Below are 121,896 nucleotides of genomic sequence, written 5' to 3'. Positions count from 1 at the left end.
ACCCAACAGTCCCATTGTGTCTGTAGGTCCTGTAGGAGCGTTTCAATCAATTTGTTAAATTACCTAATCAAAGGCAATAAATAGTGTAGCTTAGCTCGAGTCTCCTTTCTTCTCATTTTGTCATTCATTGGTTTGTTTTTTGCGCGTGTGTATGTGTGTGTCTTTGCTTTTGGCATCAACAGTTTTTTCCCCCAAAACAAATCGGTACGACTTTCCTTACCTAACTCACCCTCCTTACCAGCTTCGCAATTTCACTCTCACCTCGATGCCATTTGATCAATTTGTGTGTGCGCCATAGTTTTCGTTTGTTTGCTTTTTTCGTGTTCGTGTTCGGTCTTGTAGCTCCTTACGAAAAAATTAAAATGAGATCACAGTGTTCTAGAGATATAAGGGAGAGGGAGGGAGAGGGAGGGGGGCTTAAGAGACCGGAGCAAGGGCTTTAAGCGGGTGTGTCCCGCATCCCGATTAATGGTTCGATGGATAATGCCATTGCGTCGTCGCGCGCTTTAGCGGACGAACCGTTAGGGCGTCTACTGTAAACACCAATGTAAAAATCGTCCCACGAAAATACAGCCAAGGACAGGGTTTGAGTGCCGACGCAGTGAGGTGGTAACATCGAGTACGCATGCACGGAGTGCTAGTGTGTGTGTTCCGGAAGGTGTGAAATTCAAGTTCAATTCGAGTGTTGTGCGCTGGTTGGAGAAAAGATGTAACCTTTGTGCCTGAGTGTGTGTAAGATGTAAATCGTTCGGTGCAGAATTGCGTAAAAATTGCGTTGCAGAACTCGAATCCTAACCAGCCATAGACGAGAGCCTCTGACTTGGGTGTCTATAGCCGACTCTGAACCGCCGATCCTGCTGATGTGCGGTTATATTGTAACGATAAACTTGATATCTCATAGTTATACTGTACGTGTTTGTCTCTGGGGCTTTAACGTTGTGTGAAGCGCGCATTCTGGGTAAAGGTGTGGGATTTTCTTCTCACTGGAGGTACCAGGTTTGAGCTGTTGTCGCGTTGTCCTCTCAGGATCTGTAGCTATCTGTCTACTTCATCAGCAGAACGATCACCAGAGGAGGTCGCTCGGTGGTGGTGCTGGTAACGGTGGCGTTCGATACTTGCGTTCCCTCGGTTGGTAGCCGCACCAAGCTAGAGGTCAGGTTGACGCTCGTGCTGCTGCTGACCACTGACCGCTGCACGTTGGAAGTTGAACCCGAGCGGCTGTTTTCACCCACGTCCAGGACCTCATCCTCTTCCTCGTCGTCGTCGTTGTCGTCGTCGTCGTCGGTGTCAGCCCCTGCGGCAACCTCGGCGGGGGCGTCGTCTTGGGCGGTGCTCTCTTCATTGATGTAGCCCATGAAGGGATCGTCGTGGACCAGCTCGATCTGCGGATCGTTCAGTCGCATAACGTCGATCGACGAAAGCTCGGTCTACAAGCTGCTAGCCGCCGGGTTCGAGGAGGACGACACGATCGGGATGCCGGTGAGGTCGTCGTGTCCCAGCAGGTGGTGGCCGTGCAGTCCCGGGTGGCCCGCATGGTGACCGTGCTGCTGCTGCTGCTGCTGGTGGTGTTGCTGATGATGATGCTGCTGCTGCTGCTGCTGCTGTTGCTGCTGCTGCTGATGATGTGCGTGGTGTGCGGAGGACGAGGTGCTGGTACTGTTGTTGCCACTTCCGCTGGCGTTCTTCTCCTTCTTGATACGCTGCTTGAGGTGCACCTTGGCGTGGCGCTTCTTCTCGTCCGAGCGGGCGAACTTCCGGCCGCAGATGTCGCACGAGAACGGCTTCTCGCCGGTGTGCGTGCGGATGTGCGTGGTGAGGTGGTCGGACCGGCTGAACGAGCGCATGCAGATCCGACACTGGAACGGCTTCTGGCCGGTGTGGATCCGGATGTGGCGCGTCAGCTCGTCCGAGCGCGAGAACCGCCGGTCGCAGTTCTCCACCGGGCACGCGTACGGCCGCTCGTGGACGGGCGTCTTGCTCGGCCGGTTCGGGTACTTGCGCGGCTTCACCGGGACCAGCTTCAGCGGCATCGTGCTCTGCTGGTAGACCTGCGACAGGATCTCGTGCCCCTTGCTCGTCGCCTGGTTGTACTCGGCCAGCTGGACGGCGTACTGCGCCTGCGTGAGTCCACCGAGCTGGCTCGAGTCGGAGGTGCACGGGTTCGGGGTGGAGTACGGTTCCTGCTTGGGGATGATCGGCCCAACCGAGACGGGCGTCGACGAGGGGCCGGGCAGCACGACGGAGCCATGCTGGGGGCTGCCGACGTACGGGTCGACCGGCGAGTCCAGCCACTGGTACTTCTGGCTCTGACCCATCGCACTCAGGGCACCCCCCGCACCCCGCCCATACCCGTGCATCTCCTGGCCACCCGAAGGGCCCTGCATGTCGAGCGAGCCGACGCAGCTGTTGTAGCTCGGTGGCTGCTGCTTCAGGATGATGCTCGCGCAGTCCATGTTCAGCCCGAGCAGTTCGCTCCCGTGGCCCCGCTCGTCCCCACCGTAGTGGCCGTGCCCTCCCGTGTGCTGGTGTTGGTGCTGCTGCTGCTGCTGCTGGCCCGGCGACGTGGCCGAGACACCGCCCTGCGCCGCGCTGGTCGCTTGCGGACCGAGCAGACCGAACATGGGCGCCTGGAAGAGGCTTTTGTCGGGACTCGGGAGACCCCAGCTAGCCGGACCGAGCCCGGCCGTGGGCGACATCTGACCCGAGGGCATCACACCGCTCGCCTGCAGCCCCATCCCGGGACTGCCGCTCGTCGTGAAGATGCCTCGGTAGGAGATCTTGTTCTCGATTGCGTCCGCCTGCGACTGGACACCGTCACCGTGCTGGAGATCGCCGCCACCCGTAACGTTGGCCAGCCCGGCCACCCGGATCTGTCCGTGGAGCGACTGCTGCTGTTGCTGTTGCTGATGTTGCTGTTGCTGCTGCTGCTGTTGATGTTGCTGCTGTTGCTGCTGCTGCTGTCGCTGCTGTTGCTGTGAGCCGGAGGATGGGTACATCGTGTTGGTGCTGCTGGTATTACTAGCCTCTTCCTCGTTGACGATCGATTGCGGTGTGCTGCGTTCCTGCTTGGTTGGGCTGCACAGGCTAACGCAAGGGCTGGACACGGTTTGCGGTTCCAGCGAGAGATCGTCCGATTCGATCGATCCTGTGATCGTGAGATGGAAAGAAGAAACAAGTAGGTTTTATTTTAGACTATTTCAAAAAGAAAACAATCAGATCGTCGAAGCTGATATCACTAGGCTTAAAAAAGAAGCTTCATTCTAGGCAAACAAATCGCTCACATCAGAACGGAAGTGGCGAGCATTCCTGACCAAATCCAACAAGCCACGACCTTTTGCCAATATCAAATCCCGTTAATTAAGACAAACTACCACCGATGAATCGAGTAACCCTTACCCTCCGAAATGTTGCAATCGATCGCATAACAGCAATAGTTAAAAAATCCTCACGTTCGAAACGACTTCAACTCCCATCCGCATTAAACTGTCGCTTCGAACCGAACGGTGACGTATGGAATTGGATCGCTTATGCTTGGGGGGGATCAACAACAACGATCAAGGTTCACAATCACAATCTTTCCCCCAACCCCCCAGTCACCACACGGACGATCGCATTTTTTCTCGTGTTTATCGGCGTGTTTATTTTTCTCTCGCCCGCGGACCACGCGCACGCTTCATCGTTTTCTCCTGCGGTTCTTATGCTGTTTCGATACCCTTTTTTTGTGGTATAATGGCTTGCATAAATTAACCATAAATTTTAATCGCACCCGCGATCGTTATTGGTATGATTTTCTCTCTCCTTCCCTCGAGTGAGTGAGGGAATTTTCCACTTCTCGCTCTAACCTTCCCGTGTGCTTTTATGCTTTGCGGGATGCCTTTGTTTTCGGGGGTTTTTCAGTTTTCCTATCGTTCCGATGCCAGCGGACAAGTTTATTGAAAGTTGTTCTCCTATATTTTTTTCGATCAGTCTGTTTGAAACATGTTTCTTATGGTCCATTTTTCGGAAATACTTTGCATGCTCTTTTCTGTCAAACTCTGGGCTTGCACCAGGTGTAAGATCAAGCAAGAAAGGATTGATACAAAATATTTTTCATTTGACTTTGCCGAAGCAAAACTAATTACAGCCCTGCGTTTGATGAAACGAAGGAAACAAAAAACCCTACGCGGTTGATCATCACGTGCCACAAATGATTACCGTGTCCCCCCATCATGATGTTTCTCTTCTCGTTCGGACCTGCTCCAGAGGAAGACGGTTGTTAACGAAGGTTTCATCAGACGAGATGGGATAATTTTATGGTCATATATACGTTTTCGGTAGCAAATTTCGCACATCACCAGCCGTGGCGCGGTTTTGGGAACCGGGCGGGTTTTTTGGGGGCAGGTAGGAAAAAAAACAAAACCCATTTGTGGCTTCGGAGCCGCCTTGTTGCCCGCTACTGTATTAACATAAATCAGATGGAATTGCTAATTAAAGCCGGAGGGTTCTAATTAGTTTCGATGCGGTTTCCCCCCATCAGCGCTCCATTCTTGATTTCAAGTTGGATCGTTTTAGTTTGATTTTATTTTTTCAAAACTTGCACCTTTTCTTCGCGCTCTTCTGAGATGCAGCATCATCAGCAGTGTTGATGTAGAACGAAAGAAATGTTGCTGAAGATTGCGATAAATCTGTTCTTCTTGGGAGCATACAAATTAAACCGTGTGTTTAATGTGCCTTAACAGTGCATAGAGGGCCTGGCAAACGGCAAGCTGATCCAGTTGTGAGATCCATCCATAACCATCCGGTTGATCCGCAGCGAGCCTCAATCCTCGCCTCACCTCGATCGACCGCAATCTGGCCCGGCCGTAATCACCGTCCATTGCACCACGGAGCCTCCGTTTTAATTTATGCTGATAGCGTAATTTATGTTTTCAATACTTGCACTCGGTCGATCGATCGATTGAAGAGGGCCTCGTTTTATGCGCCTGTTATGTGCCATGGGCCAGACCTCGGCAGCCGCGGGTGGTAGATATCCCGTCGATCGAGAGTCGTCGAAATGAGGCCGGGGCGAATGCAGTCGAAGGCTTTAAGCCAAGTGGGCCTCCAATAAGTCAACATTGTGATGATGATGATGTCGATTTAGTACACGCATGCACGCACACGCACCTCGACGCTCTCGGGGCCCGGCACACCCGAAACCCGACCGGAAACGGTGATTATCGTTTCGTGGGATACCCCGAAAAAAAAAGAACCTCGTTGGTGATCACCTTTGAACCCTTCGTGAGCCATCGGTTCGTATCTTGCATCTTGCCCTGTGCGCGTGCTGTTTCTCTTCACAAGTCCCCGGTGATCTGGGCCCTCTCGTTAGGAGCCGGGGAAGGTGTGATCGCTGCGCGCCACAAGCGGGAGAGACACACATTCCCGCGGACGACTGTTGGATAGCATTAGTGTCAAATCTGTGGCGTGCTTAGCTCCGCTGACATGCTCATCGCCCATCGGCCCTGTCAGAGGCGTTTGGTTTTGATGGGTTTGATCTGTGGGACCTTTTGGAGCAGAAATGGGCGATTAGAGGCTTAGCTCGTGTCGAGCGTACTTCAGCGCGCGGCCAGGGATGGTTAGAACGAGGGATACCTTCGGTGTCGTAAAATCTTATGGACGCCATTCTTTGATATATTTTTTTGTTCGATGATTTCCTCGTTAATTCTCAAAGCATGAAGAATGATAATTTTGTCCTATTTATATTTTTCTAATCATTTATTTTAAAGGGACAGTTGAACACGCGTTCTTTTTACATTTCTTTCAATTTTTACAAGCAAAAGAATTTTCCAATTTTCATATTGATCATTTCAAGCATTCACTAGAGAATGAATTATGGCAACATAGGCATCATCTGTGATCTTATTAATTCACGTTGACCGTTATTATGCGCCAGCGTTCCACAACCGATAGCAGGGCGATCCGACATAAATGCTGATTTATGCTGCCATCCTCAAATGTCGCATCAGTTCGCAGCAAAAAAAAAAGAAGAACGAAACGAACTCCATCCCCCAAGACAATCGGGAAAACTCCTTCACCAAGTCGTCCATGCCGGTGGCTGATGATTTGTTTCGTTTCCGGAGGATTATTATTTATCGAGCCCCTTGGAGATAGTTCACTGAGGTGGAACTCGCACCACAACGCCCAGACGCTCGTGATCGTCGGATTACGGGGACCTTGGCCAAGCCCTCGTAGTGACTCGGAAGCTCGAACGCAAGATCGGACTAAAACCGGTGAGCAGCGAGTAATTCAACGCTAGTCTCTAGAGACCGCGTCTGCCCTGAATACGGCAGGGCACGAACAGAATAAAGCAAGGAAAAAAACCATATTCTCTGAAAATCTCCTACAAACGACCGAATCCGATTGTGAACCCGTGAGCGCGCGCGGAATCGGCCACTACCGTTTTTTCGGTAGTTCCACCATTTATATGAACCGTCCGCTGATTAATCTTGGGCTGTTAATGAGCGGCTGGGCCGGGTTGATCGGCGGGACCACACAGAATGCGAGACGCGGCCTGGTGGCGATGGCGGTTGTGGTTAGATGGATGGATGGTGTTGCCAAAGCAAAGGAAAAAAGAGAACGGCTACAAAACCGGCCTTAGGTTCTTGGTATTCTAGAACCGTGCAGTTTAGGCCGGATAACGCTCTGGAGGTATTGACATTCGAGTTAGTATGAAATATGATTTATGGAACGGGCCCTAAGTTGTTTGGAAACCATATGGAAGAAGAATGGTACTCTTGTAAAATTTATAGTATATCTGAAATCTACAAAAATGGTGCAACTCTTGATCTTATTGCACTAAGTAGTCTTTTTATCGGTTTAATAAAGGATACGTTTGGTATTGGATAGGACAATTATTTTTAGGATCCAACATTAAATCATTTGTCAAAGTATGCAGACATTCGGCTAAATCTCCTAAGAGATATAACCCGCCTCATATCAGCCTTGGTATAAGAAATAGAACCACTCAGTGGAGTTGTCTTTGCGGGTACTTACCGGTAATCGGTGGTGGTTCGACGACCGTCGACGGTCCGAAGAACGACGGTATGTCCCCGGAGGTGGTGACGGGTGTGTTGAGATCGCCGGCTTGCGCGTCCGTCTGCGATTGCGAGTGGTCGTCGCCGGTGCCGGAGTCGCTGGAGTGATGGCCACCGGACACGGCGCTACTGTTGCTGCCGCCGGTGCTGAGCAGACTCAGATGGGGATGGTGCGGATGATGCTGATGGTGCGCGGAGTGGTGCGACGCCGTGACGCTGGTCGTGGCCGTCGTGTGCGTGGTGATGGCGGTGGAGTTGGCCACACTGGCCGCCCCGGAGGACGCCGCCGACGCCGACGCCGAAGACGACACGATCGCACTGTTCGGGGAGTTGTGTTGCTGCTGCTGCTGAGTGCTCGAATGATGCTGCTGATGCTGGGGATGGTGATGGTGGTGGTGTAGGTGGTGGGGCTGATGGTGGGACAGCGCGGACGCGGTGCTGACGGCCGTCTGGTGGTGGTACGGGTGGTACAGGTGGTGGTGGTGGTTGTTGTTCGGTGTCGCCGTGCTGTTGTTGTTCAGCCCGAGCGAGGTGGTGGTGGTGCCCGTCTTGAACAGGCCGCACGTATCGAAGCTCAGCACGTTGAAGTGTGCCGCGGCCGCCGACTCGGTCAGCAGGAATGTGTGATGCGATGGCGCAACCAACGTTTCTAGCCCTTCCATGATCATGGCAGCTGCTGGTGGTCCAGGGGCAACGCCACCTGTGGGAAAGGAGAAAGATGCCGGTCAGTAAAACTGGAAGAAACCCATGATCTCTACAATGCTGCATCAGCTGCTGCTGCTTCCCGCGGACTGCAGAAAACATATGATCTATTGCCTATGCTTCCCATTCCGACCCGCGTCCATAATCGCTAGGGGCCAATTGTTTCCGCAACTCGCAACCAAAATAGAACTCAAACATTTGCTCACTATTTCTCTCCACTTCACCACCGAGCGGAAGGTTTGCTCTCCTTTTGGGGCCGGGGAAAATTAATTAATTAAATGTCATTAAACAATTGACACCGTGACACTACGCGTAACTAATTCAGTCGTGGCCGCGCTGTCTGTCTCGTGGCCACAGCCGACGTTGCGTTTAGCCCCGCCGATGGTCGCCGTGGTCGTTCCGAATGATGAAGCACAGTCAACATTATGGCGTCCCGAAATGAATTCAAACCCATAAATGGGCGACCCCGTATTAGAGCAAATCGGTCCAGGGACGGGTGTGACTTAGAGGTGGTGGGGGGAGGTGGGGGGACCTCGATCCGATAAGGCAGAACATTTGTTTTCTTCATCTTAGGTACAACACTCCCCGCACAAACCCGACTTCAGACGCTTTTGGACAAACTCTCGACTCTGGCTACAAGAAGAGACCCCAATTGTTGTCTGTTGACGTAAAGTGCCCGTTCTGAGGCTGGCCCTCAGGGCCCAACAATTTGTTGTTTTCTCTTTTGCCCCACAGTCTCTTTTGGCGGAAGTCACATGAGGGAAGCAAATGATTCCAGTCCCGAAACCTCTGTCGACACTTGCAGTTTGCTGGATGGCTATAACTTCCAAATTACTTTTACAACTGTCGACAGTCTGGGATGAAGGTTCATACGCTCGCAAGCTATTCCACAGTAGAAAGGGGGAAGTGATCGTGAGATAACGTTCCGATCGTTCAGTGATCGATAATCCAGATGTTTGCACTCGGGAGCTGCGGTTGATCCAGTGACTTTGGGTTAGGCACTCAAGATATAGGAGAGATCGTTAGAGATCGCTAGAGATCGCTACCGCGCCGTGGATAAAAGTGCAACAGTCCCCCGTGTCTTCTGAGTCTCATCCAATGTGTCTAGTCTGTTTGCACATTGTGGTAAAACGCTTGAACTTCCTTGCGACCCTCGGGTGGGCTTCTTGGGAGCGTTTAAAATGTTCGCCCCGTTGCGCAGCCTGACAAAGACAAGAACACAGCGTTTGACCACCGCCGAGAACGGCCGGGTTTTGTGGTGTAACGAGAAGGGTAAAACAACCAAGAGCTAGTGGTGGTGGTGGTTGTGGTGGTGGTGGTGGTGGTGGTGTTGGTGATCAACAATAAAATTTATAGAAGATAAAGAAAATGTTTATATAATAAAAATAAAATATCGAAAGCAGCAGGCAGGATGGGCAGGGCCCCGAAGTGGTTGTAGCGAAAGGTGAGAACCGTGCAAGCCGGTTTATGAGTGGAGAAGGTCTTTGGTGTATTTTTTTTTAGGGACGGCCGAGCGCGCGAAGAAGCCCAAGAATACAACCGCCGGCTCATCAAGCCATCTTGAGGTGGCGGGATGAAGCGGAGCACGGATAAATGAAACGCCGAAGCGGGATGCGAAGAAGGAAACAACTCTGCTCGGAAAGGAGGAAAAAGGAAAGGCCACGGACTATGACTATGAAACAAGAACAACGCGCGCGCTCGCGCCATAGAAGTGTCAAAATAAACGTATTAAATTTATAGATTTTATTCAGCCCATGGGCCGGGGACGGGTCCGCTTCGGGGACACCGTCGACGAAGGCGGGAGGGATGGATGCCGGAGGTTCCAGATTCCCGGGCGGCCCGGAGTGCGATGTGGTTCCTCGAGCTTTTTTTTTATTATTATTATTATCGGTCACTCACTTTCCCGGTGTTCGGAGGCTGTGAGGGCTTCGGTGTGCCTCTTGTCGTAGTTTGTCCCCGGGTCTTTTCCCCTTCCGACATTCCTGTTATTGCCGTTCTCCTAGCCGCTCCTCGTTCTGCCAGTTCTTCCAGGTGAAGATTAAAGAAAACTAGGAAAACAAAGCGGGACCGGAGAAGTGAGGGCCGACGGGTGATACGGCTCGGCATCGTGCAAATGAAATCATCAACATGTCGCCGGGGTGCGTATGGGTATGAGAGATTTCCTGTGGCCGCGCGCGCAGGGTTGCGTGCAGCCTCTTTTTCTGTTATTGTTTAATAATAGGTGACAGACCGATCTCGGACGGGCTTGGAGTAGTGCGAGATCCTCCCCATCGCCAGGTCGAGAAGGGCCTTTCCTTTGGGACAGGGAAGTATGCCGCTGGCTTGGCTGTTGTCTGGGACGAAGTTCTTAACCCGGAATCGGAATCACCACGCGGACCGCGGGGTTATGGATGAGATTTTCGACCCGAGATTAAGATAAGATTTAAGTGAAACAGATTGACTCTCGCTCATTTTTCTCTCGTCGTTCGCTTCTCCGCTTGAGACGGACACAAACTTGCTGCTTAGCCGCAGGTTACAATCGATATTCACACATCGTGGGCCAACCTCCAGCCCGTGGTTGCGATCGATCGTTAGGGTTGGGCAAGGGTTGGGTGGGAAAAAAGATTAGCTTATCTGATCATCCGAACGCGATGGGGATCTTCCCTCTTATCCCCATGTTTTTTTGTTTTCGTTCACACTCCGGAGCCCATTGTACAAGTCGTCAGAAGGATGACTTTCTCAACCGTGTCCGCATTGCAGCATGAGAAGGGGGAGGAAAAACCGTCACTGTCAGGCTTGTGACTGCACATTGTCTGGTTTCGTGATGTTGGACGAATGTTGTTTTGGATTCTGCTGAATCAATTAGGTCTCAACTGCGAGGCGATGTTTTTGTTATTGGACACAAATGCGATAAAAAGGGAACCAGGAGCGCGACATGCTTTGAAATCATCTGCTGCCACTCCATTGTATCTCGCATCAAAATGAGGCTGTAGTAGAACTCCTCTCAGGGCAGTATTGCGTGCTTTCCCGAAATTGCTTTCAAAATGAATGCCTTCAGCGGTTCCAAAAGTTGTCCTTTATCCATTACGGAGGCTTGGTGCTTAATGGTCCGGTCGTGTGGAAAGTTATGGTCATTTAAAAATATGTCAACTTTCAGCATCCACCCGACCGGTGGCAGACAACGATGGTTCTAGAGTGTAAAAGTTAATTCCCTCGACAGTAGACTAGACTTTTCCATCACAAGGCTAGAATGGAAAGTAGGATGAAAAATAGAGCAAAAAGGAAGCAAGCTGATGGAAAAACACCGCAATGAATGGGTAGTCCAGCAGGGTGCCGGAATTGTCCGTAATGTCACCGGGCAGCGGTGATCATGCGCATTGGCACGAGTGGAAATGCCCTACGTTCGTGGGGCAAGGATATAAAATCAAGGAGTGCTTGGGACACTGGGAAAGGTGGAAGCGAGAACCGATTCGTGGAAAAGCCCCGAGTCACACTTGAAAGGAATGGTAATGATCGCTTACAATGTTGCGCTTACGGTGTCGAACGGAAGAAAATCGGTAGCCAACCGACTAGGGACGCCGCCCCCAAGTCCCCGCGTCAGGGGGGTGTTGGAAAATCGTCGGAAAACCTGTTGATTCCTAGGGAAGGCAGGGGGCAAAACCCTCGGATTAGATGATGCAAAAGAGCAGGATGGGAAAAGTAAACCACCTTTGACCGGAAGCCGAGCTCGGATATGACGGTGACGTTGGACGGTGGGAGGTAAGAAAACGGCCAGATGAAACGAAGAAGAAAATCACACACAAACACAAACAGGTCATACCGCCGCCCAATACCGGTAGCGACTATCAATTCTTTCCATTCTCCTTAGCCGGTGATTATTTTAACGGAGGAAAATTGTAAGCTCAAACACACTGCCCGGGCGGAACGACGAGCTGCCCACCCGCCCCCCCCTCCCCCCCTCGCTTTCCCATTCATCCCCGCTCCGGACGCTGCCAGCGACCTCCATAAATGTCGGCAAACGTTTCTATCAAGTGCGTTTGTTGTTATCCGCTCTCGAAGCACTTTCCCAGCAGAAGTAAGAGAAAAAAAAACTCTACGAAAACACACACACACACAATCCTTCGAAGATGATGGCTTTCCGGCGTATCGTTAGTGTTTGTTAATTATCATTAACACATTCGGTCGAGCGGTTGCCTCGCTGCGCATGAATGATTATCGGGTTGAGAGAGGCAAACAGAGGGAACGGTGATGTGACAGAAGCTCTTCGAGTTTCCACTCCACTCGGCAGCTGGTGCAGCCTCCCGGAAAAAAGTTCAACCGAATCGGACAGAAGGGATGGACGAAGGCCTGGCTGGCGAAATGCGGTGGGCGTGAGAAAAGACGTCGGTTTAAGCATCTCGACAGCGGAGGCAGCCCGAAGTGGAGTGAAGGAAAGGACAGTGCCACCCATAAAGTGATTATATTGTGGCAGATTTGCAAATATAAAGCAACCTGTTGGTTGGTGTTGGTACATTACAAGAAGTATTTATCATCATGCAATATTTATGAATGAAATACCAAGTTTGATTAACTAGCTTCCTTCTCGTGTAAGCGATTTGCATTTCATCAACTCTGTAGACACGAAAATTAACATACCCAAAGTGTTTATAAAAATCAATTTCGGTAAATTTATTTTATCTACTCTTCATCAACGGTCAACTAACGTGAAGATCGGATCGTGGAAAAGCTAGCGAGCACGAACGATCATCTGCACATTACAAAGAAGGGAAGAAAGCGGAATGATCGGTCACTCGTTAACACGCAGATAAATGTGGTTAATCAGTTAACAGCTCGCTTGGGACACATTAAACCACAGTCGATCGCCAAAATCTAAATCTAAACCACACAAAACCCCCAGCCGGCGATATCTAAACTCCCTGTGAGGGTGTTTTTGCTTTGTAATCTCTTCTTCCCTCCCATCCCTCGTGATCATCTAATATCCACAAAAACGAACGAAAAAATAATAAAACCATTCACGATCCAAACAGTTAACGGACGATAGGTGGCCTACACGCGATTATCACAAATCTCGCGTGTCTCGTGCGTTTTTTCGATCGTCGACCGTCGATGATTCATCGACAGAAGACGCCCAGAGCTCGTGGTGTGTTGAAAATGTTTGGCTACAACGGCGCGTGTTTCGGCATAAACACACACACACACACACGCACATGAAGGGCAAGGAAAAAAGGTGCCGCGATGGAAAGGGTTTTTGTTGGTGAGTTATTTGGCGTGGATTGGGTTTTTGCTTTCCGCCTTTTTTATTGCGGCTCCCTGCGGGATGTTTTTTGATGTGCCACCCTGGGCGATGTCGAGTTTTCCACACGAAAATTAAGAGAGAAAGAGCAATAAAAAGAGTGTGTGAGAGAGAGAGAGGGAATCGTCCCGTTGGAAAAGCGCGGTGGTTGGACAACGGGTCGCCAGTGGATCGTTCTATTCTCGGTTCGGAACGATCACGGTCATCGTTGGCGCAAGAAGACACACATCTCCACAAATGAAACCTTCGATGTCACCTCCAATTTCTCCATCCTCCTGTCCGCTTCACACTCATTGCTCTGGAGCTATATTTCTTTTGATTTATTTTCCATCCCGCAGTAGACGTGGAATGTGCTTCATTTATTTTGCTTTTTCCCCACCACAACAGCATCACTCCAAATGACTCTCTCTCTCTGCAACGATAGACGACGTATAAAACATTGTCGTGCGTAAAACATGCGCTTAATGAGCTGCCAAATGGCGACTAACCGGGCTGCACCGCGCATTCCACCAGAGGCGTGTATAGGCCGGTGCGTTGTTCTGCGCCGCCGGGAAAACGGGAGCAGGTTGCATTTTCCACGGGTGCACATATTTTTAGCTCGGTACGTTGCATTCCGCCCGTTTGGGAGGAAATGTTGTGTTGTGTTTATCTTTCTTCCATCATCTTCCACCGACCGCTTGTGTTGTGAGGGTGAGGGTTTGGGAAGAGATTATTTATTCAAGAAAGTTCATTTCGTTCACGTTCAATAAATGAAGTTCAAGAGCAGCAGCAACATTGAACGCTTTGCCAAACAACAAACAAATAAACATAATAGAAAAAAAGACCCGACAACTTGCAACTCCCATAAACAATGCTTACGCAGGCAACGTCCCATTCCGGCGGGCCGCAATCAAACACCATTATCGCAACCTGCACGACACTTTTCCGGAGTGGGCTCATGACGTCAAACGGCACGACGCTCCCGCCGGCCGCATGTGGAAAATGGGATCGGTGAAAATCGCGGGGCAATCGAATTTTATGAATGAACACTACTTGCGTCCACCCAGGCGCGCTGGCGCGGTTCCAAACGAAGGCGGGAAAAGCGTGCGGAAAGGTAAAGAGTTTCGGGTTCAACCCGGGGGAAAACGTACAAGGGGGGGATCTATGCGAGCGTCTACATAGAGCAATGGCTGAAACAGTGCTTGCAAAGCTTGGTGGCTTGTTTGTTGGTGGCCTTCTACGAATTTGTCCCTAATGCCATTACTTCATCTGGAGTAAGTTCCTCTTGAGACAATATTTGCTTCTGGGTATAAATTTTCGGCAAATTTTACCATGAATTAATTTCTCTTGGTTGTTTTTGGAAAAAAACGGCGAACGAGCGCCGTCATTGAAGACCGTAGCAACGTCCCTTTTCCCTGGATGCTGGAATAGAAAATTACAGCCGTTTTTCCAACCGGGCGCTCCCCAGCTCCGGCTCCAGCCACATCCGCGCGGTATTCGACAAACGGCCTGTATCGGAGTGTGCGTGCGAAAAATCGCGTGAATGCGCAGAACGACCGACCTTGAAGTTATGTCACGCTCGGCACTTCTCGCCCCGAACAATCCTTCGTACCCCCGAATCAACCTGCTCGCTCGCTAGCTTCCCTGGCGTCGCGCAATTTTCCGTGCTGGAAAAATGACTCCCACTCGGCACCCGTTCCAACCCCCCCCCGCCACCCCCACGGGGTATTGTTCGCGGTTCGCCGATTCGGCCTCCGGCGAGAATTTTCATTCATACGCCCAGCTCCATTCATCCTTCTCGAACATGCCGAGGGGTTCTTCTGTTGTTTCGTTCCGTGCGGGGTTGGCATGGCGTATAAGCTGCGGTTTGCGGTTGCTATGGGCAACTTAAACGGTAGTTGGTTGGTTGCTTGTTTAACTTTCTACACCATCCTGCCGAGAGCAGCCTTTTAACTGCAGCAACACCCCACACCAGTGCCAACGGCTCGGAAAATCATTCTAGCGAAATGGGTGTGGTGGAATGTTTGCCAGTGTAAGCAAATAATCGATCGTTTGTTTGGGAAAAGCGGACCTGTTTCGGCGGAAGGATGGTGCCCCGTCTTTACGCGAAACAAGGTGCCTGCAAACCACTTCAATTCACATTAATTCGTTTAATTATGTGTCTTTAAGGAGGAGTGCCCTACGTCTTAATTTGAGAGAATTTTAAGTATATTTTCAAGCAAATATTTGAATAACAATTCATCGGAACACTACCAGGGAAAGAAACATTTTTCCAAAAGTAACCTTTCTATGAATATAAGTTTCCATTGGAATCCCTACCTGGAGACGGATCCGAAACGAGAAGAAAATTTGAAACGGTTATACGTTTCAGTCTTGCAGCAAAAGCTGCTGCTCGAAGGAATCGGTTTTGATTCCTCTTTTTTTCACTCCCTTCGATTCGCAACCACTAATCACGGTGGTTGTATTCTATCTTCGAGCCGAAAGTTCAACGTTCACTGTTTAGGACAATTTAGAGCACTTGTTGCGTAATTTTTCGTAGGCCTTCACAGGACACATGACACTTCAGTTTAAACGGTACGATTTTTAACGTGCTTCCCGTTTCGTTCATCGATTTCACCGGTTAATTTCTACACACTGGGAATTATTCTGCTTAAATCTGCTAAGGACGTAACCAAAGCTGCTTGCTTGCTTTGCTATATGTTTCAACTGTGCGGTTCCTTTTTGCTCTACTTTTAATTTCTCTTATCTCGACAGGTACTTCTTATGTTCTCACTCGTTCTGTTCGACTAACTATAAGCACTGGTTGAATTTCACTCAAATATCTTTCCCGGCGTTTGATGGGCTTTACTTTCAACGATTTATTTGTACTTCACTTTTCCTTCTCACAGTAGGCGGTTGTTTGTTTTGTATGTTTTCGAAAAATATGTTTATGTGACGATCAACTTCACTTTCGGTGCCTGTTTGCAATTTGTTCTCTTTCGTTTATTTGTTTTTTGGTGCATCAATATTTTAAACTCCAACAATCGATTCACTCCAATGCAATGCACACCGCTACACACGTTGGTTGACCGACGGAACTTTTCACACTGAATCTTGCTGGCTGGTTTGGCTTGGCACAGGTTTTTGATTTGCACGTACACTTGATTTCTCGATTTCACCAACCACTAGCACTGGAGCACTGGATCGTGGGGGAACTTTTTTCCGAGAGGTGCCTTTCCGTGACCACAACTGGCCATCGTTTGGCGCAGACTAATGGATTGCGACTGCCCTGCGAAAGGGGGCCGGTCGTCGGTTCGATTTTCCGCGTCGCGTTTTCCGCGGTGGCTGTTGTCACAATGGCGCTCGTGTTGGTGGTGGATGCCGTAGAACCTGGTGGGCGATTGCACACAAAAAACACGGAGGGCGAAGTCGTACGCTTCTCGAGCGGGGGGCTGTACCGAGCAAGCAAACCGCGGGGCCACCGAAAAGTGTCACTCGTGCTCTCGGTGTGTGCTAGCGCGCGGAACGTTCGAATACTACTGAAGCGCGCTCCACCGTCGCGGCTCAGTTTTATGAATGAACTGCATCACGCACCGTGCGTCGAGGGCGCGAACGTGTGTGCGTGCGACGTCAGCCAGCCAATCGAGGGCGAGCTTTCGAGACTGGCGCTACTGCGCCGGTCCGCATTGGTCGGTTCAGTATGAATGAACTTGCTGTGTGTGTGCGTTTTGGGGGGGCTTCGGTCCGCGGGGGGGAGCACGGTCGTGTGCCGATGTGTGCGTGAGCGGGGGGTGGGGTCTGGAAGGGTGGCTCGCGATACGTCGCGAACGAACCGTGTTCCGATACACACACAACAGGGAGGGTGGACCCTTTTCGGTGGAGCAAAGGGAGGTACCGTCGGGAGGCGTTGTAGAGTTTGGAGACTTTTTCTCTTACGGGGGGTGTGTGTGTGTGTGTGTGTGTGCTGTTTGGTACCGATTTTCCAAACACAAACTCCCACACATCGCGCGGGAGTTGTGTGTTGCGTTTTCAACTCCCCCGTCCCTCCCCCCCGTTCCCCGTGGCAGTCCCTTCGACCACCCCTTTACAGCTCCTCGCAGCCTCCACAAGTTGTGCGCTTCCTTTTTTCCTGCCTCCATCGCGCTCACTCGCACACATCCCATATACCCCACACGCTTCAGGTCATCATCGTCAACGCGATGCAATGACACCGGGCACGCGTCCTTTTTGTTTGCTGTGTTGTGTTTTGTTTATTGTTTTCCTCTTTCCTCTGCCTCTTTCCGTTCCCGCTTCCTTTCACTCATCTCTTCCTTGTTTGATTCATTTTGCATCATTTTTCGCGACGCAAGCTGGGGGGAGGGGAGGTTTTCGCCTGATGCCGCCTGTTGCTTTGGGCGATGTTTCGCGATTGTTGCCGCTGAAGCTTAATGCCAAATTTTCATTGTACTTTTGGGCGAGGGTCTTGTAAGGAAAATGTGTTCCGGCTCTGTACAACCAGATTTATGTTTCCGCTTACCTTTGGGTAGAGGTGGCATAACATTCTTTACCGGTTGGATGCAGATATTTTCGTCTATTTAATTCAACTCACTTTGTTTATCATCCTCTTTGCATATAGCTTGCCTTTCAGAAATAATGAATTTGCCAAACATGTTCATTCGTAACACTTAGAAGATATTCGTTTAAATTTTCCTAAAATGCAATTATTCTCAAATTGCTTTCACCAATGAACGTACAAGTACAATGTATTCCAAGAAATTTCCTCTCAACAAAGAAACTCTTGAATGGTTGCTTGTTGGTAAACGTTTTGAAACATGAAGAAAACGGCATGGAAAATAAAAGAAAAACTTGTTGAAAATGAAAACCATATCAACATGGACCGGGGCTTGTTCCTTCGGTAGAACACGGGCCGAGGACGACGAAGCCGACGACGTGCGGCCTGGCGGACACGAAGGAACACGCGTCGAAGAAAGCGATCAAAAGAAATCTTCCGCCGGCCATGTAGCGGCGGTTTGGCGATCAAAAGCCATCATTCCACCCCGTGCCTTGTGTTCCTTGTGACATAATCGAAGCAAAAGGGCTCGGGTGCTCATCGCCGGCGGAGGCGACCGGGTTTCGGAGACGGAATGTGCGACTATCGGAGATCTACTGATGAAGAAAGATAATTCAAAAATGGGCCCGGTTTCCATGGCACCCGATGTGCCATAACTCATGAAGGTAGGAAATTACAATTGAAATCGTTTTTGGTCATTAAGGTTTAGGTCGTACTTAGATGAAGGCAAAGGTAGCAATTTAAAAGTTTCGTATTATAGAAATAGGAAAACAAATGCAAATGAAACTAGTCTTTCGGTACGAGATAGTATTTTTTCCCCCCCGTTGCATCGATTGAGAGTGAAAGTAGGTTCGGCACGAGCCAAATCGTCCAGTTACAGTTCTCCAAGCAAGCTTCGGCCAGCAGATCGGCATCGCCATAAACTGAGCTTGTCGATCTTCTCCAATATTTATGTTTATATCTTTTGCTCTCGCGAAGACGCTTCCTCCGGTGCGGTCTTCGGTGAAGAAGTTTCCCGCCGGGCCGACCGAAGTCCGTTCGATCGAAGAAAAGTGTCACATGTGTCACGGGGGAGCGAGCGAGACTAAGCGGCACGCTTAACCGACTGCGGGTGTGCGAATGCGACGGAACGCGGTTCGTACGATCTGCGTGGCTTAATCAGCGTCCGCGTCTCGCGCTAACGGAACGCTCCCCCGGAACGGGCCGGCACCCAGGGCGGCCCAGATGGTACCAAAAAGTGGCAAATTGCGTCCTTCCCGCGGGCTACCGTTCGCGCCGACCCGGTCAGGTGAAGCGTCCGGCACGAAACAATCGATCCGGCGCCGGTCGGTGGCGATCGAACCACCCGGTCGGGGTTAAAAGGGCATCGGAAAAAAATGGCATCGAGCCTTCCGCGTTGCACCGGATGCTGGTGTTCGGTGCTGGTGCCGAGCGACGCGTGCGAGCGAGCGAGATGCAACGACGAGAAAACGGGCGAGTACGATCGACGGAGGGGGTGCGATGGCGGGGCGACGATCGAGTGAGGATTTATGCCACGGTGTGGAGAAAAATGGTCCGCCGTTATGTAGATTGGCTTTCGGGCCAAGCGTCGTTTCCAACGAGCCCTGGCCGGCACACTCGTCGCCCTTTCCCGTCGCTTCCGGCTTGCCGCTCGAAATGCAACTCGGTTGCTTACTTTTTTATCATCGGCAACGCAACGGTACGGAAAATGCTCACGCAATGGAAGAACCCCTTGGCGGAGAGGATAAGCTTAGGGGCCGTGCGTGCCACATACGAGCGTGCCCGGTGGAAACATATGGTCGGTTCTTTGGCCGAGGAGGCTTTTTAGAATGGCAAATTTGAAGGGATTAGATGCAAACGATTGAGGCCACAGTGGTCCGTACTGACACATCGCCGCAAGGTGATTGGCATTAGGGTAGCATTTAAAGTCCAGGAAAAGGCAAGATGTTGGTTAGGTGATAACTGTTCTTAAACCACGTCGAGACAATATGGAACATGCATTACGATAAGATTTGAACTTAACGCTAGCTCAAACGTAAACCAAACACGGTTTAAGACCCGAGAAAAAGAATTTAATTCGGCTACATTAACGAAAAAATATAACGAAATGTAACATTAGGAAAACCTAAAATTCTTTAAAAAACAATCAATTAAATATGAATAATAAATACAATAGAACGTCGATTAATCGGGGTGTTCAGGACTGGGTGATCCCCGGATAATCGATTTCCAGAACGAGTTTATAGGACAAGAGTTAAGTTGAGAAGAAGTAAGAACTAACAAAACCATGTTTTTTACCTACATTAGTAAATGGTTAATTGCATTTTTTTTAAAAAGAGATTTGGACTAAAACTTTGGAAATAACAATTTTTACCAATCTGGTAAATGTAATAATATTTAACACGGCTTTGCTGTTGTCCACTGTAGGTATAGCTTAAAAAAAGCATCAAAATATAAATCAAATATCGCATTAGATTGAAACAGTTGCATTTGCTCCAAAAACTGATAACCCAAGGAGTCAAAAGATCCTCTGCCTTGGTATTTCGTTTCCACAAGTTCATGCATGATTTAAAAATGAAATTATTCTTTTCAAATATTTTCCTTTTACATTTTATTGTAGCCCGAACTATCCAAACAATAAAAATAGCATTCAGAAGATCACTTTTATGATACAGTAAGGTAAGAAAAGTAAATTATCATCTAATTGAACGTTTAGGCCCCATATGCTGGCGTTGCACCGGCTGGGAGGAAACTATTCCCCTAGAACCTAACGATATTTATCGATGATTTTTATCCACCCGTACATATCTCGCAAACGCCCTCCGCCCAGCATTGTTGTTCCGACGGCGTCCTTACCCGAACCGTCCAGGGCCTGGAGCATAGGCCGCTCCTTGCGTGCCGTTTCAGCATGATGTATAAATTGCACCGCAGATAGTGAAAGATTGTACGAACGGCAGACGACGACGCGGTGCAGCCACGTGCAGCGGCCTTGTGCGCCCGGGCGAACCGATCGAACCGATCGTCCGGGTCCGGGCGATCGAGAAAACGGAACGAGCGAACCGTATGGGCTCGTGGGTAAGATATGGCACTGCGAGCCGATATTTATTGGGGATAGTAATATCATTACCGTAATTGTTGGTGCTTTAAAATATTTGAGCGATAATAGATTTAACGATTTTCGGTCCGGTTCGATCACGGCGGCATTCGGAGAGGGGTAGGGTGGGGACACGTTCGGGTGGAGCCGAACCGGGTCCTGTTCGATCGTTGAGCGTCGTTTTTCCGCTTCCTTTATTCCTCTTCCCTCGGTGCTCGTCCACCGGGCGTGTCCACAGGGCGCATCGGACGGACAGGATTATGAGGTGATAAAATTGGTTGTTTGTTTTCTTATTTTCTCCAATACGGTCGCCCCCGCTCCGTTCCGCCCGTGGATATTAATCGCGTTCCCACCCTTCGCCCCATCGGGGGACAGTCCCCCAGCATGGCGATCCTCGATTGATAAATCTTTTAACACATTTGCGTACGGTGGTGGTGGTGGAGTCCTGGTCCGGTTTCAGCATTGCATCGGGCCACAGATGCTGTTTTGGGGCGGCCGAGTTTTGGAACAAGTTATTCGCCCGGCCCGGGCGTGAGGAAAAGCGACAAGAAGCATGTTCACGGCATTTCTCCACCCCGTCCGTTCCACGCCCGCTGGCTTGGACAGGGGGAGGAGGAGGAGGGGGGGGGGGATGATAGCCAAAATGGCCAAAAATTGTCAAAGGCCGCATGCGGCGCCGTCAGGCACCGGCGTGTGGATGAATAATTTGGTGTTTTGAGATATCGTGCGTCCGGCGAGATTGGCAACGCATTTGTCTCTCCAACAAAAACCAACCCCATCAAGCCTCTCGTATCGGTCACTGTATGGGAGGGAGGGAGAGATGGAGTGACTTTCCACAGCCTGTTGTAAATAAATATGTTTATTTTTGACACTCCACATTCATTATGCTGCGAGCGGGACGACGAGGTTCTCGACCGATCGATACATTTCCGAATCGGCCATTTGGCATGAGGTTAAAAAATCGATGTTTCGACAGACACGCGCGCACCCGTGTGGCGCCGACGGGGGCCCCGTTGATGTTATCATAGTTTTAAGCGATTTCTCAAGATTATCAGCTTCTTTCTCGCTCGCCGTGCGGTGATCGGAGCGATGGATATTATTTAGCTGTCAAGTGGCCGCTTCGATCGATGAGTGTCGTGTAGCGGTTTCAGGGAGATAAGTAAAAGATTTCTTAGGCCCAAGTGGATGAAGAAAGGTGCTCCAGAATGAAGAACAAATAAGGAGTGTAAAGTAGCAGGTGGGTTTGGTTTTATGTTGAGCGATCATTACGCATGGTATTAGATAAAGTATTCACTCATGGTGTTTCACTCTTAGTATTTTTTAATGGTTTCAAACACAGTTTAAGATTTTTAACAAGCACATGTTAACGTTTGAAATGTGTTTTCGAAAAGTTGTATTTTTTTTTTTGGAAGATGTTTAAGTGTCTTTTTTATCTATTGGAAAAATCGAATACATACGCATGAACCGAAAGAGTAGCCAATTCAATTGGTCTAAAATCTCTATCACCTCCTTAAAATCGCGTCACATACCAATTAACTGAAGACGAAAACGAATGATCAAAACAGTACAACGAACGAAAGAAATAGAACTAGATTAATTATGGCGGATCGCATTTCGTCCAACGAAGCTAGTGTCGCCGCAAAGTACACATTACGCACCGACGTCTTTCTAACGATGCTATGAGCGTGGCAGTACATTACTCCACCGAACAAACACCACCTTGCCCTATTGTCACTCCTGGCATGCTGCGGCAAGTGTAAGATTATGGAAGCACCGCATGGAATCGGTACTGGTGTGCCGGAATGGTTTAAAAATAGCTCGCCCGGCGTAGGCCGTACACACTCGTGTTTCGCTAAAAATATCCTGCCTGGGTACGGTGGTGTTTGTTGTCGTTGTTTTTCGGTCCAATTTAATCACCATCACCGACAGCACACCCCCGCCACTACCAGGCTTTCTGCCCCGTGCTCCCAAAAACTCCAGCAGCTCGGGTTTGGGATTGTGCACAGTTGGTCATTGTGCGCCTGCTAGGCGAAAATGTGTGCTGGCAACGACGCACTCTAGGCGGAACCGGCGGAGTCGTCGGGAGTTCCAAAATTAACAGAGCACTGACCCACCAGAGCACCAGTTTCCGCCAGGCAGGCAGGCAGGCAGGCAGTCAGGGCGGCGTTTGCAGCTATGTCGCTGGAAGGAGGGAAAGCAAAACAGTGCGAGCAATTTTCCACAATTAGCCACTTCCTACTTAGCGGCGTCACACACTATGACGCGTGTGCGAAAAGAAAGCGTGCTGCCTCCGATGTCGGGCGTGTGCCGAAACTGAGCCTGGTCGAAGAAACAAATGAACTCTAAGTAAACAAGTGGGTACAAGAAGAAAAAACGGGAACGTTACGCTTCAACAGATCATCTCTCAACGAGCTCACTCTCACTCGAACCGGGCCTAACCCCGGGTTCCACGATCCTTTGACGTGTACGCATCCGTGTTTTGTGGTCGTTACTGATAGTCTCTGTTTTTTCACTGAAATATATATTTTTACCAGCGCATCACAGGGGTTTTGTTTACGTACGGGGTTGAGGGTCGAACGGGAAGCTGGGGGTCGGCAAAGGTGGGGCCAAAAGAACAATGACGCCCGGTGGCCGTTTACGGTATCGGTAAAAATAACCCTTCGCGTTACTTACGGTACCCCTTTCGCACCTCCTTCGGTGTCCTTTAATGTGCATTAGTCACGCCATCGAATCAACCCGGCATGGAATCAACAATTGGAGAGAAAACAAGGCGTACACAACAAGCGTGTGACGTGTGTGTACTGGTACATGCAAAAAATAAAGGCAAAACTCTCCGGGATCCTGATGTGACGTACGAAGATCATGGTATTTGGCGGAAGCTAAGTTAGTGCGGGAGGAAAATATAAATACGGTGATTCGGTTTCGGTTTCGCCTTTTTTACATATGTTTTTATTTCCGTGCCGCAGATGACGCCTATTTCTAACGAGCCGTACCAATTTTGGGCAAAAGTTCGACAAAAGCGATTATGTTATTGTTTGCTTAGCAGGAATCGGAAGGACTTCGCAGCATAATTGAAAAGGTCTCTTCCGGGTGCGGGCGTTCGCCCTGTTGGTGGTGCTATTTTTAACCGAAATTTATCAATTGAATTTCCTTTGGTTGGGAAAAACGTGAAAAGCACGTTTTGCAGCCCGTTATAAAAATAGTTATGGTCTCATGTTTATGTAAGGGGAGACAGAATATTGCTTCATAATGGCTATGCATTTATTGTTATGTTTTCATCATGCACTTTTGATGAAAAGTTTATCTTTCTCTTTCAAGTAGTTTTCCAGATGATAAATATTAACACAAAAATATTCTCAAGCTCTTTTAAAATTGACTTCGATTTAACATTGCTTGAATAAATGACATTGAAAACGGAATACTTTTTCTGGAATTGTCCATGGAAAGCATGTTTCATTTTGAGCCTTAAAAGCCTGTCCAAGGCAAGAATGCGAGACACCGGCTAAAAATCCTCCGAAAGCGTTGTCAAGTGCTCAAATCAAGCAGCGAAGAAGACACAGTGTCTTCCACAGCTAGCCCAAGGCGGCTGCTTCCAGAAGGAATCCACTCTAATCTACTTCGGTCGCCTTTCGTTTTGCCCCCTTTTATCTCCCACCACGGCAGCCCCGGTGCCGTTCGGGGAATTAATCTAAATTGATCAGCTGTTGTTTCAATCTTGGGGCCGAAAGGAAAACACACAACAAACTGTTGCATCGCCCCACCGCGTCGGGGGTGCAGTGAAGTGACCGTGCGTGAAATATCGTGCGTGTCGGTATGTTGTCACTGCGTGGTGCACTTTCATCCTCCCGCATCCCGCTGCATTCCTGCCGGAGGTGCGAGCGGGGAATGTTACTTTTCCTCTGCTTCTTCTAACGTCTAACGCGGCCATTTTTTTTCCGGGTCTGTGGCACTCCCGCACCGTAACGTGTTGCATCGGTTCGCTAGATGATTTGTTTACTCTATTGTTACGTGCTGGGCTCCGCCCCAGGGCCGGGGTGGTGTCTCCGCGGGATGCACGACGCCAAAGCTGTCACACGGGGTTGAGTTGTGTTCCTTAGCAGACGAGGACACTTTTCCTCCATCCACCGATTTGTTGTCGCGTGTTTTGTTTATTTTCTCTTGCACACACCAAGGTATGGGCTCCGTTTCGATAATCCATTTACGCGCGCATTTTTCTAACGTTGTTTTCATTTGAGCAACACGATAATGCGTCTGCTAGAAGCGCTCGTGCGAAAACAACAGCCCCCCCGCCCGGGGGGAAGGAAAAGGACGATTGGGAAACGGGCACAACACTTCTTTGCGAGCTGTTTTGTTAAGGGTTTGATCTTCTCTTGTTTTTTTTGTTCCGAGTGTCGACATCTTTCCCCGCGCCTTTCCGCATCGGACGAAGTGACAAATCGCGACGCGGTCTCAAGATGCAAGCGGATAGTTTTGCGTAGCGTTTGATGAAAAATGGCACCGAAAAGACGATCCCTTCGTGCCCGAGAAGGAGTTCTAATTGATGATGTGTCGGGAGTGAGATGAGTTGTGAAGTCGCTACCAACCAGCTTGTAGCTGTAGTAGTTTGTGTCAAATGAGCCTGCATGATTACCAAACCAGCAGCAGGAGCGCTTAAGCATGGCTTCGATGTGAAAAAAAACTATTTTTGTGAAAAATGAGATTTAGCTTCACTAACAAATGCAAATTTTTCGATAAAATTTATAAAAATTATGCATATTCAACTCTGTAAAGCTTTTACTTTTGAGACCTTTTTGTTTCAATGTACTATCACACTGAAATTCGTACATCTGGGGGGTCTGTTATGCAGAGCATATTTTGATACGTATAATTTATTTTATTCCATTTACAATACATCATTTATTGCAGCTGGCAAGATTTTCGGGATCAATTAAAACAAACTTAATGTCTCCAATCTCGGCTTTTACTTGGCTAGTGTCTCTTCATCACTCATTCCTTTTTCCTTTTCCATGGGAAACGCAGCAGAACGTTTGATTCGTTCCTTCTAGTACGCGTCGCCATCCAACTCGGTGATCAACCACTTCAAGCGACACCAAGATGAGGACAGTCCGCGCCCCTGTTAGATCGCCTCAAAAGCGGAGCGGAAAAATGAAATCACGCCGACTTGGACTTTGGTGCGCCGTTTTCGCTCCGTACGTTAAAAATTATTAATGTGGTGAATAAAGATTTTAATGTATCACGTAATTGCCACTCGGTTGCGGGTTCGCGGTTGGGAAGCCGCGGATCAACGGACCTCGTCCGGGGGGCGACGGCGATCGAAGAGGCGCGGAAAAACAACCGACCGGACAGCATGCTAACGGCCGCGTGAAGGTGTCTCTTATTTTCACGACCTGTGACAGACGGCGGGTACATTTTTCCCAGCTCTTGTTCGGTCCTCGCTCGCGCGGGTCCCTCAGCTCTTGCGCTGACCCCGGCGGTAAAGTATATAACATTAACGCGCCCGGGTAACGGTGTTTCACTTAAAGCTTTCCCCGTACGTGGTGTGACATCCCTGGCGCAAGAGTGTGAATTAAATTGGAGCCACTTTATGGGAGTCCTGTCATAGTTCCGGCCACCGCCGTTAAGCGGACTACCGTTGGGTTGACTGTTGTTTGGTCTGGCGTGGTCAATAAAAATACATTTTGTACAATGCGCTCCGTTCTCGGCGTTTGATCTATCAGCCAGGGGACACTTTGCACATCCGGCCATTCGCCTTGGAATTACATGGCCATCTCGTTTGCGGGATGAAATCTTACCGAAGTTTTTCGAACCGTTTATTAACGTGTGGTTTCTTCTGTTTTCTGTAAATCATTTTGGGTTTATACAAAGTTAAACCATTTAACCTTCTAAAAATTACTACCTCTTGGAAATGGTGTTCAAAACATCCACTTGGCGTCCTGATATGCGTTACTGGTGGCCTTAATTTTCCCTCGTTCATCACGCTACAATGTTATCGTTTGTTTTTTCAAAGCAAACCTATATCTCTTCGTGTCATGCTGGTTGCTCGTCGCTAATTTTAGTCGTACGATGAAATTCGTCTTCCAGCCTTTAATCATGGCATGTACGGTGACGTTTGCCAAATTGCGAACGCAGCAGCTATTTTCGATCGGGATGATTTTGGATAAGGAGCTTTTCTCTGAGGACGTCATAAGAGGTTTCGTTGATAAGCTTGCGAGCCCATGCGACGGGTTTGCGTGTTTCAAGTTACCACAAGATACCAGCAAGCAAAAAAAACCAACAAAAAGAGATTACTTTTTACACACCGGGTTGTTAAAACGGCTCGTTTCCGGGGTAACAATACACCGTGGCGCAATCGAAAAACGATTAGTTTCGGAATCTTGTTCCAGATCGTTGACGTAAGCGGAACATGTCGGTTGATAAGATCGGATGTCTGATAAATTACCCTCAACGTTGCTGGTGCAACCTTATGGAAGGGGAGCGGGGTGGAAAATCAACCCCAATCGATAGGTCAATTTGGAACATATACGTACGCAAACGGAGCCAGTCTGGTGCCTGGATCGTGTGAAAATCGATACCTTTCCATTGACCAGAAACGCAATAAAAAACGGGGCGCACAATGTACGGGGAAACGTCACCCATCGGGTACGCCGGATAACGGATATCGGAGTGTTGGCAAGTGCTCGATGTGGCCATCGAGCGTTTGTGAATGAGAATTTTCCAACCGGCCGGAGGAAAACGCCGGCCCAACGTGGCGTGCGTACGTTGAGGCAGGCGACGTGCAATGGGTGTTATCGATTTTTCACCCGGAAAGTACACACTCACGCACACATTCACACACACCAACTTGGCCGGGGATCGGAGCTGGATCGAGTGTTTTCGTCGGAATTGCGCTGGCGCTTCGGCCGTTTGACGTCATGTTCATTCATAAAATTTTTACGCCCGAAGCGGTCGGGTGACATCGTTTTTTTTTTCTTTCATCCTGCTGTCCCCCAGACGAGTACGGCGCGGTTCGCTGGAGGCCCGCACGATGCGAAGGGTGTTGGTGTGCCTGCCTGCTCGGACGGAGACACCGAAGCCACGGGGTTGGAAGGGCACGGAGGCTCCAGCTCGGCATGCCACTGCGCATGATTACGTTATCAAAGTTCACTGTCCACACCGTGGGGCAGCCGGGGGGCAGGTGCTTAGAGGTGGCACAGGTCTGGGGGAGGACGTAGGGCAAGAGCTACAGCGTGCCAGTGTTGCCAGCCGGGGCGTGGCAGACGGCGTTTCCTTTAGATAATGGCCGATATCAAGGAAATGGTCGAATTGTTGGACCTCGAAAGTAGTTTTCAGCAATTCAACTCAATTGGAATGAAACCAAACGTTAGATTAGCGATCACCACGGCTGTTAGTAAAAAGTTTTGACGATTTTTTATCAATGACCTTGACATACGCTAAGAGAGTATGACGCCTTCTGGCAACCCTGCTGAAAGGTAGTGGCTCGAGAGTTTGAGCAAAAAATCATTTCATTCATAACTAGACGACCGATACCTTCCTCCACCACCAGGGACCGGTTCCTCATCTAGCTATAAGCGTGCACGTGTAGTGGTTTTTGGGGTGGTTCGATTAGAAGCCCCGGCTGGAGCACAACACAACCGCACAATTTTCACCAAACCGTTGTAGAGATATTTTTTGGAGGAGAAATGAGCCTAATCCGGACGTGTATGAACACTTCACATTGCAGCGAGCTGGTATTAGTGTCAATTTTCATGTAGTGGAACACATATACCCAGGCACACCATTTTTCCGAGCCATGGACACGCTCGTGTACATAGGGCGACCTTCCGTGCGTAGGTGGAATCAAGGACTACATTTTTGAATGAATGAAATCGTGTCCTCCCGCTCCAAGAACCACGCTCCCCCCCGCGCGCTACCGAGGCCGGAAATTATGATGTTTCCCTTCAACAAAATTTCATCAACCCCAGAAGGAGGCGCCGGGCGTGTTTCTCCGAATTCAAGCAATTGTTTCAAAATTCTTCAAGGACGACGCCTCACCGTGCGCCGTGAGAAAAGCCATCCTGCCACCACCAACGTTTCATAGTCTCCGAGTGGTGTGAATTATACCGCGTGATCCACAACCCATCGAGGCGTAGGCGCTTTGAAGCGGGCGAAAAGGGCTGTCACTCAACGTACTCAAGCGCCCAGCGAAGGTATGGCAATGGGGGATGGAAAACTTTTTGGACAAAATGGCTGTTTGAGTGAAAATCCATCCCAATACTAGCGCGTCAGGGGACCTGTGTAGGAGGGAAAGTTTGCAAAAGTTTACCCATTTTTCGTACTACATACGTGCTTGGAAGGTCGTTAACCCCCTGAGAAAACATTCCTGCGCGCAGTTTTTATTGGACTGAATTGTGTTTGAATGGAATACTTTTCCACTCGAAGCGAAACGAAACCAACGCTTACACTAAAACCGTAGCGTTTATTAACCTCGCCGTGCTGCAAGATTCGATACGTGCACATTATAGTGAAGGGAAAATGAAAATTTCATCTCGGGAAACGCTCAACCTCTGTTAAGCAGTGGGTGTCCGAAGTGAATCTTCTCTGTTCTAGAGAATCATTTTTTTGTTGCTGAATTGCAATCGAACATAGGCGTGTTTCCTTCCGCTCTCCGAATAGACTTCGTTTCCTTTACTAAAGATCTGTTGTGTGGGAAAATTTCTTTGCTGGGTGGCATTTAACCATGCATACTACTGGGACTTCCCTTACATTGATTTGCCCAAACATTATCGCCGGTCGAGTATGAAAACAGTCCAGCGGAAAAACGCCTCCTACAATCGGTGCACCGAATGCGGCGGAAATGCATGCAGACGGTGGGAAAACAGCGTTTCGCTTCGATGCCAATCGAGCGAGGCGTGGTTCTACGTATTTGTGGCCAGACGCACTTGCAGCTCGTGAAGCATGCCGCCGAGTAGTTCACACAGACCGTTGTTGTTGATGCCTTGCCTCCACGCGGAGGTAAATTATTTGCCCGGAGATTGCGTGGGATGATCGTGAGACGAGTGTAGTTCTTCCGATTCTTCACCATTCCAGTGCGGTAGGTCGCGTCTGGGGTGTATACTGGTGCATCACGATGCACCTGCACACTTCCGCCACCTATTGAGCGGATGCAGTTCGGGAGCGAAGGCGATTGTTTATTGTTGAGTACTTCTAGGTAACATTTGGAGCGGAAAATGTTTCACTCGGCACCTAAGTGGCGGATAAAATGGTACTACACATATTTCCCCCACACGTCTTGCATCCTTTGGGTGGTCGTTGGTAGCCGTATGAAGTGTTTTTCATCGTCTACTTTACATCCTCCGCCCAACAATGCTTCAAAGAGCTCTACCGGAACAGAATTTTCGCCTACAGCGTGTAGGAATCGCTTTGTTTTGGGATCTAATTCCTTTGATATTTTATTAGCGAGCAGGAAACGATGTCTAGAAAACCCGTCTCCAGGAAACCGTTGGTTAGGTGAGGTGATCTTATTGAATCAAACAAACCATCACCTTCTAGGAACAGTTATTTTTCCGATTGAAAGCATGGACTAGCAAACGTTCATCATGAGATATTTTGATGTGTTTTCTACATACATATTTTTAGCATATCTGTACGCAACATGCCTCATATTATTTTTACTCCCTATATTTAGTCGTCATGTGTGCAACATCAGTACTTTACACCTGTCAGCACCCAGGTTAGGCAAGAGGATCCAACTAAGACTATATTCATGGACTTAATTGACTAATTTATTTGTTAAGACATAGTATTTAAATTTCATTTTTAAAATACAACGATGAAAAAGTGGACCATTAATATAGAACCTTAGAAGGAGCACAAACATTTGATAAATTCTCGTTCTTCTATTGAAAATCTATTGAAATTTTAAGATTCTAACGTTATTTTCGCGTGCGAATTCCATACAATTTCAATTAATGCTGACACGCATTTAAAATCAATTAAATCGCGTTGTCCGTTTTCACCAGAATAAAACGGTCGGTTTGCTAATTTCACCTCCTAAACGTAACCTCCTGACACGGTCCTGCCGAGGCCAGCCAGTAATCCTGCGTATAATTAATTGGTCCTTTTTATTTGGCCTGTTATGACACCGGCTACGAGCACCGGGGCCATAACTGGAGACAGGCGTATCCTCGCGAGCGTGCACACACACACACAATGGAAACCGACCGTCCGAGGATTTCTGGCAACCGGGACGACGGGACCCAACATGGGGAGGGTAGGAAGGAGCAGACAAATCCTATTATATTTCACCGGTTCAGCCGCGCGGCCAGCTCGATTACGAGGAAGCGCTATCATAAATTAGTGTTGTTTTCATTTCGCGCATAGCTGACTGATGTCGGGACCGAGGGTTGCTTGGAGCGGGCGGGGGGCTGGTGAGCGGAGAGTATTGTCGGAAAATGTCTCCCAACGGTTGGGAAGATGAAGTACCCGCAGGTTCAGCGGGTGTAGCGTAAGTCGGGAGATAAAAGGCAAAGAAACGCACCCGAGACAACGATCCGTTCGTCCATGACAGTTGCCTGGATCGCACATAAATTTACACGACGTTTTTTTTTCGTCTTCGCTACGTCTTCTGTTCCACCCGCTTACGAACCCTCCCGCATGATCGTTTAACCAGTAGCCGTGTGGGGCATTGTTGTGGAGAGGTCTGGTCTTGACGACATGCCCGCCAGAAGGTGACACGCGTGTCAGGAGTTTATTACGGCGCGATCGCGATCGCGGAAAAAAACCGGTGACGATCGTGCCGGGAAAGCCGTCGAGGCCGCGGCTAGGTTATCTAGCCATCTACACGAGCGGCCATTAGAACGGTGTCGGCGAGTCATAATTCAACGGATTTTGTTTATTGTTTGAAAGCTCTAAATTCTGGAGGCCCCCACGGGAGCCCGACCGCACCCGGCGGCTGCGGGAACAATCCGTCCGGAATGCTCGGGGCGTAGACGGAGCCGTCGATCAACGGGCCGCGACAGCCGGAGGACGTTGTCTATACTTTTCCCAAATTTATTTGCGACATAACCACAACCTAAACCGCCAAACAAGCACGCGAGAGTCGAATGCGATCGACAAACAGGGAAGCGTTGCAAGATCGTAGGAGGGAAGGGTCACAATCACACTTGCACACACCCTCGGAGCTGGGTCGTCGGTGTTGTGCAGTGATTGTTTGAGGACGCGTGGCTGACTTTTGCCACCGGAGAGGTTGACTTAGTTCGGCTTCCGTCCCATTTTCTCTGTTTCCTTTCCCTTGCCTTGCCTTTTTCCGAGCACCGGCGGACGGATAAGTTATGGGCCGATTATTGGTTTTAATCGTTCCATTTTGCCTGTGACTAATTATACCGACTCACGGCTCATTTCCTCAAACTTTGCTCGGTGAGTTATGAGTCAGACGAGAAGATGGGAGAATTCCTAATTGTGTTTCGGTTGCTACGAAAACCGTTTGCTTAAATTTGTTTTGTTTCAATTTGGTTATTCAAAAATAATTTAACTGACTGGCTTTCATCAACCAAATTTTAGTTTAAATCACAAATTTAAACCATAAACGTGTTCGCATTTTTTAAGTTTGAGGTGCCTGAACTCGTCATATATTATGTAACAATTTTGTCGACTTGTCTCAACTCCAATCGACCGGGTGCCCTACGGAGGAGACAGATTCATCGGTTCGTGCCGATGTTGGGGGAGAGCATAAATTGTTGCTACCTTCTAAATCATCGGCACTCGCCCCGTTTCCAACGCTTCCGCCACGTAATGACCGGCCGCGAGCGGCTCGAGCCGTGGAGCAGGGAACCGATTTTCTTTTGTTTATTACTGTTTCCACCGACCGAAAACGGTTGGCTGGTGAAACGTTAATAATCTAACACCGTGTAGTCGTAAATCATGTTTATACCGTGTATCAATTAGATCAATTTAGTAAGGTGTGGAAATAGTGTGGTAACCGTTGAGGTTTATGCTTGGAAGTTAGTCAGAAGTAAGAAATGGTTTATGGTTTGCTGGTTTGAGGTGAAACCTCAACGGGTTCCGCAGGGAAGTGATGAAGGATTTGCGAAGTAACATTTGGGAAAATAATTAAAAATGATTTCCAGTCATGGTATTCAGTGAAATTATCTTTCACATGGAAAGATAGGAATGTGGATTGATATTAAACGATGTAAAAATGTAAAATGTTATTCATACCCCTGTATTCCAGTAGAGCTAACAGCTGTACCCTTACCTGTAACGAAAAGAAGAAAACACACTGTTAACAACATTGTCTAATTTTACGAAGAAATATTTTTCAAATTATTTTGTAAGCAGCGAAAGCCGACGCCATAATGTTGTGCAACTAGTTCGTGCACCCGCACCGATGATAGGACGTTCCATTTCCAACTCCCGGTCGTGTACGTCATCCGTTACAGAAAATTAACTATTTCACACATTAAAATCTCTTAATTAAATAACGTCCCCCTCCCCAAACGTGTAACGGGGGAAAAGCAAACCTATTTTTATGCTCCCTACTTCTGCATTCGCACGTTCGCTGCAATGTTGCGCCTTAGAATGCCAGCCACGAAAGTGTGAAGAAAAAACAAGAACATCTCTAGAAATGACACCGCGCAAGACGCCTCGGCAAGGTGCAAGGAAGCAAGTCAACAAAATAATAAATAAATAGAAACGCATTCCACCGATTCTCCTTTTCAAAACCCGGCAACGGATACACGGCGTGAACTCCAACCGTCGGTGGGGTGCGGAAAATGAGACCACTCGGAGAGATTTTTTCGCTGATAGACGTGTCAATTACGTAGCGATGAATTTTCCTACCTCTCGCCATCACTACAAATCGTGAGGCGCTCGGCAACGAAGAACGACACCCCGGCACGATGGAGCGAAGCCGGGATAAAAATCAAAAATTCATTTTTGGATTTCAGAAAAATGACATATGTTTTCTTAAACTACAAGATGAAACTAAGAAATGACCCAAAAACTAGAGCCCCTGTTCTTCCAGGTTCTGAGAAACAGCCCGTCAAAGTCAAGATTTGTGAAAATATTGCGTGAAAAATTGAAAAAAATCCATCAACTTTGAAGGTTTGTAACTCCTATAATAATGGTCGGAATCGAATTTCAAGTACAGTTTTGGAAAGCTATATTATCAAGCTTTAAAATTGTTGACAGTTTAAGTAAATTGAAATTGAAAGTCACAAAATATTAAGCATTGTTTCGCAAAACTCCTGGAATTTTTTTCAATTTTCTGTCTTTAACCTTACGCCATCGCTAAGGATTGTGAAAGATTGTAATATGATGCATACCCACTTATAGTCTAGAATGTTTTGTAACAATAAATGATAGTTTTTTTTGCGCATACGCGCGCATCTTTACGTTATTCTGTACTTTATATGTGAAGCTTATAGTTTATCACCTACTAGGCGTCTCCATCATGCCATATGCAACATCATGTGTGGTAAGAAATATATGAAATTCTCATTCAATCAAATATAGGTCGATGATCGTATCGTAAACATGTGAAGCAGGGTAGTGGTTGAACATCACGTGAAAGGGAAAAGACAAGCCAAGTCAATGGAAAAGAATGAAATTTGGTTTGGTTTGCATTGAATGTATTAGGTCGCTTTTTCTTGTCCTACAGCTCACAAACCCATCTTTTTATACCCAAAATTCCTATTAATAATGTACCCTACACTAACATTTTGTTCTGTTTGTACCCTTACCTGTAAAAGTTGAAGTTAATCTTCAAGAGTTGGTGAATCACACTGCGTGTAGAATAATTGAAATGCAAAAAGTAGAAATCTTGCGGCACTTTTCATCTTCTTTGTGTGATTCACTAAGCGTCGTATTATTGCGCTCGTGGGGCATTGATGGATCTAGTGGACACAGCATTTACAATCAACTGTTTCATGGTTCCGGAGAAAATACTGCATCAGACAGTGATTTACTAGTATATCTAGTACTAGTAACTCCTATCCGTCTTTCATTTATTAGTGACAATTCAGATATCATCTGGATAAACTTGATGCCCCAAAGTGTTAGGTTTTGCAGGCTAATTGTGATCAAGTTTGCGAAAGATTCAAAAGAAAAAGTTATACAAACAGTAGATGAAATCAAACGCCAAGTAACCAGGTTAGTTCCTTTTACAATTCAGCTAAATGAAACAAGTTATGTGACGGTAAATTATTCATTTTACATGAGTTGAATTGAAGGAAAAATTTTGGCATATTTAACCGACACTATGTATATGCAAACATGTTGTATATATGGTGCAAAACCAACAGAAATGAACAGTGTAAAGCACTTATAAAATGGATTTAATCAAAATCCTGAGAATTTATCTTATGACTTATATTCTACTACACTGCACTGTTGGATGAGATTTTTCGAATGCTTGCCTCATACTTCGTACAGAATTGAATTTAAAAAACGGAAGGTAACTTAAAAATTATAAAAACATGCACAATCATCGAAAAAAATTGTATTGGAAAAGATGTACAAGGAATTTGGTGTTAAAGTAGATGAACCAAATATTTGTCGTCGGGCTTTTTCAAACATAGAAAAATTGAGCGATATTTTGCAAATAGAAACAGAACTTATAGAAAGGTTTCTAAATATTTTAATAGCCATCAACTGTTCACAGCCTTCAAATCCAAAAACTATTAGTATATATTGCAAAGACACATACATGTTTTACATAACTACATCATTACAGTTGGTACAAAATGCCTTCTACTGTCCACAAAGTTCTTGCGCATGTAAATGTCCCAGCAAAATTGGGACCCTTAGGAGAGGAAGCAGCAGAAGGTAGAAATAAATAATGAAGAAGGTATAGAAGAGAACACATCCGTCAAATGTAACGAGAATTCAATATTAAAGACATTTTTATGAGAGCATTACAATCATCCGATCCATACATTTCAACAATATCTCTGGCTAAATCGTTAAAAAATTAAAAATAAATCCCATACCCAGACGCAGTAAAACCCTTTTTCGTAGATTACAGCTCCTCAAATAGTAATAGTCCCTTGCCAATTCAAAACCAAGAAGATAATGGTACAAGTTCAGAATATTCAAATAGTAGCTCTTCGTTAGGAGACGTTATGTCCACGTTAGATGCTTTGAATATCAATTATATTCCAAATGACAATATTTTGAATAAAAGTTTTTAGTAAATTTAGTTTGTTTTGCATCAAACTTAAAAAAATCTTTAAGTTAATATAAAAAAGAAAATTGAAAAAAAATGCACCCAAAGAAAATTCCAAAAATTTGTGGTTTTTGCAGCGCCACCTGGCGGGATTGTCCTGAAACATCATAATTTCATGTAATATAATAGTATTACACGATATTACAATGAAAAAATTGCAAAACATTTGATTCCGAATTTTATCCCGGCAATTTGCTCTTTTTGCTCCATAGTGCCCGGGGGGCAGGGGACAGCGGAAAGGCACCCGAAGGGTCGTACTGGCGCAGGGAGGAAAAAAAAGGCAAGTGAAATGAAAAACACTTTCATCAACCGCTGCCACAGCTGTGCGCGTCGAACCGCGTCCCCATCCAGCCGATGGTGTGGAAAATTTAATTTTTACTTTTTCCATCCCTTTGCTATCAATTTGAATTTGAGATTTCACATTTTGCCCCTCCCGCTCGGGGCCACCCAAGACCCTTTGCGCGGCCAGGGAAGTAGCGCCCGGGAGCGCCCGGCGTAGTCCGTGGCGCGTGCCTGCACTTTTCGGTACGCGATCGGTGCCGCGAAACCCAAACCTGACGCACTGACAGCGCGCTGTCAGTTGGTTGACATACGAGCGGGAAAGAAATCATCACTGACACTCGTGGTTTCAGTGATCCGTCCGGTGCCGGGCCGGGGCGAATCGGAGTCGGGAGGTTGGCGCGGCCGAACTCATAAATGTCAATCACGGCTAAACCGTCTACTCTAACCTGTCCGCAGCCGGTCGCCACTCTTGCCCCGCGGAACACCACGACGTTCGGTTGGAGTACGAACGAATATCGAGGCTTTTGTGCCTTGGTGAGCCGGCCGTGTATCGAGACTACCGACGAGCGCCAAATGCAGTGTGTTCATCATTGTCCAACTGTCGTTAAGTTATCCGCTTCAGTGTACCGTTTCCGTTTCCCAAGTTGTTATGCTTTTGCAAAACCGAATGTTTGCAAACATACAGATTGAAAGAGACTAAGAGAAAGTTAAAGCTTTTTCAAACTGCTGAACACGTTAGGGTAAAATAGAACCAGGCAAGATGTGAGGCAAGTAATAAAAATATGAAACGAAGACACAATAACAAACCCACAAGACAGCATCATCAGCCGCATCATTACCATCGTGAACGCCATTGATAGTGTCGGTTATTAGTGTCGTTCTGTAAAATAACAATTTTCCCCATCCCTGCCAACACTCGCCAGCTGGGAAAAACAATCCGGCCCAACCGTACCCACCGCGCTTGCTGGGTGGTGGAAAGTGGTGGTTTTCCCGTGCGTTTTTGTTTTTCCACCCTGCCTGCACGCTAATGGTTGGCGCGAAAAGTTACGCCAGTGTGCGCCGGTGGTTTTGCGCTGGGATGTGACGCCTCATCGCACTAATAATTCTTCATTTTCTCATCTCAATCCATCCTCGCGTGTCTCGTTCGCTTTACGACCCGTATCCCGGTCCCGTTTTTCCTGTGGCGGCGGTTCCCATTCCCATTCCCCACGACACGCTTCACGCGTACCGGTGCTCTCAGCTGGTCGTGTAATAAATTTCTAAATTTAAATGATTTTCTAATTTTAGTCATCAACGCAAGTCGCGAAAGTCGGAGCAGAGTCGCGTGTGTTCATTATGGATGCCGGTGGCGGATGGTGAAGCAATGTTTGGAGAAAAGCGAGGAAAACAACCAAGATTTAAGTATTATTTAAAACAAAACAACTTGAGAAATTTACGCAATATAAAACACCTTATCAGGAGGCAGGTAAAATTTTCGTAAAAACGTCTATAGGAAAACGAACGAAAAGATCGCTTTAGATTTTTGTCTCGTGGATCCACAAATACACGTAAATCAAAAAGCAACAAAGTATCCTCTGTTCCAGCGTCGGCGACAATCTTAAAATTAAATCATCATCCAAACAGAACGACGAGCAACTACGAGTGGTAAAGTGAGTAGTCGATCGCGCACACCATCGGTGCATGAAGAACCTCTCTTCGTCACATACTGTGGCACGCATACGCCAGTTCCTGACGCTACACCCTGCCTTTCCTTTGGCTACCGCAGCCCTCGTCCGTGGCGGTGGGACAGGGAGTATGCCTACTTGAAGATTCACTTGTTGATCTCGCACGCTTCGCAAAGATTAATGATCTGCAACACTTGTTGATTTTCATTGAGTGCAGAGAGCTGAACGTTCTGGGCCGGGCGGACATGTTTCGCGCGCCATTGTGTTCATATTTTTGTCGGTGAAGTGCGACAACGTTATGTTCAAGTGGATTACTTAACACCATGGCACGAAATTGGGGGTTTGTAAAATATATGACGGTGGTCGGTCAGTGGATTTGTCTTGAGTTATCAGAAGTCTTGCAGATGAACAGTTTTAATGACATTTTTGGTGAAACCTTAAGTGTCATTCACTGAATAATTAATCGCAACACACAGAGGTACAATTTTATTTAAATTTAAAAGCCTAGTACGTTTCTTGACAAACAAAAAGGAAGGTCGTAAAGAATAAATCTCACCCAAGGATCAAATTTGTCAACATAATTCACCTTCTGCGCGGCACAGGTTGCGACAAAGCACAAGGAGAAGGGTGCACAAATAAAACGTTATTTATTCGAATGATCCTCTTCACCTTTCATCACGCGGGCTCTCGCGTGACTCATGCACACCGCCCCATTCCCCACCCCTCCCAACCGTAATATGCTTACCGAAAGAGCATAAAAAGCGAACATTCAAACCGTAACCGCTCCTGGGTAAACTTGCCGAAAATTGAGGCGCTAAATTCCTCGGGTTTACGGCGTGCTTCGTCCAAGCGATGCTACTACTTTAGAACCTTCCACCACTCGTCGTCGCACAGTCTCGTGCAGCCCCCACTCCCTTTCCTTCCCTTTGTAACGCCATCACGCCGCATGACGATGGGCAGTATTTTTATCGGCAGAAAATTAAAACCGTCAAACTTCAGCCTCTATTTCGGGGCAATATTTATAAACAACTGCGACTGGGGGTGGATGTACCGCAAGGAGGGATGGGTACCGTGCCAACGACGTCACGGCAGCCAAAAGTCAGTCGGTCAGCAAAAATAGTCATATGACTTGTGTGAGTTCGGCATCGCATCGATTTTCCTTTTTCTTAACCCCATCGGGGTAGAAGAGCGGGTTTTCCATGCGGGCCTCGAGTTACGGGGTATGGAAAAAGGTAACTCGTACAGATGTTACCGGTTTAGGTGGGAGGCCACAGGGAGGTGTGTCAGAAGGCAGGAAGTTCCTTCGGATGCTAAATATACTCGCGAACTATGTAACCGTGTCCGAACGTGTGCGGTTATACCGGGGGGTGCGAAAAAGGGGATGAAAAACACATTCTCAAACCGGTCTACAGGCCCGCGCATCCACACAGCATTTCCCACCGGTGATTTTCCCCCGGTTGCCGGCTGACCGGCCACCGGAATCATGGATGATTAATTTGAAAATAATAGACACCGAGGATGAGACGTTGCGGAGCGAACCGGAGTGAGTAGATCCACACGTTATAAACATTCCCGAACAGCGCTGCGTGCTGTTGGAGAAGGTGAGCGAGCTGCAGGGCGGGGTGGAAAATGCTCCCCTTTAAAGCGTCACGGTCACGGTGACGAAAGGTTCTGACATTTGCACGATTCGGGGTAGTATTTTTTGGCATCGACGGATAGATTGCGCCCTGTCACTTCCCTAATTTTAGCCCGGTGATGTCCGCACCCGCGATGGATTTACATTTAAACAGCACCACAGACAAACATATATACACCGCGCGTATTGGTCGGTTAGTGGTGACGTTACGATGCTGCATAAACACAATATCCCTCCCGTGACGTCGAGTTCGAGCCGGCTCGTGTGCGCGGGTTGCAATTGCGTAACCGTTTATTAGCGATGTGTTTACCGCTTCGCACCGGACTCTGATCTACACCAACAAGCTTCTCCCCAAAACAAAACACAACCACACGCGGCCCTCGCGCCGGAATTCCGGTGTCCATTTTTGGATTTAAAATAGGCGACCATTTTTCCGCCGGACGCTCTCGGGTGGGATATTTTTGGAACGTACGTACGTACGTATGGCCGCGTCGTCGCGTGTATGCGGCGACCGCCAAAACTTCACCTAGTTCAGCGGCAAACAACGGAGCTAGTTGCATCGTACCGGGTCGACGGGCCTGGTGTTTTTCGCGAATACACGGATCAGGGTTAAAAATAGGTCGCTTCCATCATATGATCGACATCTGTAAACACTGGGGAAGCGCGGGAATTTTGCGGGATCGACCGATCGACGGTGTAAACATTGTGCCGCGCTGGTCAGCCTTTTCGGGGGGGTTGGATTTTGGAGGTATGTCCACGAACGGCGTTGACTCATGGCTCATGATCCGACCAGCAAAAACAAATATCGGCTTCATTCCAACGACGTCCAACGTCGTTGTTTGAAGTATCAAAAATAGAGATAACCACATCGTTACGAGCTGAAGATCACGGACCGGTTGGCGGGCAAACAGGTGAAGATCGTTAAGCCGTATCCCGCTACCACCATGGGGCAGGGTCCGCTATGACAACCCGGTCCGATCTTTCACGTGATACCACGGCGGGGCCACCTCTAGGATGGACACGAATGAACTAACCCAAACTGACCATCCAGCAGGGAAGCGCCCGGGCACCCCCGAGACTCCGAGCTACACACGAACCAGTGCGTTGACTGATGACATCAAAACAACTGTCAAATGGTGATAAATTAGTGGTTCGGTTTCGTTTCGCCAACGGTGGCAGGGTTTCGGCTCGGCCCCGGCGATGCTACCCAGCACACACGCTCTTCCGGAGGCTGACCAGAGGATATTGTCGATTGATGAACTGATAGAACCGTCGAAACGTATTGATGAATTAGGTTTGTCTTACAGACGACGATGCGCACTCGGGAAGATGACAGACGGAGATTCCTCCCGTTGGACCGCGTACCGGTTTTCTCCTGACCATTGGTGAGTCCTATTTTTGACATACTAATTATAAAAAGCAGGTCCACATGCAGTATAGCTGTCCTTCGCAAAACGGTGCGATTCGTTGGCGGACGCTTCTAGTTTCATTTTCACCATCGCCGCCGGCACTGTCAGAGATAGTAGGTGTTACATTCGATCCATTAGGTGAAGTTGCGCACGCCCTGTGATTTGGTCACAGCGGGTGGAGGCGTTTACGGAGTCTCTAATTATCGAACATCAATAAAATGTTCATTATCATCTGCTTAGGAGTGTGAGGCGTAGGAAGGAATTAAATTCACCCAAAAAGGGGTCAGATGGTACAGGAGTTGCTGGGAAGGATGTTGGATGTGCCAGATACGCCTCGCGATCCTTTCACTTTCGTCTGGATCGTGTCATGCGGGTAGGATTAATTTGGAACTCATTACCAAAGGTAAGCTTAGGTGTTCATAAAAAGGGTTTTGAAAAAAAGGGCGAATACGATCAGAGGTTAAGTACCACATGGTCTATTTGCTCATTTTTCCACCGGCAGTACCTTCCGGTTTAAGAAGAATACATTTACCATCGTAAGAGTAAACTCTTTGGCGCACGCTACTAGCAATCTTGTTTGAGACGAGATCCTCTAAGGCTCTGACTATCGTCTCACAAAAAAGATGTGTAGCAAACGGTACGTGCTTGTTTAGAGTATGTCCTTGCATCGAACTGACCAGGTACGCGTGCCAGTGATCATAAATTTCGTTCTTGGCCCGATTTGTCAACGAGCGACCCACTGCTCGACTGCTTTCCCATTTCGAAGCCCCGATGGATGGTTAAATTTATTTTAATGGCTGCACCAGAGTGCTCCCTTTCGCTGGCTGAGCGTTGCCGTATGCTCTGGAAAGGGATGGGAGCATAGCAAAGGGGGGGAAACAAACAAACGCGAGTTTGCAAAAAAGACAGCGACACGACAGCGCAGGATGCCGAAGGCCGCGTGTGGCTTAACAAAACGTGTGTTGGAGTTGGCGTTAGTCCGGCAGTCTCCCTCCGGCCCTATGTCACAGACGATTGACCAACCGAACGGCGGGCGACGGGAGGACGAACAGCTTGTCGCTGTCATTAACGGTGGTCATTTGCTCATGTCGCACACGACTTCTTGTGGTCGAACGAAGCTCGCGGGTGGAGGGTGTTTCATTTTTTAACGTTTCGCACTCGCACTCGGAAGAAAACGATCCAACACTGTTGTGGCCGTTGGTGTCTCGCAAGGGTTCCCGGTGTTCCAGTGCACGGTTGCGCTCCACACACCGGGAGGGACTCCGTACCACGGACCACGATCCGAAGAAGGAACGCACGCGAAACGCTGGTAGTGGGATAATGTGCCATCACGGGTACTCATTACCGCAGTCGGGGCCCATTTGAGAGCGCAGTTTGACCGATGATGGTACAGTGTTCCGCTTACCGAAAAGGAACTATCCACACGCCGGAACCGTTACCACCAGCGCTTCTGCAGCAGCCCTACCCGTGGGGGTGATGTGATTCATAAATTTAAAGACCCATCCCCTCGCGTTCGCGTGTCTGAATGCCACCGAGTTTTCGATGGTGGTGATTTATGGTTGCGCACGAAATGTTGATTGTGACTGGGATACGTTCCGGCCGACGGGTGACGTCGGGTTTGCGAAATATTGTCCCCGGTTTGAGATGGCTTGTAAACACCATACAGCCAACTTATACACCCGGGAAGACTTTCTTAGCTGTGATGCCACGCAGTTGAGTCCTTCTGAGTCCGAACTCAATGAATAATGAATGAGGATAGCAGTCAAAATTAAGAAAAGATCCATGGTCTCCGATGGCTCTAGTTATCCAATATAGAACAAAAAGTGAGACCCTTCTTCGTTGATGTGAACCAGATTCTCGAAAACTTCGACGCTGCCGGAACTGGTCTGCCCTAGAATCTTGCTCAATCTTGACGGAACGGCAACACCCTCCATCGTTCTAGCGTAGCCGTTAAAAAACTAGGGAACGCTTAGTACGACCCAACCTAGCGGCATTAATTAACGTGGAGACCTGTGCACGTTTTTGTGACTCCATAAAACGTACCAAAGTACACAGTAGGAGACAGTTGAAATTGGAAAAAAAGGTTACTCAATCCAGAACATTCTGAACCCGCTTAGAAACCATCACTCGGTGGTTGCGAAGGTGACATGGTGATTTCGTAAAAAGAAGTAACACTTCTCAAGCCGCAGACAAGTGCTACGGGTTGTAGCGGGTGGCAGGCGCTCGCCAGGTCAATCCATTAATCATAATTAATTGTCATTCGAAGATCAAACGATCGCCAGAGGGATAGAGCGAATGCGCAGCGTGCGGAATGGGCTGAGGATGGAGTGGTGTGGATTAGGTGCGAGCATTAATAAGTGAGCTGAGTTGGTACGTTGAGACCATTCGAAATACCGTTGGCAGCACCATTCTGTCAGAGGTCGTTGGGCACTCGAGCGCCTGGAAGGGTCGTTTTATTCCAACTCATCAAAATGTACGGTGCAGCAATGTCCCGGTTTTAATAGCACACATGGCTAAATCATCACTCTGAATTTCATTCCTTTCCTTTTTTAATGGAGGAGAGTGAACATTGGTGATCAATAAATAAAGGATATATTACGCACGTGATGAGGAATATACTGCCATGAGCACCATGAGGGAAACTACTCAGAGAGTGTGGACTTAACGCTTTAATGAGTTGCAAGTAAATATAGAGTGGTAACAAGACACAGCTGGTGACTTTTCTGACCCACATTATTTGAATGCGAAATGTTGGTGATAAAATTTCTTGTTTTCTAAAACAAATGTCTAAAGCAGCAATGGATCTTCCGTTATCTCACTGCATGGGATTGGTTAATTGACTCATTGAAAATGTCATTCGACGGACGACATAATCGAAGCAAATTGATTTGTTTTCCGTATGCATCAGGATCAACCAATCGGGTGTATTGAATTTCCGCCTCGATCTGGGGGTTTAGTGCCAACCGGTGGCCAACATTAGCAGGGATGATTTAAATGCTCGATGATTTATTCGACCTCATATCTCTCGCTTCAGTAATACCCCATTGGGCTTGAGGTAGCGGTCACTTGGAACGGTGCGCTGGATTACGTGAGGAACTTCTCAAGACTTCGATCAGTTTCGCTTTCAGTCCACTAAGCCATTCGACCCGATTTTACAACTTTACCAAACTCCCCGACCGGTCGATTTGGAGCGTGTTATCTTGCACCTTGGCCTACGTTGACCGTGGTGCGGCTGCGACACGCTATACACGTTGGAAAATGTTCCAACGACCTCGGTCCTGATCATCCATTAGTCGTGCCATTCTTATCTTAGACGCGGACGTGGCGCACGCAAGACGTGAAGTTAAGAAGTTCGGCCAATCGGAGAACCTAGTGGTTGTTTTTTTTGTTGTTTTTTGAAGCTTTAGTTGACAGAATTAACCAACAGCGAAAGACAGATAGAGAGAAGCCGAGGAACGGGGGGGATGAACGCAAGCAACGTGCAGGCCCCGAGGGGAGATGCATTAAAATACCAACATTTGGCCGTTTAACTTTGCGTCGCCCCAAAACGATCGTGGTTCGCTGCTTAAGAATTTCGATGTGTGTATCAACCGCGTACCTTCCCTCGCTCGCGCAACGGGTTCCTCCGGCCGCGCCGAGATTGGAAAGGTGGTAGTGTTTTAATTATTCAAATGTGTTTGCACATGCGCGAGCAGACGTCCTTTCTCCGGCGATTGCTCGTGCTGCAGCCGCTTAAGATAAGACGAAGTTCCAGTGCCCGGGGACTGCGGTTTTGATTTGACGCAGTCTCGCCAGGCGCCGAGCGAAAGGTGCAGTTCAACGCCGCCCGGACGACGGAAGGCATGACGCTGTTGGGGCCAGGTGGCAGGTTGCAATCTGTTAGAAAAATTAGTTCTCACTTGGCGCCCGGCGAAAGCATCGTCGATCCAATCGCCCGTTGAACAGTGCCATTAGTGTCAAGTGTCACTTCGTAAAGTGATTCGATTTAACCCATTGCCCCGATGCTCCAGGGCGTTCAAATAAGAAACTACTAGCTTGAAAAAGCTGAAACATTATATTTATAACAGTTCGAGGAAATTAAATCACAAATAAACAAAACCTCGCTGGTAAACGTAACCGCACGTCCAAGGCCATTACGGACTCAGAGCACGACCGAGGCTGCATTCATTTTCAAACATTGAATTCTGCTCATTTGCAATCAATTAGTGCCATCACTGTCACGATACGCACACCGCTAGGCTCCGTGTTGGTGTCTTTCGGGGTGATGAAATTAAAGTCGCCTCAAACGAGGTTGCCGAGGGCACGGCAGTTAAATGCAGCCATGAGTGCACTCGCAGCAAGTGGTAGAGAAGCTTACAGACTTTACGATGGGAATGTGAGAAGCTGTACCGCCAAGTCGCAAAACAAATTGCTTGCATTGAGTTGAGGTTGAACAAACTGGCAGTTTCTAAACCTATCGTCAAATCAACGACGTTGATCAGTTTAAGTTTTTGTGTTATTTTTGTTAGTTTAAAGTGGATTGAGTATGATTTACATTATTTGAACAGAATATCGATGGTTTTGAACAAGGTTCATTAATGGAATGATGCATAATCAACTATTTAGACATTTTAGACACTTTTTTTCTCACACAAACCATAAGAAATTTGAACCAAAATAAATTATCCTAGTATCCTGTAAAACACACAAGTTAATTTGATGTTTTACGTTAAGGTTTCACTGGTCTTCCCTCGACGTTAGGCACCGTTTTCTATCATCATTTATAACATTCCTTGGCATCCATGTCCAGTGTTCCACGATGTCCTTGCCAACATTAACCTTCGCACAGAAAAGCCGAGGGCTTGTACCGGCTTAGGAACAACTTTATCGTCGTGTTCCTATAGCTCGCCCACGAACCACTTGCACGGTACAGAGCATTCCCTAGGACAACCGAGCGCTATGTTGAGACCTGTTATTGTCCACCTTTGCTCCCGCTTTGCTAGCTACTGTCTCAACGGACTCTTGTTTGTTTTTTTGTTTGCATTTTCTTAGGCTTTTTATGCTCTCGCCACAAATTTATCACCATATCGCTTGCCCCTGCGGGGGCGTGATTAGAATGAATTTGTGAATGAATCCAGCGAATGCGTAGGCTCGCGAAGGCTGCCGCGGTTAATTTAGGCTAACCATAATCCACGACAAATATGGTAACGATATTTTTAAGGCAGGTGAATGCGAAGCCTGGCATGCTACGCGCCTGCTAATGGGCACAATGGAAAACAGGTTTTTAAAAACTAAGAACGGAAGCGGAGAACAGTGGCGGGGAAAAGGAATCTTTGGATGCAGTGGGGGTAGTCTAAATGAAGAGGTTCTCGAGCGAATCTATTACCAAATGGGGTTTCATGCTTTTCTTTTGAACTTTCATTACCAGGTAAATCAATTTAACTTTATTAAACTTTGTTTTTAATCTGTGGAAAAAGCTTATTGATTAAACAAATACTGTTGAATAAACACTTTCGAAGAGCATCATCTTTATTATTATTCTTGCAAACATATTCAACATGGACATTAAAGCGAACCGATCCCCTAGATGGACCGCTTTGAAATACATACACGTGGGCGAATTGATTCCTTTTATTTGCCTGTAACGGCAAAAGGAGAAAAACGGGTCGGGGAAAACCCTTCTCCGTTCATCATCGACCACGCACTCCCGTGGGAAAACGGTAAACGACTCAAATGTGATGATAAATTTCAATTCAACCCACCACCCTCGGCTCCATGGGCATCCAGCTTCCTGTTCGCATCCGTTAGGGTTTTCCGCTCGTCCTTTCCGGAACGGACGGAAAAACATGTCAACTGGCGCACCGGGGAGCGCAGGCGTTGGCTAGGGAAAACCATTTTCCATCGTATCCATTTCGCCTTAGCATCACATTAGAGGAGCTAGCGAGAGTACACCGCAAGACCTTTGGCGGATGGACATTCCCAGCTTCAACCGGTTTAAAGCGTGTTTTAGTTATCGCTTTTCCACCACCTTTAAGCTTTGAATTTCCACAAATCACTTCCATTGTGGGTTTTGTACGATGAAAACGTGATGAAGTTGGTGGTGTTAATGTTCATGTTGCAGAGAGCCAATCCAGGGATGACATTTTGTGGTTTCCAACGGGGGGGGACGTAGCTCAATTTTCCCTCCTGCTGTGCCTCCCCCCTCTCCCTCCCTACTTTCTGACCCTATTGGCCAATTTTCGGCCAGCAACCGATATGGCATCAGGATTGTTTCTCGTTAATTCAATCAAGTTGCTCGTACATCCTCCTGGTACTGCTTTTGCCTTACACCGCACGGCGCGCGACTTTGGGTTTCAATCAAACCCACGCACAGGCTTCACAGCATCACCAACACCACCAACTGGTGGCATTAGACCCGTACACTAGGCCAGTTCAGCGAAAGCACCCATTTGCGGCTACCCTTCTCGGAAAGCCCGCGAAGGTTGGGGTGGGTTTCATTCATAAACAGAAACGGTACCCCGTCCCTCTCTTTCCCGTTCATTACTTACCTCCGTCACATTCACCCTCTCGCTTGGCTTGGTTGTCTAGTCTCTTTTCGCGTTTTACAAACCAACATTTTCATCTCGCTCGGCCCACCGAGCCCAGTCTCTTCAGCATCGCTGTTCCGTTTTCGTGTAGGTGGTGGATCGTGTGGGCCCAAGCACGGTAGGGTTGTAAACGAGGGTTGGGTGGGTCGGTCCCGGGGGGGAAGCTGTGAGGCAGCTTGTCGTGAATTTGTGAATGAATCGTCGTAGACTCTCTATGCTGCCTTCGCCATCGTCGTCGTCGTCCTCGTCAATGGTTGTAGTAAACAGGTCGCACTGGCAAAAGCTCTCCACACGACGACCAAATAGACACGTGTACACCTACGCGCCGTGGTTAGAGCTTCGTGGCCACACCAGCATAAAGACACACGTACACGCACACGCCGGCACACCGTGGCACGGGGCAGGCGCACATGGACGCCCCATCGAACGCTGGCGGTGCTCACAAAGCGGTTCGGGGTTGGGAAATGCCTGCTACCGTTCGTCCCAGCGCCCAGCGGTTGTTGTTGTGGCAGTCCGCGAGCTGAGCCACTCAGTTCCGCCCCGCGAGCTTGACGGCGAGAGGATTTCCGCGTGAAGGCAAACTGGATGCAAAGGGGGGGTCTGAACGAGGGGGGGTCTCTAGTAAGCGGGGGAGTCACTTCCGAAGCCTATACCTTCTGGCGACAACGGAGGGTAACGACTAGGTATCCAGAGGCAAAGGTGCCACTAAGCGATGCGTAGGTGCAATAGTAGATGGCGCTTTGCTCTTTTGGTTCTTTTTCGTGCAGATGGTTCCCAATGTGTTCGAAAGCTTCTGCTACTGCCTGACTTTTAATCCAATGTTTTGTCTAAGTGCCAAATTTGCATATCGCTTCGGGTGCTTTATAACCCCAAAAACTATGGAGGAGTGCTAATTAACACATAACCACCGGACCAAAATCAAAGCCTCAAACTGTCTCGTTTTCCATCAGCTCACTTAAGAATTTCTCGTATATTCTGGAAAATTGATGGTAATGAGATACGCTTCTTGAAAAACGCAAACTTTCTAAACAATGCATAAGGATCAATATCCAATCAGTTTGAAGCGCTATCTCACCTATGAGAGAGTATATAGACATAAAAGCATAATCTTGATAGCTGCGAAGAAACTATCCATGACAGTCTCACCCACTTCATTACTTCTTCTATTTCTCTATTTGGGAAATATTTGCGCTAGAAACGAAAGGCTCCCATTCCCACGGGCGTTTGTAACACTCAATGGGACTGGCCATTGGAATTCCAAGATTCCTATCTCAAAAGCGAACCGGACCGAATGAACGATGAAATAAAAATCGTCATTTTAAATCTGCCCGATCTCGCGCCCGGATTTTCCATCAATCGTACGGTGGATTTTGGAGCTGCTCTTTCGCTGTTTCGATAGACACGACCGATGTTTGATGACGACATCCATTTCCGGTGCAACGGGCAAAATCAGGTTATGAGGAAATCACCATCACCACCACCATCACCATCATCATCAACCTAGGCATCGGCATCGTCATATGAAATGGGTATCCGATGAGCGTGATCGATACTTTGCGGAGGTGTTTCGGTTTTCAGTTCCCTTCGGGGGCCTCGGGTGGATTTGACAAACGACCAGGCCCATCTAGGGCGAGCAAAAGATGGCGGCTTAGTTAAAGCAGCTTTAAGGTTAAAATTTATCGCAGGCAATGCAAAACATATTGGTATACTTACGGAGGAACACAAACCGATGAATAGGATCGTGGATAAATGAATAGAAAAATTCCAAATTTAATTTTAACGAATGCGTTTGGCTTATAATCACTTGAATTTGATTAGTAGCAATTTTGCAGTATAGGTTATTCAAAACTCTTAAAAGAGTCTTACGGAAGATGATTCCGTTCATACTTTCGTGTCCCAGGTAACTGTTTACGCCCGGAGAGAATGTTGATGAGATGATAATCTAACGATCTCTCAAGATGGATGACTAATGACCAATGGTGGAAAATGATATTCTAATCCCCGGATTATTCTCCCTCAACTCGTAGACAAATTTGTGATGAACGAAGTTTCCCCGGGCAACCGTTGTGCGGCTCATCGAATACGATTACATCTCTTTCTAAATATGCTCGAGCTGACAGAGGCATACAAATCGGTGGAAGTTCCGTTGCACAAACACCGAACGATGGCATCGGAAACTTGAAACTTGAATCTGTCGTCCGGAGAAAATTTGAATATTTCAAAGGGTGAACGGAACGGCCCGGGTGAAACGGAAGGGTGCGGGTTCGATGCAATCATCCATATAGTGCAGCGACTGCCATTTGTCGCTGGCTAGCTTCAGCTGCGGCGTGACTTCCGTCCGCAGCCCCTCCACTTGCTCCTCCCTCGATTGCCAATTTAATGCAAGATGAATGAATATTTTTCATGAATGAAAGCAAACCCCATAGCGTGCAGGCTCTAACGGCTCTAAGCGTGCCCCGTACCGTACGTAGGTAGTCTAACGATGCACCCACCGGGCATGGGTTGGGAGAGCGGTGGGAGGGGTGGAGGTTTATAAATTATACAACAACAGTTACACAGCCGTGGCGCGCGTAAGGTGCTAACGGAACGGGGTCCTTGAAGGGGGATTACGAGGGCGCAACGACACCCTGTTCCCGCTTCCGCTCTTTGACGCCCAAAAGCTCGAGAGGGCTCCGCAGCTCGGTTCAGGAAGACCTTCGGTTACCGCAGGACGTGGGTGACGCCACGGTCAAAGGGTCTACCGAGTGGAAGTTTGCACCGGACGCAGGTTTCTTGTGCGATCGAGCCGCTCAAGCTGTCACTCCGGTGCCCTCAATTTTCACGCTCGCGATCGAAATGGCGCGACAACTGGCCACCATCCATCAAGCAGACCTAGTAGTGGTGCCAGGTGATACTCTACTGCGTCTTTTTTAGAGCTTTTTTTATCTCCCCTAACTACTAATGGTTTCACATTCGAAGGCAAATCGGTTTGTTGGCGAAGGTAAAGCACACCGTCTCCGTGGTGGACTCTGCATATCGGGGCAAGCACCGGACAAGAATACGAGATGTGGCAGAAATGAGGCTTTGCCGAGCCTTCCTCGGAACCCCCCTCCCCTCCCTCGCAACATCGCCATCTTGGTCGTTCATTCATAAAAACGGCACGCTGCAAGGTCTTCCAGTGTTGGCAACGGTTTCGATCTGGGGTCGATGGAAATGAGGCGCCTGCTCGTACGCGTTCGGGCTTCGATTTCATTCACCGTAAGGCTCCGCGTCGTCGGTGCACTATCATTGATGGTGACAGATAGGCGGTTGTGATGGGGGGGCCCTTTCGCTGCGGGTCGAACGGTTGGGTTACGCAAGCTCACGCACCGTAGTTTAGCGTTTTTGGGAGCCCACGACGTGAAGGGAGGACCGGGCGATGGGGAGAGTAGTTTTCATTCATGAAACCGTGGCCCGTCTGCTGGTTTCGATGGACGGGCCCTTCCATGCGTTGGCGGGTGCACTAGGGTTACGGTTGCTTAAAACGACGCCCACGTTTCTGCAACGACCGATCATACACACAACACACCGACGAACACACGTACACCAACTTCCCGATAAAGGCCTCTCTTAGAGAGACCCACCTGATGCTTTGACAGGTCGAAGATGTTCGGTGAATGCCTGTGAAATTGTTATTCAATCCTTTTTAACTAATATTTGGGTAGGGTAAGTGCACCCATAGTGGAGCTAGTACCAATAGTGGTTGTAGTGGAATAAAATCCTAGCTCTACGCCGATATATATACAATGGAGTTATTTGTTCTTCTATGAAATGTTCTTTGATCTTCTGCGGAGTGTTAAAAAGATGAACCATCTCATTCCGTAATATAGAAGCTCCAAAATTCATATTTTCAAAACAGGTTGTCCCAACATGCTGCATTCCTTAAGAATCTATAACAAATATCATGATTTCCTTAAGGCTATAAATCACTGCAAAATCATTAAAACTATATGATTTCGCTACTTACATACTCCAATATAATTGATTTACACGAAATTAGTGCATTTTAGCTTAATTTTATTATATTTTTATAGTTTTTACTATAGTGCCACTATAGGCACAAAAACCCAAGTTGTTCCTATAGTAGCCATAGATTTTTTCACAAGTATACTTTAGTTTTATTACGGTTTTGGCCAATATAATCAGGTAAATTTAGTGATTTTATTCTGTTTCTACAAAATAAACAAAGCGGAACTGGAGTGAAGGCTCAGCAGAAGAAGCAGAGGAAAGAAAAAATAAAGCGGGCGAAGGATACGCTATAAAGCATATACTTTAGTTTTAGCTGTAATATTCAAAGCATTTTTTATGAACTAAAATTGGATATATTTCGGTAAAACAATACAGTCTTTTCAATGACAACGCATTGGTCAAGGAGTATTTTACCGTTCTGTTTGAAATATGCTTAAAAAAAAGTAATAGTCAAAATATATTCAAGTTTTTCGTACTACCACCACTATAGGAACACGATACCACAACTATAGGAACCATACCACCAAAATAGGAGCAACCGGCTAGGAAGCAAAATACGCTTTTTTCGTGTATTTTGTATGGTTTCCGGTGAAAATAGATGTTTTTCAGAAGAAAAGTCATGTTTCGATAATAATCGATTCAAATATGTAGAATAATGTGTTCTTAACACTCATAAATTACACCTAATTGGTATTTACATTACTAAGTGCACCACTATTGGTACAGTTACCCTATTTTATTGCCTTTTAGCAATTTGACACGTTTCCTCTAAAGACTTCCAATTTGGAACTGTAGTGCTTGCTTACGTGTTCACTTAAACTAATCGTATAAATATCGGTATTATCGATTTCATCCAGGATTACCAGCAGATTCTAGAGCAGGTTTTAGTTAACCACAATTTGGATTCATGATAGCAACAACTTAATCCCCGTTAGGTTTTTGCTGATTTGAATTATTTTTCGGATTATTTTATTTATTCACCTTAACCATTCTTGAACTGGTAACTTCTTCTTCTTCTTCTTGGCGTAACGCCCTTGTTGGTCATACCTGTCGTAAAGGGCTTACGATTTTTTTACCCTATGTGTATGTGGATAGTCAGTCCTCTCGTACAGGGGGAAGGTCCGGTCTCGGTTGGGATTCGAACCCACGCCGTCGAGGTGGTGAGCCTCGGCGCTCATGAGCCGATTTTCTAACCGGCGCTACCGCTCGGCTGTCGCGAACCCCCTATCTTTAGAACTGGTAAATTGTATCTCATACTGTGGACAGATACTTCCGAAACTGGCGCAAAATACTCCATACTTAACAACAGGAAACAAGCAAGGCAATCAACTAGGAAACGGTTTTATTGCCAATCCTTTAAAAAGGTAAAATTTTGTTAATTCGCATTGTTTAACTAAAGCATTTCCTTTGTACGGTTGGTTGTAATAATTTACTTTTAAATAATTTAAAGTAAAAGCTGTGTCAAGTAGCTAAACATATTTCACAACAGATTTATCTTGACGCAAGAAAAACGACCCATAATTATACCCGATGCGATGCGTAATTATGCCCCATTTCGGCGCCAATGGTGGCCGATCTCGGCCCGGCAAATGAAATAATCGCATGAAATTCAACCTCAAATGAGGCGATTCGCTTGCCTTCACCCGGTTTTTCGAATGTATCTTTGGAGCCAAACTTGAGCGAAACTCCAAACAGCAACAAAACAGCATGGCGGTCGTATCTTGTTTGGTTGTTGTTTTTGGCTGCGCCATGTTGCTTCCCATGAAACCCTGGCCGCGGTCTTCCGCGGACCCGTTTTTTTCCCCCTCCCGGTATGGACGATAATTAAGGAAAGCGGTTCAACCGCGCCGAAAATGGTCCGGATGATCCGGCCGTCCGCCGTTTTTGGCCGGAACCACTTTCGGGCGGTGACAAAAGTTGCGCGGGCGGATGTTGCGTGCTTTTTCGTCGATTTTGTGTGCGCTGGACAACCGGTGTCGGTGGCGTCGTGCGGACGCGCGTGCCTTCGGCCCGGAGCGGAGCCGATCGGCGGCCATTTGCTTTTGCGGCACGAAACCGACCCAAGAAGATGGCGGACGGGCGAGCCCCAACCGAGGGACCTTCCATTAGGGGATGAAAAGAAAAAGTGCGCCATTTTCACCCGATCGGAAACAGTGGGACTCCACTGTTGCGCCAGGTCTTGAGCTACCGCGTTTGCGTGGCGCTTGCCGTAACGAGCTGCATCGTCCCCTAGGCAAAGGCAGCGCCAGCAAACCCGCCTGGTGACCCTTCCTACGCACGGCGGATGGTTTCCGTTGTTCTCCGCGATGGCCTCGGCCGGGCCTCGCTCGGATGGAGCAATGTCGTAGCTCGATTTTAGAGTTTGTTTCGAGATTTGTGCAAGACAGTAGATGCCGGGCCGATGTTTTGTTGAATGACAAGTCCCACGCGTTTCCGGTCGGAACGGAATCAATCGGATTCGTGGAGAAAAATATGGCTGTAGACAAAAGGTTGTCGGATCTAGAGGCGCCAGGTTTTTTTTTACGTAACTTCTGGGAGCCAGTCTCCCATATGGAGGTTTTATAATCGGCTATTAAATTCCTTTCCTTTGAAGGTTTTCAGTACAATCATCAGTATTTTAAATCAAAACACATTTTCAGTCATCGTTCAGTGATGTAATGGAATGAAAATTGTTGTTAACCCCCAATTATTTTCAACTCTAATTAAATGAGATAATTTTTGTTGTCTGCTGTCATGTGTATTGTTTTAAACCAATTTGATTTGCATTTTTAAAATACGTTCTTTTCGGGCAACAACATACCTCAATTGTGTTAAACAATTTTATTACACTAAATGGCCCTATTAAGTATCCGTACGCTTCATTCGACCAGGAAGGTAGAGTTTAATCGTCATTTTGCACCCAATGCGTACGACTAGGTACAGCCGAATGGGCCCACAAAGAAACGACAAAGGTGACACGGTGTTTCGATCACGTTCCGGGATCGATACGTGCACTTCACTCGTTGGCATTCGATGCAGGTCCAACAGTCGCAAGAAGCGCCGAGTGCCGGGCCCAAGAAGCGATGCAATTTTAATGAGATTAGTAATATGAATAAAGTTAATCCAATATGTGCATATCGAATTGCATTGGCCCGGCCAACAACCGCCAACCGCACTGTAATTTCGTGCGATTTACTGTTGTGTTTGTTTGTTGATCGTTGACCGGAGAAAAAGAAAAAAGGTGCGACTCGTAATGCTCGGCTAAAGGAAAAAGGAAGGTCCTAGGAACGTCCGAGATGCGACTCGTACCAGACCGGGTATGCCACCGTCGGAGAAGAAAAGTGTAAAACGTTCCCACTCGAGCCCGGAAAGCGATCCTTCGGTGCAGAAAGTAGAAAACATGTGTACTTACACTGCCGCGAACAGTTGGCCTGGGACGTGGTACGGACGGTCGAACGGAAATTAATATCCCCCATTGAAGCGACATGCCACCCTGCCTCGCCCGCCCCTCACACTCCCCCTCCCCCGTCTTGTATGGGACATGCATTTAGCAGGCACGCTATTTATATTGAAATTAATTGAATCAAAATTAAAATGTTTTCCGATAGTGGCCGACCCCGGGGCGCACGACCCGTCGTGGACTACATCGAAAGTCAATATAATGTGGGATTTGTAGCGCATTTAGATAAATCGTGCCCGTTTCCATGTGCGGCTGTGGCTGTGTACACGCGTGCCAGTGTCTTTAGCCGTTCCCGCTCGGTTGGTTACGATGCAGTAATGCAGCGCTGCATTGCAAGACACTACGAGCCGGTGGCGGAAGGTGTGATTTAATTGCACCTCGATTCGCGGATGCGTACTGGTGCTGGTTGCATGCCGTGCAGTGTGGGTTTTAATTGATTTTTGAAATATCGACTCCTTTCCCATGAGTGTTTCATTAGGAGAATTAAGTTATCGATCATGCGCTTGCTTCAATCCGAGAAGCTTTGTACTCTCGTAAATTTACTTGTTCTTTACCCAATTGAGATGAGTACTTTATGGTTGAACATTTAAACCACTTTATTACATGACATTGTCAAGTAGAAAATAAATTCAATTAGTATTACTTGAAAAATAACTCTTACAATAAATCGGATAGGTGGTCTATATGCTTTTAAATACCTTCCAAAACTCTCATATTTTCCAGAATCTCCTCGATGAAGCAAAGCTCATACAAAAGCTAGTGATTTTCCTATGGTTTGAGCTATATTCACAACTCACAACGTTGTATGCATAGATAAAACGAGCCTTCATCCGGTGTGGCGCACATGATGTCACCCACTTGCAGCTCGACAGAAGTCGTAAAATAGTCTTCCGATTTTTGCCATAACTCCATTCAAATGAGCCACTTCACGGTGAAGGTCTATGATTTCGACGGATCCTATGGCCGTGTCCCCGTTCAACCTTTCCGCAACCGGGACACTCGACTACGGCGAACCGTCGTCCTCTTCATTAGCTTCAAGTGCTACGGAATACTGGAGTCTATGGCGCACGGATAAGTACGCACGCTGCTCATAATTACCTTCATCGTGCAGTTCGTTGCTTGTGGAGTTGTAAAACGTAGGAATTATTCGCTTACAGACGCTAATAATTAATCTATAAAAAATAATTCCCTTAATTTATTTGGCTGTTTTCCTCTCTTTTTCTTGTCTACTTTTCAATCATTCGCTCATAAACATAATGCATCATTAGCATAATCCCGTGGACTTTATCTTCTTTCTAATGCGATTAAATATGCGTTGTCTTCTTGTTTATGGCCGTCGGGTTGTGCTGCTCAAAAGCCGACGGCTGGGGAATCGATTCTAAATTGAACCTGCTCGTTGTATTTAACATGAAAATTGTTTTTACAAGCTACAAATTGTGCGCAATTAAACCCATGAAAGAACGTTTAACATATTCTGGTATTTTATCGATTGTAATATGATACTATTTTGCGTGCATCCAATAAGGCCTGGGAGTGGAAAAGGATTAAACCTTTTAGACCCATGGAACAATGTTAATTTCATAATCCATCCAATTAAAAACCTAAGACCTACCTCCATATTTCAAATGCAACGCAAAAGTCTCTCAAGTGACTGACTGTTAGTTTACTTTGTGTTTATCTAACGTTAACAGCACCGGTTATGACAGTTGAAAGAAGATCATCTTTATGACCGCTCGTAAAACTGTTCGACGCGTAAATCTTTGACACTTTAGGAGTGTATTTTAGAGTTCGCTTCACCTATATCCGGTCCTTCTAGGAGCAAGCCAACACAGTATAATCGAAAACCAGAATGGTTGAGGAATGGTTGCCGAACTACGAGCGGACAAAAAACGCGTACGATCGCGATGTTTTTAAAATGGACCGCCGTGAATTGTAGGCAATAAATGTAGAGCTGATAAACCTGCTCGCTGCAAAGTATGCAAGAGTTGGTAGGAGGCAAAACAAAACTGGTCCGACGGTTCACCCAAAAGTTGACCTTATTTGGAGAGATGAATAATATGATCCACTTAGGGACGAACGTGTCGAATCTGTGACATGTACGGTTTTGTAAGAATCCTTGTAATGATGAAACATAGGACATGTTTATGAGGGTTTATCCTACGCACCATATGGCAAGAGTGACTAGGTTTTAATCGGTTAAAATTGGTTTGAAACTTATGGTTGTTTTTGATGGGACCCCTGTTATAGTAACATTTAAAAAATATGAAAAATGCATTTCTGATTTGCAATAAAACATCTTCCAAACAAAGCAGAAAGTAAGGATCATATAAAGATTTAAAAAAGCATAGCTAGCAACAGGAAACAGCTCCAAAGGTGTCACTTTCTATTAGATCCAGTTAGTTACAGGAACATCTGTTAGTTTATGTCATTATTTCAGATAGAAATCATTTCCTTCCATTACTTATTTTCGGATCAACCGGATTGGTTTCCTCAAAAGTAATCGAAAGGGTTATCGTCTGCATCGTATGATTGCTATAATTCAGTCAAAATGCTTCATTTCTTTGTTTATTCTTCGGCCGATGAAAATAAGCTTGAGCTCGCGTTTACCGAGCCTTGGACGAACCCAACATCACCAAATAGGCGAGCATGTGTACGCGGGGAAATGGCAACATCGTTCGGTTGTGGTAGCATCGAGGGAGGGGGTGTGAGAGATAGAGAAAATTTATTCCCATTTTAATTTATAGCCGTTGACATTTGCCTTCGAATTTGTTCGAAGTCAAATCGGAATAGATAATCCCCCCGATATGCGACTATGCGGGAGGGAAACCATTTCCATCGGTTGAGCCAGTTTCTTTGCCACCAATCCATACCCCAACCACCGAAGATGATCATGTTGATGATGATGATGATGATGACGATAATCATGATGTCGCAAACGGGCGATTGATCGAGCACTGGCCAAGCATGTGAATGAATAATCTCTTGGGGAAAGCGAGATGCGATTTCATCAGGATCATATTTAATAGCATTTGTTTGGGATGATTAAACTTAATACGCTTTCGAGTTGGGCAAATAGTGAAAAGAGGAGATTATGAAAACAAAACAAAATTAAATAATTTGGAAACATTAAAGACCTCACCAAGATGAGCTTTGAATCGGTGAGATCTTTTCCCACACCACCGACTCCCCAACATTCCCTTCGGACATACGCATGAAAATTCTCACCATAAGCCCACTCGGGCGCGCCTCATCCGAGGCGCATTATGTGCATAAATCAATGCTTCTAGGATTTCATCAATTTGCTTCGTTTGATTGTTTCACGGGTCGGGCCGGTGGTCGGCCGTTGATGATGTGCCTAAGTGCGGGCAGGATGGAAATGATAAAACAAAACCCACTAAACAAACGTAACATATTATTCATGCTAGACTGTGTTCCCGAATGTAGAAAATGAATTTTAATAAGACAAGATCATTATCACTCACTCCGCGGGCCTATAAAGTCAGCCTATCGGTATATTATTTCATTCATCCAAGGCAAGCATAATATTTAGCCTTCTGGAGCTCTATGGGAACCTGACTGATGGAATCACTAGGTTGTAGTTTTATTACGGTGAGCCGAACGCGAGAACATTATGGCCGTTGAAACAGACGAAAATGTAATCGACCTCAGTATATCCTTGCCACAAAAAAATGAAACCAAATTGACTAAACAATCAAATCATTTAGAGAATTGATTTGATTACATAAAACGATTACATAAACGAAAGGAGTAGAGAAAATAGGGAAAGTGGTTGTAAATAAGCATTTAAAATTTTTTAAACAAAATCTAATCTTAAAAATATTCATAAAAAAACTTCTTAGACGTTCTTCTTCGTAGAAGAAGAAGAAGAAATCTTAGACGTCCGAAAGGAAAAAGTAAAGTAAAAATTAAACAGGAAATTAACAAACCCGTTTGCTTATATCACTTAGGACAATATTACACGTATGATTCATTATTTAACATAATAAATGTTGAGAAACTCTGTCGAGAATTTATAAATATAACCATACACAAATCAACTTCCTAACCAACAGAAGGAAAACATTAAGAGCCCCGCACCCATCTTAAGTATACTTGTATACTTAACCGACTGTTTTAGAGAATAAAAACAATAAATAAAAACGGAAAATAAAACATCTCCCGTAGCCAGATGTTTAGGCATCCGCGCCATGGGCCGAGTGTTGAGATGGTCGTGTCCGCGACAGAATGCAATTTTATGACAATCCCTCCCACGGTTCAGCAAACCTCTTCCAAAGCTGTCGCAGCATGAGACGACGTTTGGCGAGCGCGCGCGCGCCGCACACGCCCCAGAATAAGAAAACTATACTCAACGCCTCCGGAAGGCATCACGTTGCCGGGCGGATATAAACAACAAATGTCTGGACCGTGCTGCTTTCGAACCAGGTCCAGGGTTAGTGCCGTGCATCTGACGAAAACAAGAGACTCCCGTTTCGCAGCGCAACGCGTCCCAGGACGAATGGTTCGAAAGTTTGTCGGGAGTAGCAAAATAACAACCGATCACGGTGAAGCCCACGGCGACGCTTGCTACTTGTTCTGAAAAGCGAGTGCTACCGTTTGGGCGCGAAATTAGAACCGCTCGCGAGCCCGACGGCTGATCCACGCCAACGCATTTCCCGGAAACGTGGCTGCGTTGCGCGCCTGAAACGACGGACCGACGGACGGTATTGTTTTATTTAGCAACGAAAAACCTTACAGCACACTGGAGCTCATTATGGCTTGACGACGACGATGGGGCGCTATCACTTTGCGCCATTGACCGTCTTCTGTTTTGTTTTATTTCACTCCACGGCCGTAACTGCAATCAAAATAACATTGAAGGCGGGAACATCCACGCCAGGAGTGGGCCAGGAGCTTCCTAACGAGCAGAAACATAACGCGGTACAGCAGCGGTCTGGCTGGTACAGTCTTGCCCGCTGGAACCCGATCGGAAACGACACCGGAAGTGACACCGCACGGGGTGCAGAAGATACCATTCGAACATTAAGCAAAACATGCTCGAAGAAAGGTACAGTAAGAAAAAAGCTCACCTGAACAAAAACAAACCTCCGACGGCTGGAGCGATGCATTCAGCCGGAAAGAGGTTCCATTTTCCCGCGTCATATTTGCGCCACACGCGGCCACGGCGGTCTCGGCAACGATGATGAGAGCGTACGGCGCGACATAAGATTTATCCATTCATAAATCTCCCCTTTCCGGAGTCTCGTTGCAAAGACACGTCGGGCGGGAAAGGCGCGAAATGCCTGAGCTAATCTACCCTTGTGGTCGTTACTGGAGCTGGGATTGTTTTGGTATTCGGTTACCGAAAAGCGGGAGAAGCAAGGTACACATAAGTAACATAAGAACACTTTGGGCGCGAACGTTAACCAACGCACCAAGCGAGTTCTCTTAGGCTGGGCGGGAATCGGTGTTGCATTATGCGCAGGTTACTACGGGACGTTGTTACGATATGTTTACATACAGGACTGAATCGTTGGGGACGGACTCGTCCGGCAAAATATCAGGTTCGGACGTCGTTTAATTAGCATATCATATTAAAATGCATCATCTCCAAGCAGGTGCGCCACCTATACCTCCAAGGAGAAAGAACCACAACAGCGCCAAATGTTTACGAGCTTTCTACTTCATGCGGTAAAGCTTGCTTTTTCTCACAAACTCCCACATACCATGTTTCAGTTTGCGTTGAAATCATACGATATTTAGTGAGCCATGTTAATGTTTTCAAATTTCTTATGAACATACTGGTTTCTGTAGGAGGTTTAATAGCAACCTACAATGGCATGCAATTGAATTTCACATCTGCACTTATAGCATCATTACTATTTTCAGATGATTGCTATACATGCGGTGCAATGATAACCAGATTGTGATTGAGCAATTTTTAAGGCGTCCAAATTATTCCACATAATTCGTTGTATACATTTTCCATCGACCAGACAGAGTTTACTCACATCGTTTTAGTATGTCTTGCTGTGTTCTCTCGAAGATAAATCTAATTACAAGAATGTTAAAAGACATTCAACTAGGCGTTTTATGCCTACGTATTGAAATGCTATTTTTCGACCGAATCTTTCCATTTCCACCTACATTAGTTTGTAAACAGAAATTTATTTTAAGGATTCATTGCAATGTAACGTCATCTGTTTGAAATTAATTGTACGAATGGAGGCGCATTATGCTTCACTTTAAACGGAAATAAACTATACGCCTGTCAAAGTGTCTAGTATCAGACGCTGCAGTAATTAACGTTATCGAAAATAGCGAGAAATTGTATATACCATTGATATATGTCGAATGTGTCGAAATCAAAATGAGCAACATGTTTCTTTCTCTCGTGGAACAATCGAGTGTTGCGTCAAAGGGATTGTGTTTCCAGCGGCCACGACGGCCAGTCGGGTCGAACAAAATGGCGGCCGCCGGCGGTGGGTAATGTATTCGCACTAACCTGTTCCGTTACTTCCAAACCATAGAGCGACCAGATCGTCGCTCGGCGACGGATGATAATTACCATACAAATATGGGCTCGGGTAATCAAAGAGAAGTCGCTTGGAGGGTGATTCGCCTGGAAGGAAAACAGAAACAGAGATGGATGGATGAGGCAGGTGAGTTGCTATCCCCCGCCGGAAGGAAGGAGAAACGGGACGAGAAAAGGCACTAAAAGCGTTACTTTCTTGGTGGTTCGATGTTAACGCGGCTGAGGCGGGCAGAATGTTTTTACAACATTTTTATTATTTTGATTTTAAGCTATCGTGTGGCAAACGATCGTGAGATACCAAACCAAGATGGGGTCATGAAGCAAAGGACAACGAAACGGACGAAACAATCACCAGCAAAACGTTTGATGGAAGTACGATTTCTTCGTTTGGTTTTCTTCCTTTGCGGTGTTTTTTTGTTTGGGAAATCATCTCGCAGTCACAAACAACACCCTATGGCCAGATACAACTCGTACCCAAATGATCACCGTCGGCCATTTTGGAAGTGTTGTTTCGCACGAGAGACATGAAAGCCGAGGGGGGAAAGAATTCTCGTCAAACTACAACGGCGCGGGTTCATTAACGGTCGTATCCGGGTCCTCTTGGGAAGCCAATGGCCTCGCATCCTGCATGCTCATGCGGCAAGTTCCCGAATTTGGTTCGAATGGACGGGACAACTTTGCCGAACCTCCATTAGAATCCCCGAGGAAGAGAAACTTCACGGGCCCTCCGCGTGCTCCGCAGAGAATGAGTTGAGGGACCTTGGAAATGATTTTGAAGGAATACTTGTCTCTTCCAAAAACGGATTCAAGTCCGCCAGTCACGGGCGTGGGTTTTTCATAGCGTTTCCAGCTTTCCGAAGAATTGGAGGCCTATACCAAAACACTCTTTATTTTCTTCTGGTCGATCCGGCAGGGGTTCCTTATTTGGGGAACCGGCCTAGAAGTTATGGGCTAGACCGAATCTATTTGGATCTATTGTGTGAGAAGTTTGTGCGTTTAGTGTCCTAAGAGGATCGCCAACATCTAGTCGGATGAAGGAAGAATTTTCTGTTCCTGAGTTGATTGCGCATGCTGTCGGGCGTTACTTGTCTTCTTGTGTCGATGCTTTCGAAGTCTCGCATGTGAGCTTCATTAGGAGGATAATTCTAGCTAATGGGTTTCGTTTAGATTCGTGTTTAAACTTGCTGATCGTATAATGGTCGTGGAATACGTTAAACGGTTATAGACCTCTGATATTAATGTCAACATTCATCTTTTTGATAACTGTTTGAATTGGTTTTAGGTACTGGTTCATAATGGAACATCAGAGTTTTAACAAATCATTAGAACACTTTGTTTTGATGTGGTTTAAATGTAAAGAAGCATTAGGGTAAGTGCTCCTATAGTAGTGCTTGTACCAGTAGTGGATGTAGTCGAATAAATTGCTAACTCTACGACGAAATAAATACTATGGAGAAACTTGTTCTTCTATGAAATGTTCTTTGATCTTCTGTGGAGTGTTTAAAAGATAAACCTTTCCATTCCGTTATATATTAAGGCTCCAAAATTAATATTTTTCAAACTAACTAAGGTTGTACTAATATGCTGGATTTCTTAAGAATTCATCAGGTATGTCATGATTTCCTTAAGGCTATAAATCACTGCCAAATGCATTGGTCTATGACCCAGACAATGCATTGGCTTATGAGTATTTTGGCCATTCTGTTTGAAATATGCTTCAAAAATAAGTCACAGTCAAAATATATTCAGTCATTTCCAAGTACTTCCACCACTATAGGAACACGATACCACAACTATAGGAACGATGCCACCATTATAGGAGCAACCAACTCGGCAGAAATATACGCTTTTTTTGTTTATTTTTAATGGTTTACGGTGAAAATAGTTGTTTTTCAGAGGAAAAGTCGTGTTTTGATCATAATTGATACAATTATGTTGAATATTGTATGTTTAACACTTATAAATTAGTTACATTACTAAGTGCACCACTATTGGTACCGTTACTCTAATGTGCCTTATTCTCATCATTCGGTAAGTCTAAGAATATTGAAATTGGGAATTTTTACGCCAAAAACTAAATAAATAAATGATCTTCAACAACGTAGTTTGAGTGTCAATTCATCGGTGTGTAATTGAATCATTAAAATGATATATCACGAAGCTAAGGCTTTAATAAACCCTTGCTTCATATGTTGGACAGTGAAGCTTTGTTTCTTTGTAATTGAGAAACAATTCTATATCTGCTCCTCTGTTGCGAAAAACCAAAATATTACTTTCACTGCCCCAACAATTATCGTTCATCCAAAGCAACAAGCTGCACTCGCGAAAGCACTTAAGGGTGTCAAAAGTCTTACCTGTTGGCCCGCGTCTTCGCTCCTCGAGGAGACGAACACGGGTTATCTTATTTTCAATGGTCTCAAATGGTTTGAGCCCTCCCCGAGGTGATCGCATCCGACCCCAAGGTCGACCCGGCCCCGGCTGGCAGCCGATAATTCGCAATAAATAAATTAAAACACACTTAAGCAATCGGCGAGTCCTTCGCGGTTGATTATCCTAATTAATACACTTGTTCGCCGTATTAATTTATTAGTGCCATCACGCTGATTGCCGTCAGCTTAATGGTGCCTGTTTTTTGGTTTATTTTTTTTTGTTGGTCTGCCCTTCCACTGTATGTCACCCCATCCCGTCCCGACACGCCGAACGGTATGATGGAAATCCTCATTGCCATTATCAGCGCACTCGGGGACGCCACGCGTCGTCAGACGTCGCGGGCAGGCCAGGTCATCGTCGCCAGGCGTGGTTTGACACCCGTGCCGAGAATCGACACGACACGAGGGGATAAGAAAACGCCAATCCCCCGCATCCCCGCACCAGTTCGCCCAATCACTTGCCCGATGCCCTGCGCCCACGGGCCAAGCATTCGATTCCATTTCCTGCGCCAAACTCGCTCGTTCGCTCGCTGATCGAATTTCATTTCAAATCTTCATTTACTTATGTCGCGCGGCCATTGCGATCCCCGCGTTCCCCGTTCGCTCGGCCATTATCGTGAACGCGTCCGCGCATCATCAAGTTGTCGTCGTCGTCGTCGTCGTCGTCGTTGTCGACGATGTTCTTGAGTCGCTGCTGGACGAACGGTGGAGATCATGCTGAACCTTAAGTGGTGCAGTGGCGTTCCGATACGCTCGGACAGCGAAAGAAAAGGAAAAACCCGAATCTCAACGCAAGCCCCAGACGACAGGCAATCAAAATCGGTGCATAAACCTCACCCCGTCCCTCATTTCCCGTGTGGGTTTGCGTCTGGTCTCCTCCAGACCATGCCACAGACGAGGGAAAACTCGCCATTGCAAGCTCGGTCGGCCATGGACGTTCGTTACGCGGCCAGGATCGATCAGGACTGTGATCGTGTGCCGGGCAAAATAAAAGAACCTCTTCTGGACGCAATCCGGCCAGCGAGGCACACTCGGACAGTAGGTTTGCAAACCTGAGTCGCGCTAGCATTGGAAGGGATGTGGGAGTCGGGAAGTCGACGCATAAGAGGAGGGGAGGAGGAAAGTGTGCGTTGCCGCCGGCGGCACGCCACGTTATTTGTATTTAAAATTTATTAACATTTATTTGTCACTTTTCTTGTCGTCGCGCGAGTCAATGCCGTTGTCGTGTGTTGTCGCCAATAATTTAAAATCACGGCTCCGCGCGTCCCGCGATCGCCCTTCGCCTCAGGTTCGTTTTTGCCCCTCTTGGCCCTACCCGTCTCGGCACGCAAAAGGGAACGCTTTCGGCTGAACGTGCGACGACGAAACATGCAGTTCCACCTTTGGGTCCGCGTGTCGATGCGTCCTCCGACGGTCGAACCATGTTCGCTTCCGTTGGTTGGCTTCTGTGCGTGTGCGCTGAGGAGTGCAGCCACATTGTTGATTCGCACGAGCCCAAGAAGAGAGAGGAGGTAGGAAAAGGGAATCTCGCGTCTCGCGGGCGACACAATCTGCACCCCGGCGTAATTCTTCATTCCACCGAGATATATTTTAGCGTTCTTGGGAGGCACTGAAACTCCCATTAAAATTAAATTAAAAAGAAAACTTCAAATTAATGGGTTGTATTTATTGTTTCTGAACGCACAATAAATTAATTTTGTTTTCCGCTCGATTTTATTGCCACCTTTTTAAATAAAGGAATATTTCCGAACCCTCATATGGCTAGTCTTATTGCAACGGAAAGTGAAGCATAACAGTTTCAACCTTCGCACAAGATTGCAACTGCTTGAACTATTTCTTGCATTTGCTCTTCCAACCCTACAACATTTTAAACCATTCCCTCGAAATTGATGATTCACATTAAAACAAAATCATTATTAATGACGGTGCGGTGCAGCGAAAATCTGTCCCTCGCTCCGGGGCCGCACGGACCCAAACCCATCGCCGCCAAATGGACCCCGCCACCCGATTGGGTGTGATTAATGGAGCGTTATTCGCATCGGCTCATCTCATTCTCCGCTGCATTGTTCGCGGCCTCAGCGCTCAGGGCTATTTTTGCTGCTTATTAGCACCCGCAGCGTCCCACTTGGAGTGCGGCACCGTCTTCCGGTGTTGCGACATCTTGTGCTTGGGGTTTCGGGTGAAGAATTTGGCCTCCGAACGTCGTGCTCCCTCGGCTCGGGCGTGCGGGGTAGCGTCCATTTATTCTTTACAGCCATTTTAAAACTGCTGCTGTTTTTACGAGACCGATTGACAAACAAGGAAGACAGTTTAACGTGCGTGAAAATAAATTAGCGACCCCTGTGTCCGTTCGGTGAAATGCTACGACAAAACCCGTCGCTACGAAGTTGGCGCAAGAAGAATGCATTTTACGCTTCCCCCGTACCCGTGGACCGGGCTTCTATTGGGATGGTGATGGTTAACTGAACGAGGATGAAATAAAAATTAACTTTACTCTCCCCGATGCAACGGCTTGCATGTAGTCGAGGGACCATCGCATGTTTCTGTGGATTTTTATATGGTCGTCACTCTTGATTTCATAGTAATTTTTGTAGACGACACGTTTCCGTCTCGAAAAACTCCCTCGTACACTCCTTCGGTCATGTATAATTGATGACCTTGGTACCGGAACGAACGAACGAAACAAAAATGGCCCAACGAGCGTTTTGGGATGAGTTTCATCCAAGTCTTGCTGTAAAAGGTAAGCGATGTGGAAATATACATGATCAAGGATGTACCAAAATATTTACCACAAATATTCGCTACGAATTGGAATTAAATTTTGATTTGGTGACCGTTTTTAAGTCTCTAAACATAGGTTTTTGGAACACTACTACTTTCTCAAAAAGGTATAAGACTTTCTTTAGTTCAAATTTTTAAGTATACAGTTAAATGTGGCTTTCCGTTTGTACAAAATGGCAAGTGTTTAAGAAGCAAATTGAACATAAAACCAGTGAAAAATGGTTCGTAGCATAAAATGTTGTAATTCTGTCAAAAAAAAAAAAAAAACCCGTGTACCACATTGCCCCAACACCCCAAAGGACGCCAGTCGCGATTGCGTCAGCGAAAAAGGATCGGCTCCGGGCTGCGGGTCCAGCCGAGAGCCTCGAAAGTTATCGGACATCGGATCCTACATGTACGGCGAACCGGGTGACGCGGCCAGCCAATGGCGGCCAATAAATCAAAAGCCATCTATGAGCAAACACCACCGGTCGGTGCCGGCCGATACCGCTGCCGTATCGGAATGTCTCGCACCGGACGGGCGCTCGGAAAAACTCGAGCACGAGCTCGACGACCGCGTGGCGTGTGTGTAGGCCAGCGCCGAGGCACGTTGGCTTTAACGCGACCGTCTCCTTGCGGTTGCTAATAAATAATAAAAATCGAACGTCACCCGGGCGGATGGAGACACACAAACACACGCGGATTTATATTGCGATATCGGGTGGGTTTTTCGAGTGGACACCTTGTATCGTGCTCGAGCTCGGGGCAAGTGGCTGGCCAGGCTAGGAAAAGTGGAAAGCAGCCCGAATAAAAGGATTGAGGAAAAAATTGCTAAGAAACGCACGACTACGGTGTAACAGGGGGGAGGGAAGCGAGGACGCAAATAAGCCGAGAAGCGGAGAAATAAAACATTCAACGCGACATGCAATCAGCGCCGGGGATGCCAACGCATTCAACAGGTGACGAGTGTCTGGCATGGCGTCTCCTGGCACCGTGGCGTCCCCCGGAATCTCGTGCCTCCGGTGGCTCAGCGCAGGTTACTTTACGTCCAGCGCGTAGCCCCCGGGACCAACTGAGCATGCTCGGGGGGCGGGGGAGGGACCTCTTGAGACGGGCGTGAGTCGAAAAACATTGAAATTACATTAAACTGTATAGACAAAGTCGTGGGCAGCGGTAATGCAATTCTTCAACCTCGGTGTCAAAAAGGGTGCCAGCGTCAGCGCCAGCGAAATCGGGTGGATTTAAGCTCCACTTCTATGCTGCAGTGGTCAAGGTTCCGTTTGCTTAGATAATGCTGCAGAGTCTCGGGCTATCCACGCCAGAGAATCGGAGACGAAAGTCCCATCTCTTGCGAACGGATCGATCAAAGTGGGATATCTTCTAATGGACCTAGTCAATGGATTCCGTTGGTGCGTGTGACCACGGACGACAGGAGCACGCAGGGTTAGGAATGCCTAGCATCGCTACCGAAACAGCAGCCACTTCTGTCTCAATCGTAAGGATGGCGTGTGTGAGAAATTGGCTAATTGAAATAAGCCGTTCCCGTAATTAGTTTTCTACTCATGCGATGGCGTAACACAATTCAATCAAAATGTATCAATTAGACGCTCCCGCACGCGAGATCGATCTATTGGTAAGAGTTGTGAAATGTGATTTGAAACTTGGTGTACTTTCCAAAGACGTCATGAAAATGGTTACTATCACCTTTACTACCCTCCTTCCGCTCGATCGCATTCTTGCGAAACGAACCAACCCAGAGGTGGCGAAAAACCAACGACTTTCGCAACTAAAACAACTCTCATTACAGCTGCTGCCGATGATTTGCCCGCAAGACAGCTGACGGTTTGCAGCGGCCACCTTGGCCCGGGTGGTGGTGTCAGACCCCGTGTTTGCTGTCGCGTCGTATCATCATCGTCGTCACGATCACTGATCCAGTTTCGGACTGGCCGCACGTTGACTGTCGGCGGCGAATCGGTGAAAAATTGCACTCCACATCGGTCGAATCGTTCGGTAACTCGTGGCAAAACGGCCGGACCGGTGGTGTCCGAGCCGCGCAAGGCGACGGGCTTTAATTAAACGATAACGCTAATGGACTTAATGATAAAAGTGTCTAGTTTTATTAATAAATTTAGCACAAATTGACATGACGAAACTGTGGCTATGGGAAGCGGACGGACGGGAGACGACCGGGAATGGCTGTTGCTCGCGTGCGGAAACGGATTTTCTACAAGCGGTCGGCGAGCGGAACTCTGAACCATTGCGGACCTTGATTGACCGTGGTGTGCACACATGCGGTGGATTGGGTCCTTCGCCTGCCTGCAAGGAGGCAGACGCCAGAGAGACATGCAACATTGGCAACTCTGTCCAACTGGATGGGAAGATTTCGCCCGAAAACAACTCTCGTCTCATGTGCCAACGAGAAAGGGTTGTTCCGTTTAGGCAAACACGCGATCTCCAATGGAATTAAACTGTGTGAGTCCGTGGTAGTCAAAAAGTTTTTTATGGAGCAGTTCAAGTCCATTGAACGGATCTTTTGGGAAATATTCATGACTCAATTAAAAGTTCCACGATATTTTTCCAAACAAAATTGGACGATAATAACGCACGTTATTTTGTAATAGCTCATCAACTGTTGTCTCTAAAGCAACTGGTATTGAAATAGCTCATGGACAGTTGCCTCTAATTCATCTCGTTTTGTCTCTAACTCATCTGGGCATACAAAGCATACAAAAATGATAATGTTTATTGTTCTTGGAGTTCTACAACGTATCATAACCACAATTACTTTGTTTATTCCACAGTTTTCGGCTTGAGACAAACCCAGAAGCGTTAGAGACAAAGTCAGATGAGTTAGAGACAAAATGAGATGAGTTAGAGGCAACAGTCGATGAGCTATTTCAATACCACATGCTTTAGAGACAACAGTTGATGAGCTATTTCAATCATCGGTGGGTTAGAGCTGAACATAGGTGGCAAACTCTGTAATTGTGTTTCATAAATGTTAAATTTGAACTCTTTACATTAATTTGACGTTGATTCAAGCGTCAAGTTTAAACCGTTTAAAAGTGCTGTTAGATCTATCGCAGTGTTAACCTGCTTGTGATCATCTGGCCATACACTATTTCAAAGGTTTCTACTAGCTTACAAGCAGGCAAATTAAGCTTATAGCATCAAACATTTTTTTGACCCATGGGTATTCCCGAAGTTTTTCCTATACGTACTTCAACACAACATCATTTAACAGCCAAAATCCTGTCTATTACATTTAATGGCACTCTACTATTATGGTCTATTACACAAACTACTACTACCGACACTAGTTTTTAATAGCACCACTTTGGGAACAAACCGAAGGAAAAAGTCTATCTTAGTGTCGGGCAGAACTTACCCTGCAGTTGGTTTGCTGCCGACGAAAACTCGGCTGCCTTCTGGAGATTCACCTTCGGGCGTGATTTAGCATTAAACAGTGAGGACGTGCTGGTGGACGGGGACGGAACGATTTGCTGGGAAAAGGATGCGGAGGAGGACGTGCTAGTGCTAGTGGGTGTGCTGGTGGTGGTAGTGGTGGTGTTGGTGGTGGATGTGGGAGATGCCGTAGTTGTGCTCGCCACTGTCGTGCCCCCGTTGGACGTCGACACCGACGTAGAGTTCTCGAGCAGTAGCTGCTGCACTTGCAGGATGTCGACGTACTCGTCCAGGCTGGAAGTGACCGGATGATTCAGCGACCGCCCGCTCACCGATGCGTTCACGCTGGACACTGTGGGGACGGAGGAAAGGGACAGGTGGTTGTAGCGCTGGGGAAACCTTTAGCTCGGATTCGAACTTACAGCCCGAGCCGAAGCTGTTGAGTCCCGGATAGCTTCCACCGGACGAGCCGTTGCTAAGACCGGGGAAACCGCCGTGGGCAAAGCCGGCCGATGTTGCCGGTGACAACGCTCGATGGTGCTGATGGAGCTGTTGCTCCACGAGCTGCTGCTGTTGCTGCTGGTGTTGAAGGTGTTGTTGCTCCTGCTGATGAAGCAAATGGCTGTGGAAGGCAGCCTGAAGGCCCGTATGCTCGGATGGCCTGTCTACGAGCGCCGTCGAGCCGGCGAGTGTTCCGTTCCCCGGCGGGTGATCGCCAAGCGGCGACTCGACCACCGTCCCCGACGAAAGCTGTCCCGACGGCGATGGATGGGACGACGGCTGGACGCTGTGGTGATGCGGATGGCCGTGCAGGACGTGCCCGTGGTGGTGCAGCAGGTTGTTGAGCGTATTCGAAGCACTGGCACTACCGTAGATGGGCTCACTTTCTCGACGCATAGCTAACATTTTCCCTGCCGTGGACGCAAACACACGCACGGCACAGCGAAAGGCACGAAGGGCGGACGGAGGTAGACGGAGGGAAAAACGAAAACGATAACGAAACGAAACGGAAATAAAATACGGCAAATGATAAACACTCCATAGCACGTTGGATTAACGCGGACACTACACCACAGATGAACCGCGGAACGGAAAACAAAACAAACGACTCGGAACACAATTCTTCACGGGTACACTGATTTTCCCTAGCCCGATTTAATTCTCTTCCTTACGTGGCACGCGAAGCACCTCACTCAAACTATTCTTCTGGAACTAGGCCCACACGGAAACACACACTGGAGACTTTTTCTACGAGGTTTCTAAATGTCAAACACTTCCGTTCCACCGCTTGCTAGATCATAAGCGTGCACTTGTTTCTTCACCCACAATATAAAGGACCATTTTTCCCTATTACTTGCTGAGCGGTATTAACTTTTATTTCCCACACACTTGCTTTTCCCTGGAACACGCACTGTCGAAAAGTTCGACGTTCTTAAAACTTTTGGTGCAAAACCTGTCAAGCACACTCAACTAGCTATTCTGGAGAATGACACAATGACACTTGGCATTTGCAGATCGACGAAACATTGCACACCTTTCCTTGAGGTAATCGTACACCTGAGCGTGGTTGCGTGTGATCTTTAAGTATAAACACTTGGCGACACTGTTTTTAAAGATAAGTTACTAATCTGAAACGAAAACAATGTACAAAAATGTATAAGTAAATTAATGCACTCAAACAAATAAACAAACAAATTTGTTTGACTATGAAATTCCCAGCAAAAAAACAAATCAAAACATCTTGTTTCGGATGAAAAACCTTAGGGGTTTTTTGGGGACAAACTGGTTGGAAATGCCGACGGTAAAAGTTACTCACGCAATTCTGCGGTCATTTACTGCGAGGAATTTTAGCGAGAAGATAAGGTAGGTATACACTCCACTTCAATATGCCTAAAACCACTGACTCTATGAGTTGACCACCCTGAAGAGCTTCATATGATGGATTTATATTTCGATTCGGGAAGCTACAATTAAGTGTTCGTTCGTGTAACGTGTCGTGGCGAAGAATCTTCACAAACTGCCCGCCGTCGTTCGTCGTTTTCGGGAAGTGGACGCTGCGAGGGAAACACAAAAATTCACCCCGACTCGCGAAGGGTGAAATAAAACGGCGGAAAATGTAAAGTGTGGAGATGGAAAACCCGCGGCGGAGCTGATTGAAGATGTTCGCACTTTCGCACAGGTTGGGTTCGTTCCGAGCGATCGCCGGTCCGCACGGCCGGGGTTTCGAGGACGCTCAGGTGTTTCAAATCGGATCGTTTCGCAAACTGAACCGCCGTGTCGCAAATACACCCGATGGAAGTGTGTGGCAACTTCCCGGACACGTTCGACGCCCAGCGCGAAAGCAGCTGCGCACCGTTTGCGCATCGACGTCGCGAGACAGAACCAGGGGAAGCGAGGCCAAGGGAGGGAAACAGAGACGGAACGAAAGGCAAACAAAAATTGAAGAAAAATAAAAAAATCGGGTACACTTTAATCCACCAGCGGAATCGCCATCCCGAACGGTGACGAATTTTCCTGCCACCCCATCGCAACCGCGGCCCCCTTTTGGACGCGTCTGGGGGAGGGAAACGGAAATGAAGTGGTGAGTTCACGTGCGATCCGCTAGATTGCGTTAGTGGAGGGTGGACGTGAGGTTAGTATCTTACTTGGGACAAGCGAAGATTGTTGACTCTGTGCGGGGGTGAGGATCGTGCCAACTAACCACACGAAGAAATGTGCCGAAGCGAACGTCCATACATTTGCCGAAATGTCATACAGAGTGGAGCCGTTTGTGTGTGAGAGGAAACGAGACCAACCCCCATCTCAGCGCCAAAAGAAATGGCAGATCAGGTCGAAGAAAAAAAAAACTACACTCTCCAAGCGTACGCACACACGTTGAAACGGTCAAAACCAACCTGCATGATCGTGGTCGTTACCAACATCTGCAAACCTTACCCGGGACACTATTCTTGCCTACTAAATTAGTGACGTTTCGAAAAGTAAACGAAGCGTCTCCACCACAAATGAAAAAACGGCACAAACTCCTTGGCACATGCTAGTGATGATGATGATTATTAGTCAGCGTGCTTAAAATGAACACTTATGTGATGCGAACACCCTGCCGAATGTGTTTGTGTGTTTCTGATCTAGAATTGCGTCACTAAAATGCTTCCGTTCTACTCAGTGCCGCGAGCTGTTGGTATTCAAGTTCACAAACAAATACTAAGTAGCAGTGTCTCCAATGATCCTCACTATTCACGTAAGTAAACCTTAGTCACTTGGTTTATCAAAGTAGATTCCCCGCGACCGATCACTACATAATAAGAATAACATGTTTGTTTTCTCTCTGTAGAACCTACTAAGAAGTGTCTTGTTTAACGATTAAATATCATAAACAATAAACTGAAATTGAAATACAATCTGTTCAGGCTATATTAAAAATGATTTCATCGGAATCGGAAAACCGATTTTCATCAGTTACAGTTCATGTGTAAACATTATCCAAATCAATGGATCTCTCTCTTCTTCTCTTAAAGTCTTAAAGTTTACTTTTTTAAACACAATTTTTCCACAATAGAAGATATTATATTTAAAACAATCACATAACAAACACTTGGGTTTTAATGATCTTCAGCTTGAAAACTAGACCAGCACTTCGTTTAATTTCGTAATATTCGTTGAACACAGCTGACTTACCGGTTTACTATCGACTACGAAAACACGTCGGAACTACACAAGTCTCCTCGCTAACGTCGACGCGCGTCCTGCCGGCCGGAAGGCAATCGCACGTTTGATGAATGAAGCGGAGACCGCATTTCATTGATGCGACGGAATCCTCCCGTATCAGCAGATCGTGCGTTATCGAAGTGCCATGCGTCCGGCGTAACGCTTCGAATGGGAGAAAATCGATCACTTGCGCTCGACTGTGTGTGCGGCGATAAGAAACGAACGAGATGCTGCTCGCTGAGCTGAGAAGCAAGAGTGAGCAGGTGGGTGGCTGAGCGAGCAGGTTCGTTTTCGAACGGCGAGCGAGAAAAGGGCGACTCGTGGAAAGCAACAGGTGTTTGAGGCTGCTAAGAGAAGATGGCGGGTAGTTGGAAAGGGTAGTTCATTAGACAAGGCGGAATATAAAGGGAAAGCCATAAACAACGCTCTTTCGAACGACGCTTGCACATGCTTTATCGTCCCATTGTAAGGCGGTTGGATGCGAGCAAATTTCCTTCCGACGGCTCTCTTCTCACGACTCTCGAGTGAAAGTGCAAGCGGAAAAGCGGCCGACGAGGTGAGATGATTTTCGCATGCAAAGCGAGAAAAAAGTTTTCCAACTATTTGTTTGCAAACACGAAGGCGTATAGTTACGGCGTTACCCGTTCGATACACGGCCATTGTCCATACAGCCAAGGCGAATGGCTCGAGGCTTCGAACGAACGCTGCGACGCTGTGAGCGGCGAGTGAGAAGCGACCGAAGTGAGGCCTCATTAGGCGGACTCGAGAGCCTATTATGTTCACGTAACGCGAGGCTCCTGGAGGCGCCTGGTGGCTCGTAGAACTAGCTTGTCGAACAAATTCGGGGAACTCGGGTCGCATGCACGCCGCTTCGCTTCTGTCCCTCCGGGGTTCATAAATCCTATTCCACTCCCGAATGAATGGAAAACGTGTAGGCCGTAAAGATTCTTGTCAATATTAAGCATTACTGAGATGTCAGTTTACTTTCGAGCTCGCTCTTTTTTTTTCTTAGCTCCTTCCGGGCATTATTACGATGTAAAGTAATTCAATATGGGTTGTATGTAGTATTTCTACCCACGTCCAATTTTCCCGCATTAATCTCAACCTTCGGGCTACACACATTTTACAAAAAGAATCCGTGTGTTGCGATTTTGTTTCAAACAGTCACGTTAGAAAAATGATTTCATGAAAAGTAATACAGAAAAGTTAAAGTCAGTTCTTTGGATGGTTTTCGAATAGAATTCTTTTTTAAATAAACTTTAAACTTGGTTTAGCAGTTTTGGTATGGTTTTTGAATAAACTTCTTTTCGGTGTAAATGTATTAAAATAAAATATATAGATGCATTTTTTTCTCTTCACGTTTTTCGTCATAATTAAAATAGTTTAACCATGTTTACTCACCATATTCGAATGATGCACCTTTTCACACCTAATCAGCACTAGTTTTCACCCTTTTGTTAGTAAATTTAGGTTCTCAATCACATGCTCACTAGCAGCACTATACAAACTAACACCAAAATTGTATTTCGGCGCCAGAAAAGCAATCTCCCAACTTTCGTTCCGCACACTTTCCGAACGCGTGTGTTATCAAGGCACAAACGCACGGGCCGATGTCGCTCCGGTGTCGAGTGGTTGTACGAAAAAACTGTGAATGAAGCAGCGTGCCGTTCGACCGGTGGAAAAACGTGTACTGCTAGCGTACCGGGTGGGTGGGCTTGCGGGACAAGTGTGACAGGAGAACGCACGCGGTCGAGAGTGAAGGAGAAAGAGATACTGCTCGAGCGTAAAGGAAAAATGATGCGTACGTGTTTGTGTGTGTGCACGGATTTTATACGAACCGGGAAGCGACCAGGATCCGGAACGAGTGAGCGTCGAATGGAAGCTACTACCGCCACGGTTCGCCAAGATGCCGGCAAGCGCGAAGGGAGTGCGAGAACGAGCGAGATGGAACGCGCAGGGTGAAGAAAGAGATGAAAGTACGCTGAGAAAGATACAAATGGGGTCGGGTGGAGAGCACAAGATGAGGGGGGAAGGAAAAAAGGATGCGTGGGCGACCCCATAAAAACGGGACGGTAAGCCTACGCCTCGGCAAACACCTCCTCTCGGGCCAAACCGGAGCTGGTGAGCTGCGTGAGCCGGTGAGCGTGAACCGGGTCTCGCTCGAGCTCATCGGCGTGAGCGGAAAGGTGCGAATGGAAAAGGTTGCTGGCAAAAATAAAAGGCTAAAAAACATTAAACCCAAGCTAAGGCAACGAAAGCGTCCAATATAAAACTTGTAAAGAACGAGCGACAAAAGATCGGCACGGCGCGCTTCAGGTTGCCGTTCCAGTGCGTGGGTGTCTGACGGGGTTCGGTGGGTGTCCGGGGGTCCCGCTTTCAGTGGGACGATATTAGGTGGGCCGTCGGAAACGGCCGCTCGTACTGCCGGGGCGGGTACACCGGCTTCCCACACGCCAGCGACCCGAGAGCGAGGGGTGAAACATGAGGCCTACGCGGCGTGCAAAGCCGTCGCTTTTCACAGTGCGTTCGCAAGAAGTGGCCCGAAAAGTACGATCCGTTTTCCTTTTTCGGCTGCGAGATGAACGAAATGGGTGCAATGAAATGGTTGATCCGAAAAGTAAATCATTTTCCTACCCTGGCGCTGGTAGGCAGTTGAAAGGTGTGTGCCCAACGGGAGGAAGGTAAACAGGTAGGAAAGCAACTTTTGTGTGCGAAAAATTTCCAACAGGATTTGTTTAAAAAAATTAAAAATTCATTTCAAATTGGCTTGCGATACACAGGGTTTCCCAATTCTCGAAATTCTGTATCGAAACACATCATTTTGCCATATTCACACTGTCCCATTGTTGGCATACGTACATAAAGCATAACACATGTTTTCACGCATCCTTATCGCCCCATCGCGGCTGCATCGATAGGCGATTGTTGAAGTTTTCATTCCATTTTCTTTTTCATATCTCTCCTGCCACGTTCATTTGAGCCCCTTTGAATGTACCCGTACCTGTTGAAGGGTGGGCGATTTTTTCGGGGCGCAGAAGGCGCGTGGGCTTGTTTGCCTTTTTTCCCCTTTTCTTTCTTTCACCCACTTTTGTAGCTCGTGCCCCGCACGCGTGTGTGATGTGTGTTTTATTGCGTGTGGCGTGGGAGGAACCGTTTCGAAACGGTTGATCATGTTTGTCGAGATTCACCGACGCCATCGATGCAGTTTTGCTGCAGTTTACGCGAAACCGTGGCTTCCCTGCCATGTGGGCGAATGGGAAGGATGTGTGATCGGTGCAAAGTTTGGGGAATGAAAGAATTATGGCATTAGCACCTTAATTAAACCCGGAGCCTCGTTTCGGGAGCTTTTAAGCTCTCGTGCAACCCACTCGAGCGCATGTTGAAAGGAGTTTGGTGAGATTTACCAACCCGAAAGAAAATAAAAATATTATTCACACCACCATCAGCTGTTAGAATTTAAATGATGTTAAACGTTAACTTCCATTGGTGACTTTTAGCTCCTATCATACAGAGAGCTGAAGGAAGAAACATAGAACATTTTCAAACAGCCTAATGGATAGTCCAGTTCCGGTTCGGCGTACGCCATTTCCCCGTCGGAACGGGGGAATTCCGATCGACCTTGGCTTACCCGATGGTCCGCCAACATACACACCGGTTGGTGCGCGTAGGTTTAATACTGTCGGTGTACCGACGCTAAGTAGGCTTGCTAGATCAGCAGGCTGGTACGGAGATGTTTGCGTGGTTGCTTATTGTGCTAAGAGGTTCGAGAGAACCGTTGCGGGGAGGAAACACTGGTCCACTACTTTACGACAGCCGAGAAACTTCAGTCTGCATCTTTTTTTAGCTTGGCTGATATCGATATTTTGTATCTCCTACTCTACAAGCGGGATTACGCCTCGGGAAGGGTTAAAGGGTAGGACGTTGAAAATTGAAATAAAATCCTAAAGAAAACTATCCCAAAATGCTTCTGGAAACATCATTAAAGTGTATCAATTCTTCTCACATTCATCTTCTTAGCAATATTTATATAGAAAACAGATCAGTTCATGTTCAGCACTAGTACATATTTAAATGATGAATTTTCCTGATTTTTTTTTTTAAATTGCAATTTTCCTGTTCCTTGTATTACCAGCATTTTAATATACACGACCGGTTATTTGTTGAATTGATTTCCTATATTCACAGATGCCGACGGTGTCCGGGCGGAGGGATATTTACGTCTAATAAGTTATTTGTGCTCTTTGGAAAATTGTTTGTCGTTGCCTTTGGAGAATACCTGTGTGCCATGGGAAAAATGTCTTAAGATGCTATATTTCCTATCTTTTAAATAAAATATTTTGATATAGTAGGGATTTAGAGGCACCTTTAAGAAGCTTTACAATAAGTGCTCCTTATCTATCAACTGTTGAAACATTCACAACCGATCTGTTGATTCGATGCAATACTTTAGGGATGAAAGCTTGAAATAAAAATGTAACCACACCGTTGATAAGTTGTTTCACTCGGAGAACGGTTTATCACTACGTCATGAATTCGTGTGGAAGAAAACAGTCACACAACTACTTCCAAGGAAATCCTCTTGAACTAATCACGCTTACTTCTTCAACGTAACGATATGCGACAACCGTTTGCCAGTGGAAGATGCAGCAATTGGATGTGCCTTACCCGGTTATGTCAGATTGCGCGGAGATGGAAGAAGAACGAGAAATAATCGCGTTGCATCGAAGCCACTCGGCAGAATGCGCACCGACCGGATGTGCGACTATGATTAACTGCCTGCTCCGGCCAACAACCACTCCATGTATCCTATGACTGACTCGGCTGTCGTTGTTACTTCGGTGCGCACCTCATGTTCCGGACGGACCGGGGCGTTCCGTGCACTGACAGAATACCGGCAACCTCTGTCGACGGTAACTGGTGAGCGACGCCGGCCATTCTGTCATCAATTGCCCGGGGTGGCCGCTCGATGATGCCGTAGCAACCGGACTTGCAAATAGTGCTCGCCGTCTACGATTGGTTCATCGTTCACGAAACAAACGCAACCACCTGCCGGGCGACGGGGCGTATGAAATTCTCCGCGGAATCACTGATTGGACAGCACGGAGCACCCGGATAGACTCATTCTAACACAGCGACGCCGAAAATGGCATGTAAACAAAGTGCTCTGTCGCGCAAAAAACAACTCTCTCCCGAACACTGAGGCCACATCCGCACGTTTAGCCGGCCGGCGTTTATTTTTTTCACTGATTTGATATCGCGGCAGAGCGTGTCGCCAACAGCGCCACATTCTAGAGGGTCGCCGTCACTTATCACTAGCAGGCGGGTCTCGCCTTAGCGGCCACTAACTGACGGCCTGCCGAGATGAAGTACGCTCGCCAAAAAAGATAGCGTGCCCTCCGCATTCAGCCATCAGCTGACCTAGCGGGAGTTGGAATTGGAACTAAAACCCTACACTATGGCACACACTTGCACACACATGGACACGCACTAGGGCACACCACTCCACTACACCGATAGTACAGGACGCACGGAACTCGACCGGACCCATCATGAGCGAGCGCGCGAGCACGTGTTTGCCTGTCCGTAGTTGACCGGCGTTTACTGGCCTCAATGCGAGCGTCCGACGAAAGTCACGGAAGACGGCATATACCCCCGGATGAATTTCGGCTTAGCCTAACGCCGGGGGCCGCCAACCCACCCAACGGACGGACGCACCAAATTTGATCGCGCCAGCAAGGCGGAGGCTGGAGACACTCTCTCACCCCGTACCGGACTCCACAGTTTTCGATGTTGTACGTGCGGCCTACACTCCGTGCGCCTACCGGCCCCGGTTGACACTGCGGACACGGCGGTCACCACTACCAAACGCACCGGCCCACTGGCCGACACTTGCGAGCGCCCCGTAGGAAGACGTCTGCCCGGGTGGCATTCCGTCCCGCGAATTCGCCTTGCGCTTAGGGTTGGTGGGTGTAAATTGTTCTGATAACGGAGACCGCGCGAGGCCGTCGGGAGTTACTTTGCGCCATGATGCGGTTCAGTGCGGTTCTGGTATTAGTGGTAGATGCTTTGTGTGTCTGTACTATAGATGTTGGAGCTCATTAAACAGATATAATTGATGTGACTCTAGGAATTAGATTGTCGACTAATAAGTGTTTTGGTGTGAATATCGATATTTACAGTTCTATTTTTCGACATTCGATATTTCCAGTTCAACATGGTTTTATGCCAAATAGATCTATCAAAACCAACTTAATCTGCTTCCTGAACTATTGTTATACGTCTCTCGACAACGCCGGCCAGGTCGACGCTATTTATACGGACTTCCACGCTGCCTTCGACTCCGTCAACCATGCCCTGCTGCTAGCTAAACTGACAAGGTACGGTGTTCATGGTGGCATTGTCCAGTGGATTCAAAGTTTCTTGACTGGAAGACGCATTCAAGTAACCATTGGTTCGAGCTTTGGTGCTCCATTCTGCAATGCTTCTGGAGTTCCGCAAGGTAGTGTCCTCGGACCACTGCTTTTTGTGATTTTTATGTCGTGCTACACTTGACTAAGGTCGCCAAGCTCCTGTATGCTGATAATTTAAAAATGTTTGTCGCTGTTAAAGATGTCTCCGATTGTTATCATCTTCAAGACTGCCTCACTTGTTTCAGCGCGTGGTGTTCTGCTAATGGGTTGCGAATTAATATTAAGAAGTGTTCTGTAAGAAGTCTCCTATAAATTTTAATAATATGCTGAAGGCTTCTCGATCCTACGTTTGGAGGTTGTCAGGGACCTAGGTGTTCTGCAAGACAGTAAATTGACGCTCTCTGACCGTTTCAACTCTACAATTGCTCAAGCTCTACGTCAATTAGGTTTTATTTTTAGTGTTTCTAAGAGCTTTAAGTCCGCGTTTACGTTAAAATCCCTGTATTGTTCGTTGGTAATAGCGATTCTAGAGTTTGCGTGTACTGTCCGGTCACCAGTTCAAATCACGAGGATTAATAGATTGGTAAATGTTCAGAAGAGAGCCACACGTGTCTTGTTTTATCGTTTACCATGGTCTAATCGTATGCCCCGTCTTTCTTATAGAACACGCTTTTTATTGTTTGGTCTCGATTCTCTCGAAAGTAGGAGGAAAGTTTCTCAATGTCTTTTTGTTTGTTATTTTCCAATGCTTAATGTGAATAGTTAGGAATAAGTGTTATGTAGGCCAGCTTGCCAGATAACCTTTTTTTAAATAATAATAAATAATAAATAATAAACAATTATTTCATATGTTCACTACGCGATATCTGTTTTCATAAACCAAACCCATTAACAACAGCAGGTTCTTTTGTCGCTATGTCTCCACTAATCGCATCTAAAAATACTGCAGTTTTCTCCAGACAAAAGACTGCTTCAACCGATCCGTGGCAAGGAAAATCATCTTCCGGTGCGAAAAGGCGCGTGGTTTCACACACGATTTCCTTCGCGCTTTTCCATGCGCTTTGCGTGTGATACTAGGGCACGTTCATTTCCACAACTTTCACGCGTTTTCGCACGGCTCCGGCTCAGCATATACCGCAGACGGCGTGACTTCGGTTTCGCGGACGTCATCAGTCGGCCACACTGAACCACGTTTGTCACCCGCTGCAGGCACCGGAACGAGATAAATCCGTAAATAGTATTGTATTCCTAACGAAACGCATTGATGGTTCGCACCGGTTTCTAAAGATAGTGCCGTCGGTGGTGATTCCTTAAAGGAGACCGATACCGACGCGGGAAGAGTACCTGCACACGTGAACTACACATTTGCTGCGGTTCAGTATGAAAGTGAATGGCCCGGGTGGACTTTCGTGCACGTGCTTTTCCACCGGTTTGGAAGTTTTTTATAAAATAGCTTCCCAAGAACCGCTTTCCCCGTGGCGGAGGAATTCCCGTTTGACGTCATTGCGATGATGCTGCACGCTGCAAACGTGAATCCCGTGTCCCGGCAGCTTGTTCGACAATTAATAGATGAAAGTACACGTAAGAGCAATAACAACGACCACGTGAAAGGCGCTTTTATTTATGGCTTGCGAAGCAGCATGATTTTTACGCCTGGTGGGAAATCGCTGGATATGATTTTAGTTTGATTTGCTCTTATTTATGTCACACGGGTTGGATCGATTAGAGGAAAAGCTTTCCTTATAATTGAAACCAGTAATGGAAGCATCGTGAAAGTATTTTATCGGGAAATATTTAGGCTTATCCACAGCTAAATGTAACATTATCACTTAAATTGCACCCGGCAATTATTTACCAGGAAAGAGAAAACCCGCAACAGCGGGCAGCAGTAAAACAAAACAAATCTAAATCAACTTGTTTTCGCAGTCGCTCAAAGAATAAGCAATAAATTACCGGGAATGGTCTATTATTTACAAACATTAGACCCGCCCACCGAGGGCGGGGAGGCAAACATAAGCTGAAATCTACAAATCGTACCGCGGGTGTGCTGATGCCTGCTGTTGATGAAGGTGCATCGAATTTGTGTAAATTTGCCCCACGCCGTCGGTGCAGGTTCGAGCACCGTTGGCGGATCACTAGAAGCCGCCATTGGTTAAAAGGGAGTGCAACCGCGAAGCGATCCAATGCCACACAACGATAGGAAACATGTGTCGCTGGTGAGGATAGTAATCAATGAAACTGTATTAATGGCAGCCTGTTGCTGAACACAGGTTCGGTTCTAATCCAATGGTCCAATCGATGAGTTGGAACTTTTTATTTATGTTTTATTTGAGGGCACCAAAGTTCTTCCCAGATCAGTTTATATTGAGGTCCATTTTCTCAAATATTGACTAAGTGAATTATTAAATACACTTGAATTTTATTGCTACGATTCATACAAATTGTATCAAAGAATAACTTATGTCATCCAAAGAATTTAAAAAGCACTCTCTTTTCATCTGCTGTACAGCAAACTTAGGAGGCAGGTTTATCCAAACAGTAAATGGAAGTCAAATTAACCACCATGGTCCTTTGCCACACGTTCTGGAACCGTTCTACGGCTACCCACATGCTCAATTTCGGCCCACTCTAATGGAATCGAACGAAATCATTCTAATGGAGTGAAAGTTATCGCTAAAGGTAGTAGACTACTTGATAAGCGATAGAAAGAAAAATAAAAAGCTTCGCCCGATACAACCCGAAGTTGTTAATACAGGAGCCACTAGGACACCGGATTCAGAAATACATCTAATTGGGCGTGCTTTAGACAAACAAACGCTCGCAGCGAAGGACCGATTTCTGGGAGGCCCCACGCACCGTTTGGTGTATCGGTACGTGCATACGTTGGAGTTTAAGCAAAATTCAACCACATATACACACACACACTTGTGACTCTCAAACGACTATGGAGGGAGCTTGGATCAGCTTCATGGAAAGACCTCTAGCACAAATGAAAACAACACCCCACAGCACAAACAGTTGCACGGCGATGAGCCAAGCATATTCTATACTGGCGGGGAACAGGATTTTGCCTTTTTCGGAAGGGACGAACTAATTATCGGCACGTATCGATTCCACCCACGACACTGCGGGGCTAATAGGAAAGGGATATGCGGGGGAAGGGAGGTGGTCGTGAAGCTTGAGTTATGTGATCGGCATTCGCAATAGATGAAACGTTCTACCCAGCCGGGTTTGCCACAACCATTTGCGGTCATCGCCAGGCAAAGGACGCTGGTGGGGAGCGAAATTAAAATGGTGGAATTTACAGTAAATTGCAAACACGGGTAAAGTGTAAATAAATCTGTTAACACGCCCAGTATCAGTGGGCAGCATAGTATCTGGCTGTAGTTATTGTACGCGGAAAGAGAGAGAGAGAGAGAGGGAGAGAAACAAAGACGGCCCGTTGCGGGGGTTATTTGTTGTTTCAATTTGTTCTCCAACTACAGAACGCGCAAGGCGAACGATCTTCGATGTTCCATTAGGAAAATGCCCATTTTAATGATGGCTGAACCTACCTGATGAAATATTTACTTATTTATTATCACACAACCGTTTCAGCATGAGTATTTACGGGTAAATTCATAAAATGTTCTTTGAACATCGCAAAGCAATTGGTAGTAGAGAGTATAATTTATTTTAGATCCTAAAGTAAAAAACAAGTTCATTCAAGAATCTCAAGATCTATTCTTTTTTCGCGAATAAACGGAATACAAATTATATATTAAGGAGGCAGCCTGTAGTGGTTTGGTTGAAGAAAAAAGGCAATACTGCAGAAAAACAGTCCTACACAAAATAGATTCACTCAATGAGTGAGCGAGAGTGAGAGGGGAAACAACAGATCCAGGGATGCCAAACCGAAAAGAGTTTAATGAAACTAAATATTACAAAAGCTTTCTTGCCAATAAATTAATCATTGATTAATAAATCATTATGATTTATGACTTTTTATTCGATCGACTTCGTTGCCCCCTTGGAATCCTCTCGTTCCCCCCTTACGTCCGCAGCTGGCCCTGCATTGCGAATCATTTGACAGTCAACGTTGCGCGTTGGAATGGCAATGGGGAAGCTGAAGAAGAAAACCGGCAACGAATGCAGCAGCAGTTCCCGCATTTGTGCTGCATTTGTCGGTTGCTCCGTCTGGTGCGAGGTGTTCGCTCGGTCTCCAAGAACTGCATCCCTGCGCCCATGACAACCCTTCCAGGTCGGTTGTACACGCCGTGCACTGGCTGCCCCCGATGGTCGGGTTTTTCAATAAAACTCGAAATGACAGGTAAATTTATAAATAATTACATAGTTGTTACACGCGTGCATACAACACTTTTAGCAGAGATTTCTGTCGTGTTTTTTTCGCCTCATTCCCTCGGCGTTCTGCAGCTTCGCCTTCCCGTGTCCTAGTCCTCAGTAAAATTTCTCGCTGTCGTTTGCCCGGCACGGATCTTCAGGTGTCCAAGGGAAAACTGCGCGAGTGCGGGCGGGCGGCGGTGGAAATTAAACAGGAACCTTCAACGGTCCACTTCGGGAGGCAACTTCGGGGTGTTAAATGCAGGTCAGCCCTGGACCGGCCCCATTTGTTGAGGGGCCTCTCTTCCGCTTCGACGCTAAAGCGCTGCCGGTCAGCTTCGGGGGAGGTCGTGATGTGTTCTCCGCATCATGATCCGTGCGATCGTCCAGTTTTCCCAGGCCTCGGTGGAACTAAGGCATAGTGAAAGCAGCTCGGGTGTGCCCGGACTGATCGGCGATTGCTTCACATGCTGACAGTCTGCTTGAGCACTGGATCGAAAGTTCGCGTTTTGCTCGAAAATTAAGGCTGTCGTTGGTGGATTAAATAGTGGATTCTCATATGTTCTGGTCCGGACGCTGCATGAGTCCATCATCCGATCAGGTTCAGGTTATGATTTATGCCTTCCTTGATGCTTTGCATGTAAATATTACCAAATACGCACACCAAGTGGAATAAAACACAAAGTTATTAATACCTCAAAGGTTTTACTACAAAGGATACTTGGAAAACGTATGGTTGAACGAAATTGAGTCTAATTTAAAATGTTAATGTTTATTATACTTCTATAAGATTATAATTTCCTGTTTCACAAAAATATTCGTATAGAATTTTTCGCAAATCTTAAAACACTTCACAAAAATAAAAAGATCAATGATCATTGAATAAACACTGCATGTGAACATCATAACGATGTTAATACTTCTTTCGCTGTACTTCTCTCGTGCCGGATGCATCTGAGACGAGTTACTTTTTTTCCCATTGCTTCCACAATCCCGTTCTTGCCACACTCCTCCCCCTGCGTTATAATTTCCTTCTAACCCGCGCCCGTGATGCGCTCGCCAATATCGCCAAACGGATCGCCAACATGTCCATTACAAGCAATTAAATTCCTCGAAATCAGCCACCGCATGCAAATTGCAATCAACATTTTTCCGGCCTTCGCTTTCGCAAGCGTCTTACGCGACCGCACGCGCTGCCGCCGGCAGGGAACCACCGGCATCCTAGCGAACCCGAGCAAGATTGTCGACAATTTTTACCGACTACCGGCTACCGCACATACGGACCCGGTAACGTTACCGCTTTACGCCAACGGACCACGGCCGTGTGTACCCGGGTGTCGCGGGATTCAAACGGTTCCCTTTACCAGGGGTGCACCAGCAAATTGAGCGGCACGAGCCAACACATGACGGAGAGGACGTGAAGGAGGAGGTGAGTGTGTTTGGGGAGCGAGAGTCTCAATCTCGGTGACCGTACGTGTTCCGGTTTGGCCGAGGTTTCGTCCCTCGTACAACCTTCGTGGTCACTATATGGAGAGGGCTGAAACACACACACACACACACACAAACAAACACACCACCAGGTAGAAGCCCGCCAGACCATAGGTACGTGTTTACATGCGCGCGTATCGTGTTGGGGTCCATTTCGGTGGTAAGTTATTGGACTCGAAATCAGATAACAGTTTCCTCCCTCCCGATCGAGATCCCCGGTGTTCGGCTGGGAGGAAGGAAGAGGGAGAGGGGTGGCAAGATAGTGGAGCGTGGTCGTGCGCGGACGACCGGAGAGCGAAGAAATATCTTTAATAATTTGCATAATTTCGCCCGAGGGCACTAAATCAATAATGAACGTGTAAGTGCCAGACGGCTTTTCTAGGCCTGTCATAGGCCTGAAAAAGCGGGCGGAACGCTGCGGGGCCTGCAGAAACGGCACCGGTTCACCGGGCACTGGGATGGAACCCTTATTCGGAAAGCCATCTGATGCGCTGGGATGCACAGTGGGCGGGGAGGGGGTAAGGCTATGGGGAAGACCGAGGCGAAGCAAATGAAAAATGCTCCGATGCAGATGGATAGTGCCGAGGGAGAGATAGATTTTTCGGATCGCGCGAACAAATTTCCAGTCATAACAATCGCTCGGAGGCGATTTGCTGTTCGTGCTTTTTTTTTTGCATTGCCGGAAAACCAACCGCAAACCGAGGTGCACTTTCGTTGGGCTCCATGTGTGTAAAGGGTAAGAAGGAGTACCATAATGTCGAAAATCTAGGATGCCCCGGAGCCGCCGGGGAGGGGGATGGAGAGACGATTCCGGATAGTGAACATCCTTCAGGCAGAAGGTGCAAAAGGAAGGGAAGCACAGGGGGCACGAAATTAACATGCGTTGCATGCGATTATGGCGGATATTTATGCACATACTGACACCCCTTTTAACCATAAAGCACCCGAGGTAATGCGCTGCAATGCCAGCAGTTTGGTCGCTGACCGTTGGATTGTTTTTGGTTGTGGCAGCCATCCTTCCCTCGGGCTAGATCTTGATGGTTAGCCCCGGGTCACGGTGAGCTTGACTTATGACATGCCGGAAGGCACAATATTAGGCAGATGAGTGCTTATGCTCGTTTGCGCTGGACCACTTAAACGATGCTCATCGCTTTACTTGAGTGCTTGTAAGGGAAATCAATTAATTTTATTATTATTTTTCAAGAGTCACCTTTGGAGTTGTTGAAAATGTTTGCAAATATAAGATAAAAAATAATGATTAATTAGATGCCAATTAGAAACGGTGGCCGATTTTGAATTTTAGATTTTCTTTGAACGACAACCTTAACTGTGAGTTTATTTTAAGAAAATTAAAGTTTGTCGAGGAAGATTTTCTTCCAATTTATTTTTGTATACCTAGTTTTTTTTGTATTTTTCTATGCTTTTTACATGATTTAATAAACATTTTGTAATTTTTGTATAAACGACAACAATCAACCATGAGAAAGCCTGTAAAATTGTTTGTTTGTTGATTACGATTTCTTCAAATTTCATTATTTATGTCTACATTTACCTTTTATACTTCGCTATGGTTTTACATGGAAATTTTTTTTAGGTTTTTATATTATTATTTAAATATTTCGTAATTTATTTCATTTTACCTAGAATTGTAAGAATGTTTGTAAAATAGGAGCTAGCCGATTGATATACCATCGAATTTCGATTTTTCAAAACAATTTTTCATCTAAAAAAGTTCTAATTTCATTTTTCATGTTTTTCCATGATTAAAAAAAAATATTATCCCGTGTAAAAAAATCCAACTTCTTTATAATGGCGTAGCACGAAATGGATATTTCATTTTTTTAACAAAACATTACAATATATGTACATGCACTTAGCGACAGTTGTTATCGGGGCGGGCATAACTCAATGCCATTTATTGGATTATTCCGATTGTATCGCCCGCGGCCCATTATGCCTAACTCGCGCATCTTGACATTCCGTGCCATTAAAATGTAACACGAAAAGCATCCACATTAAAATACCGACGGCAAATCGACCAATCACGCAACGTCGGCGCAAATTCTTGGACGCTGTGTCTTCGCGTATTCGAATGTCGCTGCCCCATTCGTGCCCGACCTGGGTCGGTTTGCGGCGCGAACTCTCGGGCGGGACGGCGCTCGTTGCCTCGGCATTAGTTCAGCTGTATTCGGGGAATGTAACGCTGGCATCCCTTTGGAAAATACCAACACAATCTGTTAAGATCCTATCAGGACGAAGCGTACATCACCGAGATTATGTCGAAGGGAGTATGTGCGCCCCGTTGTTGACATGGAGACGGATGGCGGCGAAAGGTGTGATTAAGATGCTCGAGCACTGATTGGATCGCTCGCGGCCTGGCGTTGTCGTTCGATCAGGGTTCAATACGATATTTTTGTTTCCAGGTCCCTTTTGGAGGAGAAAAAGCATGATACAACTTTATCCAGGAAAACAAACAAGCAAAGAGTCGTCGAAATGGGGCGCTCGTATTCGCAGCTAATGCTCGGTGGAAACGAATCTTGGGATGTCCCACCGTTGGTTATTTTTAGCAGCCCATTCGCGCTGCTCGCGCATTTGTTTCTCCGTTGTCCGTTTTATCACGCTTCATTACGTTCGCCGTAAGTGGATGCACTTATCAGCTCCGCGCTGGACGGCGGAGTTATTTATACGACCTTGCTTCAATTATAAATTACCGAGAACATTTATGTCTGGCTCGCCCGTTGGCGACCGTGCGACCCTAGACAATCAACATTCTAGACATCGCGAATGTCTAAACGTTAACGTTCGTATTAGTGTTGTGCTTAATGAATCTTTTGGCGAGATTCATTCATATGAATCTTTTACCTAAGATTCATTCAGATGGATTCATGAATCTTTGCGGATTCGAATATTCAAAGCTTAATGAATTTTTCGAAACCTTAATGAATCTTCATGAATCTTTCATGGTTCTGTCATGAATCTCCCCGATTCTGTCATAGGCGTGGACAATGAGACCAAAAAAAAAAAAAAAAAGGTGGTCCCTCAACCGACTTTTGGTTGGTGACTTTACATCATTTGGTGTGTCTTTGGGATTCATGAATCTCGCGGCGAAAGATTCATGAATCCCTTATAAGGCAGAGATTCATTCAGATTCATGAATCTGAATCCGATTTACACAACTCTAGTTCGTATATTTTTGCCAAACCAGCCAGAGTACTTTTCGATACTTAATTAGATGTTTGGGGGATGTTTTCATTATCATCGAGGATTTTTGATGGTTTTTTCCATGTTTTTTTTTATTTGTTGTTGGAATTTGCTGTCAGGGCTCTGAACCTTGGGATATTTTGAAAATAGTTTTGGGAATATGAAAATACCAGAATGATACAAATGAATTATGTGAATTGAATTGTGATGAGGTCACTAAACGCCTTCTCGTCAGGGATTATCAGGGATCAGTTTAAACTCTTAGAATAGTTAGAGTATCCTCCAACTGAACCCCATAATGGATTAGCAAACGTAATGTATTGCACATTTAAATTTTTATAAATAATGCTTCAAATTGTATATTAACTTGTCAAACTGCACCTTTTTCTGTTTTAATAATTTCCCAACACAAAAACATTTTCAGTTTCAAAACGACTCAAAAGATGTTTTATTGAAAGTTAAAAAATAACTTACTTGCCCATTTTTATTATAGAAAATAATATTGTGGATTCTATTGTAAATTTATTGATGATTTCGCGATTTTTATCTATGTTTCATTGCTCTTCACAAAGTTGTGGATTAATTTTAATTTAATTTGATAAATTTTGAAATAATTAAATTAATGGTGAATATAGAATAAGTTTTTGGGGTCTTCAATTAATAGCTGACTGGGGGCCCTAGAATGCTTAATCAGCCTCTGGTGTTAGATATTCAATATTGGATACTCAATATTCATGCAGCTATTGTGTTTGATCCAATAGCTCACCGAATAAATTAAAATATTCATTTTAACCTAAATTAGAATAACAAAATTATTAATTTTCATTGGATTGATTCGCTCTTCTACTGCTCAATCAATAATTTATTCATATTTACGATGGGCTCACGTTATTCCAAAGTAAAGCCGCAAAGGAAAAAACAGCTAACAACAAAGTCCTGCCAAGGTCCAACAGCACGATCAATTGTTTCCATTTACATTGCACGGCAAGGTGGTGCAGTAAGCCCTCATGTAACATATTTGTTAGTACAACACCATGCCTGCACGTCGACGACTTGAGCGGAGCTAGGAAGGAAGCTTAAATGTACTCTCAGTTGCCTTGATTCTTTCGGGCACGGCTCGACTAAAGCTCACCATGTGCGAACGATATTAGCGTCCGTCTGGTAGGACCCATGCGGTCAGGCAATTACTCAAAAGCGAACCCAAACCAATCGGCCGGGTGTCCCGCCGGGCCACGTGTGGAGACCGCGGAGGCAAATTACATTCCGTGCGCCGGGAGCAGATCAGTTTCGAGGCGCAGTTCTACCGTTTTTCATTGGTCCCATGATTACTTACATAAATTTATACGTTCGATGCAGGTATGGAGTGTTCAATTTGGTTTTCAAACCATGCTCGTTTATTTATTCATACATTAAACGTAATGAAATGAAAAAACATATAATTATTTAGAAAATTTAAACAGTGTGTAAGATATATTTATTCTTGCTTATCCAAGTGGACGGACTCCTTTTGATCACCTGGGGACATGCGAGAGGTCTCTAACTCCGCGGTGGCAGTGGCGGCATTCGTGGTCGCATGTTGAATGCAACCTGCAAATCCGTAATTTCCAGTTTCAGCAACTAATCAGTGAATCGACCGGGACGGCAACCGCAGGAAGGTGGCATTCGCATTCCCGTGTGGCTTGTTTGGACAGGGCCGGAGCTCGGTTGGGCGGTGAAATATTTTAATCAACGATCTGCACTGCAAGCTACCGGCCTACATGGCCGGTGTGTTCCAAATGGAAACGGCCCAGGGTTCCCATTTTTATGCTTTTTTTTTCTTCCTTTTCACCCCGCAATCGATCGCGGGTCAATAAATCACATCCATCGAATCCCCGGCATCCTTCCGGAGGCGTTACTGGCGCGAGCCGGAGTTGAGTGGCGAGAGTTGGGCCCTGCGCGGCCGGGAATTCCAGTAGCACACCTCGACGGGCGGCCGAACCGAATGATCGTATTAATTGGTGCCGCACTGAATCGATGCTGAATCGCGAATAAAAACGGCCACCGTCCGATCGCCAGATGCGAAATTCAACACTCCCGCATTGATGGTTTTTTCGTCCGGCGTCGCTTTTGCTCTTGACTTTCCGTTGTCAAAAAGCGATGAATCCGAGTTCGTTGTTCGCTTTCCCATACGGAGGAATGTTCTTAAGTATCCACGCGTTTCTCGTGCTAGCTGTCGATCGAAACAATCGATATTGTTCATTCCGGCGGTAAAAAGGGAGGGTATAACTTTCTTCGGCCCGCTTTGCCTCCGATTTCTCCGTTCGACGTTATTGCCTGTCGGATCGGCTACCGTATTGCTGCATGAAAGCATATATTTTATATCACTCCCTTGAACAACTCTGCCCGCCCGATGTTCGGCGTGGCACGCTTGTCCCATTTCTGGTCGCACTGACCGCGTTTCGATGTCTTCTTTCGTTGTTCCAACCTACCTTCGAGCGAACACAAAACACAATGTGCTGCTGCATCTTGCGACTGTTGCAGCATCTTTTCGTTTCGTTTTTTTGCATAAATTCTCGAACCTGTCACTCGCCCGTTTGAAGGCTTTTGACAGCAAAACAGAAAGCAAAACCAACACCGAAAGCACACTTTAAAAGGCGCCGCCTTACGGGGGCGCCCTTTTCGGAGCGCCGATCATCTTCTTCAGTTTTTGTTCCATTTTGCATGTTTGGTTGGGGTTGGGGAGTCCATTTAAATCAATCCACCCGCGTGAGAGACGAATAGCTGGACCCTCTCCTATTTTTTTTATTTTTGTCAGCTACACGGGTCCGTTTGCCCTTTGCGCACGCTTCGACGCTAATCGATACCGAATCCGGCCATTCCGGGGCATTAATTCGTTCCAATTAGAATGTTATCGGACTCTATAAAAAGGCATACAATACCAAAGGGATGGAACGGTGGGTTATTTTTTTCTATGCTTCGAATCGTCGTGCTGAGGTTTTCCGGCGGAGATGAAAGCGCCAAACCGATAACCGACACGCGCCTCTCCTACGCACTTCTTTGTTTCGGCCGCTTTATAGGCCGCGGCTCGAAAGCATCGTTCATCTTTGTTGATGCGCCTTGGTTCGTAGGTTCAAGCTTCGGTCAGCCTTAAGTCCTTCTCCACGGTCCCTTCTAGTGCAGCTCTCGATCTTCCTTGGAGCTCCGAACGAAGTTAACCTGGGCAGGTTGTGAACGTTCTTTCGTTTCCCTCGAGTGGAGGAAGGTGAACACACCCCGTAGTAACTACGACCTTAAAGGGGTTTACGTGTTCTTGGCTCCGGAAGGGTGGGTTCGCTGGCCCAGCTGGCCGGCTTCAATTACCGGGCGCAACAACAATGTACCCTCACGGCCCGGCCGTGTCCGACGGTGCATTAATATATGCTCATTAGTCGCGTGAATGAGTGATCAATTTCTGCGCTACACATTGGCGAATGCAAGCGCAAGTGCACGAGAAACCTTGGAAGCCACCTTGAACTCCATCCACCAAACCGTCCTCGGCCAACCTCTTGTGTAGGAGAAAAATGAACACAAAATGTAATAAAACTCCCATAATATTCATTAGCATTTTGAAATTCTTTTCTCGGTGCACCTTTCCCACCTTCGGCACCCTCGAGTCCTCTTGCCCAGGGGAGGTACACTTCATTATCGTTGACTTTTCTTTTATCTTAAATAATAATCTCATTAACAAGATATTAAACGAGAAATTATCAGAGAAACGGCCACATGTGGCTGAACACGGCTCTTCCGTGGTTTCCGAAGTTCGTCCCATGCTCCATCCGCGGGCTTTTTCCATGTTCTGTTTGTAGTTTTCTTTTTACGCCGGCCAGTTGTGATTGGATTTTTTGATCTTATATGCTTGTTTGTTCCACTTTGCTCATCTTTTTTCGAATGGTCCAGAGTGGTCCGATTCATGAACGAAATGACGATAGAGGACACTCAAACTTAATTATTAAACTCTGTGTACCAAAACTTTATTAGACACTTAAGAATTCTCAAAGTTTCATCGCATCTTTGGGCGATTTTTAATAATTTAAAAAATACGTTCGTGGTACTTGGAAGTTGTTTTCAATATATAACAGAACGAGCCTTTTACTGACTATTTTGACCATCACTCTTGTTAGATCGTTATCTGTTGTTTCTCCTACCAACTTACTTCGGTTCGTAGCTTCGGGGGACGATTTATGGAAACACCGGCATTGGACGATTATGCGTGCGTGTGTGAAAAGCGAGCTCAAAGCGTGATAATTATTATCCTCCACTGGACGTCGAGCTAAAACGAGAACCGCAACGTCGGAAACCCCACGGATATCGGTGGCAGAAGCGGTGCGAACCGATAAGTAAGCGCGATAAGCCAAGATTGCCGATCGCAACGGGCAGGTTAAACGGTTCCACCGCGGTTGACAAACAAACACCGGAGAGGAGGACATAAGAAACGGGGCGAAAACTGCACTGGAATTATCCTCCTCGGTGGGAGGAAGGTTGCGCATGGCGAAGGGGGCGAAGCAAGTGAACCATAAATATTAATTTTCTCACTCACTTTCACGGCTTCCATCAAATGCAGGCCCCGGTCCGCGCCGGGTTCCTCTGCGAGCCCTTTTTCCCCGGTCCCGGATGAAAGCGAACCGTATGTGGACGTAATACCGTCCCAGTGCGACGACAAATGGACGCGCTGGCGAAGGAAGGAGAAATACGAGGCTCGTGCCATGGCGCACACACTTTGCGCACGAGCGCACGACTCGAAATCTCGCCACGCCGGAAACGGTGCCGGCCAGCGGAAAACGGAAGGATTGAGTTAAAAACAATCGGGATGACATTTGACCGGGCGTCCAATTTGCCCGCTACCGGGGTTCTGAGGCGGCCGTTATTGTTTTGCTTTCTTGTTGCGTTTTACTTTTTCCTCTCGACTTTCGCGCCACATTCTTCGACGAAGAACGAGCCTGGCCTGGTGAATACAAAGTTGTTACGGCTGATGGCGACGTATATGTGTGTGTGTGTGCTCTTGTGGTAACACCGAAACCCCGGTCAAACGATCCCCGTCGCCCTTTCCTGCGCTTCCGCGGCGAGTGGCGGGCACGCGTACCGCTTAATCCGAATCGGATGTAAATGTGTGCCTTAATCGACATCAATTGAGATTTATAGCATTTATGATCTTTGGCCATAAATTCTGGACTCCAACAAGGCGCTTCTCGATGGTCGATGGCATGGAGAAAGGGGTTGATCACGGTGCTCATCCTCGGCATTATCAACGATAGGCCGCAGCACCAAAATCGCGGCAATGTAATGCAAAGAGTTGGGAGAGCTCTTTTATGGTATTATGTTTCGACTTCGAGTTTCTTGTTTGAACACTTTTGATTGCGGAGAGGAAGTACCCAACGCTCATTGAGGAAAACGAACGGGCAACTAGTGGAGGTACAACTCTTCCCAACTCCGTAAAACTATGATTGAAGAAAGGTTTTGGAAGATAAATTAACTTATTTCAAATTCTTTTATAATTTGAATTTTAAAATAAATCAGAATTATGATATTTCAAAACAAAAAGCATCGAAATTATTGTTTTCAAGGATTTAATTTTTTTAATTTGTTACATACATAGTAAAGCATGTCCCGGTATTTAACCAACCTAAAATTAAAGTAAACATCCGGTTTTGATATTGGAAGGGATTAAACCTAACGATTCATTGTGGAATTCGGGAGCTACTCAACGCTTACTTAAAATCATTTATGTGGCTAAATTTCTTGACGCATCGTAAAATACGTTCGCTCTACCAAAACTCTACCCTCTAGTTCCTCGCGTTGCCATCGACAAACCCCTTCAGTACGTTGTACCGGTTCTTGGGTTGCTTTCCCCGCGATGAATCCAACCCTCGGGGCGGTTTGTATAGTAGATTAAATGCACCATTCAAGTAATGATCAACACAAGAAGCCTATTTATGGGCGTTCGCTGGAATAAGGGCTGCCGCGTGCAGCAGCACTGATCTTCCCGACAGCTGACAGCTCATTTCGGTAGCCGACGGAAATAAGGGCACGGTTGTCCACCGCGGCCAACCGAGGAGGTATCTCCACGGCGTAGGGCCCGAGGCATAAAAGCACCTAAATTTGCCGCTCCGTTCGCGTGGTGACGGGTTTATTATACTTTCGCGGAATCTTCAATCGTCCCAAAAACGCTTCTCGACCCGACAATCGCTGGACCTCACTGCGTCGAGGCTCCGTTAAGTCTCCCTGCGTGGAACGGTGGAGCGTGTGGTAACGGCTGTAACTGCTTTCTTCTTCATCACGATTTTTTTTTATTATGATACGACCGTCTCTAGCAACGAGAAAAGGGTCCGAACAGTCGTCCGAAGGCCGAAAGGGGAGCGTCAAAGTGTTAAATACCGAATAACTTTGATTTGATGATGGATGCGAAGTGTCTGCATGATGCGGATCCGTGGTTTAGTCACGCGACTTTAAGATGGTTTGTCGTTCTGTTTTGGGGGTTTTCGGCCCACTGCTTGATGTTGCCTGGACTCGAAATTCCTTTTAACACCACGGTTGGTATGCGCCGACCGTAAAGCAACGCCATTACGATGTGTAATGGATTAGATCGAGTGATTCGTAGGGAAATGATCCACACGCTCGGCTGGATAGAGGAAGGCATTCGGAACGTATATACATTTGCGTGAAAGATAGTCCCAAAGTAATTATAACCCGCGGGATGATGAGATATGTTCCGGGGATCTTACTCTAGCTGCATTAACCCAGCGTCACCTATCGCCCGGTTCTTAAAGTCTTCAACCTGGTAAACGGTACAATTCCACACTCACAAGGGTCTGCTTTCGCTCCCTGGTGGTCACGAGTGTTGCATTTCATAACTCGGCCTTGTTTTACACTAACTACCCGGTTGCCACCGCGCATCGGCTGCACTCGGCTGCGTTGGCCCGGCCGGGGGAATGATTAATTTATAGCTTAAAAGCTTTCTCCGAGCGTGCTCGCTCGCGTGGCGCACCATATCCCTTCCCATCCCCTGCACCCAGGTTTGCCCTGCACTGATGAAGCTCATTTCGCTGCCGTGGCGATTATGGCGTGCAGTAAGCAAGCCTTCCCTAATCCTTCCGCGGCTTCACGTTGGCCCCGTGGTGACACTTTACAAATTCGTTGACTCTTGACTGGGCCCCGCGTGGCAAAGGTACGGTCGAGCAGAATTTATTTGATCCGTGTGTGGTGGCGCCAAGCTACCACCTTCTCGTGCCTCGTCTTCTCGCCCTTCAATCGGCAGATCCGACTCCCCCCGGTCCCCGTGGACGCCGTGACACCTGTCCGTTGTTGGCTGGACACACGACACTTGACTCTCGCCCGGCCAGACCTCGTCGGCGTCGCTGGAACGGGTTCTCTCGGGGGCTTCGGCGATGGCGCCAACGTGATTACACGTGCTTTTCCGCCAACGGAGGCCCGTTTCGTCACCTGCTCAACCAGCCCACTCCTAGAAGACACTCGGAGCAACATTAGGACACTAGGGGGGGGCTACTTTTAGGAGGTTTTATTTGTCTGTAATTACTGCGTCCTAAGATGCTTGGTAATGGGGTCAGTATGGATGTGTAACCCTGCTCTTTGTCGGCGTGAAGTAACTACGACTTAAAATAATCGTTTTCAAAGTCAAAATAAATATGTTTATTTGGACCACTATTATTAAGATCCTTGAAAAAAGAGATCGGAGTAAAGAGCCAAAAACTGTGGGAATATTTTTGACAGTTAGTTTGAACTTTGTGTACCTTACATGAGCGGCTCGAAATGTTTGTGTAAAACAGAAAATTTGGTACATTTTACTAACTGAACAAGTAACTGGGGCGTTGGTTGGAAGATTGCACATGAGAAAGGCCTTCACTTTTGATTGGGACCATATCTTGGCGACCAACAGGATCCATATTCCACGACTTCGCACCGAGGAGCCCTTTCGGCTACTCGGAAAGTCAAATATCCGCCATGGCCATAGTTTACAACTGAATCGCTGAGATCCAGAATTTATAAATTCCAATTACCTATTTCGTGTAAAAGCTTCTTACGAATATGTATCACATAATGCAAACATGTTTGTAAACACTTTTTAAACTAACTGTCAAAACAATGGCGGTGCAGAGACTATCTTTGCATCGACCTCTTTTTACATCGATCTTGATAATTAAGTTTGATTCTTAAAAAAGTATGAACACTTATGTGATTGCTTTTGAAAAGATAGAATTTAATTAAATGTACTAAATTGAATGTATTTTAACAATGGATTCAGAATGCACTGGATACAACTGTAGGTATTCATCCCAGTTTCTCAATACTTATTGCTAAGCCACTTTGCTTCACAAGCGTAGAACAAACACATGTTTATCGCCCTTCCTAATTGGGCCAAAGCTGCCAACGAAAACGCACTTGCATTAGCACTCATTACTTGGGTCAATTAGGTGAACGAGTGCGATTCAATAGACAACATGCAAAAGTTTACCGTTGCCTCATTGCCTGGCCTCTATATTTACTGTCCATTGCATTCTGCCCATTCCAATCTCCGGGTTTGTCTTTCTCCTGCCGCCACTTCACTGGAGCGTACGTGATAAAATATCCCAGTTCCGCCCCATTGTGATGGGGCACAAATAAATGCACCCATACCGCTAACTTAATCTAGGCGACCGGCTCCCGGGAAAGTCCTCAGGATCCACGGAAGGGACATAATGTGCCATTGTTTTTTCGGGAAACACTCACACCCGTGAGGGGTGTTTTGATTACATGTGGAGCGGGGGAAAAAGATAAATTCCTTTGCGATATCGCCGCTTGCCGACTTCTTGCGTGGACTACCGAACACAATAAGACACCACTCACCTGGCACGGGGGCTCTGTGTGCCAAATCTATGCACTTTTCCTTCCCGGAGGGTCACCTGGTCCAGCTTATCCCGGCACCCTGATTGCAGGTTCGCCGACCGAGTGTTCTACGGAAAGGCGCACAATGTAGGTCCGCGTGCAGAATGCAGATGGACCGGTCATTAGACCATTCCCCTGCGCACTGGGAAGGGAAAGGCAGGTTGGCAAAACGATCTAGTGACCTGCAGGGAAGTTGTAGATATACTTGAACGAAAAACATAGAAAACACACACAAAAAAGAACCGACCATTTCCCATGCATCTTCCGTCCCGTGTTATCCATGGCGGCCATTACACATGCGGGGTGTTTTTCCCCCATCCTGATATCGGTACCATCGGCAGCAATTTAAAATTGTATGCGCTCTATTAATGCCCCCGTCCACCGCCATTTCCTCAGCCTCCAATCCCCTGCGGGCGGAAGGTAACCACAGACCGCAAGCCGATCAAGCCGCCGCGATACGCGCCAAAGCGTCAGCTCACGAGCGAACGCCGACGAGGCCGACGAGGATCTGCGGCTTCCCGAGGTGATCTCCTCGCCGGTCGAGGTGCCCGACGGACGACGATGCGACCCACTCGGCACGCGTACGCCGGTTGGAGTTTATTTAAGGTAATAGCGCTATTTAATTTAATTTTATATTTCCATTTCGTACGACGGACCGGAGATTGAAGGGAGATGCTGGAGGTCCCGAACCGACGGGGGATGGAAGTCACAGAAAGGTTGCTCCTCGTTGGATTGTGTTTGCATGTCTTGCCTTGCGTACGGTCCGGAGGCTAGAGAACTTTTTGATTTTAACCCAAAACTAGTTGTTAAAATTCAAAATAATTCTGCAATGGTGGTTTGGTTTTGTTGTCCACAATTTGTTTTTAGAATGTTGTATTGTGGTGTTACTAGATGCTCGTATTCAATGGCGTTTTTCACAATTTATTTTTCAAATTCGTGTTGATAAATTTGAATTTTAAAAACTCATACCGTATGCGATAGACTTTAGAGATTTATGTTTTATTTTACGAGTTCCTTGTGACACAATATTGTTTTCAATTTTATTCAAAACAAAACATTCAATTTTTAATTCAATGTTGAGACAATGGAAAGCAATATTCAAACACTTTTTTTCGAATTACCCATAATGATCCTACGGTGTGCGCTTTTTATAAGCGTAAATTACTCCTTTCAAGCCGTGTCTCTCCTTTGTAGCAAAAAAAAAAACAACTGGCGCGTCTACAGCGTGGCATCACAAAAGCGCAGTTAACTTACGCGCACCTCACTTTAATTCAATTTTCCCCACCATTAATCGCTTCGATTGTTGCGAGCCACGGGTTTCATTCATCAGGCGGTAAACGGCATCGTTTCCCGATCGCTTGGAGATGTTTTTAAGAACGTCGTGTTGGTAAAAGAAAATAAAACCAAAAATAAACTCGTTGAGCAAAAAACGTCCACGGCTCCGTTCAGCACGCGTCTTCGAGCGGTTGGAAAACAATTATTGTTATTATGAATTATAAATTTTGAAAAGCATAAAACACACGCGCAGAGCCCCGGCCTCCCATTTTCCCGCAGCAAATTCTCCCCCGGTTACTCCACACGGTGCGAATATGGAGAGAAAGGCCCCATAATATGGTAAACATAGCGTGCAATCAGTCAATCAGAAGATTTATCTGCCATTTTGCCGCTTTCCGTGTTGCTGCCGGAGTGCCGATGTCATCTTCCGGACGAGAGAAGGAAGGAAATCCCCGACGCGGGATGATGGGAGGCAATGAGTTCTCCGAAAGGTTCTTCAGCATCTTGATCCCAGCGACGTGGAAGGAAGATGATCGCGAAATGCGCTGTACGTATAGCCTCTTGCCCGCAAAATGCTTGCCCGGCGATGTTCGCAACGGATCGCCCGATCGTGTTAGAGGCACGTGCACAAGGGGCAACAACGCACATTTCCTTGTGCAGCGGGACGATCCGACAATGAAACAACGTTTCATGGCGTTTTAGTTCCTTCGTATTCTGCATTGGTGCACCGTACGAAGTTCTTCCGAAGTGCTTTCACCCTGCATTCGAACATTATTAATTTTTCTTCCCCGAGTTTTGTTTTGCTCGATGCCGACGGTTTAACAAAATTGTTCTCTACTTACCTTTAAGGTGCCCTTTGCTGTCAAGTACGATGAAATGCATTTTTTTTATTATTTTTGTTTAAGAAATTAAAAATGAAATGCACACATCTATAGAATATTAAATTCGTTGATTTTAAAATACAGAAAGGGCAATGCTATCTGTTGTGTCTAATATTTGTTGATGATATGTAAATAACCATTTGAATGAAATGCACATTGAAGATTTTTTTCATCGGTTTACTCAAATGAAAAATCCTATAGCATGAAACAATAACTGCAGCAAAAACCTGTAAATATAAAATTGTCCAGGAATTTATCGGTCAAAACACCAGATCATTCCCCAAATAATAAAAAAACATCCACATTTCAAAACATGTCGATGATAATAAGGCCCTTTCTACCATCATGATCTATATGTATTCAAACAAATTTTCAGTCATCAATCAAAGAATTATAGTTGGCATAATGATAACAATATGGGGCAACTTGCTGTCATACGGCGTAAAATGAAGAGCTCAACCATTTCTCCAATACATATTGCTCCACCGAAATTCGTTTAGCGTCTTCCACCGTCCATACAAGGGCACACATCACATGTCAGCTGCGAGTTTAAATGGGGTGACAGTTGAGTCGAGGGCACAAACAACTTTAACATTCAACAATTGACTGCGCATCTTCTGGAGCAGCAACAATACGCGGGCAGGCGAGATCTTTCTTAAACCGTTCCAATGTTCCAAGGGCTTCTACCCCGTGGCTCACAACAATACGTTTCGGGCTTCTTTCTCTTAGCTGCCACTTCTTTGGCACTCTTTCCATGCGCTCGTGCCAGGGAAGGGCCAGGTCAGAGCTACAAATTAATCACATAACAAATTAACTTAACGTACGATACAATTTGCTCCGCAGTCAAACATACCTTGCCGGCGGATGCTGCCCCGGGATGGGGTGGTTCGCTTTGTACTTGCGTTTGGCATAGTCTTCAGCTGCCATGCGGAGTAAACCAGGTGATGGGACTTGGAAAAGTTGTCGCGGTGCATTACTTCCTTACCGGCTCGAAATAATGTGCATTGTATTCTAATTTCCCGCGTGACAGTTGATTGATGACGCAAAAGTGCGTCTCGCTAAGCGCGTGCTGCCCTCCCCCGATTGTTTTCTCCGGTCGCGATTCCCGGGGGCCACCAGAGCCCTTTTGCCCGGGTTTGGCTTAAAACGGTTCCTGCTCAAATCTCAATTTGTTTCCTCAAGTCTCGCTCTCAAGTCTTGGACAACTCCGTGGATCCATCGTCGTCGTCGTCGTAGCACGTGCCACAACAGTGTCGCCTGTCGCCTGGGCCAGGGATTTCGGAATGACGGATTGACTTCATCGGCTCCAGCGCAAAAGGGCCACTTGTTTGGGGAGCGACCTGTCTTATTATTTATTTTGGTTTCCACGCGCTCGTGCGGACACGATCTGGTTTCGCTGGTTCCGTCCGGGCTGTGCCATTCATCAACTGGAATGGAAAAAGAGGAGAGAAATCGGGCAGTAAAGAAGAGACGAGCGAGAGAAAAACACATACGAAAGATCAACGAAATTCATCCAATTAACGGATTTGAAAAATTCGTAAATAGTATACAACTTTTGTAGTCCACATGTCACCATTGATAGGTGACATGTTGTGTGAGGAACCATCTGAATCCAACCCGGATAAAAACTAAGCTTAAAAAGACTAGTCGAAGCGTAGTTCCATTCAAATGAAATGTCCTATTCTACCACCTTCTAGTACTTTGAGAGTTGTATGAAAAAGGTACAATTAGTTCATATCAATTACTTCCACTTTTTCTGCGGTTTTGTAGACGAATAGTTCAGATGAAAGGCGAAAGAAAATGTTTACACATGCCTATGCATGCGAATGCCTCACGCAGACATTTCTATTTCGTTTGTTTCCTAACCGAGATGACGAAAATAAATCCATACGCATGTCGACATCCGTCGGTCGGCCCAAGGCGGGCCAATCCTACCAGCCTCCCCGGGCCTTCCCCCTGCCACCTGAACTCCCCCTCCGCGACAGTAAATTAGTGAAAAATTGCTTGCCACATGATTTATCGGTGTATTTTGGCTTGTTTTTGGAGATTGAGCAATTTATCTGTCCCGTCCCTTGCAAGGGACTACCGAAATCCTAGAAAGAAAGAAAATTGTGGTAAACTGAGCGTGATACGGCGCGAAGGGGAAAAGGCAACGAACGGGAACCTGGAAACCACATCGGATGGCCCTTTGACCGTCGGGGCTGTTGGGCAAGCGCGTGCAAGCAGATTGAGGGTGTTAAAAAGTGGTTTATAAGTCGACTGTTTGTCGGTTGGTTTGTTCGTTTGTTAGCTTGAAAAATCGGATCAGTTGCGCAGGTGTCGTAGACACGTGTAGCATGCACTTTTTTATCGCTTAAACGATAGAATACCATAAAGTCTTTAAGTCGCAATTATAAAATCAGTTTCAAAATATATTTCTCTTAGTGTTTCTCAATAAGTGCTTTCCTACTGCGAACGTATTTCAATTTGTTGGCATGTGTTTGCTTCAATAAATAAGTAGAACCGAGCTCAACCACTTTTTCTGGGTGGCAATCGCATGTTGCGTGTTTCACCTGGGCGGTTATTACACGTTAATGTGTTACACAAAACAGCCCTTCGGCAGATGATCTCGCGATTACCCGGACTGAGCAAACCTAGCTGACCGGTTACGTTTAACCTGCTTTTGCCTCCTTTTTTCTCCATACGAATTCTGGCTTTTTATTTTATTTTACTTCCACGATTCCTCAGCAAAACCTGCCACTGCCAGGTGGTCCGCCAGTTTTGACCGCTGGCAAAATTTAGGAGTCTACGATTTTATCGATTATTACCGTTCGCAAGGGGTTCGCATTTTATCGGTGAGATCCCAGTTGCCTCCAGTTAGGTAGAGTATGATTTAAATTACCCTCCTATCTCGAATTCAACGGTTTGCGTTTGCGTACGGCTTCCTCGGAGCGAAATTGCGCACTTTATTGAAACGAAAACAGGAACTTGCGACTTGTCGACCGCAAAAAGCGACCCAACATGTTTCAAAACAGGCCGCGCGTACGATTAGTTTATTATATTGGTAGTGAAAAAGTGAGAAAATAGCTAAATCCATCCAGTACAGTCAAATACAGCTCGAGGGATAATTTCCTTAGGACCCATTAATCGAAAGAATTCCCATCAAACCAATAAAGGATTGGCTAGTCAAGGCGTTTTCCAATAAAACCTATCATTCCATAGTGCTCTTTTATAGGACATCGTGCTGGAGATCAAAATGGGAGCAGTATCCTCATCTCAACCAGTTGCCAGTGCTGCAAAGGTCGCAAGGTCTTTCAAGGGGTGTTCTTATTAAGAAGATTTAGTTGCACCGACTTACCAAACATATCGTTTGCAACCGAGCGCTATTGAAGGTAGGATCGTTTCATAAATTAACATCGAAGTAGCTCGTAAAAGTAACGCCACCCGGTGAAGGGTAGGAAAAAAAAACACATAAAAGAAATACAAATAGATGCCGGGGAAGCTTACACTCCCTTTCTTATCCATCAAACAAGTCCGTCGAACGAAAGAAAGGAGTAGTGCTCCGTACTTTACGAGCGATATTAAAAGGTGCATTTTATTAATAACTGTCGATCAGCGGATTGGCAGGGATAGCAGCGTGATCCCATTGCCATTGCAGCTAGTTTATGTACAGTTGGTAGCTGATCAGGTTTGTCTCAAATAAGACTAGATCGGCTCCACAAAGGAGCAGTACATCCGCGTGCAGTAAATATATTAAATCTGGCCGGTATTCATTTAATTCCCTAACGGATACGTTGCACGATAGAACTAAGAGTTGAACTTTCAATTCAACAAGTTTATTTCTTACTTATACAAAGTGGTAAAGTTGCAAGACAATTCAAACCATCGACTTTTCTAAAACGCAGAGAACTGATATATACCTATTTGAAAAATTTGATGCCTTTTTTAAATAACTGAATTAAAAAAATCTAATGGTTATCTTAATCAGACAAGATACATTGTTATACGTTAAAACTAGTGTTGTGCTTGATGAATCTTTTGGTGAGATTCATTCATATATCTCTCACCTAAGATTCATTCCCATTGATTCATGAATCTTTGCGGTTTCGAATCTTCAAAGCTTAATGAATCTTTCGAAACCTTAATGAATCTTCATGAATCTTTCATGGATCTGTCACGAATCTCCCCGATTCTTTCATAGGCGTGGACAATGCGACAAAAAAAAAGGGTCCCTCAACCCATTTTTGATTGGTGACTTTTCATCAGATGGTGTGCCTTAAGGATTCATGAATCTCTTGACGAAAGATTCACGAATCCCTTATTAGGCAGAGATTCATTCAGATTCAGGAATCTGAATCAGATTTACATAACTCTAGTTATAACCAATGGCGCAAACATCTTGACAGTTGAAAAAATCTTGCAAGCTACCCCATAAACGCGCAAATCCGCTCCAGTCCTACTTTTCGGTCGCATCAAAGCCACAGCACCTTGATCGGTCCACCTCCGCGATTCACCTTCAGGCAAGGTTAATTAAGTGTTTAACACCTCGCAGGGCCGCTCCGCGGTGCTATATCGTTTATTGCCTTCCGAGCCGGAGTGAAGAAGAAAAACAATCGCGATCTCGCCCATAATCCGCTCATGCGAACGCGAACCTGGCCCAAATAGCGTCGGCGCCCCTAGGAGCCACCCCAGCTAAAGCACACCGTAAAAGGCTCGGCCAGGGCGCACCCGGTGAGCCACACGACACTTGTCGACGATCATCGATTACTCGGCGTCGTCGGGGTTTGTTTTTCTTCTGTTTTTCTTCTCCCGGTGCCGCTGGGATGCGTGACCGTTAATAAGATATCGCTCCCTGCGTTTACCGGGCGTATAATTTGCCTTTCGACGCCCGCCCCCAAAACGCGGCCGCCGCCGGCGAAATCCTCCGCAGGAGCAGCTCGACCGATCGATGCCGGATTTTCTTGCCAACACCAACAGCCACGACCCAAGCGAGTTGACGGACAGCTGGCATCAGGGGATTACAGTTATTCATTACTTTGCGCCTGCTCACTGCGACTCGTTACGCCACGGGACGTGAGGAGAAGGGCCGGGTGGTGGTGGGAGAGAAAGGGATCGAAAAAGCAAAACATAATGATAAATTGATATTTAATCACGGATAATTGATGGCCGCACGCTTCGGTCGAACTATCACATACGGTCCGATCATTATTAACCATCGGGGAGTCCGCCGGACGGTGTGTATCCGAATCCGGCTGGCAGGAGACTGGAGCCATCGTAACAGGAGTATCCGATCGGTCCGTACGATTTCCAGCGAACCGAAGACATCGTCACGGTTCAATCTCCGGTCCGGTCGGGAGGTCAGTGAAAAACCCATCGAGTTTAGCGATAAATGGTGTGGCTTTGTGTGGTTCTATCTTTAGTGTATTCTCATACCTCATCATTAATTTCAATCCTCCGGTTTGGCAAGTTGCAGGACAGAACGATCGCAAGACTTGGGTGTGTTTTTGTTTTTTTTGAAAATGTGGAACGCCATGAGCCGTGTATATTGAGTCACGTGCTATCGGGCCCATTTGTAATTGTCCCCGAAATGTGTCTGAAGAGTAGCATAACCTGCTTATCGATCTTGTATGCATTCCATTGTGGCACTTTTGTACGCAGATGATCTTCAATTGACCGATGTTTGTTTGTTTATGCGAACTTGTTTCCAAAACATTCCTGAATTTTAAAATACTTGATGATATTTTGCATTGACATTCATACCTAAAAAGCATCAATTTTCATTTCTCTCTATAACAATTTCAATATGTTTTGAGATCGGAATAAGACAAACAAATAACTGCCCTCACTTTCATCTTCACACGTAAACAATATGATGAAACGGACGACGTAATTATTCCACCATAAACGAAGGTCTTCAGCCTGATGGCCGCCATAAACCCGATTTTAAACGATCGTTAAACGAAGCACTCGAAACACATTTGCGGTTGTGACAGTTTCCACCGAATTCAGCCCCATTGCAGTTGACGGTTCCAATTATTTAACAACCAATACGATTAATCTATTTCCGACTTATCTCCTAAAAGGTACTTCATTGTTTTACGGCCTCCCGTCACCCCTCTCGAATGGTGATCACTTACTTCGGTTCGACCAGGTCCGCTTAAGATAGAGCGTTTACGGGTGTATGTGGATTGGCTGTTCCGTTTCTTTTTTTTTATTTCTCCACTTTTTATGCAAAGAAAAATGATTCCCATGGTGCGCGTGTTTCGGGTTGCAGATAAGGACCTATACCGGGCATTCCAAACGTTTCGCCCGGGTTCGTGATCCGAGGCAATGGGGAGGAAAAAATGGTTGGAATTTGGGGCGACACCAAGCGTTAAGATACGCCGCGTCAGTGTCCGTGCGCGCGCGCCGAAGCGGATGTTCCGTTTGATGCTGCCTGCGCTGCCTAGCAGCATATGGACACCGTGTGCCGTCTTCTTCACGAAGACGACCACGACGTCGACGACGACGACGACGTTTACCCAAATGAAGATGAATTTGGACCATTTATCAGCTCGGATATCGGGGAGAAGAAGGTAGAATGCATGATGATGAGGAGGCCTTGGGTGAAGGTGCGCTATTTCTCATCTGAATAAATCGATTAACTTCGATCTCCAATACATTCGAAACCCATTTCTTGATAGGAACTACTCATTTTATTCAGGAAATCTCCCTAAAACATTTGTTTGTTTTGAGGGTAGAAAACATACGGCAGAAAACATGTTTAGTGAAACTTTCCAAGAAATTTTGTTAATTTTTAAATCATGGAAAATGTTATCAATACAATTTTCAGTAACTTTCTCAATAAATAACCGATGAAATTATATTTCTTCTCAATTTTAAATATTTTTTTTATATTGGGAGTCTATTTGGAGAATTACAATTTAAACAAGTAAGGTTTCCAAACTGAGAAGAGCGAATTTTCAATAAACTATATTTTTAATCCACTTTGAAGCAGTTTTTCTCTCTATCTGATAGCTGTAATATCATCAAAACAGTTTATTTTAAAATACTAAAAGATGGTACATCGAATGCACCATGATAATTTGTGCAAACCTTTGATGATTGACTATTTTTATTTAACGTTGCGTGAGTACGGTAGAACTTCTCTTGAGCTGAAGATAACTGATACCATCTTTCATCGATTACTAACTTTCAATCGTCTTAGTTGCAACGGATTAAATGTTTATTAACATTGTTTCTCAATACCTGGCTCTCAAAATTCTGATTCAAGGCATGCAAGTTAATCAAATATGTCTGAAAGCTATCAATATACACTTTAAAACAGCAAAACAATTGATTTTGATGCGAACAACAAATTAAATGCAACGCTGCTTTGTAGAAACTCAAAAGATGCAGACCAACGAAATAATTACCAAACCTGGGAGGTTGTGCTGATCACAAATTGCACGTTGCCGTGGAAATGGCATCTAAAAGTGCTGGTTTGAAATCGACTTCTGGCGTTCGACAATGAACGAGAACTGAAAAATGCAATTATTAAATTGGTTTTTACACCACGTAAAGAAAAAGGTAAGCATTTATAGAGTACAGCAACATTATCAAAGCTTCTTATTGTGTATTTCGTATGTTGCTGGTAAAACACTACCATCGACCTGCGTGACCTAAGGGGCGAACATTCAGCAAATGAACCAACCATCAGCTGCAGGTCCTGCATCCTACCCGCTCCCGCCACGTCCGGCCCGCAATGTAAACAGCGAACAACCCGCCATTGAGTGCCGGAGTTCGCACGGAGGCCGTTCGTCCAACATGGGTCCCGTTCCCCCGTCGTGGTGGCGATCGGTAATTTGTTATTGGTTAATTGATAGCCTTTCGATTGCCAACCGATCGGCTGCGGCGGGGTTTTGCGCATTAGACATGCACTATTTGTCGTGCGCTGCCAGGCCACGTCAGCCCGCCACGACCACGTAAGCGAAGCTCTCCTTATCCGCCCGGTCCGATGCACCAGATGGCCGAATTGAATCAGGGAATGACCTCAGCGACCGTCCCCGGCTTCGCGTCCCGCGTCGCGACGGGTCGCCTGTGAAAAGTGGAACTGACGTTTCGTGTGGGTGATACATTAGGATCTCGTGATAGAGCGACTCCTAGCGATTGGTCCCCTTCTCTAATGGATGCACTCGGTGCGAGCAGCATTGGAGGTTGGACAGAAATCTGGTCACTTGCTCTTTTCGCAATATGTTAGCATGCATGCATGCTTGATGCTGTAACGCACCGTACTCCATTCGGGTTTGGAACTACATACCAATATAATCAGGGTGATGAATTTCCCTCTCAGTGGTTCGATAGACTTACCCCAACCTGCAGATGATGATCTGCTATTAGTTGGCTTGAGTTCGATAAACAGCCTCAGGCAGGATCGGTTTCATAGATTTAATGAACCATGGTTTATCAACACAAAGTGGTTCTCATTTATACCGGTAATGAGTGGTCTTGATTTGTTTTATTTATTACCTGCCGCAAGTCGATGTTTTTCGCAGCAGCTTTCACACTTTGTTAAGCTCAAATTTAAGACCTCCATTTGGCGTTTCAATATGCTACTTCTGTGGAACGTTAACAATAAGCTGGGTCGTTTGAACAATCATCCACCTTACAATTCTCGAGCTGATTGTGATTTTGCACAGAATGGAACAACGCGGCTTCAAGATGAATGAGTTCAAGCATAACCGTCCCGCGGGAAGGGAAGTTTGGTTCAGTGTCGGGTGGTGGTCTCCAAAAACGAGTTCCTTTCAAACCGCGTCAGAGTTGGAGGGCTGAACGGTAAGAAAACAATCGTTCCCAACACGTAGCCGGAAAGACGATGTCGTTTGTCATCACACGCAATTTAAACCGTCACCGGTTGCGGCGCGCAGTTTTTCTTTCGCCCGCGTTGCGGAAAGCAACTGTTGCCGCACACGGTAGGCAGAGGCGAAAAGCGCAACGAAAAGATCCTTTTCAGGTTTCCTGTCCTGTCCTGTCGTCACGCTCTTCTAAAGTTGGGGGAAAAAAAAAACAAGAAAGACGCAATGGTGGCACGTTTCGTCCGCTTCGAACCGGCTTACCTGGTGAATGAACACCGTTCTGCCGGGTCTGTTCGTTAGCGACACACGAACTCGCAGATCAACTCCACGAGACGGCCGAGATGGGTTTCTCGAGGACGATCGGTTATGGAGAAGTTTTCTTGTGCGGTGACACTTTACACAAGCTGTCAGATTCGTTACCGGTGCGGTGCTGCGTCGAGTGGAAGCCGTGCTATTTTCTTTTTCCCCTTTGTCTGCAGATGATCCTTTCAAGAAGCGAGTGTACAATACGGCAACAAATAATAAACCATAAGAGTAGGGGGAAAAAGAATAAACTTTTTCTCTGGTGCCAGAATGGTACGAAGTTGTTAGTGAAATATAAAATTGTCGTTGCTGTCGAATCATCTTGCTTTTTATAATTTTAATTTTCACACGGGAGACTTGGGTTCAGAATTTTACGTGTTTTTTATTTTATAATGATAATAGCAGTTTAGTTCCAAGCTCCTTCAAATTGAAATTATCCAACAAATCAAACCTCATGTAATGAATTAACAAAAAAGAGAAACATTCATCACGTTACCAAATCTATTAAGTCGACCACGACCCCTACACATTCCAACTATTTAATCTGAAATTTTACGCTTAACGTACTAAAATCAAACGAGCGCAAGACGGTGGAAGGAAAATTTAAACCAACAATCGATGACTTTATTAGCGCTAAGGCGCCACAAACCGATTAGGACGCCGCCTTCGGGAAACCTGTCCAGCGGAACGCGACGCGCCGGTAGCGCTTCACCTAATGTGATTTTGGCATCGGAATGTGGCCCGGAAGATACCTCCGAAATTGAACAAAACAACAAAAAATGCTCCAGCCACCACCAGTGATCGGCTTTGACCCAGGGCCGCTATTCGTAGCGCACTAAATAATACGGTGCCCGATTAGTTTCGATCGTTTCAACCGTTTCGTGGTTGTGCTTAAGCCCATGTGCATGCCATTGGTTGTTTTTTTTGTTCCGCCCCCGGTGACAGAACGAAACAAAACAAAAACTATTAAAACCACCGATTAATAAGCCGCCGGTCGACGGTGTAATGGCGTGGAAAATCACTTAGACGCATTCATAATCAATAAAGTTGAAGATTAAAACAATTAAGCGCTTATCGCGGAAGCCGCCGCATAACGGCTCAGTTTTCTCGTGCTGCTTCTGCACCGGCGTCACCTGCGTGCGTGTGTGTGTGACGTCCGAGGGGGCTGCTGTTAAATGGTACCGGTAATTTCGAACCCCCAAAACAGCTACTGCTGCCAGTCTTCCCCGTTCTGCTTTTGGCGCTGGCGACAAAGGAATTTGGTCAGATGAAGAAATTAAACTCACCCATTAAATTAGTCACTCTCGGACAGTCTCGCATGCCCGGTAGCTGAAGACCAAGAAGGTCCCGCCCCGTCCCCGTCGATCGACTTTGAAGACCAGCCCGAACGCTTATCGGCAATGGAATCCCCCAAAAACTGGGGATTTGATGGAAAACGATCACGAACTAAAGCCTTCCGGTTTGGTAAAGCCGCGTCCCTAAAAGACTGCGCAATCTGTTTGCATACTCCCGGACCCTAGAAACAAAGACGAGCTCGAACCGACAAAGATAAATAAATTAAATGATTTTTAATAATGCTCTTATTTATTTTAAATTAATTAAAAGCTTTCGGCAACCGGGAAGGAGAGAGCTCTCGGTAGGTCGACCAAAGGGGTTTTTTGATTGCCAGCTGCCTCGTGGGCAACCTCGAAACATACCCCATTTTCCGGTCCGGAATGTTGTTAGGCGCAGGCTTCCCGGAAGGCAACGAAACCAGCATCTTGGCGGCATCGGGATCACGTCTCATCAGAGGAGCGTCCTGAAGTTTGTGGTGTTTTTATGTTCTCCTTCAGACCCGACGCCAGAATTGCCCGTGGCGCACCGGGATGTGCTTTGTCGGCACCCCCTTTGGTCCATAGATATGAGCGGCTGCGTTATGCGATCACGTCCTCGTGACCATTTGGAGGTCCGTTTGTTTTTTTCTTTCTCTCTCGGTGATCTTTGGTTTCAGAACCACGCAGCTTCCAGCGGAGCACTGCGGCATGATCAGCTACAGTGTTTGTTTGCTCTTTCAGCTTTTTTTTCCGAGCCATGTCCGGGCGCCTTCCTGGCCACCCCGTCAGCTCGCGAGTGGTATCATATTTTGCTGAAGTTATGATTATGATAGAACTTTTTGAATTATTGCTTTTATTAAAAGACTTCCCCGCTTTGCGCTGGCTACCATCGACCGGGAAGGAAGAGGAGGTAGAAACTCGGGCGGTAAAACTTAAGCCGGTTGCAACGGTCCTCACCAAGCAGTGACCTTACAGGGGACCGAGAGCAACAACCAAATGCCCGACCCCGGAGGGGCACCGAAACTTCACCGGTCATCAGAAATGTGATTTGTTTTTGAAATGAAAATTTACGGCTTGTGGGGTGCAGATTTATGAATATTCGACCGGTCTGCCCGCTGTTTCGCCGCTCTTCTCGCCCCTCTACCACCATGGGCTCCTACCTACCGCCTGACCCAGGGTCGGGGAGCGCAACGGAAGACACCGATTACGCAGATCGCCGGGAGTTCCCGGCCCGGTTCGGGAACGGTTTGAAAGCGTGGAAATGGAAATGCACCAACGGAAGAGTCGCATGTTAACACCGGTGCCGGTGAGATAAGGGAAAGACTCTCGGTCTGTGGAAGGGAAGGGAAAGGAGGGGGGGGGGGGGGGGAGAGGCGAACTCTGGTGAATGAATTGAAAACATTGATTTATTTCCGGAAGGCACTGCGCGAAGTAGATGAATTATGTGCGCTTGTCACGTCACATTAGAGTCCTAATAATATCTTCGAGCTGGAGAGTATAAATATACTCACGGGGTGCAAGACGAACCCGAAGCGGGCAAACTGTATAAACGAACGTGCTCGGGAGCCGTATTTTAACCGGATCGAATGCACCACCCGGAATTGGTAATCGAAAATTAAATGGATAAGCGCTACAGGGCAAACAACTCATCTGAGCTCCAACGTTGAGGCAGCTGGGGAAATAGAAATATCAACTCTTAAGGATTATACTACGTTGAAGACAATTTTCCGATCAGCGAAGAAGTAAATAAATTCACTCTACAAAATCACACGAAATATATCTGTCCGAAATGCCGGCAATAAATCATCCGAAGCCGGGACGCGATTGAAAAATTCATTCTGTAATTCAACACCTTCCCAATATTCCGCGTGCTATCTTTAGCGCCTCGGCAGATGGCCCCTTTACCACATTCCTTCCCGATGCAACCGGCCAAGGTGACAAAAAGGGGAAAAGAAAACAAGGGACTTTGAAAAAAAAACCAAACAACAAACATCGCAACGGGTCGGAAGCAAATGCCGCGTGCAAAGTGAATCATCGAAAGGGGGCGGACGGGAAGCGAGCGTCCGAGAGGGAAAAAAGGTTGTCATGTAAAAATACATCATTTTGGGCGGGATGGGGGGACTCGAAAATATACAGCCGAAAAAATTGCATCGGTATCCTGCTCCAGCTCATGCTCGAAGAATAGCCAGACGACACTAAATACAGGGCACGTCACGTAGAAAATAATCCTCCGTCAGGCGGATTCGGCTGGCTTCCGAAAGGAAAACCGAGCTGCACGGGGCGGGGTAGGGGGAAAAATAACATAACAACATTTCACGGGGATGCATTTTGGTGTGCGTGTTCCTTCCCCGAGCCGCCCTGTTTGGTTCCCCTGTTTACATACGGCATTCTTCGACGAAGCGAAAGGCGAACGCGCTAAGTTTGATACGAGACGGTGTGTGCAATACCGCGGTCCAGCATCCGGACATCGCGGGCACGTTGACGGATTTGGAAGATGCGATGAACTGGACGGACCCGCCAGCATCCTCGTCATCATCACCGTCATGTAGCGCGGGCTACAACATTGCTAGGCGTACAACTGCATCGTCACGAAGTCTGGCACGTCCATCTCGTGATTCGGTCGATTCCCGCCTTCCCCCACCTCGGGAGAAGGGCCCGCGAAACCAGCCGAGTCATCATGTGTCCGGTGGAAGCCACTTCAACCAACTCCAAAGGAACAGGCTACCGTCCTGTTTGCATAAGCTACCGAACTAAGGCATGTCCGCTGCTTAGGCGGGACCCGCTTACAATGCCTCAATGGAGCGATGGAGGAAAACATTTGAACGGCCCCCGAGGGGGGGAACGACGAAGATGGTGATGCCCGGCCGACAATCTTCAGAGCCACTTGCTACCGGCTCGGAAGCAACCGAAAGGAACCGTTGTGCCTAGAAGTACCATGATGAACTTCGTGTGCTTTTTTTTCCCCTTACACTACTGGGACTTTTATTCCTGCTGTTCCATCCCGGTCCGACCCAACTGTGTCTCCGTACGGTACCGGGAGGCGGGCCGTTTTGTGAGGTGCGGAAACAACAACTCATAACGTGACTAGATGATGCAGCAACATCTTCAATCAACAGTGTGTTCTGGTTAAAAGGGTTTCCGGCAAAGGCTGGAGAATTAAAGACACAAGAGTGCTCCAGGGCGGAGGTAAGGTGGTTGAACTGTGACGGCAATGCTGCTTAGAGACCAGTTCGTTCAAAGGAATAACAGAGTGGATACGGTCTAATGAAGAGCAAACAACATTTGGCAACGTGGAAGTACAAAGTGTCAAGCAAGCCGAAACATGATCGATTGAGTTACGATCAAATTTACCAGGGGAAGCATAAATCTAGGGCTTGTTACAAAATTATGTGAAGAGTAACACTATATTCTATGTTGTACAGTAATTATTGTTCGTATTTTATTTGAAAAGAAATTTCATTCATTTAATCACAATTTAATTCACAATCAACAAGAGAAATCGCTATCGAAATCACAGACGATATTGCAATGGTAATTGGTCGTCCGTTAAACGAGTTTTTTGCAAAAAGTAAATAAATCACACATTGTGGCATCTATACTAACGCCACAAAATACCAAGAGTTGTATCCTGCCCAGAACAATTTGAATAACAAATTCAAAAAGAATAAATTACTCACTTTCTGTAATAGACAGAAGCCGATGACTATTCAAGTGCTTAATATGATAAATATATTTAATAGACTCATAAAATAAACTTTCAAAATGGCAAAGCAATTCAAAATCATTTATAGTCAATAAAATTCACTGATTTAAAATGAACTAAGATCTTCATTGGAAAAGGAAATGAGTGTAAAGAACAAACTTCTTCTTTTTCAAAGATTAAAACAAATGATCACTCTTTGGCGTTGACTGTGTAACACTCGAACAAATCGAAAGAGGTGATGAAATAAAAATAGAATCGGCTTGTTGGGTTGGAAAAGCGCAAACAAAACTAAACTACGATGCCACTCAACCACGGACATCAACGCTGCGCGAGTTTGTCGCGAGAAAAGTTGAATAAAAGCAGCTCTCGTACCGAGCCGGTCAACGAAACCGGAAAAATCATGTACAAAGAGATTTGTGTTCAGCGCTTCGGGTGGACGCGTAGAAGAAAGATGAATGTGAGGCACGATCCCGTACCCCATCCCGTACGATCGTCTGCAAACCGTGGTTGGGCCGGCGACACCCGAGACAAAAGTGCATCGGCCAAGGAGGAGACGCTTTTTGCCAACAGCACGTGACAAGTAACAGGACGCGTACCAGCACCGGCTACCAATCATCAGGCAGCAATAAAGGGTCAGAAACAAACCGATGGCGCATTCATCATGGACTGGACGGGTCTTCTTCTTCCATGTCCAATTTAATGTTCGACCGCTCGAGCGATGGTGCGGTGATCGGTACTGCTTGCCTCTTGCCATTTTGCACCATTTTGGTGCGTCGATGCGTGCAACTGTCTCCGCTGTCTCATCGAACATGGGATCGAATGTGGTGTCACATAACACGCTGTCGGACATCGTGCAAGGATGTCCACCACTCGAAGCTGATTGGTGATTGTAATCCAACCGGCTTCCGTTTTCTGAACTGTACTTTTATCTTTCTTTGACACGTACGCAAGAAGAATTGATTGGTACAGCTGCTTGTGGTGCTTTTCTGCCATATTATTCAACATACTGATGAAATATTACATCCTATAGGCGTATAGTTTAATATGAATGTTGAAACCTAGCCTTCAAAATAGCATGAAGATATTGAAATCTCTTCATTATCCCTTTTCCAATATGATTAAAATTCCTTATTGAAGTTCTACATCCCAAAAGCAGCAAGCCTAGCAGTCGTAACAGTTGAAACTTACAAAGTAGTAGAAACGCGCGCATGTCTATAAATTACCATTAGACAGCTTCAACATAGACCGATCAGGACCGATCAGGGCGCGTGTGATGTGAATTCCGCGTGTATCCAAAATCGGTCCGTCTTCAATCTTATCGAAACCATCGTCTATTTTTATGGGCTCGATTTCGAGTGGTTTTCCGAACGCTACCACCAACCAATCCATAGCCTACAAAACGCCCGATAGGCTTTAACCGATTTAAATGCTTTAAATGATATTGGATTTTTAATGTCCGGTCTGCGCCGTCCTCCGTGAGCGAATGTTGGAAATTTAACGCTCCCCGGGAGTCGTTTACCTTCGATAGCCTCCGATCTGTGCTGCTGATAATTGACTGGTCCCGAAGCTTGTCCCTTCGGTTCGTGCAGAAATAGGGGAGAAGCATTGACAATGATTTCCATCGTTTGCACTTCCCCGCGGCCAGGTTAAACCCATCCAAAACCACAAAGAAACCGATCACGGTCCAAGCGCGAACGCACGCTTTTCGAAAGAACGAAAGAAGCAGAAGGAAATATAATTCGTCGTCAAAGAGGGATATAACTTTGAAAGCACACAGTTAAAATTCACTAATTAATCCTATAACCGCATCGTCACGTTGTCGAAATTAAACAACAACAAAAAAAAAACCGAAGAGAAAATAAAAGTGGTTCCTTCCTAATCTATGAAACCGATTGACACGAACCGCATCCCCCCGAGCAACATTCGAACCATCGACAGGCATTAGCGGGGAAGAAAAAAGGGAGGCTTTTTTCAACGGCGGTTTATGATCCACTCCGAAGGGGTGAATTCATCCCGCATTCAAACATCTGCCCCTCGTAATGTTGCCGGGCGCAAGAAATAAAGCCGCCCGTCCATTTCGCCCAGGGAACGGTCACTCCGCGGAGCATCAGCCGAGCGGGCGAAAGAAAAAAGGTTAGCATCAAACTTTGTAACCTTCGCGCAAACGGGGGATCCGGGCGGGTGGCCACGAGGTGGACCGGTGGTGAGCAAGATATCAACCACGCCGCGTGAATGTGTTAAATTGTGCATTTCGTTTAGCGGCTTTGGCGGATGATTTCGAGGGCCAGCCGACGAGAAAAAAAAGGAAAACAAGTTATAAAATCGACACAAAATCTCGAAACTAAATTAAAACCGGAGAAAACGAACACGAAGATTGATGTCGGCGGCGAGTGACGGTCAACGTTACCGGGTTGTGTTGATGGTCACCAGAAGAATGAAGCCACTCTTCAGCCGATTCCTTGAACGGGTCCTTTCCCGAAGGGACGCCGAACGTCTTTACGAGCACCGAAGGCATCAAAGCGAAACTTTAGTTTCATTTCTTCAGCCCCGGTTCCGAGCGAGGACGCGAGTACCGGTCGGGGTGAAATGGGTAGCAGGGATCATAAAATTGAAGTATTAAAATAATAAATAACCAATCGCCGTTTGGGCTGCACGCAAGCAAACCGGCAGCAGGCCGGGATACACACGCGACATAAAGCACCCAACATAAATGCCTCATGGAGCGGGTGGCACCCTTCCTGTAGCGGGTGGAACATTTTTCTTTCCCATTTCCATGTACCGCTACGTGTTTCCCCCCGGTCCTGCGGTCTCACCGGTTGAGCCAATTTTCATAATTTAGGATTTATGTCGGCGACAAACAAACATCCATAAATATGCGTACGGGCACGATCGCGGTATCATCAAAATATTTTGAAAGTGTTCGACGTTTGAAAGCAGAACCGGGACGCTCTGTGTGTGAGAAGGACAGAGCGAAACGAGCTCACGGTCGAACGGATATGTCCACTTTCCCTCCTTCGCTGTCTATTCACACCTTCTTCGCATCTCGCTAGAACATGTCGCGCGATGGCGAAGGCGACGAACCCGACGGCACTCGCGTTCGATGATAAGCCTGAAAGCTGCTTCGGCTGCCCGCAGAGCGCAATGGAAAGACGAATTCGACTTTGGTGAATAACAGATTCCGAATCTCGATCGATCGAACCCGCGGGACCCGATTTATGATGCCCAATAGATCGCGCGGATCGCGGTGTTAATGTTTGTCCGAGCGTGTGTTACTCTTCCCTTCTCGTTTTCAACTGATTTTCGGCCCGGGAATTCTTTTCTAAACCACCCCGGCTGTTGGGCCGTATTGAAAACAGGGTATTATAAAGAAGAAGCATAGTGGAACGGACAACACAGCCACTCGAACCTCCTGGCACTATGTTTTGCGGCCCTAATGGTGTCTAGATTTCGGGACAGAGGGTTAAACCATTTCCCATCCAGTGTTACAAGATTCCGCTCGCGTTCCGTTAGTGACCACTCCGCGCGGCTGGAGTGAAGATACGGGAAAAACAAACCAGTCCAGTGTTGATCGAGTCGCTGGAATTCGAGCATATATCCTATTCCCCACCCACCCCAGTACGCAGGCCAAACTCAAAAACACTCCACACCGTTGTCATCGGCTCCGGAGCGGCGAGCGTTACCAACGGGGCGAGAATAAAAGAGTTGTAAGAATTTATGTGGTCAATTAATTACTGGAGTCAATAAATTTATTGTTATTGTAGCTAAATATTTTCCATCGCGGCTTTTCCTCTTCTCAACCCCCCCCCATCTTCATCCTCGTCTCTACACGATCCCGTTTGTCGTTCGAATTGATGGAATTTCGAACCGTGCATTCAACCGACCGCACACGGGGAACGGTTAGGTTGGCCCCGCACGGTCGCATGTGTCGAAGCACGAAACCCTTCGCGGGACAAGTAGATAAATTGTCAAACAACTAAGCGTGCACATGGTTTCGAAACATGTGACAAAATTGATTGTGCGGCACCATAACTCCGTGGGCACAGGTTAACCCACGGCGAGCGAACCGGAGGTTTGTCGGAGGTGGCACCCTAATGGTGCCTTGTAAGAGTGCCAAAAGGTGAGCCCGATCGGCGGTCGGTGTTGTTTTCGGGACGAATTAGTATGTAATGTAGCACGGATCGATCGAACGATCGTATAAATATTGGCTCTATGGTTCGTTTAGCTGGTTACAACTTGTCGCCGACGTGCTTTTTAAAGATTTTTTTCAAAAGGATTTAATATGTCGCGTGTTAATGTTTCCCTTGGCCAACTTAATGACTCGAGAGAAAGTGAAATATAAAGCTTTAAGAATATTCCACTTATACCTGAAGAAGCAAGTCATATAGAAATCTAAAATTATCCCTACTAATGCAGTTTCCCAAACGTTGCTACCTTTTTATCCGGAGAAATACATTGTCACGGCGCTTCGGGCGCGCCCTATCAGGAGGCTAGTTTTCACACCGAAAGGTGCCAGAACGGCGGTGGTAGCGTAGTCAAAAAATTTGAATTATGCACAGGGCGCAGAAAATTTATTGCTCTATTAGCGATCGTAAATCTTGCTGGTTGCGTTTTTTTTATCATAACCGCTTGTTCGAACCCAACAAACAAAAACAGAAACCAACACAAACTAACCTATATGAAGAAAAGCGGCCGGACCGCAGGAGGAAAAACCGCGCGGATAGTGTCCCCGAATGGCGCGAAATAAAAGGAAACAAATCAAAAAACAAACGAATCCAAACGACATCCGCCCCGGGTTCGGCGCGGCGGCATTCCGTTAACGCTTCCAATTTCCATGCCGACGACGCCACGGGGTTTTGGGGCGGCCTCCCCTCCCCCCCGGTCACCAGAAGGTGTCTTGGAAAGCATGGCCACAGCATAACCCCGCATGTAAGAGACAATGTTAACAACTCGCGTGGACAAACCGGAATCGGGCGGAAAGGGTGCCTCGGTTGGTGTTCATAATGATCGGTCGAAACCGCGGCCGCACGTGGCCCGTGTATGCTTTTAATTATAAATTAATTAATCAAGTTGAAATGGAATCATTTGAATAAAGCTATAAATCTATAAAATGAACCTGCCTCGCAAACTGGCGGCGGATGATCTCCTACGGCTCGCTGAGCCTTAGGCTCAGCTTGATAGACTAACGGAGGGGTAGGAAAAAATAAAAGAACATTATCTACGACGCTGGTTTACCTTCCCTTGCCATTTTATTGCACGCGGCATTGGGAGCACTGGAAGCGACTGACGTCTGAAGACCATGTGTTAAACCATCTCATAAAAACAAACACAATAAACAGAACTCGATTCGTTATGCCACAGTAGTGCTTGTTATTTGGTTGGCCTTAATTCAACGAGGAGGAAAAAAAATTCCGATCCCAATCGAGCGAGAACTCACCCTTTAGCGCCTTGTCGTGGAAATGGGGGGATCATTTTTCAAAAAGAAAATAATTCAATTAAAAACTATCTCCACACCCTTCACAGTGGTGTCAGCCCGCGGTTTATCACGTTACATTGATCGTGCGACGGATCAATTTATCGGCCATCGATTTATGATTGCCTTCAGACTGACGCGTATGGATGGTTCCACGGGAACGCTGCGGAAGAAAAATGTCTTCATCATTCCACCCGACTCACATCGGTTCCTTCGCTAAGTGCATGATTTGTTGAAATGTTTTGTTTCAAAGCATTTTCGGTCATGCAACGTGCCTCCCGGCTTTCGTTTCGGCTCCTAACGAGGTGCGGGAGTGTCGAAGCATAAATTCAATTAGCCACACATTAATGCTGCCGTAGCACACGCTGCCTGAATGGTTAGCAATTATCACTTGCAACGGAAACGCCACCGACCACCCTTGGGCCCGCCTTGGGTTCGGCTCGATGACCCTGCCGCTTGACCGCGTATCGAAATCGAAAACGAATCGAAGAAAAACGGAGCACAAGCAGCGACTCGGATAGTTCGGACCGATTTTGGGAATGATAAATGAAGATCAAATGAACCAGGACCCCAATTAGTTTGAACCGGGTCAAAGCTTGATCACACACCGACTAGAAGACGTCGATCGTTAGCAGTGAACTATTCCACTCGTTTCCGGTACGATATATTGTTTGCTGTTCGATTTATGTTGCGTTTTTTCCTTTATTCGTCTTTATTTTAATATATTAGGAGCATTTAGTCATAACTAATACTTTTTGAACAATGAATACATTGAAAATCTTGGCTATTTACTAAAATGAAATAAAGAGTAAGATAAGGAAGAATTGGACTATTGAATAAGAAAAATTCCGTTTTATATTCATAAATTCTTTAAATAAAGTTCATGTAACATAATTTTAAATACGTTTACATTGTATTAGTTGCATGTGACTCATGAAAATCGTGTTCAGTTGCTATAAACCAATTCTGAGAAAACAAATAAACAAGATCAAATGTTATTCGCGAAATTCCCCTTCAAAGATAGCAATCTAAAATCGTAAAAATGGCTACTTTAGTGTGCGCAGCTTGTAACGCAGATTATCCAATTCCATTAGCAACGAGTCTACATGTTGAATTTGATAATAAAATCACACACAAACACGCGCCCCATCTATTGCGGATTGCTTACCCATTAGACAGCGAGTTAGGTTGATCGCGTGCGTGTCACTCAATTCGACGCAAGAGCGCCGCGACGGTGTTGGGCCGCGAATCGCACGATCGATTTGCGAAAGCACGAGCGTGACTAATCCCAAGTGCGTCTTTTAACTCCTCTCCCAACGGCCAGCGTCTCCCGGCTCCCCCCGCGGGCCCGAAAACCGAACCGTCAATCCTGCAATCCCATAAAACTCACCGAGAAGCAATTCATTAACGCAATTAAATTGAAAAATAAAGGTCCATCCCCGGCCAGCCACGCAAGGGCCCCTCGGCAGGCTCGCGCAGGACATGGCCGCGGACGAGATTAACCCGCTATCGATAACTATCGATCGCATCATCCCCATCGTAATGCTCCGAACCAAAACGATCCGATTCCGGAAATCGCGCCGCGCTCGATCGCAACTGTCAAGATTAGTCCGCTGCGTCCTTCGCGTACGGGAGCTCGATCGGAGCTGGCGATCCGCTGGTCAACACCGCGACCTGCTGCCATCGATGACCCTTTACGACCGTTCCCCCCGTCGAGCGGCCCGGCCGTCCGACGATCGCTTCACGATAATCATTATTTGATTTGGAACGAAACAGAAGCTATTAAAATTAAATAAATTTTGTCACGCGAAAATGAATCGCTCGCTACCTGAAGTCATGCGGCGAGGTAACGACGGTTGTTGCGGCGCTGGCTGGATTTGTGTCTTTTTTTATAAGTCTGCATATTTCGCAAGGCACAGTGGGATTCTGCACGGGCATATTTGGAAATCTCAGACCGAATTTGTTTCATGTTCAAATAGCAGTTTGTTAGTATTTTCCATTGAAAAATTGGAAAAACATACCAGCATTTTAATTTTGTTTGAAACATACAAGCATGATGTATGAATCTTGATAAAAGCTGTCTCTTAAAAATTGAATAACGATGTTTTTTATTCACTTAACAAAGTATTCAATCGGAAATTTAAAAACGAATTTTTCTCATGGATAACGATAGATACATTATAT

The 121,896-nt window shown here is 46.5% G+C and overlaps 1 protein-coding gene across 1 annotated transcript; it reads right to left on the bottom strand.

Moving 5' to 3' along the window:
• Positions 1-1,427: 1,427 nt before the first annotated feature.
• LOC131272806 (protein grainyhead) lies at positions 1,428-70,231 on the bottom strand. Its single transcript, XM_058274666.1, has 5 exons — positions 69,919-70,231; positions 61,312-61,428; positions 7,009-7,749; positions 2,865-3,145; positions 1,428-2,777 (listed from the first exon to the last, which is right to left on the bottom strand). The coding sequence occupies exons 3-5, from the start codon at positions 7,715-7,717 to the stop codon at positions 1,428-1,430; spliced, it is 2,340 nt and encodes a 779-aa protein (XP_058130649.1). The 5' UTR covers positions 7,718-7,749; positions 61,312-61,428; positions 69,919-70,231.
• Between the last annotated feature and the right edge of the window lie 51,665 nt (positions 70,232-121,896).

The sequence above is a fragment of the Anopheles coustani genome, chromosome 3, assembly GCF_943734705.1.
Source record: "Anopheles coustani chromosome 3, idAnoCousDA_361_x.2, whole genome shotgun sequence".
NCBI classification, from domain to species: domain Eukaryota; kingdom Metazoa; phylum Arthropoda; class Insecta; order Diptera; family Culicidae; genus Anopheles; species Anopheles coustani.
The sequence above is the reverse complement of the archived record's forward strand: the minus strand, read 5'-3'. Positions and strand labels throughout refer to the sequence as shown.

Coding starts and splice junctions, on each gene's coding strand:
- LOC131272806 (XM_058274666.1), bottom strand. CDS start 7,717: ATGATCATGGAAGGGCTAGAAACGTTGGTTGCGCCATCGCATCACACA. Junction 3,146..7,008: donor CGAACCACCACCGATTACCG/GTAAGTACCCGC, acceptor TCACGATCACAG/GATCGATCGAATCGGACGAT. Junction 2,778..2,864: donor CGCTCCACGGACAGATCCGG/GTGGCCGGGCTG, acceptor ATCGAGAACAAG/ATCTCCTACCGAGGCATCTT.